Source organism: Copadichromis virginalis, linkage group LG22 (genome assembly GCF_057382275.1).
Source record: "Copadichromis virginalis isolate Kocher_CV1m ecotype Utaka linkage group LG22, C_Virginalis_male_GT1.1, whole genome shotgun sequence".
Taxonomy (NCBI): Eukaryota; Metazoa; Chordata; class Actinopteri; order Cichliformes; family Cichlidae; genus Copadichromis; species Copadichromis virginalis.
Genome location: NC_140638.1, coordinates 33,023,207 through 33,167,385, shown reverse-complemented (window position 1 = coordinate 33,167,385; position 144,179 = coordinate 33,023,207). Strand labels below are relative to the sequence as shown.

Here is a 144,179-nt window from a genome sequence, read left to right as displayed (position 1 = left end):
ATCTCCTTCAGGTAGGCCGTCTCGTTGTTATCAGAGATCAGGCCCACCACGACGGTGTCGTCAGCAAACTTGATGATGGTGGTGGAGCTGGTAGTGGCCACACAGTCATATGTGTACAAAGAGTACAGCAGGGGGCTCCAGTGCTGAGAGTGGTGGAGGCTGAGACATGTCTGCCCATCCTTACTGCCTGTGGTCTGCCAGTTAGGAAGTTGGAGATCAACTGACACATAGATGAGCTGAGTCCCAGATGCTCCAGCTTGGTGGTGAGTGTGGAGGGAATTATGGTATTAAATGCAGAGCTGTAGTCTATGAAGAGCATTTTAACATAATTCCCCCTTCTAGTGTCAACTAGAAGTGTCAACTTTCTTTTGGCATTCATTTTAAAATTCTTTTATTTGCCTTTAAAGCTCTCCATGACCTAGCTGCATCTTAACTCTCTGAGCTGCCACAGTCTTATAAACCCACCTGCTGTCTCAGGTCAGCTGATCAGCTGTTCCTGAATCTACCCAGGACTGAGCGTAAACTTAGAGGAGATCGTGCTTTTGCTGTAGCATCTCTGAAACTGTGACACGATCTGCCTTTAGAGATTAGACAGGCTTCTTCTCTGCCTGTTCTTAAATCACTCCTGAAAACTCATCTCTTCACCCTGACCTTTGACACCTTGTAAGATGTTGGTTTTTAGTTTGAGTTTTTTAGTTTATTTTTGCTGTTTTATCTTGTTTTTAAATATAGGGCTGTTTAAATTTTTTATGTATTATGTGTTTTATTTTTTTACTGTTATGTTTTATTCTATTGTTCTTAACTCATTTACTGTACAGCACTTTGGTTTTGTCCTGGGTATTTTAAAGTGCTTTCTCAATAAAGATGGATTGGATTGGACTGGAAGATAAAGACTTTAGTTTGCAGTACTGTGGTGAGTTCACAGTAAAGCACTGTGTTGGACTGGCGCACAGTGATTGTGGCGTTCATGGTCAGTGTTAGGTTACCTCAAGTACAGTGCATTCATTTGCATTTAAGCTGATGATGCTTGGATTAAGTCATCAAATTTCACCTTTATATTAGCTGTATAGGACAATTCTCAGGATACTGTTAGTGTAGGAAATGGAAAGACAACCAAGATATCTGTGAAACGTCTGCTTACATCTTGAATTCAGCTCCGGCGTATGTGGTAAGTTGTTAATGAGTGACTTTAATTTATTATTTGTTCCGATGTGGCTATACACTCTACTGAGAATAAACATACTGTCAGTGGATCTTCAAAATAGACATCAAAATAGTTCATGGAGAAAATGAGTAGAAAAAGTAAAGATCTTATTAGGAATAATATTGTTTGGATAATTATAACCATCATAAGCAACCGAATCATCTCAACATGTATTTGCTCAAAAAATTATTTATTACTACGAACACATATTTAATTATTAACACAAGGAAAATCAACAGTTTCTAGAACTCGAACAGGGGCAGGACTCGGAGGTACTGGGATTTCAGGAGGCAGCAGAATGGTACACTGGTCAGTGTCATTATTATTGACCTGTGATGGTGGATGGCCTTGGAGGGAGCTGAGAGGTAACTCAGACCTCTTATCTTCAGGACACGGAAAGCAAACACACTTCTTCTCAGCAGCTGGAGACTTAGAGACATCCCAAGTCATCAGCCTCATGCGTTTAGGCATCAAATGTTCCTCTTCATCCTCCACAGAAAAAACGCTTGAATATCTGCGCTTTCTGCCCAGACCTAACTCTGCAATGGGTGGAGGTGTCAGAGGCAGAGGACACATTAAAAAGGCCAAATCATCATCCAGGGATGAACAATCATATTTAAAATCTGGATGCATGGGTCTCGGAGGCAGAGGAACATCACTAGGACACATGAAAAACGTCACTTCATCATCCAGGGATGAACGATCATTTTTCAAATCTGGATGAATGATCTTGTCAGTGTCCTTTGAATGAAAGCTGGCATCAGCAGGTGGAGGATTTGAAGAAACTGGAACATCCCAAGTCATCAGCCTCATGCGTTTAGGCATCAAATGTTCCTCTTCATCCTCCACAGAAATAACACTTGAATATCTGCGCTTTCTACCCAGACCTAACTCTGCAATGGGTGGAGGTGTCAGAGGCAGAGGACACATCAAAAAGGCCAAATCATCATCCAGGGATGAACAATCATATTTAAAATCTGGATGCATGATCTTGTCTGTGTCCTTTGACTGAAAGCTGGCATCAGCAGCTGGTGGACTTAGGAGCTCACATGCAGGTGCGCTGATAGGTCTGAACATGAAAGCGGGAACTTCATTGTCCAGAGCACAACGGTCTGCATTGGATGAGTGTGGGAGCTTCTCCTTTGCCCGTGGAGGAGGCAGACTTTGAGCCAAAGGGATCTCGTGTTGCAGAGGAACATTCAAGTCATCTGACGTTTTGCTCTGTTACATATTATTATTGTTGTTGTTGGATTTTTCTTTAAAAATTCACACGATTTAATGTTTAGAAACAGACACAGTGAAGGGTAACTTACCACAGCTCGAGCCATTTTAGGCGTCTGTCAAGGCAAAGACGCAGGATTTGGTTTCTCTGTGTAACATTACAGGACAGTTGTCAGTTTCATTTTCAAGTCAGTTGGATAAATTCATATCAAACTTCTCAAACTGTATCATTAAAGCGTTGTTTAGGTGGACAAATATGAAAGATATGAAGATAAAAACAGTAACAGCTGGCAATCAAGGGAAAACAACCTTATGAAAAAGGTCTTAATCATTATTGTTTAAAAGTAAATCTTTCAGTCCTTACTTCAGTGATTGTTTGAAGTCTCTGTGCTTGTTGTCAGTCGCAGATTTGTGTAAAATAGTTGCAGTTTGTGAATAAAGTTTGCAAGAGCTCCAAAGTTTGTCTGTTCAATACCAAAGTAATGAGGAGACTGAGTGCAGGTTTGGAATCCTCAGTGACAGAAGAATGCAGCAATGTTTGAATTTGAATTTGTTATATTAACAACAACTACCGGGATCATACCATAGCAGCACAGTGATACCCAATCAAATGTCAGGTACAAGGGATAGCCCACATACACATCCAACAGCACAGTAAAGCAATGGGCACCAATGCCACCAGTCAGGCCTTAAAAATACCAGAGTTATATAACAGCACACTAACAGTGTCTCATACAAAAATATAAAATGTATAAATACAGTTAATATCATTTTTATTTACATTTTATTTAATTCTCTTCATATACGGCCAAACAGATGTCTCAAGTCGTCACTGTTACAACATAGATAAACATAAACACGAAATCCATTATTTAATTCTCTTCCATTCACTCCAGTTCAATTCAATAGCTATATAGATGGATAGACAGATATTTTATTAGATACTGTATTATATACTATATTGATTCCAAATGGAGAATTAATGTGTTATATCACCAGGATAATGAATTCAAGCAGTACAATCTCCAATAAACAGACAACACAGTTCAAGTTCAAAGTGCAATATGTGCAGGATCCAGGCTTTATATTGTAAGATGCAAAATGTTTATATATACATAATATTGTTGAAAAAATAAAGTTAAAAATCAAAATAAGTTTATTGTCACTGTGGCTGATGTGATTGCAGTATGAACCCAAAAGCAGACAAGGGAGAGATGGAACTGAATCTTAACAAAAAGCAAACCATTTATTAGGTTGAAAAACATGAACACAAAACAAGGCCCAGCAAACAGGGGCGAAAACTAAAACCTACACTGGGAATAACTCGGTATGACTATGACAACTGTGACAGGAAAAACATGAGCATGAATCCGAGGAGGTGCATGCGAGAAACTCTGATGAAAAAACATGAACATGAACCTAAACAGAATCAGGAGATAACCTGAAACCCGGAATAACGTGAACAGAGGAAAACAGACGCACCAACACTGACCAGAGGAAGACAGCGGACTTAAATACACAGAAGAGAAAGGAGGGAAGTGGTAACACAGCTGACACAATCATCCTACATCCCAAAAATCAAAGTAAAAAAATTACTATTAAATTTTACTTGATAACCAAATCAAAACTAATGCACGAGGACAAAAACGATGGTTGACTGCACTGACACTTTTATTAGCAAATAAAAAAACAAAAAAAAATCATTTTCATTTAGTTATTGGATGTGTATATGATCTGTTTTAATAGGTCATTTATTTTCAGATGGGCCGATGGCGCGATATGGCAGCCTCGCTTCTGTCAGTCTGCCCCAGGGCAGCTGTGGCTACAACTGTAGCTTGCCTCTACCAGTGTGTGAATGTGAGAGTGAATGAACAATGGCATTGTAAAGCGCTTTGGGTGCCTTGAAAAGCGCTATATAAATCCAATCCATTATTTCATATTGTGAAATAGCCTAAAAAACAGACTAAGCATTCATTTTTTTTTTTTAGAGTTGGCCGTCCGACTGCGGTCTGGGGTGTGGGGCCTCCCTGCTGCTACGGAGTCGGGGTGGTCTGCCTCTCCCCACCGCAGGGAAAAGGGTAACACCACCTGGGTCTAGGTGCAGTTCCCCCCTCCAGGGGCAAGGGTACCTAGACCCGGTTTGTAGAGTACGCTTGGGGAGTGTGATCGTGTGTACAGCGTCTCTTTATGTCTGTCTCCACGTTGGTTGAGTGTGGAGTAAGTGCACATGAGAGCATGAGGGTGGGAATGAATGTTTGTGTCTGTGTGTGCCTGTATGTCTGTGTCTATATGTCAGGTTGGGTATCAGACGCCACCTCTCTGGGGACATCTCAGGCCCTCCAAGGTTTGGAGGCCTATCTCCACCCACCACCACTTCCCCTGCCGGTGGCGGACTCCCTCAGGTGTCGGTGCGTTGGTGGTTCTTTGTGTCTGGGGGTGGGCGTCCAGGTACACACCGGCTCACTCCTTGGCGGCCGCTTGTCGGGGCCTGGAGCCTGGGGCTCGCTCGGGCCCCTTCGGAGGTGGGGTGCCCCCGGCCTCTCGGCCTGGGGCTCGGTCACTCAGGCACAGCTGGGGGCCGGCGGAGCTCATGGGCGCGTCACTGCAACTCCCCCTGGCTTCTGCTCCGCGGCTGCTGAGTGAACCCTCATCTGGGACTCTCCTCAGCTCTTACTGGAACAGTGGCGCAGCTGCCCCTCTGTTGGTCTTCCTTGGTCTCTTGTGTTCTGGGGGCCTCTGGATGTCTGGAGTTTTGATCTCCTCCATACCCGCTTCACACCCTGGAGGACGGGGCTGTGGCCCCCCCACACTCCCTAGCAGATCGTCACATGGAGAAACCTTTGGAATACAAGCGCGCTGATCCACACAGGTATGCACACAGGTGTTCACTGCTCGTAGACCCAAATTACACCTTTCTTGGCCGCTACTTCGAAGCACATCTGTCCTGCGTGCTGCACAACAACATTGAATATTTAGTATTTACTGCTGTTTACACTTAGCTAGATTAATGCGATGGTGTTGTGTTTAGTATGTTGCTTTGTTTTTTTTGCTTGTTTTCTATTTTTCTCTCAACAGGTGATCCAGGAGATTTTTATTTTTTTTTCTCCCCCCCTTTCTCACTGTCCCTCTCCCCTTCTGTTTTTCCTTTCCTTCCTCTTTCTTTCTCCCTTTCCTATCCCTCACTCATGTCTGTCCCGTCTGTAACGTCTGAAAATAAAATATAATAAATAATAAAAACAAAAATCGACCAAATGGACCAATACGGCAATGCCACGATGATCCATTTGGCAAAGTAAATCCATTGGGTATCCTTGTTGGTCTTCAGACAACAATTCTGATGGCTAAAGAACCAAATGGGACAGGCAAAGGAAAAAAAACAAAAAAACAAAAAAAAACAGACTAAGCATTCTAACTTTGTGTTATTCAGTCAGTCCCATACATGAACATGGACACACACTTGATCTTGTTTTATCTCATGGTTTTTCTGTTTTTAACATAGAGATTTGTGATGCTGTGTTTTCTGACCACAGTCCTGTGATGCTTCAAGTTCCTCTTGTCTGTACCTCAGTTAAACCGCGCTGCTGCTCGCCGCTGTCGTATTTTTGACCCACTGCTGAGCAGTTTTTAACAGTTTTTAACCAGAACTGTAAAATCCCGGAATTTTTGTGCAGCCAGACTGAGGAACTGAGCTCATGGTTTTATTCCACCTACCAGATTGCTTTGGACACTGTGGCTCCGTTAAGAACCAGGCAGCTAGTGATGTGCGATACCACTGATTTCCTTTCTGATCCGATACCAAATAATATCCAGGGTGGTATCAACGATACTGATCTGATACCGATACTTTGTACAAAAACGTATTTTATTTATTGTATCTCAAATTATAGCATCATAATAATTACAGGACATCAGATTACTTGTTCTTATCACTTAATAATGCAGAGTTCATCATATAGAAATAAAAAAAAAAACACAGTTGTGTGCTATTTGAACAGCTTGCCTGCCTGCAGCACTAAAGTACTCCGTGAGAGACGTCTGTCTCGCCCTAGCAGCACCTGTCCCTCTCCTCCTCTTCAGTTCGCCTGAACATACGCTCGTCATGTTCTGTGATGTGATTTACACTGAGGTGTTTGACAAGGTTAGTGATGTTGCCACAACCATACATGCCAACCCTGCTGATTTTTCCGGGAGAATCACGAATTTCAGTGCCCCTCCTGAAAATCTCCCGGAGCCACCATTCTCCCAAATTTCTCCCAATTTTCCACCCGGACAACAAAATTGAAAAACCATATCGCAGAATTCATAGTGTGGCCAGCCAATTCCAGTTTCCAACAATGGCGGCAGCGTCTTAGTTAGTGTGAATGCTTGAAAAGCATTCACAGTATTGTTCTTCGAATCTTTATTATTAGTGTGAATGCTTGAAAAGCATTCACAGTATTTGTTCTTCTAATCTTTAAACTATTTTATTATCTATTCCGTACGTTTTTTGTACTCTATCTCCTTCAAAACCGTTCAACTTAGAAAAACCATTCAAACACCGTTAGATTCCTCTTCTTTTGGACATGACTGCTTCTATTTTTCTCATTTTTAACATTTATATTTTTAAAATTATTCAACTTTTTTCAACAAAAATTTCCCATGTATTTCAATGGAGAGACGCTTCAAATTCTCATTCAACTTACTCTTCTTTAAACTGTATCTACTTCCACATACATTGACATAGAGCCACCATTCAAACTTTAAAACGAAGACAAGACGTTCAACTATCCAACTTGTATTTATCTTTTCAATATCTATTATACTTTTTCTTCAGTTCCAGTTTAAGTTTCATGATGTCTTTTCACCCGTTTCAGAGTTTATAATGGGTGTGTATGGGACGGAATGTTGGGGCTAGAGTGAGACAGCTCAACTGCTAGAGTGAGAGGAGCAAAAAAATTAATCTTAAAATCTTTTTTAAAACTGCTGCTGTGTCCACAGCGTTTACTGTACAGGTATGATTTTACCCTCAAAACGTAGCCATCGCTGTCCTCTTTCATCCAATGTGTTTACTATTGTACTAGGTGTTATGGTTCTTTCATAAATGTCACCAATGCACAGCCTCCTCCCTCCAACTCTTCCATAGACTCTAATGTTAAAATGGCTCAGAAGGTTCGTTTGAAAATCAGAAGTACAGGGTGTCTTTACACTGTCACCACGTCCATATAATATACTCCACAGGCATGAAAACTGAGAATTCAGTAGACTAGACATTGCTGTCGCTCACGGTGAAAGAATTTCGTCAATACGACTTGTACTTTTCATTTGGGAGCGATTTGTTTGGGGCTGACTTTTCTGTTCATTTTAAGCAGCAAAAGTGAGGTGCATGTCTGTGTCTGTGTATGGAGCCATTGGGTGCAGTCACTATAGCAACCAGGCTCACACCTGCCTGCTTAACGAGCTCTCTCTCACTCTGCCAAGATTCATCTTAAACACTTCTCTTTCAACTGCTGCTGTGTCCACAGTGTTTGCTCTACAGCCATCATTTTACCCTCAAAACGTATCCATCGTTCTTCTCTTTCCAACACCGTGTCTTTCAAAAGCTCAGAGATGTAAACCTTTAAAACTGTGTGGATCCAAGTGGAGGGCTCACATTTTAGTCATTCAGTGATTCAAAGAATATGAACTTTTAATATTCATTCAGGTGTTTTCTGACTCTAAAGTTTCTTTTCTCATTTCTTAGATTTTTCTAATTTACAATTAAAACATTTTCAGCTTTTTTCCAACTTCTTCTTCTGTGTAACCTTCAGCTTTTAGCAGTTCAGCACTTTTGTTTTCACGTTAAATTCGGGGTTTTTTTTTTTTATCATTCAACATTTTTAACTCAAAATTCAGCAATTAATTCATTTCAGTGCATACATTCAGATTCAAGCATTCACACTGCAGTTTCTTCAGAAAATGCACTTTCTAGTTATTATTAGTGTGAATGCTTGAAAAGCATTCACAGTATTGTTCTTCTAATCTTTATTAGTGTGAATGCTTGAAAAGCATTCACAGTATTGTTCTTCTAATCTTTATTAGTGTGAATGCTTGAAAAGCATTCACAGTATTGTTCTTCGAATCTTTATTATTATATATTCCGTACGTTTTTTGGCATCTAACTCCTTCAAAACCGTTCAACTTAGAAAAACCATTCAAACATCATTAGATTCCTATTCTTTTGGACATGACTGCTTCTACTTTTCTCATTTTTAACATTTATATTTTTAATTTTATTCAACTTTATTCAACAAAAATTTCCCATGTATTTCAATGGGGAGACCCTTCAAATTCTCATTCAACTTACTCATTTTTAAACTCTTACTACTTCCACATACATTGACATAGAGCCACCATTCAAACTTTAAAACGAAGACAAGACATTCAACTATTCAACTTGTATTTATCTTTTCAATATCTATTATACTTTTTCTTCAGTTCCAGTTTAAGTTTCATGATGTTTTTTCACCCGTTTCAAAATTTATAATGGGTGTGTATGGGACGGAATGTTGGGGCTAGAGTGAGACAGCTCAACTGCTAGAGTGAGAGGAGCAAAAAAATTAATCTTAAAATATTTTTTAAAACTGCTGCTGTGTCCGCAGCGTTTGCTCTACAGGTATGATTTTACCCTCAAAACGTAGCCATGGCTGTCCTCTTTCATCCAATGTGTTTACTATTGTACTAGGTGTTATGGTTCTTTCATAAATGTCACCAATGCACAGCCTCCTCCCTCCAACTCTTCCATAGACTCTAATGTTAAAATGGCTCAGAAGGTTCGTTTGAAAATCAGAAGAGCATGGTGTCTTTCCACTGTCACCACGTCCATATAATAAACTCCACAGGCATGAAAACTGAGAATTCAGTAGACTAGACATTGCTGTCGCTCACGGTGAAAGAATTTCGTCAATACGACTTGTACTTTTCATATGGGAACGATTTGTTTCGGCCTGACTTTTCTGTTCATTTTAAGCAGCAAAAGTGAGGTGCATGTCTGTGTCTGTGTATGGAGCCATTGGGTGCAGTCACTATAGCAACCAGGCTCACACCTGCCTGCTTAACGAGCTCTCTCTCACTCTGCCAAGATTCATCTTAAACACTTCTCTTTCAACTGCTGCTGTGTCCACAGTGTTTGCTCTACAGCCATCATTTTACCCTCAAAACGTATCCATCGTTCTTCTCTTTCCAACACCGTGTCTTTCAAAAGCTCAGAGATGTAAACCTTTAAAACTGTGTGGATCCAAGTGGAGGGCTCACATTTTAGTCATTCAGTGATTCAAAGAATATGAACTTTTAATATTCATTCAGGTGTTTTCTGACTCTAAAGTTTCTTTTCTCATTTCTTAGATTTTTCTAATTTACAATTAAAACATTTTCAGCTTTTTTCCAACTTCTTCTTCTGTGTAACCTTCAGCTTTTAGCAGTTCAGCACTTTTGTTTTCACGTTAAATTCGGGGTTTTTTTTTTTTATCATTCAACATTTTTAACTCAAAATTCAGCAATTAATTCATTTCAGTGCATACATTCAGATTCAAGCATTCACACTGCAGTTTCTTCAGAAAATGCACTTTCTAGTTATTATTAGTGTGAATGCTTGAAAAGCATTCACAGTATTGTTCTTCTAATCTTTATTAGTGTGAATGCTTGAAAAGCATTCACAGTATTGTTCTTCTAATCTTTATTAGTGTGAATGCTTGAAAAGCATTCACAGTATTGTTCTTCGAATCTTTATTATTATATATTCCGTACGTTTTTTGGCATCTAACTCCTTCAAAACCGTTCAACTTAGAAAAACCATTCAAACATCATTAGATTCCTATTCTTTTGGACATGACTGCTTCTACTTTTCTCATTTTTAACATTTATATTTTTAATTTTATTCAACTTTATTCAACAAAAATTTCCCATGTATTTCAATGGGGAGACCCTTCAAATTCTCATTCAACTTACTCATTTTTAAACTCTTACTACTTCCACATACATTGACATAGAGCCACCATTCAAACTTTAAAACGAAGACAAGACATTCAACTATTCAACTTGTATTTATCTTTTCAATATCTATTATACTTTTTCTTCAGTTCCAGTTTAAGTTTCATGATGTTTTTTCACCCGTTTCAAAATTTATAATGGGTGTGTATGGGACGGAATGTTGGGGCTAGAGTGAGACAGCTCAACTGCTAGAGTGAGAGGAGCAAAAAAATTAATCTTAAAATATTTTTTAAAACTGCTGCTGTGTCCGCAGCGTTTGCTCTACAGGTATGATTTTACCCTCAAAACGTAGCCATGGCTGTCCTCTTTCATCCAATGTGTTTACTATTGTACTAGGTGTTATGGTTCTTTCATAAATGTCACCAATGCACAGCCTCCTCCCTCCAACTCTTCCATAGACTCTAATGTTAAAATGGCTCAGAAGGTTCGTTTGAAAATCAGAAGAGCATGGTGTCTTTCCACTGTCACCACGTCCATATAATAAACTCCACAGGCATGAAAACTGAGAATTCAGTAGACTAGAAGCTGCTGTCGCTCACGGTGAAAGAATTTTTTCAATGCGACTTTTACTTTTCATTTGGGAACGATTTGTTTCGGCCTGACTTTTCTGTTCATTTTAAGCAGCAAAAGTGAGGCGCATGTCTGTGTACGTGTGTATGGAGCCTTTGGGTGCGGTCACTATAGCAACCAGGCTCACACCTGCCTGCTTAACGAGCTCTGCCTGCCACTGTACCAAGATTCATCTTAAGCACTTCTCTTTCAACTGCTGCTGTGTCCACAGTGTTACAGCCATCATTTTACCCTCAAATTGTCGCCATTATTGTTCTCTTTCCAACACCGTATCTTTCAAAGCTCAGGCATTTAAACTTTTTAAACTGTGTGGATCAAAGTGGAGGGATCACATTTGAGTCATTCAGTGATTCAAAGAATATGACCTTTTAATATTCATTCAGATGTTTTCTGACTCTAAATGTTCTTTTCTCATTTCTTAGGGTTTTCTAATTTACATTTAAAACATTTTCAGTTTTTTTCCAACTCCTTCTTCTGTGTAACCTTCAGCTTTTAGCAGTTCAGCACCTTTGTTTTCAGGTTAAATTCGTTTTTTTTTTTGTTTTTTTTTAATCTCATTCAATATTTTTAACTCAAAATTCAGCAATTAATTCATTTCAGTGCATACATTCAGATTCAAGCATTCACACTGCAGTTTCTTCAGAAAATGCACTTTCTAGTTATTAGTGTGAATGCTTGAAAAGCATTCACAGTATTGTTATTCGAATCTTTATTAGTGTGAATGCTTGAAAAGCATTCACAGTATTGTTCTTCTAATCTTTATTATTATTAGTGTGAATGCTTGAAAAGCATTCACAGTATTGTTCTTCTAATCTTTATTATTATATTTTATTTTTCCGTACGTTTTTTGAAAGCCTACTCCTTCAAAACCGTTCAACTTAGAAAAACCATTCAAACATCGTTAGATTCCTATTATTTTGGACAACATTGCTTCTATTTTTCTCATTTTTAACATTTATATTTTTAATTTTATTCAACTTTATTCAACAAAAATTTCCCATGTATTTCAATGGGGAGACCCTTCAAATTCTCATTCAACTTACTCATTTTTAAACTCTTACTATTTCAACATACGTTCACATAGAGCCACCATTCAAACTTTAAAACGAAGACAAGACATTCAACTATTCAACTTGTATTTATCTTTTCAATATCTATTATACTTTTTCTTCAGTTCCAGTTTAAGTTTCATGATGTTTTTTCACCCGTTTCAGAGTTTATAATGGGTGTGTATGGGACGGAATGTTGGGGCTAGAGTGAGGCAGCTCAACTGCTAGAGTGAGAGGAGCAAAAAAATTAATCTTAAAATCTTTTTTAAAACTGCTGCTGTGTCCGCAGCGTTTGCTCTACAGCCATCATTTTACCCTCAAAACGTAGCCATGGCTGTCCTCTTTCATCCAATGTGTTTACTATTGTCCTAGGTGTTATGGTTCTTTCATAAATGTCACCAATGCACAGCCTCCTCCCTCCAACTCTTCCATAGACTCTAATGTTAAAATGGCTCAGAAGGTTCGTTTGAAAATCAGAAGAGCATGGTGTCTTTCCACTGTCACCACGTCCATATAATAAGCTCCACAGGCATGAAAACTGAGAATTAGGTAGACTAGACATTGCTGTCGCTCACGGTGAAAGAATTTCGTCAATACGACTTTTACTTTTCATTTGGGAACGATTTGTTTCGGCCTGACTTTTCTGTTCATTTTAAGCAGCAAAAGTGAGGCGCATGTCTGTGTACGTGTGTATGGAGCCATTGGGTGCGGTCACTATAGCAACCAGGCTCACACCTGCCTGCTTAACGAGCTCTGCCTGCCACTGTACCAAGATTCATCTTAAGCACTTCTCTTTCAACTGCTGCTGTGTCCACAGTGTTACAGCCATCATTTTACCCTCAAATTGTCCCCATTATTGTTCTCTTTCCAACACCGTGTCTTTCAAAGCTCAGGCATTTAAACTTTTTAAACTGTGTGGATCAAAGTGGAGGGATCACATTTTCTTCATTCAGTGATTCAAAGAATATGACCTTTTAATATTCATTCAGATGTTTTCTGACTCTAAATGTTCTTTTCTCATTTCTTAGGGTTTTCTAATTTACATTTAAAGCATTTTCAGCTTTTTTCCAACTTCTTCTTCTGTGTAACCTTCAGCTTTTAGCAGTTCAGCACCTTTGTTTTCAGGTTAAATTTGATTTTTTGATTTTTTTTTATTTCATTCAATATTTTTAACTCAAAATTCAGCAATTAATTCATTTCAGTGCATACATTCAGATTCAAGCATTCACACTGCAGTTTCTTCAGAAAATGCACTTTCTAGTTATTATTGTGTGGATGCTTTAAGCATCCACACTATAGAGTTCCTGTTTCTCTTTATTCTTTATTGTGTGGATGCTTTAAGCATCCACACTATTGAGTTCCTGTTTCTCTTTATTCTTTATTATTATTATTCCGGGTGTTTCCGTACACTTTTCGCCGTTAAACTACTTCCACAATTTTCAGCCGATTTTCACCGTTCAAATTTTAAACTATTCAGCTATTTTTGCTAATTCCTGCTATGATTTTTGCTATTTTTAACTATTATACTTTTTAAAATATTCCACTTTTTTCCTTTAATTTGTCCCATTGAAATGAATGGGAAACTTCAGCAATTCTGCTAAAATTTGCTTGTTTTTGAAACTTAACTACTTCCTCATATTTTCACCTAGAACAACCATTCAAACTTTAAAATGTTCACAAATTATTGGGCTTTTCAGGTATGATTCAGCTTTTTCAAATCTTTTACTGTTTTACTTTTATGCCTCTTAAAGTTTTGAGTTGCAAAATTGTGATTTTTCACAAAATACATGTGTTGTTATGGTTGCTATGCTCTTGGCTTCCAGTGTGCCACTGAAGGTTTTGCAATTTTCACTTCATGTCCGAACAACTTCCTGCTACTTGCTCAATTTTCACTCAACTTCCACAAATTATACATCAAAACGTAGGTATTTTTGCTGGCTTTCAGAAAATGTCACCATCATTGTTGTGGGATTTATAGAATTTTTGCAAATCTCCTCAGACTAACACAAGGTCAGAAAACTCTCCATATAAAGTGAATGGAGAGTTTGTTCAAAATCACCGCTGGATTTCTGTAATGAGAGGCATATTCGAATCGTCATATCTCCTTAACGAAGCAAAGTTAAGACATGAGGCTTGTCCCCGAATATCTTCAGACACCCCTGACGCTCACAATTCAAGAATTTCTTTCTCACCTATTACCGTTCTGAAATGAGTTGGACTTGTTTGAGGGTAGGAAATTCGTCCTTCGCTCAGATTTCTTCAGATTTCAAACTGTGGAAATGAACAACTTTTTTCTCTCGTCATAACTTTTTGTTGGATTTCCACAGAGACCTGAAAATTTCCATGATTGTTCACCAAAGCCTGCTGTCTCTTACGGTGAAAGAATGATATCGATACTCCAAATAGATTTCGAGTTAGAAAGCGTTGTTTGAGGGCAAGTCAAGGCAGTTTTTGCTTCGCTCTACTCAGTTATGCTGCATTACAAGTCAAATATCTTTAATAATTCATATTTTAATGATAAATTGTAAACACTGGAAGATTCCCCCATCTCTTCTGAACAAAACGGTGTAATAATGACCGCTCTAGCCCCTACGGTTTGGAAATTATGGTCATTTGTTTGAGGGGAGTCCTCACTATGAGAAATAGGCTGCAATAATCCTGTGCCTCTCTCTGCTGCGTGTGTAAAAAGAGGCACCTGTTTTGGCGGGAAAAAGTACACAGGCTCTCTGATTGGTGGATTCAAATTCAGCAGCTCCCAGGCTGACCTAGAAACTTACTTCTCTCTCCCTGTGCATTTTTTTGCTGATTTTTTCATTTAACAAGTATATTTGAGGGACCCTCAGCATGTTCAGCATTTTTTCAGCTATCCATTTTGCTTTTCCAATTTTTCTGTTTAACTTATTACTATTGTGCTAAATAATACTATTTCTGCTATTTTATAAGATTTGTGCCTAATATAGTATTTCTGCTAAATTACAATATTTCTGCTTTTTATACTATTTGTGCTAAAACATAGTATTTCTACTAAATGTAGTATTTATGCTTAATCATACTATTTCTGCTTTTTATGGGATTTGTGCCTAATATAGTATTTCTGCTTTTTATAGGATTTTTGCTCAAACATAGTATTTCTACTAAATGTAGTGTTTATGCTTAATCATCCTATTTCTGCTTTTTATAGGATTTGTGCTTAATATAGTATTTCTGCTAAATTATAGTATTTCTGCTTTTTATACTATTTGTGCTAAAACATAGTATTTCTACTAAATGTAGTATTTATGCTTAATCATCCTATTTCTGCTTTTTATAGGATTTGTGCTTAATATAGTATTTCTGCTAAATTATAGTATTTCTGCTTTTTATAGTATTTGTGCTAAAACATAGTATTTCTACTAAATGTAGTATTTATGCTTAATCATAGTATTTCTATATATTTCTGCCAGGTCCCCAGGCAGCCAATCCTCTGTGAGGACTGAGAAATTCAAATTTTCAAATCAGGGCCTGCACGGCTTCCCAGCCAATCATATATGTGTCCTGAGGCATTCAAATTTGCATATTGGGGCCTTCATGGCTTCTAAGCCAGCCAATCATATCTGAGGGCTGAGGAATTCAAATCCACAAATCAGGGCCTGCACAGCTTCCCAGCCAGCCAATCATGTATGTGGGCTCCAGGTATTCAAATTTGCATATTGGGGAATTCGTGGCTTCTAAGTCAACAAGTCATCCATGTCATATATCTCTAAAAATTCATATTTTAATGATAAATTGTCAACACTTGAAGATTCCCCCATCTCTTCTGAACAAAACGGTGTAAGAATGACCGCTCTAGCCCCTATGGTTAGGAAATTATGGTCATTTGTTTGAGGGGAATCCTCACTATGTGAAATAAACTGAAAGAAGCAGGTCTATGTCTCTGTGCTGCGTGTGTAAAAAGATGCACCTGTTTTGGCGGGAAAACGTAAACAGCCTCTCTGATTGGTGGATTCAAATTCAGCAGCTCCCAGGCTGACCTAGAAACTTAGTCCTCTCTCCCTGTGTGTGTGTGTGTGTGTGTGTGTGTGTGTGTGTGTGTGTGTGTGTGTGTGTGTGTGTGTGTGTGTGTGTGTGTGTGTGTTTAGTGGGAGAGAGAGGACCCTGCCCTTATTTGACAGCATGTCATTGTAGGATTTAAATTGAACATAGTTAGACTGGTTGACTGGATTAGAGCCTGTGTTTGTGTGTCCCTCTGTGCATTTGTGTTTCAATAAGTTATTACTATTCTGCTAAATCATAGTATTTCTGGTACTTTTCGGTACTTGTGCTAAATACAATATTTCTGCTAAATCATACTATTTCTGCTTTTCATAGGATTTATGCCTAATATAGTATTTCTGCTAAATTATAGTATTTCTGCTATTTTATAGGATTTGTGCCTAACATAGTATTTCTGCTAAATTATAGTATTTCTGCTTTTTATAGGATTTATGCCTAATATAGTATTTCTGCTAAATTATAGTATTTCTGCTATTTTATAGGATTTGTGCCTAACATAGTATTTCTGCTAAATTATAGTATTTCTGCTTTTTATAGGATTTGTGCCTAACATAGTATTTCTGCTAAATTATAGTATTTATGCTTTTTATACTATTTGTTCTAAATTATAGTATTTCTGCTTTTTATAGGATTTGTGCTTAATATAGTATTTCTGCTAAATTATAGTTTTTCTTCTTTTTATAGTATTTGTGCTAAAACATAGTATTTCTACTAAATGTAGTATTTATGCTTAATAATAGTATTTCTATATATTTCTGCCAGGTCCCCAGGCAGCCAATCCTCTGTGAGGACTGAGACATTCAAATTTTCAAATCAGGGCCTGCACAGTTTCCCAGCCAATCAAATAAGTGTCCTGAGGCATTCAAATTTGCATATTGGGGCCTTCGTGGCTTCTAAGCCAGCCAATCATATCTGAGGGCTGAGGAATTCAAATCCACAAATCAGGGCCTGCACGGCTTCCCAGCCAGCCAATCACATATGTGGTCTCAGGCATTCAAATTTGCATATTTGGGAATTCGTGGCTTCTAAGTCAACAAGTCATCCATGTCATATATCTCTAAAAATTCATATTTTAATATTAAATTGTCAACACTTGAAGATTCCCCCATCTCTTCTGAACAAAACGGTGTAAGAATGACCGTTCTAGCCCCTACGGTTAGGAAATTACGGTCATTTGTTTGAGGGGAGTCCTAACTATGAGAAATAGGCTGCAATAATCCTGTGCCTCGCTCTGCTGCGTGTGTAAAAAGATGCACCTGTTTTGGCGGGAAAAAGTACACAGGCTCTCTGATTGGTGGATTCAAATTCAGCAGCTCCCAGGCTGACCTAGAAACTTACTTCTCTCTCCCTGTGTGTGTGTGTGTGTGTGTGTGTGTGTGTGTGTGTGTGTGACAGAGAGAGAGAGAGAGAGAGAGAGAGAGAGAGAGAGAGAGAGAGAGAGAGAAAGGCTTTTAATGGGATGATCTCATTCTAAGATTTAAATTCAATATATTTAGACTGGTTGACTGAATTGGATCTTGTGTGTGGGTCTCTCTGTGCATGTGTGTTTCCTCATGTGTACATATTTGTGATTGTGTGGCTGTAATAAATTTTTTTGCAGATTTTTGTCATTTAACGGACCCTCAGCATGTTCAGCATTTTTTCAGCTGTCCATTTTGCTTTTCCAATTTTTCTGTTTAACTTATTACTATTGTGCTAAATCATACTATTTCTGCTATTTTATAAGATTTGTGCTTAATATACTATTTCTGCTTTTATAGGATTTGTGCTTAATATAGTATTTCTGCTAAATGTAGTATTTATGCTTAATCATACTATTTTTGCTTTTCATAGGATTTGTGCTTAATATAGTATTTCTGCTAAATTTAGTATTTCTGATTAATTGTAGTTTTTCTACTAAATCATAGTACAGTATTTCTGCTTTTTATGGGATTTGTGCTAAAACAAAGTATTTCTACTAAATGTAGTATTTGTGCTTAATCATACCATTTCTGCTTTTTATAGGATTTGTGCTTAATATAGTATTTCTGCTAAATTATAGTATTTCTGCCAAATTATAATATTTGTGCTAAAACATAGTCTCAATTTAAAATTACAATATTCATAGTTCATCACAGTGTCTCTGGTAAATCACAATATTTCTGCTCTGTTGTACTATTTTTCTAAATCATAGTGTTTCTGTAATGTTTAAGTATTTTTGGCTAAATATATTCTTTCTGTTATCTTATACTATTTCTCCTAAATTCTTGTATTTTTGAGAAGTTATCATGTTTCTGGTAAGTTACAATATTTCTGCTAAATTCTGCTATGCTATTGTATTTCTGCCAAGTATTATGTTTCCTCTAAGATATTGCAGTTCTGCTAAGTTATTCCATTTTAGCAAACTTCTTTTGCTTCTGCAAAGTTTTTACAATTTCTGCAACTTTTCAGCTTTTTCAGCTACTTTTTGCATACAGCTTCAGCTTTAAGCATCCACACTGCATTTTCGCAGGAAATGCAAATTTTTCTAGTTATTATTGTGTGGATGCTTTAAGCATCCACACTATAGAGTTCCTGTTTCTCTTTATTCTTTATTATTGTGTGGATGCTTTAAGCATCCACACTATTGAGTTCCTGTTTCTCTTTATACTTTATTATTCTTCAAGTTGCTCGTTTTTCGTCCGCTAACTACTTCCACAATTTTCAGCCGATTTTCACCGTTCAAATTTTAAACTATTCTGCTATTTTTGCTAATTCCTGCTATGACTTTTGCTATTTTTTGCTATTATACTTTTTAAAATATTAAGCTTTTTTCCTTTAATTTGTCCCATTGAAATGAATGGGAAACTTCCAAAATTCTGCTAAATTTTGCTTGTTTTTGAAACTTAACTACTTCCTCATACTTTCACCTAGAACAACCATTCAAACTTTAAAATGTTCTCAAATTATTGGGCTATTCAGGTATAAAGCAGCTTTTTCAAATCTTTTACCGTTTTACTTTTATGCCCCTTAAAGTTTTGAGCTTCAAAATTATGATTTTTCACAAAATACATGCGTTGTTATGGTTGCTATGCTCTTGGCTTCCAGTGTGTCACTAAAGGTTTTGCAATTTTCACTTCATGTCCGAACAACTTCTTGCTACTTGCTCAATTTTCACTCAACTTCCACAAATTATACATCAAAACGTAGGTATTTTTGCTGGCTTTCAGAAAATGTCACTATCATTGTTGTGGGATTTATAGAATTTTGGCAAATCTCCTCAGACCAACACAAGGTCTCAAAACTCTCCATATAAAGTCAATGGAGAGTTTGTTCAAAATCACCGCTGCATTTCTGTAATGAGAGGCATATTCGAATCGTCATATCTCCTTAACGAAGCAAAGTTAAGACATGAGGCTTGTCCCGGTATATCTTCAGACACTCCTGACGCTCACAATTCAAGAATTTCTTTCTCAACTATTAACGTTCTGAAATGAGTTGGACTTGTTTGAGGGTAGGAAATTCGTCCGTCGCTCAGATTTCTTCAGATTTCAAACTGTGGAAATGAACCACTTTTTTCTCTCGTCATAACTTTTGGTTGGATTTCCACAGAGACCTGAAAATTTCCATGATTGTTCACCAAAGCCTGCTGTCTCTTACGGTGAAAGAATGATATCGATACTCCAAATAGATTTCAAGTCACAAAGCGTTGTTTGAGGGCAAGTCAAGGCAGTTTTTGCTTCGCTCTACTCAGTTATGGTGCATTAGAAGTCAAATATCTTTAATAATTCATATTTTAATGATAAATTGTAAACACTGGAAGATTCCCCCATCTCTTCTGAACAAAACGGTTTAAGAATGACCGTTCTAGCCCCTACGGTTAGGAAATTATGGTCATTTGTTTGAGGGGAGTCCTCACTATGAGAAATAGGCTGCAATAATCCTGTGCCTCTCTGTGCTGCGTGTGTAAAAAGAGGCACATGTTTTGGCGGGAAAAAGTACACAGGCTCTCTGATTGGTGGATTCAAATTCAGCAGCTCCCAGGCTGACCTAGAAACTTACTTCTCTCTCCCTGTGCATTTTTTTGCTGATTTTTTCATTTAACAAGTATATTTGAGGGACCCTCAGCATGTTCAGCATTTTTTCAGCTGTCCATTTTGCTTTTCCAATTTTTCTATTTAACTTATTACTATTGTGCTAAATCATACTGTTTCTGCTATTTTATAAGATTTGTGCTTAATATAGTATTTCTGCTTTTAATAGGATTTGTGCTTAATATAGTATTTCTGCTTTTTATAGAATTTGTGCTTAATATAGTATTTCTGCTTTTTATAGAATTTGTGCTTAATATAGTATTTCTGCTTTTTATAGGATTTGTGCTTAATATAGTATTTCTGCTAAATTATAGTATTTCTGCTTTTTATAGTATTTGTGCTAAAACATAGTATTTCTACTAAATGTAGTATTTATGCTTAATCATAGTATTTCTATATATTTCTGCCAGGTCCCCAGGCAGCCAATCCTCTGTGAGGACTTAGACATTCAAATTTTCAAATCAGGGCCTGCACGGTTTCCCAGCCAATCATATATGTGTCCTGAGGCATTCAAATTTGCATATTGGGGCCTTCATGGCTTCTAAGCCAGCCAATCATATCTGAGGGCTGAGGAATTCAAATCCACAAATCAGGGCCTGCACGGCTTCCCAGCCAGCCAATCATATATGTGGCCTCAGGCATTCAAATTTGCATATTGGGGGAATTCGTGGCTTCTAAGTCAACAAGTCATCCATGTCGTATATCTCTAAAAATTCACATTTTAATGATAAATTGTTAACACTGGAAGATTCCCCCATCTCTTCTGAACAAAACGGTGTAAGAATGACCGCTCTAGCCCCTACGGTTTGGAAATTATGGTCATTTGTTTGAGGGGAGTCCTCACTATGAGAAATAGGCTGCAATAATCCTGTGCCTCTCTCTGCTGCGTGTGTAAAAAGATGCACCTGTTTTGGCGGGAAAAAGTACACAGGCTCTCTGATTGGTGGATTCAAATTCAGCAGCTCCCAGGCTGACCTAGAAACTTACTTCTCTCTCCCTGTGCATTTTTATGCTGATTTTTTCATTTAACAAGTATATTTGAGGGACCCTCAGCATGTTCAGCATTTTTTCAGCTGTCCATTTTGCTTTTCCAATTTTTCTGTTTAACTTATTACTATTGTGCTAAATCATACTGTTTCTGCTATTTCATAAGATTTGTGCTTAATCATAGTATTTCTATATATTTCTGCCTGGTCCCCAGGCAGCCAATCCTCTGTGAGGACTTAGACATTCAAATTTTCAAATCAGGGCCTGCACGGTTTCCCAGCCAATCATATATGTGTCCTGAGGCATTCAAATTTGCATATTGGGGAATTCGTGGCTTCTAAGTCAACAAGTCATCCGTGTCATATATCTCTAAAAATTCATATTTTAATGATAAATTGTCAACACTTGAAGATTCCCCCATCTCTTCTGAACAAAACGGTGTAAGAATGACCGTTCTAGCTCCTACGGTTAGGAAATTATGGTCATTTGTTTGAGGGGAGTCGTCATTATGAGAAATAGACTGCAATGATCCTGTGTCTCTCTGTGCTGCGTGTGTAAAAAGGATGCACCTGTTTTGGAGGGAAAGAGTGCACAGGCTCTCTGATTGGTGGATTCAAATTCAGCAGCTCCCAGGCTGACCTAGAAACTTACTTTTCTCTCCCTGTGTGTGTGTGTGTGTGTGTGTGTGTGTGTGTGTGTGTGTGTGTGTGTGTGTGTGTGTGTGTGACAGAGAGAGAGAGAGAGAGAGAGAAAGGCTTTTAATGGGATGATCTCATTCTAAGATTCAAATTCAATATATTTAGACTGGTTGACTGAATTGGATCTTGTGTGTGTGTCTCTCTGTTCATGTGTGTTTTCTTATGTGTACATATTTGTGATTGTGTGGCTGTTATAGATTTTTTTGCTGATTTTTTTCATTTAACAAGTATAGTTGAGGGACCTTCAGCATGTTCATCATTTTTTCAGCTGTCCATTTTTGCTTTTCCAATTTTTCTGTTTAAGTTATTACTATTGTGCTAAATCATACTATTTCTGCTATTTTATAAGATTTGTGCCAAATACCGTATTTCTGCCAAATATAGTATTTCTGATTAATTATAGTTTTTTCTACCAAATCATAGTACAGTATTTCTGCTTTTTATAGGGTTTGTGCTAAATTATAGTATTTGTGCTAAAACATAGTCTTAATTTAAAATTACAATATTCATAGTTCATCACAGTGTCTCTGGTAAATCACAATATTTCTGCTCTGTTGTACTATTTTTCTAAATCATAGTGTTTCTGTAATGTTTAAGTATTTTTGGCTAAATATATTCTTTCTGTTATCTTATACTATTTCTCCTAAATTCTTGTATTTTTGAGAAGTTATCATGTTTCTGGTAAGTTACAATATTTCTGCTAAATTCTGCTATGCTATTGTATTTCTGCCAAGTATTATGTTTCCTCTAAGATATTGCAGTTCTGCTAAGTTATTCCATTTTAGCAAACTTCTTTTGCTTCTGCAAAGTTTTTACAATTTCTGCAACTTTTCAGCTTTTTCAGCTAGTTTTTGCATACAGCTTCAGCTTTAAGCATCCACACTGCATTTTCGCAGGAAATGCAAATTTTTCTAGTTATTATTATTATTATTCTGGGTGTTTCCGTACACTTTTCGCCGTTAAACTACTTCCACAATTTTCAGCCGATTTTCACCGTTCAAATTTTAAACTATTCAACTATTTTTGCTAATTTCTGCTATGATTTTTGCTATTTTTAACTATTATACTTTTTAAAATATTCCACTTTTTTCCTTTAATTTGTCCCATTGAAATGAATGGAAATCTTCCAAAATTCTGCTAAATTTTGCTTGTTTTTGAAACTTAACTACTTCCTCATACTTTCACCTAGAACAACCATTCAAACTTTAAAATGTTCACAAATTATTGGGCTATTCAGGTATGATTCAGCTTTTTCAAATCTTTTACTGTTTTACTTTTATGCCTCTTAAAGTTTTGAGTTGCAAAATTGTGATTTTTCACAAAATACATGCGTTGTTATGGTTGCTATGCTCTTGGCTTCCAGTGTGTCACTGAAGCTTTTGCAGTCTTCTCTTCATGTCCGAACAACTTCCTGCTACTTGCTCAATTTTCACTCAACTTCCACAAATTATACATCAAAACGTAGGCATTTTTGCTGGCTTTCAGAAAATGTCACTATCATTGTTGTGGTATTCATAGAACTTTCGCAAATCTCCTCAGACTAACACAAGGTCAGAAAACTGTCCATATAAAGTCAATGGAGAGCTTGTTCAAAATCACCGCTGCATTTCTGTAATGAGAGGCATATTCGAATCGTCATATCTCCTTAACGAAGCAAAGTTAAGACATGAGGCTTGTCCCGGTATATCTTCAGACACTCCTGACGCTCACAATTCAAGAATTTCTTTCTCACCTATTACCGTTCTGAAATGAGTTGGACTTGTTTGAGGGTAGGAAATTCGTCCTTCGCTCAGATTTCTTCAGATTTCAAAGTCTGGAAATGAACCACTTTTTTCTCTCGTCATAACTTTTTGTTGGATTTCCACAGCGACCTGAAAATTTCCATGATTGTTCACCAAAGCCTGCTGTCTCTTACGGTGAAAGAATGATATCGATACTCCAAACAGATTTCAAGTTACAAACCGTTGTTTGAGGGCAAGTCAAGGCAGTTTTTGCTTCGCTCTACTCAGTTATGCTGCATTACAAGTCAAATATCTTTAATAATTCATATTTTAATGATAAATTGTTAACACTGGAAGATTCCCCCATCTCTTCTGAACAAAACGGTGTAAGAATGACCGCTCTAGCCCCTACGGTTAGGAAATTATGGTCATTTGTTTGAGGGGAGTCGTCACTATGAAAAGTAGGCTGCAATAATCCTGTGCCTCTCTGTGCCTGCGTGTGTAAAAAGGTGCACCTCTTTTGGCGGGAAAACGTAAACAGGCACTCTGATTGGTGGATTCAAATTCAGCAGCTCCCAGGCTGACCTAGAAACTTACTTCTCTCTCCCTGTGTGTCTGTGTGTGTGTGTGTGTCTGTGTGTGACAGAGAGAGAGAGAGAGAGAGAGAGAGAGAGAGAGAGAGAAAGCCTTTTAATGGGATGATCTCATTCTAAGATTCTAATTTAATATATTTAGACTGGGTGACTGAATTTGATCTTGGTAGTGTGTCTCTCTGTGCATGTGTGTTTCCTTATGTGTACATATTTGTGATTGTGTGGCTGTTATAGATTTTTTTGCTAATTTTTTTCATTTAACAAGTATATTTGAGGGACCCTCAGCATGTTCAGCATTTTTTCAGCTGTCCATTTTGCTTTTCCAGTTTTTCTGTTTAAGTTATTACTATTGTGCTAAATCATACTGTTTCTGCTATTTTATAAGATTTGTGCTTAATATACTATTTCTGCTTTTATAGGATTTGTGCTTAATATAGTATTTCTGCTAAATTTAGTATTTCTGATTAATTATAGTTTTTCTACTAAATCATAGTACAGTATTTCTGCTTTTTATGGGATTTGTGCTAAAACAAAGTATTTCTACTAAATGTAGTATTTGTGCTTAATCATACCATTTCTGCTTTTTATAGGATTTGTGCTTAATATAGTATTTCTGCTAAATTATAGTATTTCTGCCAAATTATAATATTTGTGCTAAAACATAGTCTCAATTTAAAATTACAATATTCATAGTTCATCACAGTGTCTCTGGTAAATCACAATATTTCTGCTCTGTTGTACTATTTTTCTAAATCATAGTGTTTCTGTAATGTTTAAGTATTTTTGGCTAAATATATTCTTTCTGTTATCTTATACTATTTCTCCTAAATTCTTGTATTTTTGAGAAGTTATCATGTTTCTGGTAAGTTACAATATTTCTGCTAAATTCTGCTATGCTATTGTATTTCTGCCAAGTATTATGTTTCCTCTAAGATATTGCAGTTCTGCTAAGTTATTCCATTTTAGCAAACTTCTTTTGCTTCTGCAAAGTTTTTACAATTTCTGCAACTTTTCAGCTTTTTCAGCTACTTTTTGCATACAGCTTCAGCTTTAAGCATCCACACTGCATTTTCGCAGGAAATGCAAATTTTTCTAGTTATTGTGTGGATGCTTTAAGCATCCACACTATTGTTTTCCTGTTTCTCTTTATTCTTTATTATTATTCCGGGTGTTTCCGTACACTTTTCGCCGTTAAACTACTTCCACAATTTTCAGCCGATTTTCACCGTTCAAATTTTAAACTATTCAGCTATTTTTGCTAATTCCTGCTATGATTTTTGCTATTTTTAACTATTATACTTTTTAAAATATTCCACTTTTTTCCTTTAATTTGTCCCATTGAAATGAATGGGAAACTTCAGCAATTCTGCTAAAATTTGCTTGTTTTTGAAACTTAACTACTTCCTCATATTTTCACCTAGAACAACCATTCAAACTTTAAAATGTTCACAAATTATTGGGCTATTCAGGTATGATTCAGCTTTTTCAAATCTTTTACTGTTTTACTTTTATGCCTCTTAAAGTTTTGAGTTGCAAAATTGTGATTTTTCACAAAATACATGTGTTGTTATGGTTGCTATGCTCTTGGCTTCCAGTGTGCCACTGAAGGTTTTGCAATTTTCACTTCATGTCCGAACAACTTCCTGCTACTTGCTCAATTTTCACTCAACTTCCACAAATTATACATCAAAACGTAGGTATTTTTGCTGGCTTTCAGAAAATGTCACCATCATTGTTGTGGGATTTATAGAATTTTTGCAAATCTCCTCAGACTAACACAAGGTCAGAAAACTCTCCATATAAAGTGAATGGAGAGTTTGTTCAAAATCACCGCTGGATTTCTGTAATGAGAGGCATATTCGAATCGTCATATCTCCTTAACGAAGCAAAGTTAAGACATGAGGCTTGTCCCCGAATATCTTCAGACACCCCTGACGCTCACAATTCAAGAATTTCTTTCTCACCTATTACCGTTCTGAAATGAGTTGGACTTGTTTGAGGGTAGGAAATTCGTCCTTCGCTCAGATTTCTTCAGATTTCAAACTGTGGAAATGAACCACTTTTTTCTCTCGTCATAACTTTTTGTTGGATTTCCACAGAGACCTGAAAATTTCCATGATTGTTCACCAAAGCCTGCTGTCTCTTACGGTGAAAGAATGATATCGATACTCCAAATAGATTTCAAGTCACAAAGCGTTGTTTGAGGGCAAGTCAAGGCAGTTTTTGCTTCGCTCTACTCAGTTATGGTGCATTACAAGTCAAATATCTTTAATAATTCATATTTTAATGATAAATTGTAAACACTGGAAGATTCCCCCATCTCTTCTGAACAAAACGGTGTAAGAATGACCGCTCTAGCCCCTACGGTTTGGAAATTATGGTCATTTGTTTGAGGGGAGTCGTCACTATGAGAAATAGACTGCAATAATCCTGTGCCTCTCTGTGCTGTGTGTGTAAAAAGAGGCACATGTTTTGGCGGGAAAAAGTACACAGGCTCTCTGATTGGTGGATTCAAATTCAGCAGCTCCCAGGCTGACCTAGAAACTTACTTCTCTCTCCCTGTGCATTTTTTTGCTGATTTTTTCATTTAACAAGTATATTTGAGGGACCCTCAGCATGTTCAGCATTTTTTCAGCTGTCCATTTTGCTTTTCCAATTTTTCTGTTTAACTTATTACTATTGTGCTAAATAATACTATTTCTGCTATTTTATAAGATTTGTGCCTAATATAGAATTTCTGCTAAATTACAATATTTCTGCTTTTTATACTATTTGTGCTAAAACATAGTATTTCTACTAAATGTAGTATTTATGCTTAATCATACTATTTCTGCTTTTTATGGGATTTGTGCCTAATATAGTATTTCTGCTTTTTATAGGATTTTTGCTCAAACATAGTATTTCTACTAAATGTAGTGTTTATGCTTAATCATCCTATTTCTGCTTTTTATAGGATTTGTGCTTAATATAGTATTTCTGCTAAATTATAGTATTTCTGCTTTTTATAGTATTTGTGCTAAAACATAGTATTTCTACTAAATGTAGTATTTATGCTTAATCATAGTATTTCTATATATTTCTGCCAGGTCCCCAGGCAGCCAATCCTCTGTGAGGACTGAGAAATTCAAATTTTCAAATCAGGGCCTGCACGGCTTCCCAGCCAATCATATATGTGTCCTGAGGCATTCAAATTTGCATATTGGGGCCTTCATGGCTTCTAAGCCAGCCAATCATATCTGAGGGCTGAGGAATTCAAATCCACAAATCAGGGCCTGCACGGCTTCCCAGCCAGCCAATCATATATGTGGTCTCAGGCATTCATATTTGCATATTGGGGAATTCGTGGCTTCTAAGTCAACAAGTCATCCATGTCATATATCTCTAAAAATTCACATTTTAATGATAAATTGTTAACACTGGAAGATTCCCCCATCTCTTCTGAACAAAACAGTGTAAGAATGACCGCTCTAGCCCCTACGGTTAGGAAATTATGGTCATTTGTTTGAGGGGAGTCCTCACTATGAGAAATAGGCTGCAATAATCCTGTGCCTCTCTGTGCTGCTGCGTGTGTAAAAAGATGCACCTGTTTTGGCGGGAAAACGTAAACAGCCACTCTGATTGGTGGATTTAAATTCGGCAGCTCTCTCCCTCTGTGTGTGTGTGTGTGTGTGTGTGTGTGTGTGTGTGTGTGTGTGTGTTTAGTGGGAGAGAGAGGACCCTGCCCTTATTTGGCAGCATGTCATTGTAGGATTTAAATTGAATATAGTTAGACTGGTTGACTGGATTAGAGCCTGTGTTTGTGTGTCCCTCTGTGCATTTGTGTTTCAATATGCCTCCATATTTGTAATTTTGTAAGTTATTACTATTCTGCTAAATCATAGTATTTCTGGTACTTTTTGGTACTTGTGCTAAATACAGTATTTCTGCTAAATCATACTATTTCTGCTTTTCATAAGATTTGTGCCTAATATAGTATTTCTGCTAAATTATAGTATTTATTATTTTTATAGGATTTGTGCCAAACATAGTATTTCTGCTAAATTATAGTATTTCTGCTTTTTATACTATTTGTGCCTAATATAGTATTTCTGCTTTTTATAGGATTTGTGCCTAATATAGTATTTCTGCTTTTTATAGGATTTGTACCTAATATAGTATTTCTGCTTTTTATAGGATTTGTGCTTAATATAGTATTTCTGCTAAATTATAGTATTTCTGCTTTTTATAGTATTTGTGCTAAAACATAGTATTTCTACTAAATGTAGTATTTATGCTTAATCATAGTATTTCTATATATTTTTGCCAGGTCCCCAGGCAGCCAATCCTCTGTGAGGACTGAGAAATTCAAATTTTCAAATCAGGGCCTGCACGGCTTCCCAGCCAATCATATATGTGTCCTGAGGCATTCAAATTTGCATATTGGGGCCTTCATGGCTTCTAAGCCAGCCAATCATATCTGAGGGCTGAGGAATTCAAATCCACAAATCAGGGCCTGCACAGCTTCCCAGCCAGCCAATCATGTATGTGGGCTCCAGGTATTCAAATTTGCATATTGGGGAATTCGTGGCTTCTAAGTCAACAAGTCATCCGTGTCATATATCTCTAAAAATTCATATTTTATTGATAAATTGTCAACACTTGAAGATTCCCCCATCTCTTCTGAACAAAACGGTGTAAGAATGACCGTTCTAGCTCCTACGGTTAGGAAATTATGGTCATTTGTTTGAGGTGAGTCGTCATTATGAGAAATAGACTGCAATGATCCTGTGTCTCTCTGTGCTGCGTGTGTAAAAAGGATGCACCTGTTTTGGAGGGAAAGAGTGCACAGGCTCTCTGATTGGTGGATTCAAATTCAGCAGCTCCCAGGCTGACCTAGAAACTCACTTCTCTCTCCCTGTGTGTGTGTGTGTGTGTGTGTGTGTGTGTGTGTGTGTGTGTGTGTGTGTGTGTGTGTGTGTGTGTGTGTGTGTGTGTGTGACAGAGAGAGAAAGGCTTTTAATGGGATGATCTCATTCTAAGATTCAAATTCAATATATTTAGACTGGTTGACTGAATTGGATCTTGTGTGTGTGTCTCTCTGTGCATGTGTGTTTTCTTATGTGTACATATTTGTGATTGTGTGGCTGTTATAGATTTTTTTGCTGATTTTTTTCATTTAACAAGTATAGTTGAGGGACCTTCAGCATGTTCATCATTTTTTCAGCTGTCCATTTTGCTTTTCCAATTTTTCTGTTTAAGTTATTACTATTGTGCTAAATCATACTATTTCTGCTATTTTATAAGATTTGTGCCAAATACAGTATTTCTGCCAAATATAGTATTTCTGATTAATTATAGTTTTTTTCTACCAAATCATAGTACAGTATTTCTGCTTTTTATAGGATTTGTGCTAAAATATAGTATTTCTACTAAATGTAGTATTTATGCTTAATCAAACTATTTTTGCTTTTTATAGGATTTTTGCATTATATAGTATTTCTGCTTTTTATAGGATTTGTGCTTAATATAGTATTTCTGCTAAATTATAGTATTTCTGCTTTTTATAGTATTTGTGCTAAAACATAGTATTTCTACTAAATGTAGTATTTATGCTTAATTATAGTATTTCTATATACTTCTGCCAGGTCCCCAGGCAGCCAATCCTCTGTGAGGACTTAGACATTCAAATTTTCAAATCAGGGTCTGCACGGTTTCCTAGCCAATCATATATGTGTCCTGAGGCATTCAAATTTGCATATTGGGGCCTTCATGGCTTCTAAGCCAGCCAATCATATCTGAGGGCTGAGGAATTCAAATCCACAAATCAGGGCCTGCACAGCTTCCCAGCCAGCCAATCATATATGTGGCCTCAGGCATTCAAATTTGCATATTGGGGGAATTCGTGGCTTCTAAGTCAACAAGTCATCCATGTCATATATCTCTAAAATTTCACATTTTAATGATAAATTGTTAACACTGGAAGATTCCCCCATCTCTTCTGAACAAAACGGTGTAAGAATGACCGCTCTAGCCCCTACGGTTTGGAAATTATGGTCATTTGTTTGAGGGGAGTCCTCACTATGAGAAATAGGCTGCAATAATCCTGTGCCTCTCTGTGCTGCGTGTGTAAAAAGATGTATATATATGTGTGTGTATATATATATATATATATATATATATATATATATATATATATATGTATATATGTGTATGTATATATGTGTATATATGTGTATGTATATATATATATATATATATATATATATATATATATATTAGGGCTGAACGATATATCGCATTTGCGATAATATCGCGACATGATCAAGTGCAATTTTCTAACCGCAGAGGCTGCGATTATACTCTGGACATGTCCAAATTCATGGGCTGCATCCTCCTGAGGCCGCATTTGTAGACCGATTACGTTACAGCGACGCGCCGAAGGTTGTCCAAATTACTACCATATCCCAGAATTCATAGCGCGGCCCAGCCAAACTCCAGTTTCCAGCAATGGCGGCCGCTACTAAGTTTTAAAATTACTCATACTAATCTTTCTGGGTCACAAAATAAACTTTTAACATATTTTCAGGCGAGAAAGTAGTTGTGTAAACATCAAATATCTGCTCGGTTTATCAAGATATCCCATATGTGCAAAAGTGCTTGGACGTTTTCAGAGGCGTCTGCTACCCACCAGCTCAACAGCTAGCCGAGAGCTCGAGGGTTACTGATGCGGCCGAGAACGGCACAACTCCCGGCACATCATTTTCAGATCACCGCGGAGTTTCGCTGCTCGGGTTAAACGTAATATATAAGTCACTTAGACAACCTAAAAATGTTATTGTTGGGCTTTTTTCAGTGTTTTGTTTGTTCGTGAGTAAATCGGTTTGGCTGAGATTAAAGTTATTAGATTAGATAAAATAAAACTTTATTAATCCCCCGGGTGGGTTCCTCCTTGGTTTTCACACAGCTGACTAAACGTCAAACAGAAAACTGATTAAACAGAAGTATGAGACAGTCGAGAATTTACACCAGTGTCTGGTTATATTTTAGATAGCAAGAAGCAGACGGCCGAGTTTATTAAACTCCACCGAGACAGCGGTGACGCTAATCAGAACTAGACCGTCCAATTTCACGCCTTTAAACTTTAAAGGCGTGTTTGTGTGTGTGTTTATACAATTGCTATTATGTTTGCACTTTATGTGTAATGTTACTGACTGCAGAGATCAGTAAGATGTGTGTATTTTTTATTTATTAGTTTTATTTATTTAATATTATTTTTTAATTGAATGACTGTCTAGTAGTTCACAGATGTCGAAAAACTGAGTGTGGTAAAGCCACTGATTTTTTTTTATGTATATTTCTGCAATCTGCACATTGTACTGACTTTCATTTTAATGTTTACACCAGGGTTCCTTGTCAGCACTTTATGCTCAGATGTTTGTAAGCTAAAAATAAACTATTGTGTATGTTCAAATATACTGTTGTGATTGAAGAAGTTAAATAAAAATGTCAGTCATCAATTCATGCATCACCTCATGTCATCATAACAGAGGTCTGTCTTCCAGGAAAGAACAGTTTAAAATTAATGTAATATAGTATTGGCCATACTATATGATGTATTGCTTGTCTTTGTTTAATAATACAGAAGACAAAGACCTTAAAAAATAATCGCATATCGCATCGCAATCGCAATATTGGGGCAAAAAATCGCAATTAGATTATTTTCCATAATCGTTCAGCCCTAATATATATATATATATATATATATATATATATATATATATATATTTTTTTTTTTTTTTGTCTTTAAAACATCTTTGCAGACTGACTGTCCTGGACTGGTTGGGTTTTTTTTTCAGGTCTGGTGAACTCAGCTCTTTGGTGTTGGTATTCAGGAGTAGAGCCTTCTAATAATATTTATTCAACTTATAGAATTAAAGTTCTGCGAGTATTTTCTTTAGCAAATAAATATTGTATAGAATATTTAAAATCACCTACATTTTTGATGTTTACAATGCCCATTGTGTGTAATACTGGAATTTCCTACTACTGTGAACGCCTCATCTTTTACCTGACTGCCGGACATCCGCTTTTCCGCACACTTCGTTGAGTCCGCTCTGGGTGAGTGCCGCTGCTCTGCTTCTCCTCTTCTCTCCTAAATGTTTATAGTCTGTTTGTGCAATTTAACGAGTTCTTTTAGTGATTTATAAAGCCAACCGAGGTATAACTCATATTAGAGTAACACAGTGGTTGCTTTTTCCTAGTGAAACTTTGTCATTTTTGTATGTAAAAGGAGTGTTTGATGAGCTAACAACCCGATGCTAATGCCTAGCGCTCCTTTGAGCCCAGTGTGAAATGAAAATTTGACTGTGAACCACGGTTATCGTATTGTTTTATTAATTACATTTGGTGTGTTTGTCAGTCTGTTACATAAGGTGCAGTTAGTTCTCTTCACAAATCAGTTGGTTAAAACAGCCTCATTCTTTATGCTGTAAAGTTTTTAACGAACCGCCATCTTAGATTCAGTGTCAGCTGTCGGCAAGATCAAAGGAGCCATTTTACCGCCTCTGACCGAACACGGGAGAAAAAGAGTCGTGTGTGTGCAGGTCTTGTGGGTTAATTAAGACAAAGGGGGGGGGAAAACTGAGGATTAATCATAGGCTATGTCCCCACATACACGGGTATTTTTGAAAACGGAGATTTTCCGTTTCCGTTTTAAAAAACGATCCCGTCCACACATAAATGCAGAAATGAAGGAGAACACTGCTAGGAACATGCCAAAGCAGCAGGTGGCGCTATATTCTTAACCGTGTAGAAATGTTGGCCAATCAGAAGTCTAGAAACCTCGGTGGGAAATGGCAAACAAAGATGGGGCATAGAAGCAGAACCGAGTCATATCTGTGGGGGGACAGTAACTGTGTGCGCATATGTAAGCATTTAAACACTGCAGAGAGAACAATTAACAGTAACAGTATTGTAGAAATGCATTTCACCGAAACAATAACGTGGCGCACAGTGTGACGTCAAAAAAGGCGCTGCGTTTTCTCCGTTTCCATGTCCACACATAAATGCAAAAATGGAGTTTTCAAAAGATATCCTGGCAAGCGTTTTTAGAAATCTCCGTTTTCAGTGACCGCAAACGCATAGAAAAATCTCCATTTTCAAAAGTACCTGTGTACGTGTGGACATAGCCCAAGAATAATAAGAACTCCTAAACAGAAGACTTTAATTTTTAAGAACTGTTTAACAAAGGCTTGTTTGTGCCAACCTAAATCTGCTGCACAGTTTAAATTCTCACTTTGTGGAAAGTTAATGAAACAAACAACAGCCCACCTTCACATAAATAAAATATGGCAGTATATTATTATTAGTATGGTACATAGATATTTATTTTAAAAATACAGTATATTTACTATGATACTATGTGCAGTTAATAATATTTTAGGAAGTAGAATTTGAATGCAGACCACCTCAAATATTAAAGCCTTAAAAATATATCGTGCAGTTTTTCATGTATGAGTGTTTTGCAATCTTAACTGAGAGGTAGACCAAAGAAAACAGAGGAGAGTTGTTGTTTGTATTCCAGCTGTAGTAAACAAAGAAGTTTAGTGAATCTTTTTGACAACAGAGAGTGATGCAGTATTGATGCTAATTTGAGTTTTCTGATCCTGTATTTTTGCTCTTTGTCTTTTGTTACACAGAGTGAAATAGAAGCTTGGTTTTGCCTTTGCTGGTAAGTAAACAGTGATTGTAACTGAAGCAATATGAAACTGGGATTGTGTAACATGTTTAGCAATTTACATACAATAGTTTGGCTTTTTGTGATACCTTGCCATTTGCTCATGGGCAAAAACACATTTAGGTTTTATAAGCAGTAAGCCTCCCCACTAGACCTGTGAGTGTCCCTAAAAATGTCCCTGAAGTTTAATAGGCCATTTATGTCTAATTTTAATTTTAAAGGCTTATCAAAGCGTTTCTGTAGTAATTATTGTTTTTATTACACATGTTAAGGCCATTTGAGACTCTGCAATTAAATTTTGCCCTCTTTAGACTAAAGTGAGTTCATTTTGTCTGAGGTACAGTGCTGGGAAAAGTCTTTCTTCCTTGCAGATTTATTTTGTTCATGCTTTTTTGTCACATGTTTCAAATCATCTAACAGGGATGATATGAATAAATACAAAAAAGCATTTAAACATTTAAGCAATAATAAAAGACTAAGAGAACCAGAGTTGTGAGTAGGCAATGTTGTGTATGTTAAAGCCTGTGTGTAATTTATGTACACTAAGTTTAAATTAGTTTCTTAATAATTTGCTCGATACAATGTGTTTGAAAATTTTATACAAAAGGGAAATATTGCAAAATACAAAAAGATTCCTGCCAACAGGTACAATGGAAGGACTCTTTATTATAATTTTTGTAATTGCAAAAATGGTGTGCCACTGTTGTTACTATGACATGTCAAAATTTACATGTATTTTAGGATTTACATATTCAGATCAGAACTAAAACCTGATGAGGTTTTCCGTTGATTCTAACAGTTGTGGTTTTTCCACACTTTATTAAGCACTGACTTGTGATAGAAAATGATGGAGCTAAAAAGCCATAATCTGTACCAACAAATATTGGTGCCTCTTCTTTTCACTTCTGTAGTATGCATGCCTTTATTACACATGTTATCGCCATGTCAGACTCTGTAACTGAAGTTTGTCCTCTTCAGACTACAGTGAGTTCATAAAGGCTTGAAGAAATTGAGGATTTTACTAGTTATTTCATGTCACAGTAAATTGGATTGTGTGTGAAGAGGTTTAACAGTCTAAGTCATTAAACAGTGATCTGATGTGTTGTTTCCTTTCTCTAGGAGACTGATCTAACTGTCGCAAGTCTGGTAAGTAAAGGTTTTGTCTGCGGTACAGTGCTGAGAAAGGTCTTTCTTCTTTGCAGATTTATTTTGTTTATGCTTTTTTCACGTTTCAAATCATCTAACAAGGATGACCTGGATAAATACAAAAAGCAGTTTTAAAGTGATGATTTCATTTTTGAACCAGAACAACCTGGTCTAATGTAAAAACATGTTGGTCTCTAATACCCAGCTGTGGATGCCCTGATAGCAACAATTACCATCAAGCATTTACAGTAACTGGTAATGACTGGTTTACATCACTGGTTGATTTTGGTCCACTACAATTTCAGAATTGTCTTAATTAGATCCAAACAGGGCAGGCAAGAAAAGAAAAAAGTCGTAATTAAGGCCCAATATAGGGTTTTCAAGTCATACCACGTATCTTAATTTCATTAAAGTCCAGACTGATTAGTTTATACCAAGTGTTTTGTTTCATTCATTCAATTGGACTTGCTTGTGTGCTTCAGATCCTAAGTATGATTAAACTTAAGCCCAGGACCTGATGAGTTGATGGTCCTGAAGTAGTAAAGGAACTCTGGGACATCACAGTAACAGCACCATGTTTGACTTTAATGCTGGTGTTTTTCTCTCACTATAGATGATTCAGTTTAGTGCAGTTCGTCAGCACAGCTGTTGGTTATCATCGAGATATTATTAGGCAACTTGTTTTTGCCTGTTCAGCTACAATATCTGGGAGGGTTTTTGTTTTCTGGGGTCTCCAAATCCTTAGAAATCTATTTGTAAACTTTTACAGAACTATATGTGTTTGTTTCACATTAGAGCAGCTCACGACTGGCAGTTTAGGGACGATTAAATATTCACATAGGGCAGGGGTCTCAAACTTCACTCTTCAAGGGCCGGTGTCCTGAAGCTTTTCCACGTGTCCCTGTTACAAAACACCTGAATAACATTTGTAGGTCATTAGTGAGAGTATAGAATTTGACTGTGTGCTGAAGTGGCATCCCCTAAGACTACTCAAATTTAAGTAATTAAGTGTTTGGAAAAATGTACTTCTAAAAGTACTTTCATTGCATCATGTTCATTCACTCATGAGCTGCTATAACATGAATCAAATGGCTGAATTACCACCTCAGCATGCAGTCAGGTTCTGTAGAGTTTTGCTAATGACCTACTAATGTTATTCAGGTGTGTTGCAACAGGGACACATAGAAAAGTTTCTGGACACCAGGCCTTAAGGACCAGAGTTTGAGACCACTGGTGGTAGGGCATTGTGGATTTCAAAAGCTTCTTCCCTTAAATCACTGCCTAGAAACTGCTTTTTGTAATTTGTCATAATGACTTGCAAAATATAGGTGGGATGAAAACATAAACATAAGACATTTTATAGTGGCCTGATATTTTTATCAAGGCTGTTTTTTTGAAAATAATCCTGGCTTAATTTACAAAAGATGAACTGTCTGAAAGTCATGTTTGTTTGTTTAAGAAATGTGGGAATGTCCAGCAAAGATCTTACATGCAACAGCTCAGATACAGCACTCACTTCTGTTCTTTTTATCATGAAATGATCTACAAAGAAATTACCATCATACTAAATTTTGCTAATTAGGCCTTAATATCAGCTATGATAAGTTTATCATAGATTTAGTGTAGTGCTTATTGCTGTGTATCAAACATGCCCCAAATGTGACTGAAATATGTAGAAACTGCTGTGTAGAAACTAGCTGTCTCCAAATTTCTCATTTTGCCAAAATACATACAGAGTGGCTTGAAACTGTCTGCTCTAACCTCAGTGTGTTGGTTTTGTTGGACCATATAATATTTACAGTAAGTTACTGTAGCAGCACGTCTTGGTGTAAGTTTATAGAGTGTTTTTTTTTTTATTGTGTTAATAGAATTTGAATGCAGGCCACCTCAAATGTCAAAGCCTACAAACATTCCATACAAGCTATCATTTGTGATTGTTGCCTACTTTTAAATTGTGACATCACCATTTGATAAAGTGTGTAGTAGTAGGTGAAGCAAATCATTGGTTACGATCTCTACTCTCTTATGTAACTGAACCTAAATTTTGGAGCATTACATGACTCAGAAACTTGTGTGGCTTATTGCAAATGGATAAAACTACATATTACCTTTTATGAAGATGATCATCTTTATTAGGGTGCGGAAAAAGAAAACAGAGGAGAGTTGTTGCTGTCTAATGCTGATTGGAGTTGTCTGAGCCTGTATTTTTGTTCTTTGTCTTTTGTTACACAGAGTGAACAGCTCTTTGGCTTTGCCTTTGCTGGTAAGTAGACAGTAATGGTAATGTTTAGTAATTTACTTACAGTAGTTTGGCTATTTGTGTTATCTTGCCATTCACTCATGGGCAAAGACAAATAGTCAGGATTTAGAATCTGTAGCAGCAAAGCCCCCACACAGGACCACTGACTGCCCCAGAAAATGTCAATGAAGTTTAATAGCCCATTAATGTCTGATTTTAATTTTTGATGGCTTATCAAGTCCAAACATAGTTAAATGTCAGAGACATCTTTATGCAGTTGTTTGATTTCTCCTTATGTTTGTGGATTGAAGTGTGAGTATAGGTGGTACCTTAAACACTTAAGAGCACCACAGCTATCGATTTTTATTGTCTCTCTCATTCCACTTATGAATTAGCATGAAGTCAAAACGCTAGAAGTATTTTTCCTGAGTGACTGGCCTGAGTGCAGTTCACACTGCAGGCGAAAGCGCATCAAATCTGATTTTTTTGTCATGTTGGTATCAGTGATGGTATCATGGTATGACAGTGTGAACGGCACAAATCCGATATTTTAGAAAGCGACTGCTGTTTGAATTTCAATTGTCTTAATTAAGGTCCAAAATAGTGTTTTGAAATCATTTCACAGCTCTTGCTGATCATCAAGATGTTTTTAGGCAAATGTGAGAAGGTTTGTGTTCTTTTTGGCCAGTCAATAAATAATTTTGAGTTTAATGGATATAAAGTATTTAAAGCAGGAGGCCTGAAACTCTGCTGTAACCTCAGTGTGCGGGTTTATTTGGACCATATAATATTTACAGTAAGTTACTGTAGCAGCACGTCTTGGTTTGAGTTTATAGACTTAGTTTATTGTTTTAATAGAACGTAAAAATGTCCTTATAACAGTTCCACCATCATTTGTTAAACATTGTCATTCTGTTCACTCCAATAATTTACTGTAGAAGTCTTTAGTATTTAAAGCCCTACATGTACTGTATTTTTGAAATTATAAGGCATAACGTCAATAAACAATTCTGTTTTTAAGGCAGATTAAGCCAAACAAACAGTCAGATAAGTCAAACTTTATTCAAGTCATTCACAACAACTCTCAACACTGTTCAGTTGTAACACATAAAATACAGACCAATACACTCACTTTTTCAGTTCATTCCTCATCTACAAATCCATCAAACTCTTCATGGGTTGATCAGGTTGAAATCTGCTTCATAAGCATGTCTCTTAGCACGTGCCAGGTCCTTGTACACACACCATAATGTTATGTTGAAGCACCGTACAAATTACTCTACGAGGGTCCTGACTATGGTAGCCATAATGCTCTGACAATACATCAAGCAGCGCAGCTTTGTAGCTTACCAAAGTATTACTAAAATATTTGACAGAATTTTGAGCGCTGTGTACCACAGAAATCCCGTTCTAGGTCAGTAAGCATAACCAGAATCGATACACTAGGCACATTGTATGTTTTTGAGAAAATGACAGGGTTTTAGGTGTGCCATATAGTCTGAAGAATATGGTAAATCCAAGCATATTGGAAATACGACTAATTCCAGGCCTTTTGTGTCTTACAGGTGACCTGCTGCAGAAGATCCTCTCTCTCTATCATTATAAGCAATTCTGTCTATCCTATCACTCTCCCAACTCTATCTAATTTGAAAGCCATTCTATCTTGTATCCCTCTATCTCTACTGCTCTATCTAATTTGAAAGCCATTCTATCTTGTATCCCTCTATCTCTACTGCTCTATCTAATTTGAAAGCCATTCTATCTTGTATCCCTCTATCTCTACCGCTCTATCTAATTTGAAAGCCATTCCATCTTGTATCCCTCTATCTCTACTGCTCTATCTAATTTGAGAATCCAAGTTTTGAGAATCCTTTCAGAATCCAATTTTCAGAAATCCAAGTTACCAGAACTTGATCTATCTGTTACAGAATTCTGAGAGATCTCTGCTCTCACTGCTCTTTCTTTCCTGTCATTAAGCTCTCTCACATTCAGTCATTTTGCTGGAAATTACAAGTTGAATATACAGTAGTAGAATTACAGTACAGTGGAACTTATAGTAGAAACTACTTACACAGCCCTACATTTGTCATTTTAATTTTGCATTACACTTTGGAATTAACACTTCTAGTTTGGCTTACTTTGATCAATTGTATAAAATATCACCTCTTTATAAGTTTACTTGTAATAAGATAATCTGGTTATTTTGTAATACATACATTCAGATAAATAATAAATTAGATCCAGTCTGTTAGTCTGTTTCATTGGCTATAACATTTGACTGCAAGTTTATAGTACTATTATTTAAGGACAAACCCATTTTGTCACTCAGTGTAAGTATTCAGTTAGTATTGTCATCGAGAAGTGCCTGTGGACCCAGACTTCCTGTTTCCTGACTGCTGCAGAAAATCCAGCTGAAGAATCCTCATCACCTGTCATCTTATCACCACACCACCACAGCTCCATATATTTGATTTCAATTTTAGATATCTGAAAGATTTACATAAACTCCCCTAAGAGCTAAGACTTTTATTATAGCCTGTTGATTGTTGAGATTTATTCTGCATATCATTTTATAGAAGTTGTAATTATTTACCAGTCTGGTTAAAAAAAATATAAGTAAAATTATACAGTTTCTAAGAGCTACAATAAAACGGACCAAATTGTTTCCAGAGAACTTTGAATTTCCTTTATTTTGAATTTGGAGTACAAATCAGCTTTTTAACATCTATTCATATATTCATAAAAACATTTTATAGTATAATAGTACATTTCTCAGATTTAACAGTAACTTGAGGAGTTGTACGTTTTTCTGTGTTTCAAGGTTCAGTTTTGTTTATATTTGTGTATAACCACATATAAGCTCCAGATTGTACTTCAGCAAAATGCCAAGAAAAGGTCAAAGGTCGCAGTCCCAGAAGCTTAGATGGCAAAAGCAGAAAGAACAGGTGAATGTTTCTCAGAGCAGTGAGCAGGTAAAGGTGTGTGTTTCAGCTTTTCCCAGCACAGAAGTGCAGAGCAGTGTTCAGACAGCCACAGTGTCTTATGCAGATGTGGTAAAGAAAGGTGTTCCCTCAGTGTCTGTCCCAGAGTCTGAAGTTATGCAGGTAATCCAGACTAAACCCCAGCTAACTGTACAAACACAGCATGATGGAGAGACAGCCAAAGTATCTTATGCAGATGTGGTAAAGAGAAGTGTTCCCTCAGTGTCTGTCCCAGAGCCTGAAGTTATGCAGGTAATCCAGACTGAACCCCAGCTAACTGTACACAAACAGCATGATGGACACGCTCCAGTACAGTCTCATGTACAGGTTACAAACAGTGAAAGTCCACGAGTGAGTAGCGTCTGTGCTTCCCGAAGCCAGGCCGCTCCTAGGTATGGAAAGTACCGGAATCAGCAATGCATGGCTAACAGCTTGGTTTTCCTGTCATTCTTACATGAGGATGAATTTATTACCAGAGCAGATCTAAACCGTGTGTTGGACAAAGGCCATGCTGTCTATTCAGATGCCAGAAAGAGGTTTGTGAACAGTGTGTTTCTAGCCTGCGATGAACTTCCCTCAGTGGTCATCAGCCGCAGACACGAGTATCAAGTCGACATGTCTCAGTTTGCTCATTACGGCACATTTGATGGTACAGATCACTTTCCGAGCCTTGAACAGGGATTACAGTGTTTGGCTTCAGACGTTCGCTATGCTTTGCTAGTCATGGGAGGAACAGTCATCGCTGTTAGCAGGCTGAATTCAGGTGAATATGCATATTTTGACCCTCACCCACGTAAGTCTACTGGTATGCCATTGTCGCTAAGTGTAAGTGGTGGAACTGCAGTTATGTTGAAATTCACACGTCTTAATGACATGATTGACAGGATCAAACGTTTGTACAGAATGTTCAGCATCGCACCAAGCTGTACTTATGAGCTACAGCCCATCGAGTTTCACAGTGAAAACGCTGCTGACCAAAGAGATGCTAATCAAACCACCGAATACAGACAAACAGCTACAAGTGCACCAGCACCAGCTTTAAATGAACGTGTTCATGAATTAAACTCTGAAATATACACTGAGCAGACACGGAAACCTGTGACCAAAGATTTAACCAGTGAAGTAATGTCATCCAGAGTTGATTCTTCAAATGAGACCGCTGCTCCCAGAAAAAAACATCATCCTTCTGATTATTTTGAAAAGGAAACCTCTGCATCCTCTGTGAGAGAAACTCAGGTAACACCAGATTCTATTCCTCAGAATGATTCAAACAGTGCCTCCAGTTCAACTAAGATAACAGAGGAACTCTCAGATAAACTGCTGAAATATAGTAAACATGAAAGGCAAAAAATGAGGAGAAGATTATTGACCCAACAAAAGCTACCACAGAGAAAGGAAAATCAGAAGACGAAAGAAAGGCAGATGTACAGGTTTGATGAAAGCTTCAAGGCAAAGAAAAAAAACTCAGCTCGGAAGTCTGATGATCCTGATCACAGACAGAAAAGGATTCTGTACAGAAATGAACTGTATAAATTAAATGCTACCTATAACGAGAAAAAGAAAGAACATTTGAGAAAGATGTATAGAGAAAGTGCTGAAATTAGAGATAGAAAAAGAGAACGTGTCATAAGGACATATAAAGACAATCCCCTATTCAGAGATAAGCAGAAGGAACGTATAACAAGAAAATATAGAGAGTCTTCCATATTCAGAGATAAGCAGAAGGAGCGTATAAGAAGAATTTACAGAACTTGTGCTGGATTCAGAGAAAAACATAAAGCTTACATGAGGTCATATGTATATAACCTATATAAAGAAAGCGAAGAATTTAAAAAGAAAAAACGATTTTACATGACTAAGCGGTATGGAGAAGAGAAACAATTTCAGCAACAACACAAGGACAATATGAGAGAACGAATGAGAGTAAAATATTGGAACGGTTTTTCTTTCAGACAGATGCATAATATCAGATGTGCAATGAATATAAAACGGAAATATCGCCAGATGCATCGACCAGCTGAGAGTTTACAGTGTCATCCAGAGAACACTTTAATGAATGAGGCCATATCTCGTTTCAGATCAAACATTAAGTCAGCACCATCTTATGTTTGTACTGTTTGTCTAAAAGCTTCTTTTCCTAATCAGGTGAAAATCTGCAAAAGACAAAATTACTCAAAACACCAGACTGTAGCTCATCAGTGTCTAACTGGTAAATTTGTTCATGTGTGTGATGAAGCATGTCATGATCACTGCAGCTTTCCTGTTGAGAGAAAAAAAGAGTATATCTGTCACACGTGTCACAGTTCCCTCAAAAGTGGATGCATGCCCAGGCTTGCTGCTGTTAATGGTTTAGAACTGCAGGATATTCCAGCTGAACTTTGTGATCTCAACATTCTGGAGAGACATCTGATTGCCAAATGCATACCATTTGCTAAGATTATTCCTCTTCCAAAGGGGAGACAGAGACTCATACGTGGTAATGTGGTGTGTGTACCATCTGAAGTCCAACAAACAGTTGACTCTTTACCGAGGATCAGAAGCCAATCACAGATCATGAGGGTGAAATTGAAAAGACGACTGTGCTACAAAGGCCATCAGCTGTTCCAGACTGTCACCTGGTCTAAACTCATTCAAGCTCTGCGTAAACTGAAACAAATTCATCCACAGTACACAGATATTGTTATCAGAGATGATGCATTGCTTTGTGATCCAACGTTACCTGATGATGACAGCAGTGATGAAGCCAGCATGGCAAGTGATGATTATAATGAAGCAGATTTAATGGAAATTGACAACTATGAAAAAGATGCCCTTTTGTGTGAAAGTGAGTCTCAAAGTGACCAAGATATTAATATGCAATCCTGTGATGAACAACCAGAGGAACAAAATCCAGATGAACCAGAAAGTGATTTGAACAATGGAGGTTTTGCTCTAGAAAGTTGTCTGCAGCCTGTTGACATTTCAGAAGAGATTCTCTGTTTCACTGATAACACATATTGTGTGGCTCCTGCAGAAAGAAACAATCCTGTTAGCTTCTTCAGAACTCCTCATTTGGAAGCCATGGCATTTCCTGTGCAGTTTCCTACTGGTCAGAATACACTGGATGAAATGAGACGTCTCAAGCTCACACCGAGTGCATACTTCAAGTCAAGGCTTTTCAACATTGATGCAAGATTTGCTAAAGACACAAATTACCTGTTTTTCTCACAGTTTGTCACTGAAATACACTTGGCTAATTCCAGCATGACAATACAGCTAAGGAAAGGTAAAACTATGACGAAAGATGGACGCAAAATCACATCAGGAATGTTACAAAGTAAGACAGAAGTAGAGAAGCTGGTAAGAAATAAAGATGCAATCAGATTTATGCAGCCACTCAGAGGAACTCCAGCTTACTGGCAGAAAACTACCAGAGATCTATTCAGCATGGTTCGCCAAATAGGAACACCTCAGTTCTTTGTCACTTTCTCTGCTGCTGAGATGAGATGGCCTGAAGTGATTCAAGCAATAAAGAGACAGCAAGGTGAAGAGGTTGATTTTGAAGCCCTGGACTGGTCAGAAAAGTGTGAAATTCTAAGATCAAATCCAGTAACCACCATGCGAATGTTTGATAAACGTGTTGAGGCTTTGTTCAGAGATTTGCTTTTTTCTCCTGCACAGCCCCTTGGTGAGATCATTGATTACTTTTACAGAGTTGAGTTCCAGCACAGAGGTAGTCCACATATACACATGTTGCTGTGGATTCGAGAAAAGGTAGAAGCAGATGTGGATGATGACCAAACTGTCTGTGACTTTGTGGACAGATACATCTCAGCTCAACTCCCTGATCCAGAAAAACAACCTGAACTGCACAAAAAAGTCACTGAGCTACAAAAGCACAGCAAAAACCACACAAAGACATGCTTTAAGAGTGTGAACTCTGGTTGTAGATTTGGGTTTCCCAAACCACCAGCCACAAGAACAATGATTGTGAGACAGGATGAGGATTCAGACACTGAAGCTGCAAAAGCCAAACTCAGACCTTTGTTGAACCTGCTGAAGGAACCTGAAGCTGCTTCCCTCACCATAGAGCAGATTCTGTCACGATGCAACTTAACAATGAATGAGTATGAACAATGCCTCCAAGACATAAACAAGAAAACAGCTCTGATTCTGAAACGTGACCCAAATGAGTGTTGGATCAACAATTACAACCCAGACCTGCTTGAAGCCTGGAACTCTAATTTAGATGTCTCATTCATTTTGAATGCCTATTCATGTATAGAATACCTCTGTAAATATATAACAAAGAAAGAATCTGGCCTCTCTGAATACCTGAAGACAGTTATTGACAACTCTGATAAGAACACCGTCAATGAATGTGATGAAATGAGAGCTGTGATGCAAGCTTACTCAAAAAAGAGAGAAATCAGCGCACAGGAGTGTGTGACTCGAGTCTGTGGCCTAAAAATGAAAAAATGTTCCCGCAGTGTTGTATTTGTACCAACAGATGATAACCCAGTAAAAATGAGTCGGCCCATGAGCTTCCTGGAAAGCACAACACACGACAGTTGTAATATTTGGATGACAAGTTTGAGTGATAAATACAAATGCAGACCTGAGACCCCAGAATATGAGGAAATGTCACTGGCTGATTTTGCTGCCTTGTGCAGGTTGGTGAGTGGTCCAAATGAAGGAAAAGATGTGCTTCCTCTTCTAAACCAGCTTGGATTTGTACAAAGGCGAAAGAATGATAAACCAGCTATAATCAGATATTACCACTGTTCACAGGAAAAAGATCCTGAGCAATATTATGGTCGACTGTTGAGACTTTACCTTCCACACAGATCAGAGCAGGAACTGAAACCACAAGGGTTCCAAACCTATCAGTCCTTCTACAACTCAGGTTTTGTACGACTTCCATGTTCAGACCACAGTGAGTCTGTGAAAAGGGTTGTGAAAAGAAATAAAGACAAGTATGAGAAGAACTCTGAGGATATTGAGAGTGCACTGGAAGAGTTTGAACAAAATAGGGATGTTGTGATTGATGAATGGTGTAATCTTGCTCCTGAATCTGAAGTTGTGAGGCTGCAATGCGATGAGAATCTTCCTGAGAGACATTCTGATGATGAGAACGAACAGGAGAATGTCCCCGACTACAGTCGTCAGTCTGATGCTGTAACAAAGATCAGAGCCGTCAGAGAACAACCTGCAGTAGATCCAGCCGTGGTACGTGTAATGTATCAGAATCTGAACCAGAAGCAGGCCTGCGTGTTCTATGCCATAAGAGACTGGTGTACTCAGCGAGTTTGTGGTTTGAACCCAGATCCATTTTTCTTCTATATCAACGGTGGTGCAGGAACTGGAAAGTCACATCTGATTAAGTGTATTCATTCTGAAGCATCAAAGATCCTGAGCAGACTGCCTGCTAATGCAGAAGAAGCTGACATATCAAATCCAACTGTTTTACTGACTTCATTTACCGGTACAGCAGCTTTTTCTATCAGTGGCTCTACGTTACATTCTCTACTCAAACTACCCAGGAGTCTGAAACCACCCATTCAAGGACTTGGTAACCAACTGGATGAAGTCAGATCTGAGCTGATGAATGCTGAAATTATTGTTATTGATGAGATTTCAATGGTTTCAAAACCCCTTTTTGCTTATGTGGATGCAAGACTGAAACAAATCAAAGGCACTCAGAGACCTTTTGGTGGAATGTCAGTTTTAGCTGTTGGAGATTTTTACCAGCTGCCACCAGTGCGACAGTCTAAACCTCTCTGTGTTTACGATCCAGAACAGATTGACCTATGGCAGGAGCATTTTCAGATGATCACTCTAACCGAGATCATGCGTCAGAAAGATGATGTGGCCTTTGCAGAGATGCTGAACAGGATTAGAGTCAAAGAAAAGACAGATGAGCTTTCTCAGTGCGACAGAGATTTGTTGTCACAGGCTGTGACTGCACCAGAAGAATGTCCAACTGAGGTCTTACACATTTATGCCACCAACAAGAATGTGGAATCCCACAACACAGATACCCTGAAGAAGCTTCATTCAAACATCATAATCATCAATGCAGACGATTTCCAGAAGGATAAATGTACAGGCAGAATGGAACGAAGAGACAAACCATTTACAGGTGGGCGAAATGATTTACCTGACACTCTGAATGTTGCTGAAGGAGCTCGAGTCATGCTGACCAGAAACTTGGACACACTAAACGGTTTAGTCAACGGTGCTTTTGGTATACTGGTAAAGGTGGTGAGATCTGAAAATGATGGACACATAATTAAACTGGGGCTCAGGATGGACAACCGGCAGCCTATGAGACACAACCGCAGTGCTAATGCAGCATCTGATGATCTGGTTTACATTGAGAGAGCAGAGGAGAGTCTGAAGTTTAAAGGAGCGGTACGCAGACAGTTTCCTGTAAAGCTAGCATTCGCTTGCACAATTCACAAAACTCAGGGTCTTACAACACAGACAGCTGTAGTTTCAATGAAGAACATTTTTGAACCAGGTATGGCTTACGTTGCTCTCAGCAGGGTGACGTCTCTCAGTGGACTCTATTTGCAGGACTTGGATGAGAAAAAGATTTACGCCAATCCCGAGGTAACTGCAGCGCTCCAAACCATGAGCCAAGCCAGTGTTGAGGAAATGATGCCTCTTCTTCAGGTCAGAGAAACAGCCAGCAGACTTGACACTCTTACACTGATCCATCACAATACGGAGGGTTTGCCATCTCACATCAGTGACATCAAGAGTCATCATGAAATGTGTTTAGCAGATGTTTTGTGTCTCACTGAGTCTCACCTTCAAGGCTCCTTTGTTGCAGACAGTCTTCATTTGGACGGCTACACCATGTTCAAACGCAACAGACATGTGTCCTACACAAACTTTCCTCACATGGCCAGCAGAAGTGGTGGGGGAGTTGTTGTGTATTTGAGGAATCATTTTCAGGTTCAGGTAAAACAGTATCTGCATAATGTCACTGATCTTGAGTTTTTAGTGTTGAAGGTTCAGGCTCCATTCCCTGCACTCATTGCTGTTGTGTACAGACCCCCTGACTACAGTTTGACACCATTCATGCAAAACCTGGTAAGTCTTTTAGATTCACTTGAAATAATGGACTGTCACCCAATCATTGTGTGTGGAGATTTTAATGAGAACCAGTTGCAGAGTGGAAGAAAACAGATTCTGGAGCAGTTTCAGTCGAGAGGGTATTCACAGCTGATCACTTCTGCCACTACAGACAAGAACACCCTGCTTGACCTCATTTTTATTTCTCAGCCACAGAAATGTCTGTATTCAGGTGTTCTGAGATCATATTACAGTTACCACAACCCTGTCTTTTGTGTCCTGTCCTCGAGCCAATCATGAAGTCGTCTGGTGAGTTTTGAAACAATTACAGATCATGTTTGTTACAGAGTTTACTGATTGTAGAGCATGAAAAAGATTTTTCATTGAAAAAAGGGTCTTCCCTACTCTGTCTGTCAGAAGACCCTTTCTTATTGCAATGTTATTAATCATTTCACCAAATCATTGCTGAACTTCATGCAGAGCAGAGAACATCTGCTATCATGCACCTCTGATCTGAAATGTGCTGCAACATTTATTAAACCAACATCATTTCTTTTATTCTCATGTTTTAAATGACTAAATCTTTTTACTGTGACGTATGTAGCTCAACAAACGAGATCTTCCCCTCCAAGGGCTTGAAAATATGAAATAGTAAATAAATAAATCCCACATAAATGCAGGTATTTATTATGGCTCACATGAATAAATACAGACAATTATATTTTCTTGATTATAGTAGCTTTTGTAGAATCAAAAGTTTTTGTGATGAATGAGGTTTTGCTTATCATGTTTTACAGGTAAAAAATGTCAAAAGTTATAAACTATCTTTACGCTACCAGAGATGTCTATAATGATACATTATGTAGAGAAAAACATTAGTACAGCTTACAGAATATGTATAAAAACTGATTTAGAAGTAAATGGATAGTTTTCTGAAAGTTCCCGACTACAGTTTAACACCACCCACCCAGATCAGCCCCCAAGTGTCTATGTAATGCTGGTATGGTGTGTGAGTTTGACTTGGCCTTTATCCGGGTGGGTTTGGGTTTGGGTGGATAAAGGCCAAGTCAGAATTCTCTGAGCAGCTGGAAAAAGCTGCTAATAAACAAAGACATCAAAAAGTGTGGGCTTTAGGTGTAGCCCCCGCTTTCTGATGCACTAATTAGACTTAGTAACTGACACCCCATACCAGCATTACATAGACACTTGGGGGCTGAGCTGGGTGGGTGGTGTTATAAGCACGTGTTTTGTTAGATATATTTTTTCAGACACCATCTTCATGAACTGCTGAGCCAAACCTGATCCATCAGTGCTGGACTGCACAGATAACTACATGCCACAAGGAGACTGCTGTGTTATGAATTGCCATACCAGTGTGTCTTCAATGGAGAAGATGACACACCCATCACCTGACCTCCTGCCTGATCTGGAGACCATCATCATGCTGCCACACTACACACCTCTGAGACCATCAATGATGACTCATACTGAGGAAACTGTATTTCCTGTCAGAGATGCTCAGTGATCCTCAGAGCAGAGAGCGGTATGATTCTTTATCTTTGATTTTAAAAAAAAATGTCAGTGTTTTTTAATTCAATTAATTAATTTAAATCCTGTTTATTGCATAAATAATTCCACACTCAAATGATTATACTTGTTGACACTTTTTGAGTTTTAATTCACATTATGGATTACAAATCTATGCTTTTTCTACTCTGTCTCTCTGTGCAGGTATTGCTGTCTTCTGAGTTCTTCAGTGTTCCAACTGAGACATTCAAACCTCACTGCAGAGCTCATGTCTTTCCTCACCATCATGTGAGTGTGAGATTGCTCTGGATTCTGGTTATATGGCCTGCAGCACCTATAAGGTATTTCAACATTGTTCATTGTATAACTTATTTGTAGTTTTTAGGCCTTAACACAACTAAAATGTTCCTTTTTCTGTATTTTTTAGAATAAGCTCGTCCAGTGTGCCTGCATTCCAGCTTCACAGAAAAGAACATCAGACACCAGCGAGGGAGGATAAGAAAGACAGACACAACAACATTGTCATCCCCTATGTAGCCGGTGTATCAGAAAAACTCAGGAGAGTTTTCTCCAAATACGACATCCCAGTGTACTTCAGACCCAGTAACACACTCAGACAGAAACTGGTTCACCCGAAAGACAAAACTCCTAAACACAAACTTAACAATGTGGTGTACGCTGTACAGTGCAGCGAGGAATGCCCAGACTTCTACATCGGAGAGACCAAACAGCCACTTCACAAGCACATGGCACAACATAGAAGAGCCACCTCCACGGGACAAGACTCAGCAGTTCATCTGCATCTAAAGGACAAAGGTCAGTCTTTGAGGATGCCAATGTTCACATTTTGGACAGATGGAGGAGTGAAAGAAGCCATTTACGTCCACTGTGAGCGACCATCTTTAAACAGAGGCGGTGGTTTACGACACCAACTGTCTGCCATCTATAATCCAGTTTTGAGTTCCCTCCCCAGACACCGTAACGTCCACTCACATCCTGGGAGTGGGCGTGGGTGATTTCCTGACCTCGGGAAATCACATGATAGGGTGGGGCCAGGTTTCACAATGAGCTCACCCGAAACCCTGGCTGATTGGGACCCACACCCACTTTCACACCTTGGCTCATGTGATTAGGTAGAGGATCATCAGGGGGTTCTTTGTCCCTCTTTGGGGGGAAACTCCCACTGGGTTTAAATCTGGGACTCTCCACCATTGACCCTTAGAACTGAAGAAGCTTCTCGGATGAGAGGTGAAACGTCTTCAAGGAACTCAAAGAAGTCCAGACGCTTTTCTTTCCAAGCTCCTTAGACTTCACTTGTGTTAATTACATTTTATTTGTTGTTGTTTTCTTTTAGATTTATATGCAGTGATTGGATGTGGTGGAGCTTTGTTAACCGTGTGGAAAACATCTGTTTGTGATGATATTTACAATGAGGCTTTAAGGTGACAAAAACATGTTTGCAATTAACATATTTTTTCAGTTTTGTCTTTTGGATTTATGGTTAACATTCCTCTGTGACAGCAAATACTAAACTGGTCCAAGTAACCAGCATATCATTGGTCAAAGGCAAAAAGGACCACATGTCACACTAGCAATGAATTTTTGACTGTGTTTGTGTTAGTATAGAGTAGGTCTAACAGTGGTTTTCCACATCTGCTCTAATATATATAGATAATGGGTCAGACATATAAAGTCATTTTGAAAAGTTCATAAAGGTCATTTATATGTGTTCCTCTTTATCATTTTATATCAGGTCACACAGCTGACTTGAGTTTTGATCAGAGTAGAACCATAACATTCATGCTAATGGTTCTACTGTTTACAGTTACTTTATGATGGATTTCACCCTGGTCACAGCACTATGTGAAAAGCTGTTAGAGGTAAAGTTAAGCCAATTAATACATCATCATAAGTCACTCTCTAACGCAGGGCAGTGATTATTATTCACTGTAATTTATTCCACAACAATGTTCTTTATTTGATTCTTTAAATATGCACATCGATTGTTTAGCTCTGTGACTCTCCACACCTGAAATATATCACAATGTGGACTTCATTTCGACAGTATTTTGTAGATTGGTACCATATTTATCATCGAATCATCTTGTGCACTTATTAACTAAATGTTGTTTGTTTGTTTTTTTTGTTTGTTTGTTTGGGGGTTTTTTGTTGCCATTTTTACCTTTCACCAACTGTGTAAATTCTGCAATTTTACCTTGGTTTTGTTTCACATCAGTTTATCTGCTGGCTGGTATTCCTGTCTTCCTTCTCTCACCCCAACCGGTCGCAGCAGATGGCCGCCCCTCCCTGAGCCTGGTTCTGCTGGAGGTTTCTTCCTGTTAAAAGGGAGTTTTTCCTTCCCACTGTCGCCAAAGTGCTTGCTCATAGGGGGTCATATGTCATATGATTGTTGGGTTTTTCTCTGTATCTATGAAGCGCCTTAAGGCGACTTTTGTTGTGATTTGTTGCTATATAAATTGAATTGAATTGGTTTTCTTTCTTTTCTAATGTTTCTGGTCATTTTTCACAGTTAAACAAGTAACTTTGAGGTTACGTCATCGTTTTCAGCTGTTATCTGTATACATTTTTTTCCTAATAATTACATTTCTGCAAAATTATAGCAGTTCTGGTAAGTTGTAATATTTCTGCCAAGTTATTAATTTTTTAATAAATTATTACATTTCTGCTAAGTTGTAGCTTCTGGTAAACTACAACATTTCTGCTGAATTGTTATGTTTCTTCTAAGTTATTGCATTTCTGCTAAGTTATTACATTTTTGCTAACTTGATGTTCTTCTGCAAAGTTATTAAAATTTCAACAACTTTTTAAACACTGACTTTGATTTCTTCAGCTTCTTCAGCTATTTTCAACTATTTTCAGCAGACAGCTTCAGCTTTACAGTTTCCTCTAAGTGATTGCAGTTCTGCTAAGTTATTCCATTTTAGCAAAGTTCCTTTGCTTCTGCAAAGTTTTTACAATTTCTGCAACTTTTCAGCTTTATCAGCTACTTTTTGCATACAGCTTCAGCTTTAAGCATCCACACTGCATTTTCGCAGGAAATGCAAATTTTTCTAGTTATTATTATTCTGGGTGTTTCCGTACACTTTTCGCCGTTAAACTACTTCCACAATTTTCAGCCGATTTTCACCGTTCAAATTTTAAACTATTCAACTATTTTTGCTAATTTCTGCTATGATTTTTGCTATTTTTAACTATTATACTTTTTAAAATATTCCACTTTTTTCCTTTAATTTGTCCCATTGAAATGAATGGAAATCTTCCAAAATTCTGCTAAATTTTGCTTGTTTTTGAAACTTAACTACTTCCTCATACTTTCACCTAGAACAACCATTCAAACTTTAAAATGTTCACAAATTATTGGGCTATTCAGGTATGATTCAGCTTTTTCAAATCTTCTACTGTTTTACTTTTATGCCTCTTAAAGTTTTGAGTTGCAAAATTGTGATTTTTCACAAAATACATGCGTTGTTATGGTTGCTATGCTCTTGGCTTCCAGTGTGTCACTGAAGGTTTTGCAGTCTTCTCTTCATGTCCGAACAAATGTTTGCTACTTGCTCAATTTTCACTCAACTTCCACAAATTATACATCAAAACGTAGGTATTTTTGCTGGCTTTCAGAAAATGTCACCATCATTGTTGTGGGATTTATAGAATTTTTGCAAATCTCCTCAGACTAACACAAGGTCAGAAAACTCTCCATATAAAGTGAATGGAGAGCTTGTTCAAAATCACCGCTGGATTTCTGTAATGAGAGGCATATTCGAATCGTCATATCTCCTTAACGAAGCAAAGTTAAGACATGAGGCTTGTCCCCGAATATCTTCAGACACCCCTGACGCTCACAATTCAAGAATTTCTTTCTCACCTATTACCGTTCTGAAATGAGTTGGACTTGTTTGAGGGTAGGAAATTCGTCCTTCGCTCAGATTTCTTCAGATTTCAAACTGTGGAAATGAACCACTTTTTTCTCTCGTCATAACTTTTTGTTGGATTTCCACAGAGACCTGAAAATTTCCATGATTGTTCACCAAAGCCTGCTGTCTCTTACGGTGAAAGAATGATATCGATACTCCAAATAGATTTCGAGTTAGAAAGCGTTGTTTGAGGGCAAGTCAAGGCAGTTTTTGCTTCGCTCTACTCAGTTATGGTGCATTACAAGTCAAATATCTTTAATAATTCATATTGTAATGATAAATTGTAAACACTGGAAGATTCCCCCATCTCTTCTGAACAAAACGGTGTAAGAATGACCGTTCTAGCCCCTACGGTTTGGAAATTATGGTCATTTGTTTGAGGGGAGTCCTCACTATGAGAAATAGGCTGCAATAATCCTGTGCCTCTCTGTGCTGCGTGTGTAAAAAGAGGCACATGTTTTGGCGGGAAAAAGTACACAGGCTCTCTGATTGGTGGATTCAAATTCAGCAGCTCCCAGGCTGACCTAGAAACTTACTTCTCTCTCCCTGTGCATTTTTTTGCTGATTTTTTCATTTAACAAGTATATTTGAGGGACCCTCAGCATGTTCAGCATTTTTTCAGCTGTCCATTTTGCTTTTCCAATTTTTCTGTTTAACTTATTACTATTGTGCTAAATAATACTATTTCTGCTATTTTATAAGATTTGTGCCTATTATAGTATTTCTGCTAAATTACAATATTTCTGCTTTTTATACTATTTGTGCTAAAACATAGTATTTCTACTAAATGTAGTATTTATGCTTAATCATACTATTTCTGCTTTTTATGGGATTTGTGCCTAATATAGTATTTATGCTTTTTATAGGATTTTTGCTCAAACATAGTATTTCTACTAAATGTAGTGTTTATGCTTAAACATCCTATTTCTGCTTTTAATAGAATTTGTGCTTAATATAGTATTTCTGCTTTTTATAGAATTTGTGCTTAATATAGTATTTCTGCTTTTTATATGATTTGTGCTTAATATAGTATTTCTGCTTTTTATAGGATTTGTGCTTAATATAGTATTTCTGCTAAATTATAGTATTTCTGCTTTTTATAGGATTTGTGCTAAAACATAGTATTTCTACTAAATGTAGTATTTATGCTTAATCATAGTATTTCTATATATTTCTGCCTGGTCCCCAGGCAGCCAATCCTCTGTGAGGACTTAGACATTCAAATTTTCAAATCAGGTCCTGCACGGTTTCCCAGCCAATCATAAATGTGTCCTGAGGCATTCAAATTTGCATATTGGGGACTTCATGGCTTCTAAGCCAGCCAATCATATCTGAGGGCTGAGGAATTCAAATCCACAAATCAGGGCCTGCACAGCTTCCCAGCCAGCCAATCATGTATGTGGGCTCCAGGTATTCAAATTTGCATATTGGGGAATTCGTGGCTTCTAAGTCAACAAGTCATCCGTGTCATATATCTCTAAAAATTCATATTTTAATGATAAATTGTCAACACTTGAAGATTCCCCCATCTCTTCTGAACAAAACGGTGTAAGAATGACCGTTCTAGCCCCTACGGTTAGGAAATTACGGTCATTTGTTTGAGGGGAGTCGTCACTATGAGAAATAGACTGCAAAAATCCTGTGTCTCTCTGTGCTGCTGCGTGTGTAAACAGATGCACCTGTTTTGGTGGGGAAAAGTGCACAGCCTCTCTGATTGGTGGATTCAAATTCACCAGCTCCCAGGCTGACCTAGAAACTTACTTCTCTCTCCCTGTGTGTGTGTGTGTGTGTGTGTGTGTGTGTGTGTGTGTGTGTGTGTGTGACAGAGAGAGAGAGAGAGAGAGAGAGAGAGAGAGAGAAAGGCTTTTAATGGGATGATCTCATTCTAAGATTTAAATTCAATATATTTAGACTGGTTGACTGAATTGGATCTTGTGTGTGGGTCTCTCTGTGCATGTGTGTTTCCTCATGTGTACATATTTGTGATTGTGTGGCTGTAATAAATTTTTTTGCAGATTTTTGTCATTTAACAAGTATATTTGAGGGACCCTCAGCATGTTCAGCATTTTTTCAGCTGTCCATTTTGCTTTTCCAATTTTTCTGTTTAACTTATTACTATTGTGCTAAATCATACTATTTCTGCTATTTTATAAGATTTGTGCCTAATATACTATTTCTGCTTTTATAGGATTTGTGCTTAATATAGTATTTCTGCTAAATGTAGTATTTATGCTTAATTATACTACTTCAGGTTTTCATAGTATTTGTGCTTAATATAGTATTTCTGCTAAATTTAGTATTTCTGATTAATTATAGTTTTTCTACTAAATCATAGTACAGTATTTCTGCTTTTTATGGGATTTGTGCTAAAACAAAGTATTTCTACTAAATGTAGTATTTATGCTTAATCATACCATTTCTGCTTTTTATAGGATTTGTGCTTAATATAGTATTTCTGCTAAATTATAGTATTTCTGCCAAATTATAATATTTGTGCTAAAACATAGTCTCAATTTAAAATTACAATATTCATAGTTCATCACAGTGTCTCTGGTAAATCACAATATTTCTGCTCTGTTGTACTATTTTTCTAAATCATAGTGTTTCTGTAATGTTTAAGTATTTTTGGCTAAATATATTCTTTCTGTTATCTTATACTATTTCTCCTAAATTCTTGTATTTTTGAGAAGTTATCATGTTTCTGGTAAGTTACAATATTTCTGCTAAATTCTGCTATGCTATTGTATTTCTGCCAAGTATTATGTTTCCTCTAAGATATTGCAGTTCTGCTAAGTTATTCCATTTTAGCAAACTTCTTTTGCTTCTGCAAAGTTTTTACAATTTCTGCAACTTTTCAGCTTTTTCAGCTACTTTTTGCATACAGCTTCAGCTTTAAGCATCCACACTGCATTTTCGCAGGAAATGCAAATTTTTCTAGTTATTATTATATTTTATTTTTCCGTACGTTTTTTCAAAGCCTACTCCTTCAAAACCGTTCAACTTAGAAAAACCATTCAAACATCGTTAGATTCCTATTATTTTGGACATGACTGCTTCTAATTTTCTCATTTTTAACATTTATATTTTTAATTTTATTCAACTTTATTCAACAAAAAATTATAATGTATTTCAATGGGGAGACCCTTCAAATCCTCATTCAACTTACTCATTTTTAAACTCTTACTACTTCCACATACATTGACATAGAGCCACCATTCAAACTTTAAAACGAAGACAAGACATTCAACTATTCAACTTGTATTTATCTTTTCAATATCTATTATACTTTTTCTTCAGTTCCAGTTTAAGTTTCATGATGTTTTTTCACCCGTTTCAAAATTTATAATGGGTGTGTATGGGACGGAATGTTGGAGCTAGAGTGAGACAGCTCAACTGCTAGAGTGAGAGGAGCAAAAAAATTAATCTTAAAATCTTTTTTAAAACTGCTGCTGTGTTCGCAGCGTTTGCTCTACAGGTATGATTTTACCCTCAAAACGTAGCCATGGCTGTCCTCTTTCATCCAATGTGTTTACTATTGTCCTAGGTGTTATGGTTCTTTCATAAATGTCACCAATGCACAGCCTCCTCCCTCCAACTCTTCCATAGACTCTAATGTTAAAATGGCTCAGAAGGTTCGTTTGAAAATCAGAAGAGCATGGTGTCTTTCCACTGTCACCACGTCCATATAATAAACTCCACAGACATGAAAACTGAGAATTTGGTAGACTAGACATTGCTGTCGCTCACAGTGAAAGAATTTTGTCAATACGACTTTTACTTTTCATTTGGGAGCGATTTGTTTCGGCCTGACTTTTCTGTTCATTTTAAGCAGCAAAAGTGAGGTGCATGTCTGTGTGCGTGTGTATGGAGCCATTGGGTGCGGTCACTATAGCAACCAGGCTCCCACCTGCCTGCTTAACGAGCTCTCTCTCTCTCTCTCTCTCTCTCTCTGCCAAGATTTATCTTAAACACTTCTCTTTCAACTGCTGCTGTGTCCACAGTGTTAAAGCCATCATTTTACCCTCAAAACGTCGCCATCGTTGTTCTTTTTCCAACATCTTGTCTTTCAAAGCTCAGAGATGTAAACTTTTTAAACTGTGTGGGTCCAAGTGGAGGGATCACATTTTAGTCATTCAGTGATTCAAAGAATATGACCTTTTAATATTCTTTCAGATGTTTTCTGACTCTAAATGTTCTTTTCTCATTTCTTAGGTTTTTCTAATTTACAATTAAAACATTTTCAGCTTTTTTCCAACTTCTTCTTCTGTGTAACCTTCAGCTTTTAGCAGTTCAGCACTTTTGTTTTCAGGTTAAATTCGGGTTTTTTTTTTTAATCTCATTCAAAATTTTTAACTTAAATTCAGTAATTATTTCATTTCAATGCATACATTCAGATTCAAGCATTCACACTGCAGTTTCTTCAGAAAATGCACTTTCTAGTTATTATATTTTATCTATTCCGTACGTTTTTTGTAATCCTACTCCTTCAAAACCATTCAACTTAGAAAAACCATTCAAACACCGTTAGATTCCTATTCTTTTGGACAACACTGCTTCTATTTTTCTCATTTTTAACATTTATATTTTTAATTTTATTCAACTTTATTCAACAAAAATTTCCCATGTATTTCAATGGGGAGACCCTTCAAATTCTCATTCAATTTACTCATTTTTAAACTCTTACTACTTCCACATACATTGACATAGAGCCACCATTCAAACTTTAAAACGAAGACAAGACATTCAACTATTCAACTTGTATTTATCTTTTCAATATCTATTATACTTTTTCTTCAGTTCCAGTTTAAGTTTCATGATGTTTTTTCACCCGTTTCAGAGTTTATAATGGGTGTGTATGGGACGGAATGTTGGGGCTAGAGTGAGGCAGCTCAACTGCTAGAGTGAGAGGAGCAAAAAAATTAATCTTAAAATCTTTTTTAAAACTGCTGCTGTGTCCGCAGCGTTTGCTCTACAGGTATGATTTTACCCTCAAAATGTAGCCATCGCTGTCCTCTTTCATCCAATGTGTTTACTATTGTCCTAGGTGTTATGGTTCTTTCGTAAATGTCACCAATGCACAGCCTCCTCCCTCCAACTGTTCCATAGACTCTAATGTTAAAATGGCTCAGAAGGTTCGTTTGAAAATCAGAAGAGCATGGTGTCTTTCCACTGTCACCACGTCCATATAATAAACTCCACAGGCATGAAAACTGAGAATTCAGTAGACTAGAAGCTGCTGTCGCTCACGGTGAAAGAATTTTGTCAATACGACTTTTACTTTTCATTTGGGAACGATTTGTTTCGGCCTGACTTTTCTGTTCATTTTAAGCAGCAAAAGTGAGGCGCATGTCTGTGTCCGTGTGTATGGAGCCATTGGGTGCGGTCACTATAGCAACCAGGCTCACACCTGCCTGCTTAACGAGCTCTCTCTGCCACTCTGCCAAGATTCATCTTAAACACTTCTCTTTCAACTGCTGCTGTGTCCACAGTGTCACAGCCATCATTTTACCCTCAAAACGTCGCCATCGTTGTTCTTTTTCCAACATCTTGTCTTTCAAAGCTCAGAGATGTAAACTTTTTAAACTGTGTGGGTCCAAGTGGAGGGATCACATTTGAGTCATTCAGTGATTCAAAGAATATGACCTTTTAATATTCTTTCAGATGTTTTCTGACTCTAAATGTTCTTTTCTCATTTCTTAGGTTTTTCTAATTTACAATTAAAACATTTTCAGCTTTTTTCCAACTTCTTCTTCTGTGTAACCTTCAGCTTTTAGCAGTTCAGCACTTTTGTTTTCAGGTTAAATTCGGGGTTTTTTTTTTATCTCATTCAAAATTTTTAACTTAAATTCAGTAATTATTTCATTTCAATGCATACATTCAGATTCAAGCATTCACACTGCAGTTTCTTCAGAAAATGCACTTTCTAGTTAGTGTGAATGCTTGAAAAGCATTCACAGTATTGTTCTTCTAATCTTTATTATTATTATATTTTATTATTTTTCCGTACGTTTTTTGAAAGCCTACTCCTTCAAAACCGTTCAACTTAGAAAAACCATTCAAACACCGTTAGATTCCTATTCTTTTGGACAACATTGCTTCTATTTTTCTCATTTTTAACATTTATATTTTTAATTTTATTCAACTTTTTTCAACAAAAATTTATAATGTATTTCAATGGGGAGACCCTTCAAATTCTCATTCAACTTCCTCCTCTTTAAACTGTATCTACTTCCACATACATTGACATAGAGCCACCATTCAAACTTTAAAACGAAGACAAGACATTCAACTATTCAACTTGTATTTATCTTTTCAATATCTATTATACTTTTTCTTCAGTTCCAGTTTAAGTTTCATGATGTTTTTTCACCCGTTTCAAAGTTTATAATGGGTGTGTATGGGACGGAATGTTGGGGCTAGAGTGAGACAGCTCAACTGCTAGAGTGAGAGGAGCAAAAAAATTAATCTTAAAATCTTTTTTAAAACTGCTGCTGTGTCCGCAGCGTTTGCTCTACAGGTATGATTTTACCCTCAAAACGTAGCCATGGCTGTCCTCTTTCATCCAATGTGTTTACTATTGTCCTAGGTGTTACGGTTCTTTCATAAATGTCACCAATGCACAGCCTCCTCCCTCCAACTCTTCCATAGACTCTAATGTTAAAATGGCTCAGAAGGTTCGTTTGAAAATCAGAAGAGCATGGTGTCTTTACACTGTCACCACGTCCATATAATAAACTCCACAGGCATGAAAACTGAGAATTTGGTAGACTAGACATGGCTGTCGCTCACGGTGAAAGAATTTTGTCAATACGACTTTTACTTTTCATTTGGGAACGATTTGTTTCGGCCTGACTTTTCTGTTCATTTTAAGCAGCAAAAGTGAGGCGCATGTCTGTGTCCGTGTGTATGGAGCCATTGGGTGCGGTCACTATAGCAACCAGGCTCACACCTGCCTGCTTAACGAGCTCTCTCTGCCACTCTGCCAAAATTAATCTTAAACACTTCTCTTTCAACTGCTGCTGTGTCCACAGTGTTAAAGCCATCATTTTACCCTCAAATTGTCGCCATTATTGTTCTCTTTCCAACACCGTATCTATCAAAGCTCAGGCATTTAAACTTTTTAAACTGTGTGGATCAAAGTGGAGGGATCACATTTGAGTCATTCAGTGATTCAAAGAATATGACCTTTTGATATTCATTCAGATGTTTTCTGACTCTAAATGTTCTTTTCTCATTTCTTAGGGTTTTCTAATTTACATTTAAAACATTTTCAGTTTTTTTCCAACTCCTTCTTCTGTGTAACCTTCAGCTTTTAGCAGTTCAGCACCTTTGTTTTCAGGTTAAATTCGTTTTTTTTTGTTTTTTTTTTAATCTCATTCAATATTTTTAACTCAAAATTCAGCAATTAATTCATTTCAGTGCATACATTCAGATTCAAGCATTCACACTGCAGTTTCTTCAGAAAATGCACTTTCTAGTTAGTGTGAATGCTTGAAAAGCATTCACAGTATTGTTATTCGAATCTTTATTATTAGTGTGAATGCTTGAAAAGCATTCACAGTATTGTTCTTCTAATCTTTATTATTATATTTTATTATTTTTCCGTACGTTTTTTGAAAGCCTACTCCTTCAAAACCGTTCAACTTAGAAAAACCATTCAAACATCGTTAGATTCCTATTATTTTGGACATGACTGCTTCTATTTTTCTCATTTTTAACATTTATATTTTTAATTTTATTCAACTTTATTCAACAAAAATTTCCCATGTATTTCAATGGGGAGACCCTTCAAATTCTCATTCAACTTACTCATTTTTAAACTCTTACTACTTCAACATACGTTCACATAGAGCCACCATTCAAACTTTAAAACGAAGACAAGACATTCAACTATTCAACTTGTATTTATCTTTTCAATATCTATTATACTTTTTCTTCAGTTCCAGTTTAAGTTTCATGATGTTTTTTCACCCGTTTCAGAGTTTATAATGGGTGTGTATGGGACGGAATGTTGGGGCTAGAGTGAGGCAGCTCAACTGCTAGAGTGAGAGGAGCAAAAAAATTAATCTTAAAATCTTTTTTAAAACTGCTGCTGTGTCCGCAGCGTTTGCTCTACAGGTATGATTTTACCCTCAAAACGTAGCCATCGCTGTCCTCTTTCATCCAATGTGTTTACTATTGTCCTAGGTGTTATGGTTCTTTCGTAAATGTCACCAATGCACAGCCTCCTCCCTCCAACTCTTCCATAGACTCTAATGTTAAAACGGCTAAGAAGGTTGGTTTGAAAATCCGAAGAGCATGGTGTTTTTACACTGTCACCACGTCCATATAATAAACTCCACAGACATGAAAACTGAGAATTAGGTAGACTAGAAGCTGCTGCCGCTCACGGTGAAAGAATTTTGTCAATACGACTTTTACTTTTCATTTGGGAACGATTTGTTTCGGCCTGACTTTTCTGTTCATTTTAAGCAGCAAAAGTGAGGCGCATGTCTGTGTACGTGTGTATGGAGCCATTGGGTGCGGTCACTATAGCAACCAGGCTCACACCTGCCTGCTTAACGAGCTCTGCCTGCCACTGTGCCAAGATTCATCTTAAGCACTTCTCTTTCAACTGCTGCTGTGTCCACAGTGTTAAAGCCATCATTTTACCCTCAAAACGTCGCCATCGTTGTTCTTTTTCCAACATCTTGTCTTTCAAAGCTCAGAGATGTAAACTTTTTAAACTGTGTGGGTCCAAGTGGAGGGATCACATTTTAGTCATTCAGTGATTCAAAGAATATGACCTTTTAATAGTCTTTCATATGTTTTCTGACTCTAAAAGTTCTTTTCTCATTTCTTAGGTTTTTCTAATTTACAATTAAAACATTTTCAGCTTTTTTCCAACTTCTTCTTCTGTGTAACCTTCAGCTTTTAGCAGTTCAGCACTTTTGTTTTCAGGTTAAATTCGGGTTTTTTTTTTATCTCATTCAAGATTTTTAACTTAAATTCAGTAATTAATTCATTTCAGTGCATACATTCAGATTCAAGCATTCACACTGCAGTTTCTTCAGAAAATGCACTTTCTAGTTAGTGTGAATGCTTGAAAAGCATTCACAGTATTGTTCTTCTAATCTTTATTATTATATTTTATTATTATTATCTATTCCGTACGTTTTTTGAAAGCCAACTCCTTCAAAACCGTTCAACTTAGAAAAACCATTCAAACACCGTTAGATTCCTATTCTTTTGGACAACATTGCTTCTATTTTTCTCATTTTTAACATTTATATTTTTAATTTTATTCAACTTTTTTCAACAAAAATTTATAATGTATTTCAATGGGGAGACCCTTCAAATTCTCATTCAACTTCATCCTCTTTAAACTGTATCTACTTCCACATACATTGACATAGAGCCACCATTCAAACTTTAAAACGAAGACAAGACATTCAACTATTCAACTTGTATTTATCTTTTCAATATCTATTATACTTTTTCTTCAGTTCCAGTTTAAGTTTCATGATGTTTTTTCACCCGTTTCAGAGTTTATAATGGGTGTGTATGGGACGGAATGTTGGGGCTAGAGTGAGGCAGCTCAACTGCTAGAGTGAGAGGAGCAAAAAAATTAATCTTAAAATCTTTTTTAAAACTGCTGCTGTGTCCGCAGCGTTTGCTCTACAGGTATGATTTTACCCTCAAAATGTAGCCATCGCTGTCCTCTTTCATCCAATGTGTTTACTATTGTACTAGGTGTTATGGTTCTTTCATAAATGTCACCAATGCACAGCCTCCTCCCTCCAACTCTTCCATAGACTCTAATGTTAAAATCGCTCAGAAGGTTGGTTTGAAAATCAGAAGAGCATGGTGTCTTTCCACTGTCACCATGTCCATATAATAAACTCCACAGGCATGAAAACTGAGAATTCAGTAGACTAGAAGCTGCTGTCGCTCACGGTGAAATAATTTTGTCAATACGACTTTTACTTTTCATTTGGGAACGATTTGTTTCGGCCTGACTTTTCTGTTCATTTTAAGCAGCAAAAGTGAGGCGCATGTCTGTGTACGTGTGTATGGAGCCATTGGGTGCGGTCACTATAGCAACCAGGCTCACACCTGCCTGCTTAACGAGCTCTGCCTGCCACTGTACCAAGATTCATCTTAAGCACTTCTCTTTCAACTGCTGCTGTGTCCACAGTGTTACAGCCATCATTTTACCCTCAAATTGTCGCCATTATTGTTCTCTTTCCAACACCGTGTCTTTCAAAGCTCAGGCATTTAAACTTTTTAAACCGTGTGGATCAAAGTGGAGGGATCACATTTTCTTCATTCAGTGATTCAAAGAATATGACCTTTTAATATTCATTCAGATGTTTTCTGACTCTAAATGTTCTTTTCTCATTTCTTAGGGTTTTCTAATTTACATTTAAAGCATTTTCAGCTTTTTTCCAACTTCTTCTTCTGTGTAACCTTCAGCTTTTAGCAGTTCAGCACCTTTGTTTTCAGGTTAAATTTGATTTTTTGATTTTTTTTTAAATTTCATTCAATATTTTTAACTCAAAATTCAGCAATTAATTCATTTCAGTGCATACATTCAGATTCAAGCATTCACACTGCAGTTTCTTCAGAAAATGCACTTTCTAGTTAGTGTGAATGCTTGAAAAGCATTCACAGTATTGTTATTCGAATCTTTATTATTATTATTATTATTATATTTTATCTATTCCGTACGTTTTTTGTAATCCTACTCCTTCAAAACCGTTCAACTTAGAAAAACCATTCAAACACCGTTAGATTCCTATTCTTTTGGACAACACTGCTTCTATTTTTCATATTTTTAACATTTATATTTTTAATTTTATTCAACTTTATTCAACAAAAATTTATAATGTATTTCAATGGGGAGACCCTTCAAATCCTCATTCAACTTACTCATTTTTAAACTCTTACTACTTCCACATACATTGACATAGAGCCACCATTCAAACGTTAAAACGAAGACAAGACATTCAACTATTCAACTTGTATTTATCTTTTCAATATCTATTATACTTTTTCTTCAGTTCCAGTTTAAGTTTCATGATGTTTTTTCAGCCGTTTCAGAGTTTATAATGGGTGTGTATGGGACGGAATGTTGGGGCTAGAGTGAGGCAGCTCAACTGCTAGAGTGAGAGGAGCAAAAAAATTAATCTTAAAATCTTTTTTAAAACTGCTGCTGTGTCCACAGCGTTTGCTCTACAGGTATGATTTTACCCTCAAAACGTAGCCATGGCTGTCCTCTTTCATCCAATGTGTTTACTATTGTACTAGGTGTTATGGTTCTTTCATAAATGTCACCAATGCACAGCCTCCTCCCTCCAACTCTTCCATAGACTCTAATGTTAAAATGGGTCAGAAGGTTCGTTTGAAAATCAGAAGAGCATGGTGTCTTTACACTGTCACCACGTCCATATAATAAACTCCACAGGCATGAAAACTGAGAATTAGGTAGACTAGACATGGCTGTCGCTCACGGTGAAAGAATTTTGTCAATACGACATGTACTTTTCATTTGGGAAGAATTTGTTTGGGCCTGACTTTTCTGTTCATTTTAAGCAGCAAAAGTGAGGTGCATGTCTGTGTACGTGTGTATGGAGCCATTGGGTGCGGTCACTATAGCAACCAGGCTCACACCTGCCTGCTTAATGAGCTCTGCCTGCCACTCTGCCAAGATTCATCTTAAGCACTTCTCTTTCAACTGCTGCTGTGTCCACAGTGTTACAGCCATCATTTTACCCTCAAATTGTCGCCATTATTGTTCTCTTTCCAACACCGTGTCTTTCAAAGCTCAGGCATTTAAACTTTTTAAACTGTGTGGATCAAAGTGGAGGGATCACATGAGTCATTCAGTGATTCAAAGAATATGACCTTTTAATATTCATTCAGATGTTTTCTGACTCTAAATGTTCTTTTCTCATTTCTTAGGGTTTTCTAATTTACATTTAAAACATTTTCAGTTTTTTTCCAACTCCTTCTTCTGTGTAACCTTCAGCTTTTAGCAGTTCAGCACCTTTGTTTTCAGGTTAAATTCGGGTTTTTTTTTGTTTTTTTTTTATCTCATTCAATATTTTTAACTCAAAATTCAGCAATTAATTCATTTCAGTGCATACATTCAGATTCAAGCATTCACACTGCAGTTTCTTCAGAAAATGCACTTTCTAGTTATTATTATTATTATATTTTATCTATTCCGTACGTTTTTTGTAATCCTACTCCTTCAAAACCGTTCAACTTAGAAAAACCATTCAAACACCGTTAGATTCCTATTCTTTTGGACAACACTGCTTCTATTTTTCATATTTTTAACATTTATATTTTTAATTTTATTCAACTTTATTCAACAAAAATTTATAATGTATTTCAATGGGGAGACCCTTCAAATCCTCATTCAACTTACTCATTTTTAAACTCTTACTACTTCCACATACATTGACATAGAGCCACCATTCAAACTTTAAAACGAAGACAAGACATTCAACTATTCAACTTGTATTTATCTTTTCAATATCTATTATACTTTTTCTTCAGTTCCAGTTTAAGTTTCATGATGTTTTTTCACCCGTTTCAGAGTTTATAATGGGTGTGTATGGGACGGAATGTTGGGGCTAGAGTGAGGCAGCTCAACTGCTAGAGTGAGAGAAGCAAAAAAATTAATCTTAAAATCTTTTTTAAAACTGCTGCTGTGTCCGCAGCGTTTGCTCTACAGGTATGATTTTACCCTCAAAACGTAGCCATCGCTGTCCTCTTTCATCCAATGTGTTTACTATTGTCCTAGGTGTTATGGTTCTTTCGTAAATGTCACCAATGCACAGCCTCCTCCCTCCAACTCTTCCATAGACTCTAATGTTAAAACGGCTCAGAAGGTTGGTTTGAAAATCAGAAGAGCATGGTGTTTTTACACTGTCACCACGTCCATATAATAAACTCCACAGGCATGAAAACTGAGAATTAGGTAGACTAGACATTGCTGCCGCTCACGGTGAAAGAATTTTGTCAATACGACTTTTACTTTTCATTTGGGAACGATTTGTTTCGGCCTGACTTTTCTGTTCATTTTAAGGAGCAAAAGTGAGGTGCATGTCTGTGTACGTGTGTATGGAGCCATTGGGTGCAGTCACTATAGCAACCAGGCTCACACCTGCCTGCTTAACGAGCTCTGCCTGCCACTGTACCAAGATTCATCTTAAACACTTCTCTTTCAACTGCTGCTGTGTCCACAGTGTTACAGCCATCATTTTACCCTCAAAATGTCGCCATTATTGTTCTCTTTCCAAGACAGTGTCTTTCAAAGCTCAGGCATTTAAACTTTTTAAACTGTGTGGATCAAAGTGGAGGGATCACATTTTCTTCATTCAGTGATTCAAAGAATATGACCTTTTAATATTCATTCAGATGTTTTTTGACTCTAAATGTTCTTTTCTCATTTCTTAGGGTTTTCTAATTTACATTTAAAACATTTTCAGCTTTTTTCCAACTTCTTCTTCTGTGTAACCTTCAGCTTTTAGCAGTTCAGCACCTTTGTTTTCAGGTTAAATTCGTTTTTTTTTTTGTTTTTTTTATCTCATTCAATATTTTTAACTCAAAATTCAGCAATTAATTCATTTCAGTGCATACATTCAGATTCAAGCATTCACACTGCAGTTTCTTCAGAAAATGCACTTTCTAGTTATTAGTGTGAATGCTTGAAAAGCATTCACAGTATTGTTCTTCTAATCTTTATTAGTGTGAATGCTTGAAAAGCATTCACAGTATTGTTCTTCTAATCTTTATTATTATATTTTCTTATTCCGTACGTTTTTTGAAAGCCTACTCCTTCAAAACCGTTCAACTTAGAAAAACCATTCAAACACCGTTAGATTCCTATTATTTTGGACATGACTGCTTCTACTTTTCTCATTTTTAACATTTATATTTTTAATTTTATTCAACTTTATTCAACAAAAATTTCCCATGTATTTCAATGGGGAGACCCTTCAAATTCTCATTCAACTTACTCATTTTTAAACTCTTACTACTTCCACATACATTGACATAGAGCCACCATTCAAACTTTAAAACGAAGACAAGACATTCAACTATTCAACTTGTATTTATCTTTTCAATATCTATTATACTTTTTCTTCAGTTCCAGTTTAAGTTTCATGATGTTTTTTCACCCGTTTCAAAATTTATAATGGGTGTGTATGGGACGGAATGTTGGGGCTAGAGTGAGGCAGCTCAACTGCTAGAGTGAGAGGAGCAAAAAAATTAATCTTAAAATCTTTTTTAAAACTGCTGCTGTGTCCGCAGCGTTTGCTCTACAGGTATGATTTTACCCTCAAAACGTAGCCATCGCTGTCCTCTTTCATCCAATGTGTTTACTATTGTACTAGGTGTTATGGTTCTTTCATAAATGTCACCAATGCACAGCCTCCTCCCTCCAACTCTTCCATAGACTCTAATGTTAAAATGGCTCAGAAGGTTCGTTTGAAAATCAGAAGAGCATGGTGTCTTTCCACTGTCACCATGTCCATATAATAAACTCCACAGGCATGAAAACTGAGAATTAGGTAGACTAGACATTGCTGTCGCTCACGGTGAAAGAATTTTGTCAATACGACTTTTACTTTTCATTTGGGAGCGATTTGTTTCGGCCTGACTTTTCTGTTCATTTTAAGCAGCAAAAGTGAGGCGCATGTCTGTGTGCGTGTGTATGGAGCCATTGGGTGCGGTCACTATAGCAACCAGGCTCACACCTGCCTGCTTAACGAGCTCTCTCTCTCACTCTGCCAAGATTCATCTTAAACACTTCTCTTTCAACTGCTGCTGTGTCCACAGTGTTACAGCCATCATTTTACCCTCAAAACGTTGTTCTCTTTCCAACATCTTGTCTTTCAAAGCTCAGAGATGTAAACTTTTTAAACTGTGTGGATCCAAGTGGAGGGATCACATTTTAGTCATTCAGTGATTCAAAGAATGACCTTTTAATATTCATTCAGATGTTTTCTGACTCTAAATGTTCCTTTCTCATTTCTTAGGGTTTTCTAATTTACAATTAAAACATTTTCAGCTTTTTTCCAACTTCTTCTGTCTAACCTTCAGCTTTTAGCAGTTCAGCACTTTTGTTTTCAGGTTAAATTCTGACTTTTTTTTTTATCTCATTCAAAATTTTTAACTCAAAATTCAGCAATTAATTCATTTCAGTCCATACATTCAGATTCAAGCATTCACACTGCAGTTTCTTCAGAAAATGCACTTTCTAGTTATTATTAGTGTGAATGCTTGAAAAGCATTCACAGTATTGTTATTCGAATCTTTATTGTGTGGATGCTTTAAGCATCCACACTATTGAGTTCCTGTTTCTCTTTATTCTTTATTATTGTGTGGATGCTTTAAGCATCCACACTATTGAGTTCCTGTTTCTCTTTATTCTTTATTATTATTATTATTATTATTCTAGTTGCTTCCGTACACTTTTCGCCGTTTAACTACTTCCACAATTTTCAGCCGATTTTCACCATTCAAATTTTAAACTATTCTGCTATTTTTGCTCTTTCCTGCTACGATTTTTGCTATTTTTAACTATTATACTTTTTAAAATATTCCACTTTTTTCCTTTAATTTGTCCCATTGAAATGAATGGGAAACTTCTGCAATTCTGCTAAAATTTGCTTGTTTTTGAAACTTAACTACTTCCTCATATTTTCACCTAGAACAACCATTCAAATTTTAAAATGTTCACAAATTATTGGGCTATTCAGGTATGATTCAGCTTTTTCAAATCTTCTACTGTTTTACTTTTATGCCTCTTAAAGTTTTGAGTTGCAAAATTGTGATTTTTCACAAAATACATGCGTTGTTATGGTTGCTATGCTCTTGGCTTCCAGTGTGTCACTGAAGGTTTTGCAGTCTTCTCTTCATGTCCGAACAACTGTTTGCTACTTGCTCAATTTTCACTCAACTTCCACAAATTATACATCAAAACGTAGGTATTTTTGCTGGCTTTCAGAAAATGTCACTATCATTGTTGTGGGATTTATAGAATTTTTGCAAATCTCCTCAGACCAACACAAGGTCTCAAAACTCTCCATATAAAGTCAATGGAGAGCTTGTTCAAAATCATCGCTGGATTTCTGTAATGAGAGGCATATTCGAATCGTCATATCTCCTTAACGAAGCGACTTTAAGACATGAGGCTTGTCCCCGAATATCTTCAGACACCCCTGACGCTCACAATTCAAGAATTTCTTTCTCACCTATTACCGTTCTGAAATGAGTTGGACTTGTTTGAGGGTAGGAAATTCGTCCTTCGCTCAGATTTCTTCAGATTTAAAACTCTGGAAATGAACCACTTTTTTCTCTCGTCATAACTTTTTTTTGGATTTCCACAGAGACCTGAAAATTTCCATGACTGTTCACCAAAGCCTGCTGTCTCTTACGGTGAAAGAATGATATCGATACTCAAAATAGATTTCAAGTTACAAAGCGTTGTTTGAGGGCAAGTCAAGGCAGTTTTTGCTTCGCTCTACTCAGTTATGGTGCATTAGAAGTCAAATATCTTTAATAATTCATATTTTAATGATAAATTGTAAACACTGGAAGATTCCCCCATCTCTTCTGAACAAAACGGTGTAAGAATGACCGCTCTAGCCCCTACGGTTTGGAAATTATGGTCATTTGTTTGAGGGGAGTCCTCACTATGAGAAATAGGCTGCAATAATCCTGTGCCTCTCTGTGCTGCGTGTGTAAAAAGAGGCACATGTTTTGGCGGGAAAAAGTACACAGGCTCTCTGATTGGTGGATTCAAATTCAGCAGCTCCCAGGCTGACCTAGAAACTTACTTCTCTCTCCCTGTGCATTTTTTTGCTGATTTTTTCATTTAACAAGTATATTTGAGGGACCCTCAGCATGTTCAGCATTTTTTCAGCTGTCCATTTTGCTTTTCCAATTTTTCTGTTTAACTTATTACTATTGTGCTAAATAATACTATTTCTGCTATTTTATAAGATTTGTGCCTAATATAGTATTTCTGCTAAATTACAATATTTCTGCTTTTTATACTATTTGTGCTAAAACATAGTATTTCTACTAAATGTAGTATTTATGCTTAATCATACTATTTCTGCTTTTTATGGGATTTGTGCCTAATATAGTATTTCTGCTTTTTATAGGATTTTTGCTCAAACATAGTATTTCTACTAAATGTAGTGTTTATGCTTAATCATCCTATTTCTGCTTTTTATAGGATTTGTGCTTAATATAGTATTTCTGCTAAATTATAGTATTTCTGCTTTTTATAGTATTTGTGCTAAAACATAGTATTTCTACCAAATGTAGTATTTATGCTTAATCATAGTATTTCTATATATTTCTGCCAGGTCCCCAGGCAGCCAATCCTCTGTGAGGACTGAGAAATTCAAATTTTCAAATCAGGGCCTGCACGGCTTCCCAGCCAATCATATATGTGTCCTGAGGCATTCAAATTTGCATATTGGGGCCTTCATGGCTTCTAAGCCAGCCAATCATATCTGAGGGCTGAGGAATTCAAATCCACAAATCAGGGCCTGCACAGCTTCCCAGCCAGCCAATCATGTATGTGGGCTCCAGGTATTCAAATTTGCATATTGGGGAATTCGTGGCTTCTAAGTCAACAAGTCATCCATGTCATATATCTCTAAAAATTCATATTTTAATGATAAATTGTCAACACTTGAAGATTCCCCCATCTCTTCTGAACAAAACGGTGTAAGAATGACCGCTCTAGCCCCTATGGTTAGGAAATTATGGTCATTTGTTTGAGGGGAATCCTCACTATGTGAAATAAACTGAAAGAAGCAGGTCTATGTCTCTGTGCTGCGTGTGTAAAAAGATGCACCTGTTTTGGCGGGAAAACGTAAACAGCCTCTCTGATTGGTGGATTCAAATTCAGCAGCTCCCAGGCTGACCTAGAAACTTACTTCTCTCTCCCTGTGTGTGTGTGTGTGTGTGTGTGTGTGTGTGTGTGTGTGTGTGTGTGTGTGTGTGTGTGTTTAGTGGGAGAGAGAGGACCCGCCCTTATTTGACAGCATGTCATTGTAGGATTTAAATTGAACATAGTTAGACTGGTTGACTGGATTAGAGCCTGTGTTTGTGTGTCCCTCTGTGCATTTGTGTTTCAATAAGTTATTACTATTCTGCTAAATCATAGTATTTCTGGTACTTTTCGGTACTTGTGCTAAATACAGTATTTCTGCTAAATCATACTATTTCTGCTTTTCATAGGATTTATGCCTAATATAGTATTTCTGCTAAATTATAGTATTTCTGCTTTTTATAGGATTTGTGCCTAACATAGTATTTCTGCTAAATTATAGTATTTCTGCTTTTTATAGGATTTGTGCCTAACATAGTATTTCTGCTAAATTATAGTATTTCTGCTTTTTATACTATTTGTTCTAAATTATAGTATTTCTGCTTTTTATAGGATTTGTGCTTAATATAGTATTTCTGCTAAATTATAGTTTTTCTTCTTTTTATAATATTTGTGCTAAAACATAGTATTTCTACTAAATGTAGTATTTATGCTTAATAATAGTATTTCTATATATTTCTGCCAGGTCCCCAGGCAGCCAATCCTCTGTGAGGACTGAGACATTCAAATTTTCAAATCAGGGCCTGCACAGTTTCCCAGCCAATCAAATAAGTGTCCTGAGGCATTCAAATTTGCATATTGGGGCCTTCATGGCTTCTAAGCCAGCCAATCATATCTGAGGGCTGAGGAATTCAAATCCACAAATCAGGGCCTGCACGGCTTCCCAGCCAGCCAATCACATATGTGGTCTCAGGCATTCAAATTTGCATATTGGGGAATTCGTGGCTTCTAAGTCAACAAGTCATCCATGTCATATATCTCTAAAAATTCATATTTTAATGATAAATTGTCAACACTTGAAGATTCCCCCATCTCTTCTGAACAAAACGGTGTAAGAATGACCGTTCTAGCCCCTACGGTTAGGAAATTACGGTCATTTGTTTGAGGGGAGTCGTCACTATGAGAAATAGACTGCAAAAATCCTGTGTCTCTCTGTGCTGCTGCGTGTGTAAACAGATGCACCTGTTTTGGAGGGAAAAGTGCACAGCCTCTCTGATTGGTGGATTCAAATTCACCAGCTCCCAGGCTGACCTAGAAACTTACTTCTCTCTCCCTGTGTGTGTGTGTGTGTGTGTGTATGTGACAGAGAGAGAGAGAGAGAGAGAGAGAGAGAGAGAGAGAGAGAGAGAGAGAGAGAGAGAGAGAGGCTTTTAATGGGATGATCTCATTCTAAGATTTAAATTCAATATATTTAGACTGGTTGACTGAATTGGATCTTGTGTGTGGGTCTCTCTGTGCATGTGTGTTTCCTCATGTTTACATATTTGTGATTGTGTGGCTGTAATAATTTTTTTTGCAGATTTTTGTCATTTAACAAGTATATTTGAGGGACCCTCAGCATGTTCAGCATTTTTTCAGCTGTCCATTTTGCTTTTCCAATTTTTCTGTTTAACTTATTACTATTGTGCTAAATCATACTATTTCTGCTATTTTATAAGATTTGTGCTTAATATACTATTTCTGCTTTTATAGGATTTGTGCTTAATATGGTATTTCTGCTAAATGTAGTATTTATGCTTAATCATACTATTTCTGCTTTTCATAGTATTTGTGCTTAATATAGTATTTCTGCTAAATTTAGTATTTCTGATTAATTATAGTTTTTCTACTAAATCATAGTACAGTATTTCTGCTTTTTATGGGATTTGTGCTAAAACAAAGTATTTCTACTAAATGTAGTATTTGTGCTTAATCATACCATTTCTGCTTTTTATAAGATTTGTGCTTAATATAGTATTTCTGCTAAATTATAGTATTTCTGCCAAATTATAATATTTGTGCTAAAACATAGTCTCAATTTAAAATTACAATATTCATAGTTCATCACAGTGTCTCTGGTAAATCACAATATTTCTGCTCTGTTGTACTATTTTTCTAAATCATAGTGTTTCTGTAATGTTTAAGTATTTTTGGCTAAATATATTCTTTCTGTTATCTTATACTATTTCTCCTAAATTCTTGTATTTTTGAGAAGTTATCATGTTTCTGGTAAGTTACAATATTTCTGCTAAATTCTGCTATGCTATTGTATTTCTGCCAAGTATTATGTTTCCTCTAAGATATTGCAGTTCTGCTAAGTTATTCCATTTTAGCAAACTTCTTTTGCTTCTGCAAAGTTTTTACAATTTCTGCAACTTTTCAGCTTTTTCAGCTACTTTTTGCATACAGCTTCAGCTTTAAAGCATCCACACTGCATTTTCGCAGGAAATGCAAATTTTTCTAGTTATTATTATTATTATTCTAGTTGCTTCCGTACACTTTTCGCCGTTTAACTACTTCCACAATTTTCAGCCGATTTTCACCGTTCAAATTTTAAACTATTCTGCTATTTTTGCTCTTTCCTGCTACGATTTTTGCTATTTTTAACTATTATACTTTTTAAAATATTCCACTTTTTTCCTTTAATTTGTCCCATTGAAATGAATGGGAAACTTCTGCAATTCTGCTAAAATTTGCTTGTTTTTGAAACTTAACTACTTCCTCATATTTTCACCTAGAACAACCATTCAAATTTTAAAATGTTCACAAATTATTGGGCTATTCAGGTATGATTCAGCTTTTTCAAATCTTCTACTGTTTTACTTTTATGCCTCTTAAAGTTTTGAGTTGCAAAATTGTGATTTTTCACAAAATACATGCGTTGTTATGGTTGCTATGCTCTTGGCTTCCAGTGTGTCACTGAAGGTTTTGCAGTCTTCTCTTCATGTCCGAACAACTGTTTGCTACTTGCTCAATTTTCACTCAACTTCCACAAATTATACATCAAAACGTAGGTATTTTTGCTGGCTTTCAGAAAATGTCACCATCATTGTTGTGGGATTTATAGAATTTTTGCAAATCTCCTCAGACTAACACAAGGTCAGAAAACTCTCCATATAAAGTGAATGGAGAGCTTGTTCAAAATCACCGCTGGATTTCTGTAATGAGAGGCATATTCGAATCGTCATATCTCCTTAACGAAGCAAAGTTAAGACATGAGGCTTGTCCCCGAATATCTTCAGACACCCCTGACGCTCACAATTCAAGAATTTCTTTCTCACCTATTACCGTTCTGAAATGAGTTGGACTTGTTTGAGGGTAGGAAATTCGTCCTTCGCTCAGATTTCTTCAGATTTCAAACTGTGGAAATGAACCACTTTTTTCTCTCGTCATAACTTTTTGTTGGATTTCCACAGAGACCTGAAAATTTCCATGATTGTTCACCAAAGCCTGCTGTCTCTTACGGTGAAAGAATGATATCGATACTCCAAATAGATTTCGAGTTAGAAAGCGTTGTTTGAGGGCAAGTCAAGGCAGTTTTTGCTTCGCTCTACTCAGTTATGGTGCATTACAAGTCAAATATCTTTAATAATTCATATTTTAATGATAAATTGTAAACACTGGAAGATTCCCCCATCTCTTCTGAACAAAACGGTGTAAGAATGACCGCTCTAGCCACTACGGTTTGGAAATTATGGTCATTTGTTTGAGGGGAGTCCTCACTATGAGAAATAGGCTGCAATAATCCTGTGCCTCTCTGTGCTGCCTGTGTAAAAAGAGGCACATGTTTTGGCGGGAAAAAGTACACAGGCTCTCTGATTGGTGGATTCAAATTCAGCAGCTCCCAGGCTGACCTAGAAACTTACTTCTCTCTCCCTGTGCATTTTTTTGCTGATTTTTTCATTTAACAAGTATATTTGAGGGACCCTCAGCATGTTCAGCATTTTTTCAGCTGTCCATTTTGCTTTTCCAATTTTTCTGTTTAACTTATTACTATTGTGCTAAATAATACTATTTCTGCTATTTTATAAGATTTGTGCCTAATATAGTATTTCTGCTAAATTACAATATTTCTGCTTTTTATACTATTTGTGCTAAAACATAGTATTTCTACTAAATGTAGTATTTATGCTTAATCATACTATTTCTGCTTTTTATGGGATTTGTGCCTAATATAGTATTTCTGCTTTTTATAGGATTTTTGCTCAAACATAGTATTTCTACTAAATGTAGTGTTTATGCTTAATCATCCTATTTCTGCTTTTTATAGGATTTGTGCTTAATATAGTATTTCTGCTTTTTATAGTATTTGTGCTAAAACATAGTATTTCTACTAAATGTAGTATTTATGCTTAATGATAGTATTTCTATATATTTCTGCCAGGTCCCCAGGCAGCCAATCCTCTGTGAGGACTGAGAAATTCAAATTTTCAAATCAGGGCCTGCACGGCTTCCCAGCCAATCATATATGTGTCCTGAGGCATTCAAATTTGCATATTGGGGCCTTCATGGCTTCTAAGCCAGCCAATCATATCTGAGGGCTGAGGAATTCAAATCCACAAATCAGGGCCTGCACAGCTTCCCAGCCAGCCAATCATGTATGTGGGCTCCAGGTATTCAAATTTGCATATTGGGGAATTCGTGGCTTCTAAGTCAACAAGTCATCCATGTCATATATCTCTAAAAATTCATATTTTAATGATAAATTGTCAACACTTGAAGATTCCCCCATCTCTTCTGAACAAAACGGTGTAAGAATGACCGCTCTAGCCCCTATGGTTAGGAAATTATGGTCATTTGTTTGAGGGGAATCCTCACTATGTGAAATAAACTGAAAGAAGCAGGTCTATGTCTCTGTGCTGCGTGTGTAAAAAGATGCACCTGTTTTGGCGGGAAAACGTAAACAGCCTCTCTGATTGGTGGATTCAAATTCAGCAGCTCCCAGGCTGACCTAGAAACTTAGTCCTCTCTCCCTGTGTGTGTGTGTGTGTGTGTGTGTGTGTGTGTGTGTGTGTGTGTGTGTGTGTGTGTGTGTGTTTAGTGGGAGAGAGAGGACCCTGCCCTTATTTGACAGCATGTCATTGTAGGATTTAAATTGAACATAGTTAGACTGGTTGACTGGATTAGAGCCTGTGTTTGTGTGTCCCTCTGTGCATTTGTGTTTCAATAAGTTATTACTATTCTGCTAAATCATAGTATTTCTGGTACTTTTCGGTACTTGTGCTAAATACAGTATTTCTGCTAAATCATACTATTTCTGCTTTTCATAGGATTTATGCCTAATATAGTATTTCTGCTAAATTATAGTATTTCTGCTTTTTATAGGATTTGTGCCTAACATAGTATTTCTGCTAAATTATAGTATTTCTGCTTTTTATAGGATTTGTGCCTAACATAGTATTTCTGCTAAATTATAGTATTTCTGCTTTTTATACTATTTGTTCTAAATTATAGTATTTCTGCTTTTTATAGGATTTGTGCTTAATATAGTATTTCTGCTAAATTATAGTTTTTCTTCTTTTTATAATATTTGTGCTAAAACATAGTATTTCTACTAAATGTAGTATTTATGCTTAATAATAGTATTTCTATATATTTCTGCCAGGTCCCCAGGCAGCCAATCCTCTGTGAGGACTGAGACATTCAAATTTTCAAATCAGGGCCTGCACAGTTTCCCAGCCAATCAAATAAGTGTCCTGAGGCATTCAAATTTGCATATTGGGGCCTTCGTGGCTTCTAAGCCAGCCAATTATATCTGAGGGCTGAGGAATTCAAATCCACAAATCAGGGCCTGCACGGCTTCCCAGCCAGCCAATCACATATGTGGTCTCAGGCATTCAAATTTGCATATTGGGGAATTCGTGGCTTCTAAGTCAACAAGTCATCCATGTCATATATCTCTAAAAATTCATATTTTAATATTAAATTGTCAACACTTGAAGATTCCCCCATCTCTTCTGAACAAAACGGTGTAAGAATGACCGTTCTAGCCCCTACGGTTAGGAAATTACGGTCATTTGTTTGAGGGGAGTCGTCACTATGAGAAATAGACTGCAAAAATCCTGTGTCTCTCTGTGCTGCTGCGTGTGTAAACAGATGCACCTGTTTTGGTGGGGAAAAGTGCACAGCCTCTCTGATTGGTGGATTCAAATTCACCAGCTCCCAGGCTGACCTAGAAACTTACTTCTCTCTCCCTGTGTGTGTGTGTGTGTGTGTGTGTGTGTGTTTGTGTGTGTGTGTGTGTGTGTGACAGAGAGAGAGAGAGAGAGAGAGAGAGAGAGAAAGGCTTTTAATGGGATGATCTCATTCTAAGATTTAAATTCAATATATTTAGACTGGTTGACTGAATTGGATCTTGTGTGTGGGTCTCTCTGTGCATGTGTGTTTCCTCATGTGTACATATTTGTGATTGTGTGGCTGTATTAAATTTTTTTGCAGATTTTTGTCATTTAACAAGTATATTTGAGGGACCCTCAGCATGTTCAGCATTTTTTCAGCTGTCCATTTTGCTTTTCCAATTTTTCTGTTTAACTTATTACTATTGTGCTAAATCATACTATTTCTGCTACTTTATAAGATTTGTGCTTAATATACTATTTCTGCTTTTATAGGATTTGTGCTTAATATAGTATTTCTGCTAAATGTAGTATTTATGCTTAATCATACTATTTCTGCTTTTCATAGTATTTGTGCTTAATATAGTATTTCTGCTAAATTTAGTATTTCTGATTAATTATAGTTTTTCTACTAAATCATAGTACAGTATTTCTGCTTTTTATGGGATTTGTGCTAAAACAAAGTATTTCTACTAAATGTAGTATTTGTGCTTAATCATACCATTTCTGCTTTTTATAGGATTTGTGCTTAATATAGTATTTCTGCTAAATTATAGTATTTCTGCCAAATTATAATATTTGTGCTAAAACATAGTCTTAATTTAAAATTACAATATTCATAGTTCATCACAGTGTCTCTGGTAAATCACAATATTTCTGCTCTGTTGTACTATTTTTCTAAATCATAGTGTTTCTGTAATGTTTAAGTATTTTTGGCTAAATATATTCTTTCTGTTATCTTATACTATTTCTCCTAAATTCTTGTATTTTTGAGAAGTTATCATGTTTCTGGTAAGTTACAATATTTCTGCTAAATTCTGCTATGCTATTGTATTTCTGCCAAGTATTATGTTTCCTCTAAGATATTGCAGTTCTGCTAAGTTATTCCATTTTAGCAAACTTCTTTTGCTTCTGCAAAGTTTTTACAATTTCTGCAACTTTTCAGCTTTTTCAGCTACTTTTTGCATACAGCTTCAGCTTTAAGCATCCACACTGCATTTTCGCAGGAAATGCAAATTTTTCTAGTTATTATTATTATTATATTTTATCTATTCCGTACGTTTTTTGTAATCCTACTCCTTCAAAACCGTTCAACTTAGAAAAACCATTCAAACACCGTTAGATTCCTATTCTTTTGGACAACACTGCTTCTATTTTTCATATTTTTAACATTTATATTTTTAATTTTATTCAACTTTATTCAACAAAAATTTCCCAAAATTTCCCATGTATTTCAATGGGGAGACCCTTCAAATTCTCATTCAACTTATTCATTTTTAAACTCTTACTACTTCCACATACATTGACATAGAGCCACCATTCAAACTTTAAAACGAAGACAAGACATTCAACTATTCAACTTGTATTTATCTTTTCAATATCTATTATACTTTTTCTTCAGTTCCAGTTTAAGTTTCATGATGTTTTTTCACCCGTTTCAAAATTTATAATGGGTGTGTATGGGACGGAATGTTGGGGCTAGAGTGAGACAGCTCAACTGCTAGAGTGAGAGGAGCAAAAAAATTAATCTTAAAATCTTTTTTAAAACTGCTGCTGTGTCCACAGCGTTTGCTCTACAGGTATGATTTTACCCTCAAAACGTAGCCATGGCTGTCCTCTTTCATCCAATGTGTTTACTATTGTCCTAGGTGTTACGGTTCTTTCATAAATGTCACCAATGCACAGCCTCCTCCTTCCAACTCTTCCATAGACTCTAATGTTAAAATGGCTCAGAAGGTTCGTTTGAAAATCAGAAGAGCATGGTGTCTTTACACTGTCACCACGTCCATATAATAAACTCCACAGGCATGAAAACTGAGAATTTGGTAGACTAGAAGCTGCTGTCGCTCACGGTGAAAGAATTTTGTCAATACGACTTGTACTTTTAATTTGGGAACGATTTGTTTCGGCCTGACTTTTCTGTTCATTTTAAGCAGCAAAAGTGAGGCGCATGTCTGTGTCGTGTGTATGGAGCCATTGTCACTATAGCAACCAGGCTCACACCTGCCTGCTTAACGAGCTCTCTCTCACTCTGCCAAGGTTAAACCTAAAAATGTTAGATTGTAGTAAGATTAACTTTTTCAAAAGTACAATAAGACAGATTTGACAGGGTTTTGCCACAGATTAATAGTTTGTCACTAGTTAGTATATGCCAACTAAGTAGAGCATTGTGATTGGCACAAAGGTTTTTCAGATCTGGGCAGTTGGAGTCAGTTGATGACTTCAAAATCATCCTTTCTGACTGGATAATTAAAGCTCTCAGCATCTATCGGTCTGTAGTTAATTTCCCCAGCTTTTAACTAACGTTTCACTAACCTAATCTCATTTAATGTCTCTGTTTATAGTCTGTATAGTTTATCTCCCCACGAATACACTCAAAGTAGTCTTAAAATAAAACCCACAAAACAGTTCAAGATTTAATACTTTTTATTTGCTCATTTAATGCCAGTTGCCCTGTTTTTCTGTATGTCACTCATTCGCTTATACTTGGGCAAAAAGGACCAATTTTTACACTAGTATAGTGTATTTTTTCCCTCTATCTCTCTATGTCTGTCACACACAGAGACCAACACACAGACATGTATATGCTCATTATTGCTGTTCAAACTGATGGTCAAATTTCCAAGCACCACCTGAACGCCTCATCTGTTTTTAACCTATCACTGGACCAACTGTCGTCATTCCGCTTTGCTCTCTGCTGTGGTAAGTACAGTACACTCAGTACTGCAGTGTTTTATTTTTATGATGGAAAAAATACATGTTTGACATTTAAACTCACATATCAAGTCCAACAGAGTTAAAAACAATTCAAAGAAGAAAGAAAGAAAAAAGAATAACCTTCGCTATCATTTATATACGTTTATTACGTTTTGCTGTTAGCAGCAGTGCTAACGCTAGCTTCAATGCTAATGCTAGCAACAATGCTAACGCTAGCTATAGTGCTAACACTAGCCTTAGCAGTTGTTAACTGACAAAAATAATATTCCTGTGATATTTCTTGCTGGTCAGTGAGACAAAAGTAAGAAATTAGCTTTATTATTGCCATTGTGGCTCAGTTTTAACAGTAAGAGTGCTAGCGCTAGCAGCATTGCTAATGCTAGCTGCAATGCTAACGCTAGCTGCAATGCTAACGCTAGCTGCAATGCTAACACTAACTGAAGTGCTAATGCTAGCCGGAATGCTAGCGCTAGCAGCAATGCTAAGGCTAGTAACAGTCTAACAGTAGCCTTACATAAGTGGCAATACTTCAGTTAACTAGTTTGAATTGTAAAATGACTGCTGTATCAGTTGGTGTGCTATATTACTCTATAATTACCCTGCTGACTAGAAGTTCAGTGTATCATGTCGTGTGGGCTTTGTATTTCTGTTAGTCTGATAACACTGTACAGACAACTAACGTATTATTTCTTGTTTCTTTCAGGAACCTGACTGACACTGTGCTTTGCCTGGTAGGTGTGCACATACTGTAAGAGAAGTAGACCAAAATAAAAAAATTATATGACTAATATAAGCTGTAAAGTGATGGGTTCAAACTTTGTGCTAGACCTTTTAAACACAATTTTATAATAAATACACATAAGTGCAGCTTAACAATTGGGCTAAAATATTTTTTTCGTACATTTTTGTAGTCACACTACATGTGATTAATTAATGATTCACTCAATCATATTTGTATTTAAAAATATTATTGCTGAATTTAATTAAATATTTATTCTTTTAAAAAGTGCCCAATTATGCAACTTTTTGCACATGGCAGCCGACAACAGTTTAGCTTGAATATTTGTTTTGTCCTTTTGCAGTAGTCACATTTAGTTCATACAATTACCATGTGATATAATTTTAATAAAATTATTTTTTTTTTCTTGTTTTTTGTTCAGAGTGTGTAGAAGAAGAAGAACAAGGACCAGATCTCCAGTCTTCTCTCTCACATCCCAACCCCCCAACCCCTCTATCCTCTGTCCTGCTCCACCTATTGTCTCTGCCTTCTTTCCATCTGTATTTCACTCTGTGGTTTGTGAGAAATTTTGCCAAACCAACAATCCTTTTGCGGTTTGATTTAAAGCCGTGTCTCTCCTGCTCTGTCTGTTCTCTCTGCTAAATTTTCTCTCTACCTGTTTTTCACTCTTGGCTTGCTGCTGAAAAACGCCAAGCCAACAAAGCAATAAAGAGTGCATATTTTGCCTCAACCTATGAACAAACTGAACAAACAAAGAAAAATCTGCGGTTTGATTTAAAGCCGTGTCTCTCCTGCTCTGTCTGTTCTCACTGCTAAATTTTCTCTCTACCTGTTTTTCACTCTTGGCTTGCTGCTGAAAAACGCCAAGCCATTAAAGCAATAAAGAGTGCATATATTGCCTCTACCTGAGAACAAACTGAACAAAGAAAACTAATTCACGGTTTGATTGTGATTTCCCAGCCGTGTCTCTCCTGCTCTGCCTGTTCTCTCTTCTAAATTTTCTCTCTACCTGTTTTTCACTCTTGGCTTGCTGCTGAAAAATGCCAAGCCAATAAAGAGAGTGCATAATATTCTCTCAACTGAAGAACAAACTGTCAAACGAAAGACAACTGTTTAAGACAAATAAAAACTGAAATATAAAAACAAAGACAACATCTCCTGGTGTGTGCCACTCTTATCTTGTGAACATATTTTCTAAAGACTAAGAAACACTTGCAGGTGTGTGAAAATGCCAAGGAAGCAGAAAAAGTCACAAGCTGCAAAACAACGCTGGAAAAAGTTTCATGAGTTTCACAAAGTACCAACATGTGAACAAGCTGAGTTTGATTTTCCTCAGAGCTCTGCAGAAGACAGTGTGTCTACAAAGACCAATTCTGACAGTGTCAAACAGGCAGGTCAACATGTTCCTGCACATGTACAACAGGTATCTTATGCTGATGCTGTAAAGAGTGGACTGCAGCATAAAGTTAATGAACAACATGAGGTGTCAAGTGCCCCACAGGTGGGTTATGCTGACTTTTTGAAAAGAGGCTGTCACAGTGATGTGGCAGGACCATCTCATGCAGAAAGAGTGAACCTTGAAAACCAGCCCTCTGTTATACATGTCTGTGCATCTCGCAGCCAGGCTCATCCTAAATATGGAGACTCCAGAAACAAGCAGTGCACATGTAACTCACTCACATTTCTTGCTTTCCTTCATGAGAATGAAAACATGACTACAGCTGACCTTAATCTGATCTTGGATAAAGGTGATGTGATGTACAAAGAGGCCAAGAAAAGATTTCCTAAAAATATTCATTTGGCAACCGATGAGCTGCCAGACAAAGTTGATGCTCGCTGGTCTATGTATGATGTCGACATGACACAGCCTTCCCGGTATGGGACATTTGAAGAACCTCCAGATGAAGCAGTAGATACCTTTCTCAGCTTAGAAGCAGGACTGAGCTGCCTGTTGTCAGATGTGCAGTATGCCTTATTGATTATGAGTGGATTGTGTATCGCAGTGTTCAGATCCACATCAGGCAAATATGGTTTCTTTGATCCACACTCCAGAACACCCAGTGGTCTTCCTCTATTACTACAGTCACGTAATCGTGGTACAGCTGTGATGCTGAAATTCACACTCCTCAGTGACATGATTAAGAGGATCCAAGATTCTTATGAAATGATGGAGATATCACCCTCTTGTAACTATGAACTGAAGCCTGTGCAGTTCTACAGTATGAGCACAGTCAACCTGAGTGATACTATCACAGACACAGTCTGCAGACCAACAGCTGCCACTGCTGTGGCATCTACTCACTCTGATACAACTGTTGATGAAGCAAACTCCTCTACTCCAAGGAGAAACACAACGACTGATCTGACTGAGAACATCTTTTGTCAAATGTCCATTTGTACGCCACCGGTGAAACAAAAAGAAGTTCACGTGACTCAGTTCACATCATATGAAGATCAGAATGAACCTCCTAATATACCAACTGAAGAACTATGCAGTGAATTAAGTTTCCTTCCATCAAGTGATGCTTTTTCATGTCAATCAAATGCTGCCATAACAAATGTTGCTGCCTGTGACCTTTCTGATATAGTTTTACAAAAACTGAAAAAAGTTAATAAACAACAAAGGCACAAAATGAAAAGAAGATTAATGGCATCAGAGAAACCCAGAAATCAGAGAAAAGAAAACCAAAAAAGGAGAGAACAACAAAAGTATGCTTCAAATAAAGATTACAAAGAAAAGAAAAAATCTTGCGCAAGCGAGACATATAAAAACAATCCTGAAGTTAGACAAAAACAACAACAGTATATGAAAAGACGTTACTGTGAAAATGATGAATTCAGAAAGAAACAACAACAATATATTAAAAGACGCTACTGTGAGAACGATGAATTCAGAAAGAAACAACAACAATATATTAAAAGACGCTACTGTGAGAACGATGAATTCAGAAAGAAACAACAACAATATATTAAAAGACGCTACTGTGAGAACGATGAATTCAGAAAGAAACAACAACAATATATTAAAAGACGCTACTGTGACAATGCTGAATTTAGACAAAAACAAAAAAACTATATCACTAAAAGGTATCAAGAAAACCCTGAATTCAGAGAGAGACAGAGATCTCGAGTGACTCAGCGTTATGCACGTGACAATGCATTCAGAGTAAGACACAGACAACTAATGAAACAACTAATGCGAGACAGGTATCAAAGTAATCTTGCATTCAGGATTATGCACAACATGAGATGTGCAATGAAAATAAAAAGGAAATACAGATGGGTGAACAGACAAACCCAAGAGAGTGACAACAGTGTGATCAACGAGGCCATATCTGTGTTCAAATCACAAATCAAAGCTGGACCATCATACCCATGTACTGTATGCTTCAAGGCTTCATTTCCAAACCAAGTGCGACCCTGCACAAGGTCAAAGTATGTCAAAAACCCACATGTAGTTGCAACATGTTTGACAGGAAAGTTTGTTCATGTTTGTGATGAAAACTGCAGAAATGAGCAGTGCAAAGTGCCTGATGAGAGAAAGAGAGAGTGGATATGTCACACCTGCCACGATCATCTTAAAAATGGATCCATGCCAGCACTTGCTGTTGCCAATAAGTTGGATCTTGCTGATATTCCAGCTGAACTTTCTGATCTCAACATACTGGAGAGACATCTCATAGCCAAGTGCATACCATTTGCCAAGATCATTCCTCTTCCCAAAGGCAGACAAAGAGCAATTAGAGGAAATGTGGTCTGTGTCCCATCAGAGGTACAGGAAACTGTTGAAACACTACCTCGATTGAGAATTAATTCTCAGGTGATCAGAGTGAAACTGAAGAGACGCTTGTCTTACAAAGGTCATCAGCTGTTTCAGACTGTAAGCTGGTCTAAACTTGTTCAAGCACTGCATAAACTCAAGCAGATTCATCCACAGTATAAGGATGTGAGCATCAGAGATGATGCTGAGCTGTGTGATCCAACTCTTCCTGATGAAGATGATGAGGATGATGATGATGAAAACATGAATGAGGACGATTATGATGAGGCTGATTTAATGGAAATTGACAGCTGTGAGAAAAATGCACTGAGTGAAGCACAAAATATAAATGAACAGGACATTGACATGTTACCCTGTGATGGTGAACAATCGCATGAACAGATGAGAGATGATTCAGAGCAAGCAGATGGACTGACTAATGGTGGTTTTGCACTCGAGTCCTGTTTGCAGCCCCCTGATGTGGCTGAGGAGATATTATGTTTCAGTGAAGGAATCTACTCTGTTGCTCCTGCAGAGAGAAACAATCCAATAAGTTTTTTCAAAACACCTAAACTGGAGGCCATGGCCTTCCCTGTGCAGTTTCCTACAGGCCAAAACACACTTGATGAAAGAAGGCTGATCAAAGTATCCCCCAGTGGGTATTTCAAATCAAGACTTTTCTGCATTGATGATCGTTTTGCCAAAGACACAAACTATTTATTCTTTGCACAGTTTGTGACTGAAATACACTTGGCTACATCCAGCATGACAGTACAGTTAAGGAAGGCAAAGCCTCTGACCAGAGATGGTAGAAAAATAACCTCAGGCATGTTACAAGATAAACACGAGGTGGAGAAACTGGTGCGAAATAAAGATGCAGTGAGATTCATGCAGCCTCTGAGAGGAACCCCAGCCTATTGGGAGAAAACAACAAGAGATCTTTTTGCCATGATCAGACAGTTGGGAACTCCCACGTTCTTTTGCACATTTTCAGCTGCTGAAATGCGCTGGCCTGAAGTGATCGAGGCAATAACAAGGCAGCAAGGTGAACAAGTGAATTTTGAAGGACTCGACTGGTCAGCAAAGTGTGACATCCTGAGAAGCAATCCTGTCACAACAATGCGCATGTTTGACAAGAGAGTTGAAGCATTATTCAGAGATTTACTCTTATCTCCCGCAGAGCCACTTGGCAAAGTCATTGACTACTTTTACAGAGTTGAGTTTCAGCACAGAGGAAGCCCACACATACACTGCCTCCTGTGGGTAGAAGGTGCTCCTGTGTTTGAGGAGGATGATGAGCAAACTGTTCTTGATTTTATAAACAAATACATCACAGCTCAGCTGCCTGATCCACATAAACAACCTGAACTGTACAAAAAAGTAACAGAAGTGCAAAAACACAGTAAGAACCACACAAAGACGTGCTTTAGGAGTTTAAGCTCCGGGTGCCGTTTTGGTTTTCCCAAACCACCCTGCAATGAGACAATGATCACAAGACCCAGTGAGGATGATGCACTGGAAGTAGAAACGGCAAAGAACAAGCTCAGACCACTGAACCAGCTGCTGAATGAACCTGAAACTGCTTCCATGAGTTTAGAGCAGCTCTTGGAAAGATGCAAGTTGACACATGCAGAATATGAGAGATACCTGAATAAAATGAACATGAGGAGTACGATCATACTAAAGCGTGATCCAAAAGACTCTTGGATAAACGGCTATAATCCACATCTGCTTGAAGCCTGGAACAGTAATATCGACATAAGCTTTGTTTTAGATGCTTTTGGTGCTGCAAATTATTTAATGAAATATATATCAAAAAAAGAGGGCGGGCTATCTGAGTACCTGAAAACTGTCATTGAGAACTCCCATAAGGACAGTGTAAATGAGTGCGATGAAATGAGAGCCGTCATGCAGGCATATTCAAAGAAGCGAGAGATCAGTGCACAGGAGTGTGTTGCTCGTGCATGTGGTCTTCACATGAAGCAATGCTCACGTGCTGTAATATTCATTCCAACTGATGATAATCCTGTGAAAATGAGTCGTCCCCTGTCAGTTCTGGACAACACAACACCTGAGTCTTCCAATGTTTGGATGACATCTTTGAATGACAAATACAAAGCCAGACCTGAAACACCAGAGTATGAGGAGATGTGCATGGCAGACTTTGCTGCTACTTGCAGGATTGTCTATGGCCAACAGAAAAAAGGTAAAGATGTTTTGCCCCTTCTCAATGAGATGGGGTTTGTGCAAAGGCGCAAAAACAATAAGCCTGCTATCATCAGATTTCACCGCTGCTCACAAGAAAAACATCCAGAGCAATATTACGGAAGACTGCTTAAACTGTACCTTCCTCATCGTTCAGACCACGAACTGAAAACACCATCGTTGCCAACCTATCAGGCTTTCTATGGTGCTGGCTGTGTACAGCTACCAGGTACTGACCATCTTGAGTACGTGCAACACATTGTCAAAAGAAACAGAGAAAAATATGAGAAAAACAGTGAGGAGATCGAGAGCGCTGTTGAGGAATATGAGCAGAACAGAGGTGTGACTGACGAATGGTGTAATCTGGCACCTGAATCAGATCTCGTAAGGTTGCCACTTGTCGAACAAGAAAGAGAGCGAGACAATGAAAATGAACAGGAAGATGTGCCCGACTACAGCCGTCAGGCTGATGCTTCAACAGAAGTCAGAGCCATCAGGGAACCCCCTGCTATTGATCCCACATTGTTACGTCAGATGTTTCAGAATCTGAACAAGAAGCAAGCCTGCATATTTTATGCAGTTAGAGACTGGTGCATTAAAAGAGTCTGTGCTCTAAATCCAGAGCAGTTTTTCTTTTATATTAATGGTGGTGCTGGAACAGGAAAATCACATCTTATCAAATGCATCTACTCAGAAGCATCTAAGATACTGAGCAAAGTGCCCAGATATGCAGACGACGTTGACATATCAAAACCCACTGTCCTGTTAACTGCTTTCACTGGGACTGCAGCTTTTAACATTTCTGGAACAACACTGCATTCTCTTCTCAAGCTGCCTAGAAGCTTAAAACCTCCCATTCAGGGACTTGGCAATCAGCTGGATGAAGTCAGATCAGAACTTTTGAATGCTGAAATAATCGTCATTGACGAAGTGTCTATGGTGTCAAGACATCTGTTTGCATATGTAGATGCAAGACTCAAACAGATCAAAGGGACTCGGAGACCCTTTGGAGGCATGTCAGTCATTGCTGTCGGAGACTTCTATCAGCTACCCCCAGTGCGACAGTCTAAACCTCTCTGTGTGCACGACCCGTCTGAGATCGACCTGTGGCGGGAGCATTTTCAGATGATCACTCTGACTGAGATTATGCGTCAGAAAGATGATGTTGTCTTTGCAGAGATGCTGAACAGAATTCGTGTGAAAGGAAAGTTGGATGAGCTTTGCGAAGCAGATAGAAATTTGTTGTCACAGGCCATAACTGAACCAGCCCTTTGTCCAACTGATGCGTTGCACATTTTTGCAACTAATAAAGAAGTGGATGCACACAACTCTGCAACACTGGCTCTGCTCCACACTCATATCATTGACATCCATGCAGATGATTATAGAAAAGATCCTAGAACTGGCAGAATGGCACTTCAAGACAGACCATTGAAAGGAGGTAAAAACGAGTTACCAGACACACTGAAAGTTGCAGAAGGAGCTCGTGTCATGCTCACCAGAAACATTGACATACAAAATGGTTTGGTTAATGGAGCTTTTGGAATACTACTTAGAGTAGTTCACTCTGAAAACGACCAACACATCATCAAGCTTGGACTTAAAATGGATAATGAGAAATCTGGAAAGAATAACCGCACACCAGCAGACGACATGGTGTACATTGAGAGAGCAGAGGAGAATCTGAAGCAGAAAGGAGTGGTACGAAGACAGTTCCCAGTGAAGCTGGCCTTTGCATGTACAATACATAAGGTACAGGGTATGACAACTACATCAGCTGTTGTCTCTCTTAAGAGCATTTTTGAGCCCGGCATGGCCTACGTAGCTGTCAGTAGAGTGACGTCTCTCAGTGGACTGTATCTTCTTGATATGGAAGAGAAAAAAATATTCACCAACCCAGAAATCACTGCAGCGCTTGAGAACATGAGACAAGCCAACCTTGATGACATGATGCCTCTTCTACACGTGAGGCAAACCCTCAGCAGGTCAGAGGTTTTCACCATTGTTCATCATAATACAGAGGGACTGCCAGCTCACATTAATGACATCAAAAGTCACCATGAATTGTGTCTAGCAGATGTTTTGTGCCTAACAGAAACACACCTGCGGGGCTCTTTTGTCGCAGAGAGTCTCCACTTGGAAAATTACAATTTGTTCAAACGCAACAGACACCTGTCCTACACAAACTTTCCCCAGATGGCTAACAGAAGTGGTGGTGGAGTTGCTGTTTATGTGAAAAGTGACATTCAAGTGCATGAAAAACAGTACATCCATAATGTAACTGACCTTGAATTTCTGGCTTTAAAGGTTGAAGCACCAGTCAGTGCTCTGATTGCAGTTGTATACAGACCTCCAGACTACACTCTGAGGCCATTCCTGAAAAACCTGGTAAGCCTATTAGACTCATTGGAGATCATGGACTGTCATCCCATCATAGTTTGTGGTGATTTTAATGAGAATGTTTTATCCAGTGCAAACAAACCAATCCTGGAGCTGTTTGAGTCTAGGGGATACGCACAGGTCATCACTGCCCCTACCACAGAGAAGAACACACTGCTTGACCTAATTTTCATTTCTCAGTCAGATCGATGTCTCCATTCTGGAGTCATGAAGACATACCATAGTTACCATGACCCAGTATACTGTGTATTGTCCTGTGATGATTCATGATCTAGATCTTTGAATACAGTAAGTAATTTCTATATTTTTGAATGACTTAAGAAAGTAGAGCGATATTTAAAAGTTGACGCTCTGCATTGCAGTATAATGGTTGAATTGTTTACATAAAATACAATTACATGAATTAAGTAATGATGTCAGTAAAAGATGACAATTTTATTTATTACAGAAAATCTAAAATTCACTAACAGTAACCTATAAATGTCAGAAAAATCAAATATAGCAGTTTGAAACGAACAGTGTAGGCATATCCTCTCTGCAGCCAGGCTTCAACATCCTGCCAGGCTGCCCCAGTCTCACTGTGGCTGGGAGGGAGGGAGGGTGGACCAGAGGATTGCCTACACAACACATAAATGTTCAACAGCTTCTTCATTGTTTCTGAGAGAACAATAATGACTAAAGGTTGCTTTTTAAAAAAACAAACAAACAAACAAACAAACCTAATTACAGCAATAATGACAGTTAAGCCACTTTATGTGTGCCTCTATTTTGAAATACTATTTACAAAAATATTATTATTTTGGTTTGTTATAAACTTTAAACTTTTTCAAAAGTACACAATTATATTTTTGGACAAATTTTTCTATGAAACATAAATTTTTATGAGCTTTTATCATGTTTCTGGCCAGTGCAATCATCAGGGTGGGTCTGGGTTGATAACTGCACATTTCTGGCCAGAAATGTTTCAGCAGTGTTACATATGTAGTGCATATGTTACACTTGCTTTCTGTTACCAGCTGATACCCTACATTTGTATAGACATTTGATGGTGTGAGGTTGGGGAGTTGAGTGGGAGGGGGGGGGTGGGTACGGTGGGAGTTGAGGGGGGGGGGGTTTCCTTTCCTGTTAGGTTTCCTTTGTTTTTCTTTTTTTTTCTTTTTAAGAGAGACACAGTCCTCCTGTGTCTTCTCCAATCTTCACATGTAAAATCCAACAATGTGAAGCACATAGCAGCCAGAAACTGTAATGCCACAGATCAGAGAAACTTCATCATCACCATCTTCATCGCCATACGATCAGAGCGTGAGACTTCACATCTGGAGCACAGGAGAGATTCTGTGATAAGTCTTCCTTCTAGCTTGTCCCACAAGCAGTCGGTGAGATTTACTAACAACAAAAAGGGTTAATGACATTATTTCCATGAAAACATGTATTCATTCTTTGTGAAGTGTTTAAATTGTGTTTTCACTTGACCTTAGGAGTGTTAGAGTGTATTGTAATATCTGTACTCAGGTGTTTCCCTCTGTGATCCATCCCCTTCAGAGCCGAGACACTCAGGACTGAACAGACTGCATAGTTTCTGTGACTGAGCCTCCAAAACACCTTCTTTGAAACCACTCATGATAGAAGGGCTTCATATTTGCAGCAGCACTACTACAGGTATTCAGTTTATTACAGGATGTGTTTGTTTCTTAGGACCAGCTCTGAGTGCACACTACCTAACATATACACCTTTCTGTTTATTACAAACCAACTACTCTGGATCATACGGCCAGTTGGCAGGAATGTTGCTGCAGGAAAACATCCCTGGAGATCACCATCATTGTCAGACTGACTGTGCCTCCTCTGTGCAGTGTCAAGATCCTCCCTAAATGAGTGTGTAAGTTAACATTTTCATTATTTTATTCCCTTTGACAAGACAAGTATCACTGATATTTACATTTACAACTACATATTCCTGTTTTCTGCTCTTCTTTTAAAGTCCTCAGCTATCCTGCTTCTGTGCTGCTTGCCACACGTCAAACACTGGCCGGATGACAGGGAGGATCCACTCTGAAGTCACTGGACATGATGAGGATCATATGGGACTTCATAGTTTCACAGAAACGTTGTGCTCTGTGATTACAGGTTTTAAATGGACATAATGACTGCCTCTCTCTGATCAACAGGCTAAAGGATTGTTGTCATTGTTAGTGCTCTGTACAATGTATGCTTATTTAGTATTTCATCACAGAGAAAACCTTTATTTATTTAACATATTTTTATTTTGTTTTAATGTTGAATTAACTGTGGGTATTTTTTTAAGTGGGCACTCGGGATGTCATATGACCAGAAATGTGGTAACTGGAATTCAACGTTATGGAAGAAAAAATCTGCTAAGAACAAAACACACACAAAACCCCCCAAGAAAATTCAAATTCATTCCATGTAATCCAATCTAAAACATTTTAAACTGCTGAACAGCAACACAAACAGTGTTAAAAAACAGTGTTAACAGAAGGATTATGATGATTTTGTACCAAAGTTTCAGGTCACATGGCACACCTAGTGTGTAGTGTGGGGTATCAGCTGGTAAGTATAGGGTTTTTTTCATATTTGTGTACTTAGAGTTTAGATAGATAAAGCCTTGTGTATAATAATTAGTCATAACCACAACTCAAAGTCAGGGACTAACTAATTTTGGGACTTTGTGTCTGAGCCCAGGTTAAAACACTGTGTAAAAAAGCATTTAGTGGCATGGCTGAACAATGCTGTATTGATACTTATTTATCCATGTTCACAAAAAGGACTAATGTGTTTATTTGATTATTTGCACATGTTAAACTGTGTCACCACCTTAGGCTTTCATTTGAGTTTACTCAAAAATCTCTATACAGTTCTCTTTTACCACTGTGTGGACTCTGTTTACATTAAAACATAAAGAAGAATGAGTAATAAAAAGATGTGTAGACAGATTAAGTAGGACGATAGAAACAGCTGTTCAGCCATGTTCTAAGAAACCAACACAATTTAAAGGTTCAGGATTGTGGTTTTAAAAGTTGAATTTTCATGTATTTCATATCTTGCTTATTATTTTTTATTTAGTTATTTAATTTAGTTATTTTTATTTATTCTACTAGTCCTTTTCAGAAAGAAGCTGTAAAATATGACTTAAGAATTTTTTTTTATTTTCTATGACATACAAAACAAATTGATGTATGTAATACTATTAAACATGATATACACATGTGTATATGTCTGAAAAACATTATGCTGTATATTAAAGTTTGCATTTTCTCCAGAATTTTTGTTCATCTTTTAAGTTCATTTCAGTTAGAAGAATTTGAACTTTTAATATTCATTCAGAGATTTTCTGACTCTAAATTTTCTTTTGTCATTACTCATTTTTTTATTATTTACATTTTAAACATGTTTAGCTTTTTTCCAACTTCTTCTGTGTGAACATCAGCTTTCAAAAGTTCTGCACTTTTGTTTTCACTTTAAAAATTCTGTATTTTCCAGCTCATTCAGAATTTTTAACTTAACATTCAGTAATTAATTCATTTCAGTGCATACATTCAGATTCAAGCATTCACACTGCAGTTTCTTCAGAAAATGCACTTTCTAGTTATTAGTGTGAATGCTTGAAAAGCATTCACAGTATTGTTATTCTAATCTTTATTATTATTATTATTATATTTTATTTTTCCGTACGTTTTTTGTAAGCCTACTCCTTCAAAACCGTTCAACTTAGAAAAACCATTCAAACACCGTTAGATTCCTATTCTTTTGGACAACACTGCTTCTATTTTTCATATTTTTAACATTTATATTTTTAATTTTATTCAACTTTATTCAACAAAAATTTATAATGTATTTCAATGGGGAGACCCTTCAAATCCTCATTCAACTTACTCATTTTTAAACTCTTACTACTTCCACATACATTGACATAGAGCCACCATTCAAACTTTAAAACGAAGACAAGACATTCAACTATTCAACTTGTATTTATCTTTTCAATATCTTTTATACTTTTTCTTCAGTTCCAGTTTAAGTTTCATGATGTTTTTTCACCCGTTTCAGAGTTTATAATGGGTGTGTATGGGACGGAATGTTGGGGCTAGAGTGAGGCAGCTTAACTGCTAGAGTGAGAGGAGCAAAAAAATTAATCTTAAAATCTTTTTTAAAACTGCTGCTGTGTCCGCAGCGTTTGCTCTACAGGTATGATTTTACCCTCAAAACGTAGCCATGGCTGTCCTCTTTCATCCAATGTGTTTACTATTGTACTAGGTGTTATGGTTCTTTCATAAATGTCACCAATGCACAGCCTCCTCCCTCCAACTCTTCCATAGACTCTAATGTTAAAATGGCTCAGAAGGTTCGTTTGAAAATCAGAAGAGCATGGTGTCTTTCCACTGTCACCACGTCCATATAATAAGCTCCACAGGCATGAAAACTGAGAATTAGGTAGACTAGACATTGCTGTCGCTCACGGTGAAAGAATTTTGTCAATACGACTTTTACTTTTCATTTGGGAGCGATTTGTTTCGGCCTGACTTTTCTGTTCATTTTAAGCAGCAAAAGTGAGGCGCATGTCTGTGTACGTGTGTATGGAGCCATTGGGTGCGGTCACTATAGCAACCAGGCTCACACCTGCCTGCTTAACGAGCTCTGCCTGCCACTGTACCAAGATCCATCTTAAGCACTTCTCTTTCAACTGCTGCTGTGTCCACAGTGTTACAGCCATCATTTTACCCTCAAATTGTCGCCATTATTGTTCTCTTTCCAACACCGTATCTTTCAAAGCTCAGGCATTTAAACTTTTTAAACTGTGTGGATCAAAGTGGAGGGATCACATTTGAGTCATTCAGTGATTCAAAGAATATGACCTTTTAATATTCATTCAGATGTTTTCTGACTCTAAATGTTCTTTTCTCATTTCTTAGGGTTTTCTAATTTACATTTAAAACATTTTCAGTTTTTTTCCAACTCCTTCTTCTGTGTAACCTTCAGCTTTTAGCAGTTCAGCACTTTTGTTTTCAGGTTAAATTCGTTTTTTTTTTTTTGTTTTTTTTTTTTTTTTTATCTCATTCAATATTTTTAACTCAAAATTCAGCAATTAATTCATTTCAGTGCATACATTCAGATTCAAGCATTCACACTGCAGTTTCTTCAGAAAATGCACTTTCTAGTTATTATATTTTATCTATTCCGTACGTTTTTTGTAATCCTATAACTTCAAAACCGTTCAACTTAGAAAAACCATTCAAACACCGTTAGATTCCTATTCTTTTGGACAACACTGCTTCTATTTTTCATATTTTAAACATTTATATTTTTAATTTTATTCAACTTTATTCAACAAAAATTTATAATGTATTTCAATGGGGAGACCCTTCAAATCCTCATTCAACTTACTCATTTTTAAACTCTTACTACTTCCACATACATTGACATAGAGCCACCATTCAAACTTTAAAACGAAGACAAGACATTCAACTATTCAACTTGTATTTATCTTTTCAATATCTATTATACTTTTTCTTCAGTTCCAGTTTAAGTTTCATGATGTTTTTTCACCCGTTTCAGAGTTTATAATGGGTGTGTATGGGACGGAATGTTGGGGCTAGAGTGAGGCAGCTCAACTGCTAGAGTGAGAGGAGCAAAAAAATTAATCTTAAAATCTTTTTTAAAACTGCTGCTGTGTCCGCAGCGTTTGCTCTACAGGTATGATTTTACCCTCAAAACGTAGCCATCGCTGTCCTCTTTCATCCAATGTGTTTACTATTGTCCTAGGTGTTATGGTTCTTTCGTAAATGTCACCAATGCACAGCCTCCTCCCTCCAACTCTTCCATAGACTCTAATGTTAAAACGGCTCAGAAGGTTGGTTTGAAAATCCGAAGAGCATTGTGTTTTTACACTGTCACCACGTCCATATAATAAACTCCACAGACATGAAAACTGAGAATTAGGTAGACTAGAAGCTGCTGTCGCTCACGGTGAAAGAATTTTGTCAATACGACTTTTACTTTTCATTTGGGAACGATTTGTTTCGGCCTGACTTTTCTGTTCATTTTAAGCAGCAAAAGTGAGGCGCATGTCTGTGTACGTGTGTATGGAGCCATTGGGTGCGGTCACTATAGCAACCAGGCTCACACCTGCCTGCTTAACGAGCTCTGCCTGCCACTGTGCCAAGATTCATCTTAAGCACTTCTCTTTCAACTGCTGCTGTGTCCACAGTGTTAAAGCCATCATTTTACCCTCAAAACGTCGCCATCGTTGTTCTTTTTCCAACATCTTGTCTTTCAAAGCTCAGAGATGTAAACTTTTTAAACTGTGTGGGTCCAAGTGGAGGGATCACATTTTAGTCATTCAGTGATTCAAAGAATATGACCTTTTAATAGTCTTTCATATGTTTTCTGACTCTAAAAGTTCTTTTCTCATTTCTTAGGTTTTTCTAATTTACAATTAAAACATTTTCAGCTTTTTTCCAACTTCTTCTTCTGTGTAACCTTCAGCTTTTAGCAGTTCAGCACTTTTGTTTTCAGGTTAAATTCGGGTTTTTTTTTTTATCTCATTCAAGATTTTTAACTTAAATTCAGTAATTAATTCATTTCAGTGCATACATTCAGATTCAAGCATTCACACTGCAGTTTCTTCAGAAAATGCACTTTCTAGTTAGTGTGAATGCTTGAAAAGCATTCACAGTATTGTTCTTCTAATCTTTATTATTATTATTCTATTTTATTATTATTATCTATTCCGTACGTTTTTTGTAATCCTATAACTTCAAAACCGTTCAACTTAGAAAAACCATTCAAACACCGTTAGATTCCTATTCTTTTGGACAACACTGCTTCTATTTTTCATATTTTTAACATTTATATTTTTAATTTTATTCAACTTTATTCAACAAAAATTTATAATGTATTTCAATGGGGAGACCCTTCAAATCCTCATTCAACTTACTCATTTTTAAACTCTTACTACTTCCACATACATTGACATAGAGCCACCATTCAAACTTTAAAACGAAGACAAGACATTCAATTATTCAACTTGTATTTATCTTTTCAATATCTATTATATTTTTTCTTCAGTTCCAGTTTAAGTTTCATTATGTTTTTTCACCCGTTTCAGAGTTTATAATGGGTGTGTATGGGACGGAATGTTGGGGCTAGAGTGAGGCAGCTCAACTGCTAGAGTGAGAGGAGCAAAAAAATTAATCTTAAAATCTTTTTTAAAACTGCTGCTGTGTCCGCAGCGTTTGCTCTACAGGTATGATTTTACCCTCAAAACGTAGCCATCGCTGTCCTCTTTCATCCAATGTGTTTACTATTGTCCTAGGTGTTATGGTTCTTTCGTAAATGTCACCAATGCACAGCCTCCTCCCTCCAACTCTTCCATAGACTCTAATGTTAAAATGGCTCAGAAGGTTCGTTTGAAAATCAGAAGAGCATGGTGTCTTTCCACTGTCACCACGTCCATATAATAAACTCCACAGGCATGAAAACTGAGAATTCAGTAGACTAGACATTGCTGTCACTCACGGTGAAAGAATTTTGTCAATACGACTTTTACTTTTCATTTGGGAACGATTTGTTTTGGCCTGACTTTTCTGTTCATTTTAAGCAACAAAAGTGAGGCGCATGTCTGTGTACGTGTGTATGGAGCCATTGGGTGCGGTCACTATAGCAACCAGGCTCACACCTGCCTGCTTAACGAGCTCTGCCTGCCACTGTACCAAGATTCATCTTAAACACTTCTCTTTCAACTGCTGCTCTGTCCACAGTGTTACAGCCATCATTTTACCCTCAAAACGTCGCCATCGTTGTTCTCTTTCCAACACCGTGTCTTTCAAAGCTCAGGCATTTAAACTTTTTAAACTGTGTGGATCAAAGTGGAGGGATCACATTTTCTTCATTCAGTGATTCAAAGAATATGACCTTTTAATATTCATTCAGATGTTTTCTGACTCTAAATGTTCTTTTCTCATTTCTTAGGGTTTTCTAATTTACATTTAAAGCATTTTCAGCTTTTTTCCAACTTCTTCTTCTGTGTAACCTTCAGCTTTTAGCAGTTCAGCACCTTTGTTTTCAGGTTAAATTTGATTTTTTGATTTTTTTTTATTTCATTCAATATTTTTAACTCAAAATTCAGCAATTAATTCATTTCAGTGCATACATTCAGATTCAAGCATTCACACTGCAGTTTCTTCAGAAAATGCACTTTCTAGTTATTAGTGTGAATGCTTGAAAAGCATTCACAGTATTGTTCTTCTAATCTTTATTAGTGTGAATGCTTGAAAAGCATTCACAGTATTGTTCTTCTAATCTTTATTATTATTTTTTCCTATTCCGTACGTTTTTCGCCGACTATCTCCTTCAAAACCGTTCAACTTAGAAAAACCATTCAAACACCATTAGATTCCTCTTCTTTTGGAATGGTGTGCTTCTATTTTTCTCATTTTTAACATTTATATTTTTAATTTTATTTAACTTTTTTCAACAAAAATTTCCCATGTATTTCAATGGGGAGACCCTTCAAATTCTCATTCAATTTACTCATTTTTAAACTCTTACTACTTCCACATACGTTGACATAGAGCCACCATTCAAACTTTAAAACGAAGACAAGACATTCAACTATTCACCTTGTATTTATCTTTTCAATATCTATTATACTTTTTCTTTAGTTCCAGTTTAAGTTTCATGATGTTTTTTCACCCGTTTCAGAGTTTATAATGGGTGTGTATGGGACGGAATGTTGGGGCTAGAGTGAGACAGCTCAACTGCTAGAGTGAGAGGAGCAAAAAAATTAATCTTAAAATCTTTTTTAAAACTGCTGCTGTGTCCGCAGCGTTTGCTCTACAGGTATGATTTTACCCTCAAAACGTAGCCATCGCTGTCCTCTTTCATCCAATGTGTTTACTATTGTCCTAGGTGTTATGGTTCTTTCGTAAATGTCACCAATGCACAGCCTCCTCCCTCCAACTCTTCCATAGACTCTAATGTTAAAATGGCTCAGAAGGTTCGTTTGAAAATCAGAAGAGCATGGTGTCTTTCCACTGTCACCACGTCCATATAATAAGCTCCACAGGCATGAAAACTGAGAATTAGGTAGACTAGACATTGCTGTCGCTCACGGTGAAAGAATTTTGTCAATACGACTTTTACTTTTCATTTGGGAACGATTTGTTTCGGCCTGACTTTTCTGTTCATTTTAAGCAGCAAAAGTGAGGCGCATGTCTGTGTACGTGTGTATGGAGCCATTGGGTGCGGTCACTATAGCAACCAGGCTCACACCTGCCTGCTTAACGGGCTCTGCCTGCCACTGTACCAAGATTCATCTTAAACACTTCTCTTTCAACTGCTGCTGTGTCCACAGTGTTACAGCCATCATTTTACCCTCAAATTGTCGCCATTATTGTTCTCTTTCCAACATCGTATCTTTCAAAGCTCAGGCATTTAAACTTTTTAAACTGTGTGGATCAAAGTGGAGGGATCACATTTGAGTCATTCAGTGATTCAAAGAATATGACCTTTTAATATTCATTCAGATGTTTTCTGACTCTAAATGTTCTTTTCTCATTTCTTAGGGTTTTCTAATTTACATTTAAAACATTTTCAGTTTTTTTCCAACTCCTTCTTCTGTGTAACCTTCAGCTTTTAGCAGTTCAGCACTTTTGTTTTCAGGTTAAATTCGTTTTTTTTTTTTTTTTTTTTTTTTAATCTCATTCAATATTTTTAACTCAAAATTCAATTAATTCATTTCAGTGCATACATTCAGATTCAAGCATTCACACTGCAGTTTCTTCAGAAAATGCACTTTCTAGTTAGTGTGAATGCTTGAAAAGCATTCACAGTATTGTTCTTCTAATCTTTATTATTATATTTTATTCTGTATTCCGTACGTTTTTTGAAAGCCTACTCCTTCAAAACCGTTCAACTTAGAAAAACCATTCAAACATCGTTAGATTCCTATTATTTTGGACAACATTGCTTCTATTTTTCTCATTTTTAACATTTATATTTTTAATTTTATTCAACTTTATTCAACAAAAATTTCCCATGTATTTCAATGGGGAGACCCTTCAAATTCTCATTCAACTTACTCATTTTTAAACTCTTACTACTTCAACATACGTTGACATAGAGCCACCATTCAAACTTTAAAACGAAGACAAGACATTCAACTATTCAACTTGTATTTATCTTTTCAATATCTATTATACTTTTTCTTCAGTTCCAGTTTAAGTTTCATGATGTTTTTTCACCCGTTTCAGAGTTTATAATGGGTGTGTATGGGACGGAATGTTGGGGCTAGAGTGAGGCAGCTCAACTGCTAGAGTGAGAGGAGCAAAAAAATTAATCTTAAAATATTTTTTAAAACTGCTGCTGTGTCCACAGCGTTTGCTCTACAGGTATGATTTTACCCTCAAAACGTAGCCATGGCTGTCCTCTTTCATCCAATGTGTTTACTATTGTACTAGGTGTTATGGTTCTTTCATAAATGTCACCAATGCACAGCCTCCTCCCTCCAACTCTTCCATAGACTCTAATGTTAAAATGGCTCAGAAGGTTCGTTTGAAAATCAGAAGAGCATGGTGTCTTTCCACTGTCACCACGTCCATATAATAAACTCCACAGACATGAAAACTGAGAATTTGGTAGACTAGACATTGCTGTCGCTCACAGTGAAAGAATTTTGTCAATACGACTTTTACTTTTCATTTGGGAACGATTTGTTTCGGCCTGACTTTTCTGTTCATTTTAAGCAGCAAAAGTGAGGCGCATGTCTGTGTACGTGTGTATGGAGCCATTGGGTGCGGTCACTATAGCAACCAGGCTCACACCTGCCTGCTTAACGAGCTCTGCCTGCCACTGTACCAAGATTCATCTTAAGCACTTCTCTTTCAACTGCTGCTGTGTCCACAGTGTTACAGCCATCATTTTACCCTCAAATTGTCGCCATTATTGTTCTCTTTCCAACACCGTATCTTTCAAAGCTCAGGCATTTAAACTTTTTAAACTGTGTGGATCAAAGTGGAGGGATCACATTTGAGTCATTCAGTGATTCAAAGAATATGACCTTTTAATATTCATTCAGATGTTTTCTGACTCTAAATGTTCTTTTCTCATTTCTTAGGGTTTTCTAATTTACATTTAAAACATTTTCAGTTTTTTTCCAACTCCTTCTTCTGTGTAACCTTCAGCTTTTAGCAGTTCAGCACCTTTGTTTTCAGGTTAAATTCGTTTTTTGTTTTTGTTTTTTTTTAATCTCATTCAATATTTTTAACTCAAAATTCAGCAATTAATTCATTTCAGTGCATACATTCAGATTCAAGCATTCACACTGCAGTTTCTTCAGAAAATGCACTTTCTAGTTAGTGTGAATGCTTGAAAAGCATTCACAGTATTGTTCTTCTAATCTTTATTATTATATTTTCTTATTCCGTACGTTTTTTGAAAGCCTACTCCTTCAAAACCGTTCAACTTAGAAAAACCATTCAAACACCATTAGATTCCTATTATTTTGGACATGACTGCTTCTACTTTTCTCATTTTTAACATTTATATTTTTAATTTTATTCAACTTTATTCAACAAAAATTTCCCATGTATTTCAATGGGGAGACCCTTCAAATTCTCATTCAACTTACTCATTTTTAAACTCTTACTACTTCCACATACATTGACATAGAGCCACCATTCAAACTTTAAAACGAAGACAAGACATTCAACTATTCAACTTGTATTTATCTTTTCAATATCTATTATACTTTTTCTTCAGTTCCAGTTTAAGTTTCATGATGTTTTTTCACCCGTTTCAGAGTTTATAATGGGTGTGTATGGGACGGAATGTTGGGGCTAGAGTGAGACAGCTCAACTGCTAGAGTGAGAGGAGCAAAAAAATTAATCTTAAAATCTTTTTTAAAACTGCTGCTATGTCCGCAGCGTTTGCTCTACAGGTATGATTTTACCCTCAAAACGTAGCCATCGCTGTCCTCTTTCATCCAATGTGTTTACTATTGTCCTAGGTGTTATGGTTCTTTCGTAAATGTCACCAATGCACAGCCTCCTCCCTCCAACTCTTCCATAGACTCTAATGTTAAAATGGCTCAGAAGGTTCGTTTGAAAATCAGAAGAGCATGGTGTCTTTACACTGTCACCACGTCCATATAATAAGCTCCACAGGCATGAAAACTGAGAATTAGGTAGACTAGACATGGCTGTCGCTCACGGTGAAAGAATTTTGTCAATACGACTTTTACTTTTCATTTGGGAACGATTTGTTTCGGCCTGACTTTTCTGTTCATTTTAAGCAGCAAAAGTGAGGCGCATGTCTGTGTACGTGTGTATGGAGCCATTGGGTGCGGTCACTATAGCAACCAGGCTCACACCTGCCTGCTTAACGAGCTCTCTCTGCCACTCTGCCAAGATTCATCTTAAACACTTCTCTTTCAACTGCTGCTGTGTCCACAGTGTTAAAGCCATCATTTTACCCTCAAAACGTCGCCATCGTTGTTCTCTTTCCAACATCTTGTCTTTCAAAGCTCAGACATTTAAACTTTTTAAACTGTGTGGATCCAAGTGGAGGGATCACATTTTAGTCATTCAGTGATTCAAAGAATATGACCTTTTAATATTCTTTCAGATGTTTTCTGACTCTAAATGTTCTTTTCTCATTTCTTAGGTTTTTCTAATTTGCAATTAAAACATTTTCAGCTTTTTTCCAACTTCTTCTTCTGTGTAACCTTCAGCTTTTAGCAGTTCAGCACTTTTGTTTTCAGGTTAAATTTGGGTTTTTTTTGTTTTTTTTTAATCTCATTCAATATTTTTAACTCAAAATTCAGTAATTAATTCATTTCAGTGCATACATTCAGATTCAAGCATTCACACTGCAGTTTCTTCAGAAAATGCATTTTCTAGTTATTAGTGTGAATGCTTGAAAAGCATTCACAGTATTGTTCTTCTAATCTTTATTATTATATTTTCTTATTCCGTACGTTTTTTGAAAGCCTACTCCTTCAAAACCGTTCAACTTAGAAAAACCATTCAAACACCATTAGATTCCTATTATTTTGGACATGACTGCTTCTACTTTTCTCATTTTTAACATTTATATTTTTAATTTTATTCAACTTTATTCAACAAAAATTTCCCATGTATTTCAATGGGGAGACCCTTCAAATTCTCATTCAACTTACTCATTTTTAAACTCTTACTACTTCCACATACATTGACATAGAGCCACCATTCAAACTTTAAAACGAAGACAAGACATTCAACTATTCAACTTGTATTTATCTTTTCAATATCTATTATACTTTTTCTTCAGTTCCAGTTTAAGTTTCATGATGTTTTTTCACCCGTTTCAAAATTTATAATGGGTGTGTATGGGACGGAATGTTGGGGCTAGAGTGAGGCAGCTCAACTGCTAGAGTGAGAGGAGCAAAAAAATTAATCTTAAAATCTTTTTTAAAACTGCTGCTGTGTCCGCAGCGTTTGCTCTACAGGTATGATTTTACCCTCAAAACGTAGCCATCGCTGTCCTCTTTCATCCAATGTGTTTACTATTGTACTAGGTGTTATGGTTCTTTCATAAATGTCACCAATGCACAGCCTCCTCCCTCCAACTCTTCCATAGACTCTAATGTTAAAATGGCTCAGAAGGTTCGTTTGAAAATCAGAAGAGCATGGTGTCTTTCCACTGTCACCATGTCCATATAATAAGCTCCACAGGCATGAAAACTGAGAATTAGGTAGACTAGACATTGCTGTCGCTCACGGTGAAAGAATTTCGTCAATACGACTTTTACTTTTCATTTGGGAGCGATTTGTTTCGGCCTGACTTTTCTGTTCATTTTAAGCAGCAAAAGTGAGGTGCATGTCTGTGTGCGTGTGTATGGAGCCATTGGGTGCGGTCACTATAGCAACCAGGCTCACACCTGCCTGCTTAACGAGCTCTCTCTCTCACTCTGCCAAGATTCATCTTAAACACTTCTCTTTCAACTGCTGCTGTGTCCACAGTGTTACAGCCATCATTTTACCCTCAAAACGTTGTTCTCTTTCCAACATCTTGTCTTTCAAAGCTCAGAGATGTAAACTTTTTAAACTGTGTGGATCCAAGTGGAGGGATCACATTTTAGTCATTCAGTGATTCAAAGAATATGACCTTTTAATATTCATTCAGATGTTTTCTGACTCTAAATGTTCCTTTCTCATTTCTTAGGTTTTTCTAATTTACAATTAAAACATTTTCAGCTTTTTTCCAACTTCTTCTTCTGTGTAACCTTCAGCTTTTAGCAGTTCAGCACTTTTGTTTTCAGGTTAAATTCGGGGTTTTTTTGGTTTTTTTTAATCTCATTCAATATTTTTAACTCAAAATTCAGCAATTAATTCATTTCAGTGCATACATTCAGATTCAAGCATTCACACTGCAGTTTCTTCAGAAAATGCACTTTCTAGTTATATTTTATCTATTCCGTACGTTTTTTGAAAGCCTACTCCTTCAAAACCGTTCAACTTAGAAAAACCATTCAAACATCGTTAGATTCCTATTATTTTGGACATGATTGCTTGTATTTTTCTCATTTTTAACATTTATATTTTTAATTTTATTCAACTTTATTCAACAAAAATTTCCCATGTATTTCAATGGGGAGACCCTTCAAATTCTCATTCAACTTACTCATTTTTAAACTCTTACTACTTCCACATACATTGACATAGAGCCACCATTCAAACTTTAAAACGAAGACAAGACATTCAACTATTCAACTTGTATTTATCTTTTCAATATCTATTATACTTTTTCTTCAGTTCCAGTTTAAGTTTCATGATGTTTTTTCACCCGTTTCAAAATTTATAATGGGTGTGTATGGGACGGAATGTTGGGGCTAGAGTGAGGCAGCTCAACTGCTAGAGTGAGAGGAGCAAAAAAATTAATCTTAAAATCTTTTTTAAAACTGCTGCTGTGTCCGCAGCGTTTGCTCTACAGGTATGATTTTACCCTCAAAACGTAGCCATCGCTGTCCTCTTTCATCCAATGTGTTTACTATTGTCCTAGGTGTTATGGTTCTTTCGTAAATGTCACCAATGCACAGCCTCCTCCCTCCAACTCTTCCATAGACTCTAATGTTAAAATGGCTCAGAAGGTTCGTTTGAAAATCAGAAGAGCATGGTGTCTTTCCACTGTCACCACGTCCATATAATAAGCTCCACAGGCATGAAAACTGAGAATTAGGTAGACTAGACATTGCTGTCACTCACGGTGAAAGAATTTTGTCAATACGACTTTTACTTTTCATTTGGGAACGATTTGTTTCGGCCTGACTTTTCTGTTCATTTTAAGCAGCAAAAGTGAGGCGCATGTCTGTGTACGTGTGTATGGAGCCATTGGGTGCGGTCACTATAGCAACCAGGCTCACACCTGCCTGCTTAACGAGCTCTGCCTGCCACTGTACCAAGATTCATCTTAAGCACTTCTCTTTCAACTGCTGCTGTGTCCACAGTGTTACAGCCATCATTTTACCCTCAAATTGTCGCCATTATTGTTCTCTTTCCAACACCGTATCTTTCAAAGCTCAGGCATTTAAACTTTTTAAACTGTGTGGATCAAAGTGGAGGGATCACATTTGAGTCATTCAGTGATTCAAAGAATATGACCTTTTAATATTCATTCAGATGTTTTCTGACTCTAAATGTTCTTTTCTCATTTCTTAGGGTTTTCTAATTTACATTTAAAACATTTTCAGTTTTTTTCCAACTCCTTCTTCTGTGTAACCTTCAGCTTTTAGCAGTTCAGCACCTTTGTTTTCAGGTTAAATTCGTTTTTTTTTTTGTTTTTTTTTTTTAAATCTCATTCAATATTTTTAACTCAAAATTCAGTAATTAATTCATTTCAGTGCATACATTCAGATTCAAGCATTCACACTGCAGTTTCTTCAGAAAATGCACTTTCTAGTTATTATATTTTATCTATTCCGTACGTTTTTTGTAATCCTACTCCTTCAAAACCGTTCAACTTAGAAAAACCATTCAAACACCGTTAGATTCCTATTCTTTTGGACAACACTGCTTCTATTTTTCATATTTTTAACATTTATATTTTTAATTTTATTCAACTTTATTCAACAAAAATTTATAATGTATTTCAATGGGGAGACCCTTCAAATTCTCATTCAACTTACTCATTTTTAAACTCTTACTACTTCCACATACATTGACATAGAGCCACCATTCAAACTTTAAAACGAAGACAAGACATTCAACTATTCAACTTGTATTTATCTTTTCAATATCTATTATACTTTTTCTTCAGTTCCAGTTTAAGTTTCATGATGTTTTTTCACCCGTTTCAGAGTTTATAATGGGTGTGTATGGGACGGAATGTTGGGGCTAGAGTGAGAGAGCTCAACTGCTAGAGTGAGAGGAGCAAAAAAATTAATCTTAAAATATTTTTTAAAACTGCTGCTGTGTCCGCAGCGTTTGCTCTACAGCCACCATTTTACCCTCAAAACGTAGCCATGGCTGTCCTCTTTCATCCAATGTGTTTACTATTGTCCTAGGTGTTATGGTTCTTTCATAAATGTCACCAATGCACAGCCTCCTCCCTCCAACTCTTCCATAGACTCTAATGTTAAAATGGCTCAGAAGGTTCTTTTGAAAATCAGAAGAGCATGGTGTCTTTCCACTGTCACCACGTCCTTATAATAAACTCCACAGGCATGAAAACTGAGAATTAGGTAGACTAGACATTGCTGTCGCTCACGGTGAAAGAATTTCGTCAATACGACTTGTACTTTTCATATGGGAACGATTTGTTTCGGCCTGACTTTTCTGTTCATTTTAAGCAGCAAAAGTGAGGTGCATGTCTGTGTCGTGTGTATGGAGCCATTGGGTGCAGTCACTATAGCAACCAGGCTCACACCTGCCTGCTTAACGAGCTCTCTCTCTCACTCTGCCAAGATTCATCTTAAACACTTCTCTTTCAACTGCTGCTGTGTCCACAGTGTTACAGCCATCATTTTACCCTCAAAACGTCGCCATCGTTGTTCTCTTTCTAACACTGTGTCTTTAAAATCTCAGACATTTAAAATTTTTAAACTGTGTGGATCAAAGTGGAGGGATCACATTTTAGTCATTCAGTGATTCAAAGAATATGACCTTTTAATATTCATTCAGATGTTTTCTGACTCTAAATTTTCTTTTCTCATTACTCATCTTTTTCTAATTTACATTTTAAACATTTTCAGCTTTTTTCCAACTTCTTCTCTGTGTGATTGTCAGCTTTTAGCAGTTCAGCTTTTTTGTTTTCATGTGCAAATTTCTGTATTTTTCATCTCGTTCAACATTTTTAACTTAAAATTCAGCAATTAATTCATTTCAGTGCATACATTCAGATTCAAGCATTCACACTGCAGTTTCTTCAGAAAATGCACTTTCTAGTTTATTCTGTATTCCGTACGTTTTTTATAATCCTATAACTTCAAAACCGTTCAACTTAGAAAAACCATTCAAACACCGTTAGATTCCTATTCTTTTGGACAACACTGCTTCTATTTTTCATATTTTTAACATTTATATTTTTAATTTTATTCAACTTTATTCAACAAAAATTTATAATGTATTTCAATGGGGAGACCCTTCAAATCCTCATTCAACTTACTCATTTTTAAACTCTTACTACTTCCACATACATTGACATAGAGCCACCATTCAAACTTTAAAACGAAGACAAGACATTCAACTATTCAACTTGTATTTATCTTTTCAATATCTATTATACTTTTTCTTCAGTTCCAGTTTAAGTTTCATGATGTTTTTTCACCCGTTTCAGAGTTTATAATGGGTGTGTATGGGACGGAATGTTGGGGCTAGAGTGAGGCAGCTCAACTGCTAGAGTGAGAGGAGCAAAAAAATTAATCTTAAAATCTTTTTTAAAACTGCTGCTGTGTCCGCAGCGTTTGCTCTACAGGTATGATTTTACCCTCAAAACGTAGCCATGGCTGTCCTCTTTCATCCAATGTGTTTACTATTGTCCTAGGTGTTATGGTTCTTTCATAAATGTCACCAATGCACAGCCTCCTCCCTCCAACTCTTCCATAGACTCTAATGTTAAAATGGCTCAGAAGGTTCGTTTGAAAATCAGAAGAGCATGGTGTCTTTACACTGTCACCACGTCCATATAATAAGCTCCACAGGCATGAAAACTGAGAATTAGGTAGACTAGACATGGCTGTCGCTCACGGTGAAAGAATTTTGTCAATACGACCTATACTTTTCATTTGGGAGCGATTTGTTTCGGCCTGACTTTTCTGTTCATTTTAAGCAGCAAAAGTGAGGCGCATGTCTGTGTACGTGTGTATGGAGCCATTGGGTGCAGTCACTATAGCAACCAGGCTCACACCTGCCTGCTTAACGAGCTCTGCCTGCCACTGTACCAAGATTCATCTTAAGCACTTCTCTTTCAACTGCTGCTGTGTCCACAGTGTTACAGCCATCATTTTACCCTCAAATTGTCGCCATTATTGTTCTTTTTCCAACATCTTGTCTTTCAAAGCTCAGGCATTTAAACTTTTTAAACTGTGTGGATCAAAGTGGAGGGATCACATTTTAGTCATTCAGTGATTCAAAGAATATGACCTTTTAATATTCTTTCAGATGTTTTCTGACTCTAAATGTTCTTTTCTCATTTCTTAGGTTTTTCTAATTTACATTTAAAACATTTTCAGCTTTTTTCCAACTCCTTCTTCTGTGTAACCTTCAGCTTTTAGCAGTTCAGCACCTTTGTTTTCAGGTTAAATTCGTTTTTTTTTTTTTGTTTTTTTTTTAATCTCATTCAATATTTTTAACTCAAAATTCAGCAATTAATTCATTTCAGTGCATACATTCAGATTCAAGCATTCACACTGCAGTTTCTTCAGAAAATGCACTTTCTAGTTTTAATATTACTCCTATTTCTCTTTCTGGGTCGCAAAAAAACCTTTTAACATATTTTCAGGTGAGAATGTAGCTGTGTAAACTTCAAATATCTGAGCTGACCTACACATCGTTTTCAAACCCCCGCGGTCTTTCACTACTCGGGTTAAACATGATATTTAAGTCACTTTGATAACTTAAAAATGTTATTGTTTAACTTTTTCAGTGGTTTATTTGTTTGTGAGTAAATCGGTTTGGCTGAGATTAAAGTTTAGATTAAATTAAATGTAACTTTATTAATCCCTCGGGAGGGTTCCTCCAGGGTTTTCACACAGCTGAATAAACGTCAAACAGAAAATGATCAAACAGAAGAGTTTACGGGCGGTTATATTTTAGATAGCAAGGAGCAGACGGCAGTTTCACTCCACTGAGGGAGCTCGTGACGTACTACCCGTACTACTCTTTAGACCGCGAAGGCCGGGTCCTCCGGTGGAAGCAGCCTCTGAATTTGGACACCCCCGCTGTTTCTGAGCCGGCCAATAATAACAGTGACATTTAACGTATTTTACCCGATAAATAAACCCTGTAAAATGTATCTATCACCCCCCCAACAGCCCTTTTGAATGTCTCCCTAATTCTGAGGTCTCAAGGTTGGCAAGTATGGCCACAACACCTCACTTTTTTGCCACATGTATCGCAAACCACGTCTCAGCTGTTTGTGGAGGTAAAATATGTTCACACATGACTCCAGTTCCGCTCAGCCATTGTTGTGAGTGCGCACGCCAGGGGGCTGCAAGACATTTATACAGCCGTATTTCGCACATGACTATGAAAGGCGGAAGAGGAAGTAGTTCCTTTGAATGTAGACAATCCGAATGTTATAGTTTCTTTCCACTGTGTTCCTGTTAATGATAAACTACAAATTTACCCTAAATTACTAAAATATCGATATTTTAATGTGAGAATCGATTCTAGAACATAAATGACTGGTATCGGAGGAATCGATATTTCAGGATCGATCCGCACATCACTACAGGCAGCCTAAAACTAAATCTGACCCCTGGCTGAAGGCTGTCAGACGCAAGTGCTGTCGAGCTGAGCGTGAATGGAAACAAGCTACAAGTGTCATTCCAGATGCTAAAGCACTGTTGGCATCAATATCAAAAAACTGTAAAAGATGCCAAAAGACAACACTTATCTGACATTATTTCGTCAAACTGTCGCAACCTGCATGTTTTATTTAAAACCATTAACTCTGTTCTTAGTGCACCACATACTGACTGCAGCCTCGTCTGCAGCCTGTAAACGTTTTTTTAAACACTTTTTTATTGAGAAGGTCTCCTCCACCGGGGCTCAAATCTCTTGGTAGCCCTACTGAGACCCCCAATGTGTATTTAGATACCTTGGCACAGTACGTTAAACCAGCTGTGACAAACATGGAGGTCAAAGTGAACTCTGAACTGAAGCTTGACAGTCAGATTAAGGCAGTGGTAAAATCAAGCTTCTTTCAGCTCAGGCAGCTGATAAAATAAAGACATTTATTTCACGGCAGCACTTTGAGACAATTATCCACGCCTTTGTTAGCACTCGGCTGGATTACTGTAATGCACTTTATATAGGGATCAGTGCTTCATACATTACTCATTTACAGAGGGTGCAAAATGCTGCAGCTTGTGTTTTAACTGGCACTCGAAGGTTTGAGCACATCTCCCCTAATTTAGCTTCACTTCACTGGCTGCCCATTTCTTTTGGCATTCATTTTAAAATTCTTTTATTTGCCTTTAAAGCTCTCCATGACCTAGCTGCATCTTAACTCTCTGAGCTGCCACAGTCTTATAAACCCACCTGCTGTCTCAGGTCAGCTGATCAGCTGTTCCTGAATCTACCCAGGACTGAGCGTAAACTTAGAGGAGATCGTGCTTTTGCTGTAGCATCTCTGAAACTGTGACACGATCTGCCTTTAGAGATTAGACAGGCTTCTTCTCTGCCTGTTCTTAAATCACTCCTGAAAACTCATCTCTTCACCCTGACCTTTGACACCTTGTAAGATGTTGGTTTTTAGTTTGAGTTTTTTAGTTTATTTTTGCTGTTTTATCTTGTTTTTAAATATAGGGCTGTTTAAATTTTTTATGTATTATGTGTTTTATTTTTTTACTGTTATGTTTTATTCTATTGTTCTTAACTCATTTACTGTACAGCACTTTGGTTTTGTCCTGGGTATTTTAAAGTGCTTTCTCAATAAAGATGGATTGGATTGGACTGGAAGATAAAGACTTTAGTTTAAGAGGAAGCTCAGAGGGGACAGGGCCTTCTCTATTGCTGCTCCTAATCTGTGGAACAATCTTTCCCAGCACATTAGAGAGGCCCCTTCACTGTCCACTTTTAAAACACGTCTTAAAACTCATTTTTACTCTTTGGCTTATGACACAGTCTGACCCTGATTTTATTGTTTTAATCTAATGTGCTGATTTTATTGTTTTAAATGTGTTTATATATATATTACTTATATTATTATTACTATTTTTCTCTTTTTTTTTCTTTTTTTTTTTAACATGCTCAATGTATCATGTTTGGCATGTCAAGTGTACAGCACTTTGTGTTCAGCTCGTGGCTGATCTGAAAGCGCTATATAAATAAATTGCTTGCTTGCTTGCTTGCAGTACTGTGGTGAGTTCACAGTAAAGCACTGTGTTGGACTGGCGCACAGTGATTGTGGCGTTCATGGTCAGTGTTAGGTTACCTCAAGTACAGTGCATTCATTTGCATTTAAGCTGATGATGCTTGGATTAAGTCATCAAATTTCACCTTTATATTAGCTGTATAGGACAATTCTCAGGATACTGTTAGTGTAGGAAATGGAAAGACAACCAAGATATCTGTGAAACGTCTGCTTACATCTTGAATTCAGCTCCGGCGTATGTGGTAAGTTGTTAATGAGTGACTTTAATTTATTATTTGTTCCGATGTGGCTATACACTCTACTGAGAATAAGCATACTGTCAGTGGATCATCAAAATAGACATCAAAATAGTTCATGGAGAAAATGAGTAGAAAAAGTAAAGATCTTATTAGGAATAATATTGTTTGGATAATTATAACCATCATAAGCAACCGAATCATCTCAACATGTATTTGCTCAAAAATTTATTTATTACTACGAACACGTATTTAATTATTAACACAAGGAAAATCAACAGTTTCTAGAACTCGAACAGGGGCAGGACTTGGAGGTACTGGGATTTCAGGAGGCAGCAGAATGGTACACTGGTCAGTGTCATTATTATTGACCTGTGATGGTGGATGGCCTTGGAGGGAGCTGAGAGGTAACTCAGACCTCTTATCTTCAGGACACGGAAAGCAAACACACTTCTTCTCAGCAGCTGGAGACTTAGAGACATCCCAAGTCATCAGCCTCGTGCGTTTAGGCATCAAATGTTCCTCTTCATCCTCCACAGAAAAAACGCTTGAATATCTGCGCTTTCTGCCCAGACCTAACTCTGCAATGGGTGGAGGTGTCAGAGGCAGAGGACACATTAAAAAGGCCAAATCATCATCCAGGGATGAACAATCATATTTAAAATCTGGATGCATGGGTCTCGGAGGCAGAGGAACATCACTAGGACACATGAAAAACGTCACTTCATCATCCAGGGATGAACGATCATTTTTCAAATCTGGATGAATGATCTTGTCAGTGTCCTTTGAATGAAAGCTGGCATCAGCAGGTGGAGGATTTGAAGAAACTGGAACATCCCAAGTCATCAGCCTCATGCGTTTAGGCATCAAATGTTCCTCTTCATCCTCCACAGAAATAACACTTGAATATCTGCGCTTTCTACCCAGACCTAACTCTGCAATGGGTGGAGGTGTCAGAGGCAGAGGACACATCAAAAAGGCCAAATCATCATCCAGGGATGAACAATCATATTTAAAATCTGGATGCATGATCTTGTCTGTGTCCTTTGACTGAAAGCTGGCATCAGCAGCTGGTGGACTTAGGAGCTCACATGCAGGTGCGCTGATAGGTCTGAACATGAAAGCGGGAACTTCATTGTCCAGAGCACAACGGTCTGCATTGGATGAGTGTGGGAGCTTCTCCTTTGCCTGTGGAGGAGGCAGACTTTGAGCCAAAGGGATCTCGTGTTGCAGAGGAACATTCAAGTCATCTGACGTTTTGCTCTGTTACATATTATTATTGTTGTTGTTGGATTTTTCTTTAAAAATTCACACGATTTAATGTTTAGAAACAGACACAGTGAAGGGTAACTTACCACAGCTCGAGCCATTTTAGGCGTCTGTCAAGGCAAAGACGCAGGATTTGGTTTCTCTGTGTAACATTACAGGACAGTTGTCAGTTTCATTTTCAAGTCAGTTGGATAAATTCATATCAAACTTCTCAAACTGTATCATTAAAGCGTTGTTTAGGTGGACAAATATGAAAGATATGAAGATAAAAACAGTAACAGCTGGCAATCAAGGGAAAACAACCTTATGAAAAAGGTCTTAATCATTATTGTTTAAAAGTAAATCTTTCAGTCCTTACTTCAGTGATTGTTTGAAGTCTCTGTGCTTGTTGTCAGTCGCAGATTTGTGTAAAATAGTTGCAGTTTGTGAATAAAGTTTGCAAGAGCTCCAAAGTTTGTCTGTTCAATACCAAAGTAATGAGGAGACTGAGTGCAGGTTTGGAATCCTCAGTGACAGAAGAATGCAGCAATGTTTGAATTTGAATTTGTTATATTAACAACAACTACCGGGATCATACCATAGCAGCACAGTGATACCCAATCAAATGTCAGGTACAAGGGATAGCCCACATACACATCCAACAGCACAGTAAAGCAATGGGCACCAATGCCACCAGTCAGGCCTTAAAAATACCAGAGTTATATAACAGCACACTAACAGTGTCTCATCCAAAAATATAAAATATATAAATACAGTTAATATCATTTTTATTTACATTTTATTTAATTCTCTTCATATAGTGCCAAACAGATGTCTCAAGGCGTCACTGTTACAACATAGATAAACATAAACACGAAATCCATTATTTAATTCTCTTCCATTCACTCCAGTTCAATTCAATAGCTATATAGATGGATAGACAGATATTTTATTAGATACTGTATTATATACTATATTGATTCCAAATGGAGAATTAATGTGTTATATCACCAGGATAATGAATTCAAGCAGTACAATCTCCAATAAACAGATAACACAGTTCAAGTTCAAAGTGCAATATGTGCAGGATCCAGGCTTTATATTGTAAGATGCAAAATGTTTATATATACATAATATTGTTGAAAAAATAAGGAAAGTTAAAAATCAAAATAAGTTTATTGTCACTGTGGCTGATGTGATTGCAGTATGAACCCAAAAGCAGACAAGGGAGAGATGGAACTGAATCTTAACAAAAAGCAAACCATTTATTAGGTTGAAAAACATGAACACAAAACAAGGCCCAGCAAACAGGGGCGAAAACTAAAACCTACACTGGGAATAACTCGGTATGACTATGACAACTATGACAGGAAAAACATGAGCATGAATCCGAGGAGGTGCATGCGAGAAACTCTGATGAACAAACATGAATATGAACATGGACCTAAACAGAATCAGGAGATAACCTGAAACCCGGAATAACGTGAACAGAGGAAAACAGACGCATCAACACTGACCAGAGGAAGACAGCGGACTTAAATACACAGAAGAGAAAGGAGGGAAGTGGTAACACAGCTGACACAAATGAACCTGACACCACAGGGGAAGCAAAATGAAACACACTGAACATGGAAACACAACCCTTTCAAAATAAAAGACGAAACAAGGAGAGACGTAGACGTGTGATGGGCTGATTTGAAAAAGCAGGAGGAGTCACAGGAATTATTACAAAAACATGGTTTTCATTTATTTAACCCAAAAAAGCTGTGATGGATGTCCTTCGCCTCACGGTAATGCACCAAAGCTTTATCCGCCACCCTCCAGCCCAGAGGAACGAGACGCTCTTGTAAAATTGACATTCTCCTCCCTGGCAGCGTCCCCAGCAAACCATGTGGAAGTCAACCTGACCGCGGAGCTACTCATGCAGCAAGGTGGTTCCCCTCTCTTCCTAATCTGTCTTGGGTGTGTGAGGGCTCAGAGAAGCACTTCCAGTTCATTAAAGGAAATGTGCCATCTTTCTGCACCTTTGGTAATCACATCCCATTTGCTTTGCCATTCACACAAATTTTGACTAAGGGTCCCCAGCCTCTGCATGCCATTTTATATACTGTTGCAGAGTCAGTCACAAACCAAACATGAGAAGACAAAACAAAATCTTAACTTAAATAACGTCTTAACATTATCAAGGTAAACTTATTTTAGAAGAGGTCTTTAAAAAAGATTTTTACAAGCAGACCTTCAATTCAGAGTGACAATCGTGTTGTACACACAGTTTTTAACATCTTTCCATGAGCGATTAGCTAGGTCTTTTTCCACTTCTAAGCATTTCATGCAGTGTTCTTTTTTTGGAACTTTGCGCTCTGCTACAAATTTCCCAGCCGTCTTTGCACTGCCGTCTTCTCTGCTTCACTCCATGGCCTCCTGACCTTCGCACAGGGGATCTCTACAAATAACACAAAAGACAACATGGACTGTTAACTTTACAACATGTATGTAACCGTAGGTTTTGTTTGTTTGTTTGTTTTTAAAATGGGGTTCTGCTTCTGTATATATACAGAAAATGCCTAACCAAACGGTAGGTTCAACAATTTACTCAACATTTTGTATCTTATGTAGTAAGCAGTTTAAAATTAAGTATTTTGAGTTTACAGAAACATGAGATCAGTTGTTGAGTAATATACTTAGAGTGAAAATTAGAGGTTGTCCAGGTCTTTATGTCTTTAAGACATTCCTGTATTTTATCTATCCATGAAGCCATAAAACAGGAAGTGATACGATACCAACAACACCAAGTGAAAGAACCAGTGAGCAGTCAGTCAGCAACCATGTAATCTACTTGATGAACTTTGTTGCTTGTACTTGCCGTTTCTTGCTGTCTTTTCACAAACCTCTCACTGAAAATGATGGTCCAGACTGTCAATCTAGTTCACTTTAAAGGTTTTGATTTTAAAACACAACATCTGTGTGTCATATTGGTGGAAACTAAAATATTCATTGTAAGAAAATAACATTGATGTAAAGTAGTTGTCTTTAAGTGGTAAATCATAGGACTAGTGATGGGATTTCCGGCTCTTCAGGTTGTTTTGTTGCTTTAATTAATTTATTATTAACAATAATATAAAATTATGCACAAAAGGAATTACTAATGTAAAAAAAAAGTGGTTTTATTTATATATGTTTATATATAAATATATGTGGTGGCCCCTAGAGACAAAGCAAGTACAAACTCCAAAAAGCACATACAAATTCCAAAACATGTACAAACTCCAAAAGACATTTCTAGTGTTAACTGAACTTCCAAAACAGAGCTACCTAGATCACTTAAATTACACAATTGAAAGCATATGTGTATGGTTTGTGTATTTATACACAAGCACTCATTTATATTTAAATAATTTAAAAAAATGTTAATTTACCTGTTACTACCACACACCGAATCCGGTTGTAGCCACTAGGTAACAAAAGCTCAACACTGCGCCTAGCATTCTGGAGCACTTCTGTTGTCTTTTGTACGTGCTTCTGAGTTTGTACATGCTTCGGAGTTTTTACGTGTTTTGGCGTTTTTATGTGTTTTGGAGTTTGTGCGTGCTTCGGGGTTTGTACGTGCTTCGGAGTTTTTACGTGTTTTGGAGTTTGTACATGCTTCTGAGTTTGTGCGTGCTTCGGGGTTTGTACGTGCTTCGGAGTTTTTACGTGTTTTGGAGTTTGTGCGTGCTTCGGGGTTTTTACGTGTTTTGGAGTTTGTACATGCTTCGGGGTTTGTACGTGCTTCGGAGTTTTTACGTGTTTTGGAGTTTGTACATGCTTCTGAGTTTGTGCGTGCTTCGGGGTTTGTACGTGCTTCGGAGTTTTTACGTGTTTTGGAGTTTGTGCGTGCTTCGGGGTTTTTACGTGTTTTGGAGTTTGTACATGCTTCTGAGTTTGTGCGTGCTTTGGAGTTTTTATGTGCTTTGTCTCTAGGGGCCACCGTAAATATACTTTTATTTATTCACTCCACATAAATTTAATAAATAAATCATATAATACAAAAAACAACTATTCACATTTCAACTTTTAACTATTTCAATTTTTAGCTTTTTCCTTTTAAACAAATTTAAAGTGAAACAACACAAAACACTGCAAACCACAACACAATTAAATATAAATTAAAATATGAAAACAAAAAGAAGATGCACATTCCCTGTCATATGAGTCTGCATGAATAAACTGCAACTAAAAATAGTTGTGGGTGATTACTTACCTTTCTACAGGGAGTGCAGAATTATTAGGCAAATGAGTATTTTGTCCACATCATCCTCTTCATGCATATTGTCTTACTCCAAGATGTATAGGCTCGAAAGCCTACTACCAATTAAGCATATTAGGTGATGTGCATCTCTGTAATGAGAAGGGGTGTGGTCTAATGACATCAACACCCTATATCAGGTGTGCATAATTATTAGGCAATGTCCTTTCCTTTGGCAAAATGGGTCAAAAGAAGGGCTTGACAGGCTCAGAAAAGTCAAAAATAGTGAGAAATCTTGTAAAGGGATGCAGCAGTCTCAAAATTGCAAAGCTTCTGAAGCGTGATCATCGAACAATCAAGCGTTTCATTCAAAATAGTCAACAGGGTCGCAAGAAGTATGTGGAAAAACCAAGGCGCAAAATAACTGCCCATGAACTGAGAAAAGTCAAGCGTGCAGCTGCCAAGATGCCACTTGCCACCAGTTTGGCCATATTTCAGAGCTGCAACATCACTGGAGTGCCCAAAAGCACAAGGTGTGCAATACTCAGAGACATGGCCAAGGTAAGAAAGGCTGAAAGACGACCACCACTGAACAAGACAAACAAGCTGAAACGTCAAGACTGGGCCAAGAAATATCTCAAGACTGGTTTTTCTAAGGTTTTATGGACTGATGAAATGAGAGTGAGTCTTGATGGGCCAGATGGATGGGCCCGTGGCTGGATTGGTAAAGGGCAGAGAGCTCCAGCCCGACTCAGACGCCAGCAAGGTGGAGGTGGAGTACTGGTTTGGGCTGGTATCATCAAAGATGAGCTTGTGGGGCCTTTTCGGGTTGAGGATGGAGTCAAGCTCAACTCCCAGTCCTACTGCCAGTTTCTGGAAGACACCTTCTTCAAGCAGTGGTACAGGAAGAAGTCTGCATCCTTCAAGAAAAACATGATTTTCATGCAGGACAATGCTCCATCACACGCGTCCAAGTACTCCACAGCGTGGCTGGCAAGAAAGGGTATAAAAGAAGAAAAACTAATGACATGGCCTCCTTGTTCACCTGATCTGAACCCCATTGAGAACCTGTGGTCCATCATCAAATGTGAGATTTACAAGGAGGGAAAACAGTACACCTCTCTGAACAGTGTCTGGGAGGCTGTGGTTGCTGCTGCACGCAATGTTGATGGTGAACAGATCAAAACACTGACAGAATCCATGGATGGCAGGCTTTTGAGTGTCCTTGCAAAGAAAGGTGGCTATATTGGTCGCTGATTTGTTTTTGTTTTGTTTTTGAATGTCAGAAATGTATATTTGTGAATGTGGAGATGTTATATTGGTGTCACTGGTAAAAATAAATAATTGAAATGGGTATATATTTGTTTTTTGTTAAGTTGCCTAATAATTATGCACAGTAATAGTCACCTGCACACACAGATATCCCCCTAAAATAGCTAAAACTAAAAACAAACTAAAAACTACTTCCAAAAACATTCAGCTTTGATATTAATGAGTTTTTTGGGTTCATTGAGAACATGGTTGTTGTTCAATAATAAAATTATTCCTCAAAAATACAACTTGCCTAATAATTCTGTACTCCCTGTAAGACACTGATGTTAGCCTGTTAGCTTGGATTCCTAATGGTAAAATGAACTGGGTGATGTTACAGCCAAATAAACACACTGTTGGCCAAGTTCAGTGCTCAGTAATCTATACAACAGATAACACTTGATCATGTACACTTTTTTATTGAAATGTATACAACAAAATGAACTGGGTGATGTTACAGCCAAATTCTCCTCTTCAACTTACTGTAAAGCAATATTTAAACATTTTCAATAATTTTTCCAATTACCAACAGAATAATTCTGGATCAATATTATCAAGAGTTTGTGTAGGTATATAGTCTGCCACAAAGAGCAAAATTATGAGGAAATTCATGTCTACACCTGATTCATATACTGCAATCACAAAATATCAAATACATTTAAAGCTGAAAACATCTCAACCTTTGCTTTGGCCACTTTGGTTTTTCCCCTTTTCCTCACAGCGAGTGTTACTTCCTTAGTCTCTTCTAAAACAGAAACAGTCAAAAAAAATGGTAGCTGTTATCCGGTTGTTCAGTCTGACGTCACTAGCCGTGTCTGGGTCTAAACTCCGCTGCAGGTCCATATATCAAACGATCACTGTGGCATTACTGAGAGTTGAAAAACTGTCTAAAGTCTTTCATCTTTAATAAAATGATCAGCGTTCTGCTCTACCAGGTGTAACAATTGAGTTTAACATCCAGGCATCCATGAAAACGGAATTTATGACATTTAACGGAGTTAGAAGTTAGCAGGGAGTTAGCTCGCTAGCTTCTATCTAAATACAATATAGCATGTCCTGACTGCGGGGTTTTGGAAACAAATTAAAACGTACAGCTCTGTTATCACTTCCAGCATAAATGAAGACAGAAAACTAAACAGCAGTAACGTTTGTAGGGTTACTGAAGTTGGGCTAGCTGGTATATAATGATGTGCTACGTGACCGCTAGCAACACAGCTACGTTAGCATAATATAAACAAGCTAACTTTTTTTTCCACTCGATAAAAGTTACCGTGAGTGTTCTCGGTGGTCAGGAACAAATGTAATCGCATGGCAGGATGCTGTAAAAGGACCAAACTTCAGCCAGGAGAACAACTGAGATAATCCATCCTCAATACGAGGTTAGTCATTCATGGGCTGGGCTGTAGTTACATCCTAAGGTTTTAAAAACTGAGCTTAAATAAATGATTAGCGGTAATAAAAGCCGAGGGAGGTCAACAGGGATCACTGACTGTTTTAGGAGCTTTTTGAGATCAAATAGAAGAAAATACATAACATTAAACATGTTAACAACACAAAAGCCATATTAAACGCAGACTACTTTAGACCCGGAAGTAGGATTCGTCGCGTCATCACTGAACAACCGGATCGAAGAAGATTACTTGAATAGAATTTAATTAGAATACACAACAGTGTCACTACATTTCAGACAAATGCTTAAACCTACCATCTACATCTGCGAAATGCTGAGAACTTTCTGTCACGTGCGAGAATACGGTGGACTCAAGAGCAGACTCAATTTGCTTCGAACTGTGTATAATTTATTGAAAAGAACAAAACGTGAACAGAACTGGGTTTAACAGAAACCATACGCAGAAACTAAGGGGAATCCGTGGGCGGAGAGACCGGCGTAGAGCACGGGGAGAACTCTGACGGGAACTTCTGTAAACACAGGAGAGAGATGTTACTGAATGGAAAAAAACGAGTAAGGGACAGAGGTACAGAGTGCCAGTGGATAGTCTTGGGCTTACTTGGAGACCCTAGTTATTAGGCGGGAAAGGGGCTGCTGTGGGAGTATTCCAGAGAGGGTCAAGAGTGTGGAGAGTCCGGTCCAGATTCCAAGGAGGTGGAGAATACGGACTGAAGGGCAGGCTGAGGAGAAGTGGAGTATATAATCCTCGGGTTCAGAACAGACGGAAGAACAGAATGGAGACCAAACCAGCACTACTGATGAGTGCGACGGGTGGTGAATCTGAAGAATACAGAAAACAAAAACACATTAACCCATGGTCCAGATATACAGAGTCAGAGCTCAGAGGAGGCCGAGTTTACCACAGATGGTAGCAGGACGAACTGGCGAGGAGTGGCAGGCCGTGCCGGCTTAAAAACCCTCTAGGTGGAGCCCTCTAGGGCTGGAGGCGGGGGAACAGACGGCGGACACAGAATTCAAATTCAAATTTTATTTGTCACACACACACAACCATACACAGTATGACATGGGGGTGAAATGCTTGTAGCTGTACAATGCCCGACCATTAAATGACAGAAGAAAAGTTTTACAATATTTACAATTTACTACAAAGATTTACAAATTAACTTAGGACGACTGCTACGGACCGGCTTGACCTGAGAGACGTGAAACGTCGGGTGGACGCGCCAGGAGGCCGGGAGCCTGAGACGGACCGCTGAGGGGCCGACAACAGCAGTGATCTCATAGGGGCCAACATAGCGGGGAGCCAACTTTCGAGAAAGCGACCGCAAGGGAATGTCCTTAGCACAAAGCCACACCCGTTGTCCAGGCCGATACGCCGGAGCGACAGAGCGGCGACGATCCGCATAGTCCCGTTGCCGGTCGACAGTCGCAAGGAGAGCCCGTCGGACCCTCCGCTACACCCGCCGGCAGCGTCGAAGGTGATGCTGAACCGAAGGAACAGCCAAGTCCGTCTCGTCCTCCGGGAACAACGGTGGCTGATACCCCAGCGAGGCCTCAAAGGGCGACAAACCCGTCGCTGAAGACGTGAGAGAATTATGGGCGTACTCCACCCAAGGCAACTGAGACGACCAGGCAGCCGGGTTCAGCGACGAGACGCAGCGAAGAGCGGACTCCAACTCCTGGTTCAAACGCTCAGTCTGGCCATTGGTCTGCGGATGGAAACCAGAACTCAAATTGGCCTTGGCACCCAGGGCCGTACAGAAGGCCCTCCATACTCGGGAGACAAACTGAGGCCCCCGGTCAGACGTAATCTCCGAGGGTATGCCATGAAGACGGAACACATGGTCTGTAAGGATCTGGGTGGTCTCCGCAGCCGTCGGCAGCTTGTCCAGGGCCACGAAATGAGCCGCCTTGGAAAACCGATCAACTATGGACAGAACCACCGTCTTCCCCGAAGAGGCTGGGAGGCCGGTAACAAAATCCAAGGCGATATGAGACCAAGGCCTATGCGGGGTACTCAGCGGTCGGAGTAAGCCAGACGGGGGCCGATTAGAGGTCTTGTTACGGGCACAAACGGAACAGGCAGCCACATAAGCCTTCACATCCTTGTCCATAGAACGCCACAAGAAATACCTCTTCAACAGAGCCGTGGTCCTACTCACTCCCGGGTGGCAAGTAAACCGGGCTGTATGGATCCAATGGATAACAGCCGACCGGGCGGCAGAGGGTACAAAACGCCGACCGGGCGGGCCAGTTCCCGGATCAGCGTCGTCCTGCAGTCCTTGGCGTATAGCCTCCTCCACATCCCAGGCGAGGGAGCCAATCCTGCAGGTGGAAGGGAGAACGAGCTCCGGGTCCCAGGAGTCCGAGGAGTACAGGTGAGACAGAGCATCGGGTTTAAGATTCTTGGAACCCGGGCGATAGGAAATGTCGAAGTTAAAACGGGCGAAGAAAAGGGACCACCGAGCCTGGCGGGAGTTCAGTCTCTTAGCCGTTCTGAGGTAAGTCAGATTCTTGTGATCTGTCCAGATGATAAATGGATGTTCCGTCCCCTCCAGCCAGTGGCGCCACTCCTCCAAAGCCAACTTAATGGCCAGGAGCTCCCTATCCCCAACGTCATAGTTCTGTTCGGCAGGAGATAGGCGTCGAGAAAAATAGGCGCAGGGCTGGAGCTTGCCACGAGGACCAGAACGCTGAGACAGCACAACCCCCACCCCCACGCTTGAAGCATCAACCTCCACCACAAACTGCCTACTTGAGTCAGGATGGACTAAAACAGGAGCCGAAGTGAAAAGCCGTTTGAGCGTGGCGAAGGCCGAGTGAGCCTCGGGGAACCAAACGAAGAGGACCCGGGAGGAAGTAAGGCGAGTGAGAGGCGCAGCCACCCGACTGTAGTCCCTGACAAAACGCCTATAGAAATTCGCGAAGCCAAGGAACTGCTGCAGCTGTCTACGCGAACCAGGAACGGGCCACTCCACTACTGCCTTAACCTTTACAAGGGTCCGTCTTCACCTGCCCTTCCGCCAGTAGGTAGCCCAGAAACGAGATAGACGAGACATGAAAGTCACACTTCTCGGCCTTCACATAAAGGCAGTTCTCCAACAGTCGCTGCAGCACACTCCGGACATGCACCCGATGCTCTTCAAGGGACTGAGAAAAAATCAAAATGTCGTCCAGATAAACAAACACAAAAACGTTCAAAAAATCCCGGAGCACTTCATTCACCAGTGCCTGAAAGACTGCAGGGGCATTGGTGAGGCCAAACTCCGATGAGGTATTGAAAATGCTCCTGGACCGTGAGTCCCAGGATAGCGACTCATCCTCCGAGGATTCTGGAGATGAGGACATGGATTTTTCTGTGGGACAAGAGCAGCCGGAGTCCAGTTCCCATGAAGAAAGTTCAGACGACGAGAGCGAAGGGGAGATGGAGACGGAGGACGCAGCATCGGGATGGAATTCAAAGAATGGAAAAATCATTTGGTCCCCCACAAATTTGGAGACCCTCAACTATGTTCTAGCGCCGACAAATATCACCGCAGGACCGACACACTACGCCGCGGCACGAATCAGGGACCCGGCATCCAGCTTTTCACTTTTCCTTACGGAGGAAATTGTGCAGCTCACCGTAGATATGACCAATCTGCACGGGAGACGCTCCGTGACCGACTGGCGAGAAATGGACTGTGACGAATTGCGAGCGTATGTGGGGTTGCTAATTTTATCTGGCGTCTACCGATCAAGAGATGAATCGTCACTCAGCCTCTGGGGAGAAAAATACGGACGGGACATTTTCCGCGCGACAATGTCCCACAAGCGCTTCCACCAAATCGGCGGGGCGCTCCGATTCGACGATAAGCTGTCCCGGTCCCGACGCCGTGAGGACAAGCTGGCCGCGTTCCGCAAAGTGTGGGATATGTGGATTCATCGTATGGAGCTGCTTTTCAACCCAGACAGAGACATTTGCATTGATGAGCAGCTGGTGCCGTACCGAGGACGGTGCCGTTTCAAGCAATATATCCCAAGCAAGCCTGCAAAGTACGGTTTGAAAATATGGGCCGTATGCGATGTCAAAACCTCCTACGCCTGGAGACTCCAGGTGTACACCGGCAAAGCTGGCGACCGCGCGGAGGTAAACCAGGGGATGCGGGTGGCCCTGGAGCTAACAGAGGGGCTCCGTGGAAACGTGGTGACTTGTGACAATTTTTTCACCTCCTTTGCCCTGGGAGAAGAGCTGCTGAGGAGGAAAATTGCCCTGGTGGGCACGATCAGGAAAAACAGAACGGAGCTTCCACCTCAATTGCTCCAAACAAGAGGAAGAGCGACCTTCTCCTCCGTCTTCGCCTTCACTCTCAGGCACACCATCGTCTCCTACGTGCCTCGACGCGGCAAGAACGTACTACTAATGAGCACAAAGCACCGCACGCCCGATGTGAGCGAGGGACAGAAGCGAAAGCCCGTAATTATTCAAGATTACAACAGGTGTGGACAACCTCGACAAGGTAGGTGTCATTACGCATCAGTTACGCACAGATTTATTCATTCATATTCTCTTGTAAAATATTCATAGGTTTTTGTGTGTGTGTGTGTGTGTGTGTGTGTGTGTGTGTGTGTTTTGTTAGGTTGTTGGAACCTATTCCTGTAGAAGGAAAACAAATCGTTGGCCAGTGGCCCTCTTTCATAACCTGCTGGATGTGTCGCTCTACAATTCCTTCGTGCTGTGGACAGCGATTGACCCAGCCTGGAAACAGCTGAAAACATACAGGAGGGGGTTGTATATTGAAGAGGTGGCCGACGCTTTGATAAAACCACACATATCGAAGCGAGGACGCCTTCCCCGCTCCTCAAGTGCTGCAGACGTTGTGATGGATGCGCAGAGTGCCGCTGCAGGCCCCGCTCCAGGCCCCGCTCCAATCCCTACAACGAAGTGCAGGAAACAGTGCCAGTTATGCACTGATAAAAGGAGGCGCGTCGTCAGCACCTGCTGCAAATGCGGAAAGCCGGCATGTAAGGACCACTGTCTGCCCATTTGCAGCCTCTGTTCCAAATGAGGACTCTGACACACCTCCACATACACTCCACACCCCCACATATGCTCTTCCCCCTCTCTCTCACCCACTCACTTGCTCTTTCTTTCTCATACCTCTCCCCGTTCCCAAAAACACAAATGTTAATGTTCATTGTTCTAAATAAAACTGTTTTCTGGTTCAAACTGATCTTGTATTTTCATTTACATATTTTTTTCATTTTATTTTAGAACACAGCAAGCTAAAAAGCATTTAGTGGGGAAAAAGTGAAAAACAGAATATACCATTATATTCAATTTACTGTGCCCCTGGAAAAAAAAAATAATGATCAGTCAAAATGAATATTGGTGCCAATCTTTGGTCCATCTAAAGGCCTAATTATAATAACAATCAAATATTACTTCAAATGTTTTTTTTGGAAAATATTTAGTTTTTTTGTTTTTTTCGGGCTAAAAAACAGTGCGCTCATGTAATTAAACTGCGATTAAAAGGGTTAAAACCCCCGAAATATAATTAAAACTTTATATGAATATTTCAGGGAGAAGTAGTTTTAAAAGATTGGCTAATTTAAAGTGGAAAAAAATATGAATATATAATCTTTTTATAGCATTTTTTGGGGCGTGGCAGAAAACAGTCCCTAGGGTGATAAGTGTGAGTATTTTTTTAAATTTGCCCCTGCAAAAAAAATAATGGCAGGTCAAAATGAATATTGGTGCCAATCTTTGGTCCATCTAAAGGCCTAATTATAATAACAATCAAATATTACTTCAAATGTTTTTTTTGGAAAATATTTAGTTGTTTTTTTTTTCCGGGCTAAAAAAAACGGTGCGCTCATGTAATTAAACTGCGATTTAAAGGGTTAAAACCCCCGAAATATAATTAAAACTTTATATGAATATTTCAGGGAGAAGTAGTTTTAAAAGATTGGCTAATTTAAAGTGGAAAAAAATATGAATATATAATCTTTTTATAGCATTTTTTGGGGCGTGGCAGAAAACGGTCTCTAGGGTGATGAACGTAAGTTTTTTAAAGGATGACGTGAGGGCTCTTAAAAACACTGCCCACCCGTAACCCCGGACTTACCGGCGGGCCACGCCTTTTGGCCGGACCGGGCAAACAGCGATGCGATGGCCGCTTCCTCCGCAGTAGAAGCACTCTCCGGCTCGGAAACGCCACTCCCGCTCCTCAGGAGTGAGCCGAGCGCGGCCAATCTGCATAGGCTCAGGGGAAGGAGAGCGAGGACGGACGGAGGATGTCACCGGAAGCGACGGGGGTAACACCGAAACGGCCGCGGGTCGAAACAGAGACGGAGAGGGTTTGGACCGCCTCTCAGCGTCTCTCTCCCTCAGTCGACTATCGATCCTGAGAGCAAGAGAGACAAGCGCTTCAAACGTGGCCGGCTCGTCGTGCACAGCCAGCTGATCCTTCAGTTGTTCGGAAAGGGACGCTAGGAAAATACCCCGCAGCGCAGCGTCTGGCCAACCCGCTTCAACAGCAGCGGTGCGGAACTCGATCACGTATTCCACAACGCTGCATTTTCCCTGGCGGAGTCCCAACAACCTCTTAGCTGCAGTACCCTCAGAGATCGGGTGAGCGAACGTAGCCTTGAATTCCTTGAGGAAGTCCTCATAGGAACACAAGGCAATCGGATGAGAAAACAAAAACGCCTCAGCCCACGCAAGCGCCTTACCCCTAAGCAACCCAACAAAATGGGAAATCTTGGCAGCATCATTAGGAAACGCATACGGCGTGCGACTGACGAACAACGACCACTGAAACAGGAATCCCCCACACAGCCCTAGCTCTCCGTGAAAAGGCTCCGGTGGAGGGGAAGAGATGCCCCGATAAGCCGATTCAGGACGCGCAAAGGCGGGTGCAGACAACGGTTCCGGCTGACTAGGGAAAACGGGTGGATTCGACTCCCTGATGTCTGAAAACCGGGTAAGTAACTCCTCCTGTTTTTCACTGATAGCCTTACACTGGTCCATTAAGGACGTCAAGGTCTGTTCATGCCGTCCTAACACCGCGCCCTGTTTATTAATGGCGGCGCGAATTGGGTCCGCTGAGTCCATAAGTGGCCAGTTTGTTCTGTCACGTGCGAGAATACGGTGGACTCAAGAGCAGACTCAATTTGCTTCGAACTGTGTATAATTTATTGAAAAGAACAAAACGTGAACAGAACTGGGTTTAACAGAAACCATACGCAGAAACTAAGGGGAATCCGTGGGCGGAGAGACCGGCGTAGAGCACGGGGAGAACTCTGACGGGAACTTCTGTAACACAGGAGAGAGATGTTACTGAATGGAAAAAAACGAGTAAGGGACAGAGGTACGGAGTGCCAGTGGATAGTCTTGGGCTTACTTGGAGACCCTAGTTATTAGGCGGGAAAGGGGCTGCCGTGGGAGTATTCCAGAGAGGGTCAAGAGTGTGGAGAGTCCGGTCCAGATTCCAAGGAGGTGGAGAATACGGACTGAAGGGCAGGCTGAGGAGAAGTGGAGTATATAATCCTCGGGTTCAGAACAGACGGAAGAACAGAATGGAGACCAAACCAGCACTACTGATGAGTGCGACGGGTGGTGAATCTGAAGAATACAGGAAACAAAAACACATTAACCCATGGTCCAGATACACAGAGTCAGAGCTCAGAGGAGGCCGAGTTTACCACAGATGGTAGCAGGACAAACTGGCGAGGAGTGGCAGGCTGTGCCGGCTTAAAAACCCTCTAGGTGGAGCCCCGGAGATTGACAACAGGTGATGAGCTGGCCAACTCCACCCCCAGGGACGAATGACAGGAACCTGGACCACGCCCGACCAGACACTCCCACAGCATATGACACTTTCGTCTTTAAAAACAAAATAAATAAATAAGTAATGTGCCACATCATCCAAATTCACTGATTTTTTTTCTGTTGAATGACTCTGGAAAATCTGACCTTCATCCATCTCACTGCCTCCTCCTTTCTCCTCCTCCTCCTTCTCATTTCCCTGAGGATCACTCTGAGTAGCTGCTATGGGACTTTCACCTGTGACTGACACCAGATGTCAAATATTAGCCATCATTATTGTCAGCTTACTGAAAGAGGGTGAAATAACCACGGTCCAGTCATTGATGACTTTGTTCAGTGGTGTGAGGAGTCTTATCTCCAGCTGAACATATCTAAGACAAAAGATATGGTGATTGATTTTAGGAAACAACAAAATGGGCACGGAGTCACTTTAATTAAAGGTCAGAAAATAGAGCAAGTACAATCATATAAATATCTTGGGACCATAATAAATGAAAAACTGAACTTTGATCAAAATTGCAAATCAGTTTGTAAAAAGGGTCACCAGCACCTTTATTGTCTTAGGAAACTTGTTCATTTCCACATTGACCAAAAAATTTTAACTTTGTTTTATCGTTCTTTTATTGAGTCTGTTTTATCCTTTTGTTTGGTGGCATGGTTTGGTCAGACCTCTGTCAAAGAGAAAAACTCTCTAAATCAGATAGTGAGATGGTCCAGTCGTCTGATAGGTGAGCCACAGTCTTGTTTAGCCTCCCTGTACTCTAAGCAGGTACAGAGGATGGCTTTATCAATCCTTAAAAATGGTTCCCATCCTCTAAGGGGTGAATTTCAGCTTCTTCCCTCAGGACGGAGGTTTCTATTTCCGAGATGTAGGACAAAGCGTTATAAAAATAGCTTTGTCCCCGTTGCTGTCACTGAATTAAATAAGAACTGTTTTTGATTCGAAATATCAAAACTACTATATATGTGCCACAGTGAGTTTTATATATTTACTAGGTATGTGTGTTTTTAAAGGGATGCCAAATGCTGTCATTTTTCTGTAAAGCAAATTTACCTTGCCTTTGGGTATAAATAAAGTTACCTTGACCTTGATCAGGAGTATATAAATGGTAATTACTCTTCTTTTAGTTAAGCTAAATTAAAAAAGCAAAAGGAAAGAAAAAACACTGCACAGCCATTACAAGGTGGCATTTGTATAAAAATGCATTTGACAAATGTAACAGTTTTTAAATTAGAATCTGGGGTGTGGTGATAAACCCGCAGATTTCATGTGTTTGTCAGTCTATTTCTTGCTGTAATAAAAAAGTGTACATGATCAAGTGTTATCTGTTGTATAGATTACTGAGCACTGAACTTGGCCAACAGTGTGTTTATTTGGCTGTAACATCACCCAGTTCATTTTACCATTAGGAATCCAAGCTAACAGGCTAACATCAGTGTCTTACAGGGAGTGCAGAATTATTAGGCAAGTTGTATTTTTGAGGAATAATTTTATTATTGAACAACAACCATGTTCTCAATGAACCCAAAAAACTCATTAATATCAAAGCTGAATGTTTTTGGAAGTAGTTTTTAGTTTGTTTTTAGTTTTAGCTATTTTAGGGGGATATCTGTGTGTGCAGGTGACTATTACTGTGCATAATTATTAGGCAACTTAACAAAAAACAAATATATACCCATTTCAATTATTTATTTTTACCAGTGACACCAATATAACATCTCCACATTCACAAATATACATTTCTGACATTCAAAAACAAAACAAAAACAAATCAGCGACCAATATAGCCACCTTTCTTTGCAAGGACACTCAAAAGCCTGCCATCCATGGATTCTGTCAGTGTTTTGATCTGTTCACCATCAACATTACGTGCAGCAGCAACCACAGCCTCCCAGACACTGTTCAGAGAGGTGTACTGTTTTCCCTCCTTGTAAATCTCACATTTGATGATGGACCACAGGTTCTCAATGGGGTTCAGATCAGGTGAACAAGGAGGCCATGTCATTAGTTTTTCTTCTTTTATACCCTTTCTTGCCAGCCACGCTGTGGAGTACTTGGACGCGTGTGATGGAGCATTGTCCTGCATGAAAATCATGTTTTTCTTGAAGGATGCAGACTTCTTCCTGTACCACTGCTTGAAGAAGGTGTCTTCCAGAAACTGGCAGTAGGACTGGGAGTTGAGCTTGACTCCATCCTCAACCCGAAAAGGCCCCACAAGCTCATCTTTGATGATACCAGCCCAAACCAGTACTCCACCTCCACCTTGCTGGCGTCTGAGTCGGACTAGAGCTCTCTGCCCTTTACCAATCCAGCCACGGGCCCATCCATCTGGCCCATCAAGACTCACTCTCATTTCATCAGTCCATAAAACCTTAGAAAAACCAGTCTTGAGATATTTCTTGGCCCAGTCTTGACGTTTCAGCTTGTGTGTCTTGTTCAGTGGTGGTCGTCTTTCGTCTATTTTGAATGAAATGCTTGATTGTTCGATGATCACGCTTCAGAAGCTTTGCAATTTTGAGACTGCTGCATCCCTCTGCAAGATATCTCACTATTTCGTTAGCTTGATAGCATAATTGCCTAAGTCATTTTTTTGTGTTTTCGGAAAACAAGAAAAAACTAATTTTCTAAATATCACATGCATATTTTTAATTGATATTTTCACAGAACATTTAAGTATATGTGAGGAAAAGTATGGAAAAAGAACAAAACCCAACATCATTTCTTTTGTCTAATAAAAGTGACTTAGGCAGATTATGCCTATGACTTAGGCAGTTTTTCTTCAAACTATAAAATGAACATGACATACTATAATGTAACCATAACACACTGTAACTTTTCAATTTTAATCACAAAATGGCAGCTAGAGTAAGGAGACTTACTCACTTCACCTCACCCACCCATTAATTTGCAGAGGAGGCCTGTAGGCTCATAAAAGAGGTGTGCGTGTGTCTATGTGTGTTTGTATCTGTCTGTGTGTGTTTGTCTCTCTCTTCTCTCTCTTTCTCTTCGTGTGCGTGTGCGTGTGTGTGTGTGTGTGTACTATTTGGTAGGCTATGTATACTACTGATGAGGAAGATCATCATAGTACTTGTGGGCCACTCTTGGTAGTACATTTTTCATTGACTGTAAGTCACTGTATTTCCTCAGGGTGATGGGCAACTGAGCAGGAAAGAGTGGGATCCACTTGAATGGCTTGTTGTCGGGTATGCTGATGCGCCGAGGCAGGTCTTCCCAGTCAGATTCAAAATCCAGCTTGTACCTGATCCGTCCATCAGTCAAGTACTGCAAAGCCCGGAGGTCATGGACTGTGGGGTCCCCAACTTTTTTGCCGGGTCGAATATTGGTGACATAGGTGCCAGATAACTTCATGAAGTCATTGTGGTATAGTTGAGTCACCCTGTATGGGGATGGATTAATGCGTGCAGCCTCAAAGATGACAACGTAATCTCGTGGAGTGTAAACGTCTTGCACAATGCGCCGTTCAATTAGACTGTGCATGGAGTCACACTCCATCTGTGTGTGGCCTGCAACTAGAAATTTCTGCTCAATGCTGACACCATGCTTCATGGCCAGGTAAAGGTAGGCGTTGCTGATGGTAGCACACCGGTTCTGATACCCGCAGCCATCACTCCAGACAATGACTTTCTCAATGTTTCTGTTGGCCTGTAGGACAGACTCAAAGTGGTTGGACTGCAGATGTGCAAAAACCTCACTGCTGAGGGAGCCTTCATGTTCTTCCCAAGCATAACAGTACCCATCTCTGTTGTTCATGTTGAAGCAGGTAAAGTTGTGCATCTGTAATTTAGTTTTGTAGTACATTGTACTTGCTTTTGTCTGGGGGCAAAGAAGAACGCGTTGAAGGTCCATTGTCCACACTGAAAGTGTGTCACTGGATTCATTTTTGTCTGCAGCCTTTTCAGCTTGAGCCTGACTCTTCAATCTCAAGTGTGTAGCAAGAGCATCCTCATCTGTATTTCCTACCTTGGCGCTTACACAGATGTCACATTGGTCTTTTTTTGGAATGAACACAGAGTAATCCTGCTCTCCAAAAACCTTCCGAAAGTATGTCTCACTCACAGCACGCTTTCCATTCTCATTGGCAGCATTCTGGTATTCCTTGTGAAGCTCTCTCAAAAAAGAAGAAGAAGAGCAAGGGCTTCACTTGCGGTCAACCTCTTCTTCTTATCAGCCATTTTGCATACATCAAAACTGCCTAAGTCAAATTGATTGTAGCAAAACTGCCTAAGTCCAATGGTAAAACTGCCTAAGTCAAATGAATGACTTAGGCAAGTATGTTTTTTGACTCTTATGAGTGTTGTGATTGGCCAATGACATAGGCAGACGGACAGGATGATGCAGCAGTGGTAGGGGAGTAAAGTTAGGCAAAAATCTCAATTTGACCAAAAAATGACTTATGCTATGAAGCTAACGATTTTTGACTTTTCTGAGCCTGTCAAGTCCTTCTTTTGACCCATTTTGCCAAAGGAAAGGATATAAATGTATGCCGGGCCGGATGTGGCCCGCAGGCCTTGACTTTGACACGTGGTTCAGATAGACTGTACAAATTGTGGAGATGAAACCATCAGCTCATGTTGTTCTGGAGGTTGGTGGCTGCTGGCAGGAATGACCACGTTTCTTTCTGGCTTGTAGCATACTTGAAGTCTCTCACTAAACGGTTTTTTGGTTGCTCACAGAATGTGAATAAGCTCCAGGAACTCCAGAGCCAGCCTCTATTTTTTCCAGTGTAATTAGTAACACACTGATTTATCTGATGGCCCTATTTTTGATTTACATGAAAATCATTGGCGCCCGCCTGGCACACACCTCAAGAAGTGGAATCTGTTTTCTCCTTGGTAGATGTAGCCCTTGTTACATTTTACTATTTTGTTTTGTGTTCATTATGAGGTGCTGTACCATGCAAAAAACTGGTTAACAACTTGCCTGTTCTAAGCTCTGTGCCGATCACTGAGACAGCCCACAACACCAGTTATCATTGTAACTATGTAGACGTCTTTTAAACATTTGTCTTAAATTCAGATGCTTTAAGGTAAAATATTTCACATTAATTTAATTTTTGAGTGGCTACTTGGTAAATCATTTTGTAAATAGCTTTTCTGTTTCCATGAATACTCATGGTCTTCAAAGAGTTCAATGTAGGAGGTCAAACAACTTGAACAGCACAACCTCCAAAACAACTTCAGTACTATCGCAAATCTGATTTTGTTTGTGAAAATGCACTAATTTTTTATTTTATTTTATTTCTTTCAGGACCAATGGATTGGTGAATGAGTGAGAAGCTGTGGTTTGCTGCATTTGTTTTTCCTTTAAACTGTATAACATTTATTTGTTATTGTTTTGTGTATACTGTGGACATTTTTGTCAACATGTTCTCCAAACAAAAAATGTATTATATAAAAAATATATAAAATTTCATAGTAATCAGTATTAATAAAAAAGATAAACTGGCTTTGTTGTACAGGTGATTTAAATTATAGCTTACTTTCATTATCCAAAATTCCATCTGGGCAAACACACTTGGGGCCACCATGGAAACTGAGGACAAAAATAGCTAGGTCTCAGGTTGGTAACCCAAGTGGGCCCCAAGTATCAGACCTGCTTCTATCCATCTGGGCCCCATACTCATTTGTTGTCTGGGGCTGATTTGGGACCCATCATTAACCCATCTGGGAAAACACATTTGGGGCCATCATGGAAACTGAGGACAAAAGTAGCTGGGTGCCAGGTGGGTAACCCAAGTGGGCCCCAACCATCAGAGCCCCATACTCATTTGTTGGCTGGGCCTGATTTGGGGCCCATCCGGGTCCCATCATTAATCCATCTGGGCAAACACATTTGGGGCCACCATGGAAACTGAGGACAAAATTAGCTGGGTCTCAGGTGGGTAACCCAAGTGGGCCCCAAATATCAGATCTGCTTCTACCCATCTGGGCCCCACATATTTTTTTTGACTGGGCCTGATTTGGGGCTTATCTGGGACCCAGCATAAACCCATCTAGGAAAACACATTTGGGGCCACCATGGAAACTGAGGACAAAATTAGCTGGACCCCAGTTGGGTTTCCCAAGTGGGCCCCAAATATTAGCCCTGCTGCTCCCTATTTGGGCCCCACATATGTGTGTTGACTGGGTGGTGACTTCAATATTCATATGGACAATAATAAAATCCCTCTTTCCAGAGATTTTACCTCCTGCCTGGAAAGTTTTGGGCTTCTACAGTACATAAAATTTCCTACCCATTCCAAAGGTCATATCCTGGATTTGGTCTGTTGTTCTGGCATTACCCCCACCCATTGTAAAGCCACATTGTTTCCCCAGTCTGATCATATGTTTATTTCTTTTGATGCAAACATAACCGCTTCCAAAACCTGTATCTCTCGTAATATCACTTTTAGGAAAATTAGTAATATCAACCCAGCTGTTTTTTCATCTGCCGTCCATGACCTTCCATCTATCCACTGCTCCTCAACCCCTCATGAACTCGTTTGTCATTATAATGTCAACCTTCATAACCTTCTTAACATATTTGCTCCCCTTAAACATCGAACTGTCTCATTTTCCCGTTCAGCTCCATGGTTTACCTCCGACCTGCGTCACCTTAAAGCTAAAGGATGCCAACTCGAACGTCTATTCAAGAAAACCGGACTTACTGTACATAAAGAAATGCACAATGATCATGTTTTGTTCTATAAGGACTGCATTGCCTCAGCCAAATCTGCTTACTACTCTGGTTTAATTAGTTCTAATGAAGGTAACTCCAGGTCCCTCTATTCATTGTTCAGTAAAATTACAAAACCTCCAGACACATTCCCCTCCCAGATGTATTCTGTTGATTTTTGCAATTCTCTTATCTCTTTTTTCACTTGTAAAATCTCAGACATTCACCGTCAACTTAACTCTTTAGGAGCTCCTGACTCTGAAGTAGACTTCCTGGTTCCCCCACTGTCTTCCTGTCAGCTATTTTCAAGCTTTACTCTTCCCTCCATAACTGATGTATCTAATCTCATTAAAAAATCTAAGCCATCCACCTGTCAACTTGACCCTCTCCCTACTGTGTTAGTTAAAGCCTGTCTTCCCTCTTTAGCACCTCTCATAACCAATATTATTCATTCCTCCCTGAACACTGGGATTGTTCCTGAAGCACTGAAAAAGGCTTCTGTTATTCCAACTCTCAAAAAGCCTGGTGCAGACCCCAATAACTTTGATAATCTTCGCCCTATATCAAATCTCCCCTTTATTTCAAAAATTCTTGAAAAAGTTGTCGCCGCCCAGCTTCATTCACATCTCAATGACCATAATCTCTATGAACAATTTCAATCTGGTTTCCGCCCCAATCATAGCACAGAAACTGCTCTGTTAAGGATTATCAATGACCTTCTGATGGCAGCTGATTCTGGTCTCCTATCCATTCTCATCCTTCTTCATCTTAGTGCGGCGTTTGATACCATTTCTCACAATATTCTCCTGAACCGGTTAGCTTCCATTGGTATTAGTCATACCCCACTTACCTGGTTTACCTCCTATCTCTCAGACCGCACTCAGTTTATCCAACTTAAATCCCATTCTTCAGCTCTCTATCCTGTTTCTGCTGGTGTGCCCCAGGGTTCAGTATTGGGGCCTCTTTTATTCATTATTTATATGCTTCCTCTTGGTTATATATTCCGAAAATATAATATAAATTTTCACTGTTATGCCGATGACACCCAGCTCTACCTTTCTTCTAAACCCAATTCATTCCTCCCACCCACCTCCCTCTCAGACTGTCTTATTGAGATTAGATCCTGGTTCTCCTCCAATTTCCTCAAACTTAACAGTAATAAAACTGAAGTTTTACTTGTTGGTACACCATCTATCTTAACAAAATCCCACAGCTTTTCCATTAACGTTGAAAATTCTCCCACCCTTCCCTCCCCTCAGGTTAAGAGTTTGGGTGTCATACTTGATAATACTCTTTCATTCCAGTCTCACATTAATTACATAACACGGTCTGCTTACTTCCATTTATGTAATATTCACCGACTCCGTCCCTTCCTTACTCCCCATGCTGCTGCCATCCTTGTCCATAGTCTTATTACATCCCGTATTGATTACTGTAATTCCCTCCTATTTCCTCCTCTCTCTATATCCCTCCTCTCTCAGCAGCAAGACATCTCCCCCCCTCCCCTCCTCCCAGTGTCACAGTGGATCAGGTCAGGAGGCAACTGAGGAAGCTTCGCCCCAGAAAGGCAGCAGGCCCAGACAAGGTGTGTCCTAGGATGCTTAAGGCGTGTGCTGCTGAACTTGGGGAGCCGCTACAACGAGTCTTCAACCTCAGTCTGCGACTGGGGAGAGTGCCCGCCCTATGGAAGACATCCTGCATCGTCCCGGTCCCCAAAAAGAACCGGCCCAATGAGCTGAATGACTTCCGACCGGTGGCACTGACGTCACATCTTTTTTTTTTTTTTCTTTTTTCTTTTTTTTTTAAATGACATCAGAAACAGCAGTATGCGACATTACGTGATGGCAGAGCTTCAGTTCATCCTTTGTCTTTTTTTTTTTTTTTTTTTTAATAAATAGGACAGGGGGAATGAATGAGAGAAAGAGGGGGAGAGAAAGAAAGAAAACCAAAGGGGAGAAGAGACGGTGAGAAGGGGGGGGAAGAGAGAGAAAAAAAAAAAGAACTCCTGGGTCACCTGTATGGAGAAAAAAAAAAAACAAACAAAAAAAACAAACAGAGGAGACAGCAAACAACAAAGAGCAACATAATAATAGAGAAAACAAAGCACCATCACAATAAACTAGCTAGTCATAGATATCAATATTTACTAAATAATAAACGATATTGTGCAGCACGCAAGATAGACAGCGCACAGTGTGCTTTGAGGCAGCAGCCAAGAAAGCTTTAGTCCGCGTCTGTGAATACCCATGTGTGCATACCTGTGTGGATCAGCATGCTTGCATTCCAAAGGTTTCTCCATGTAATGATCTGCTAGGGAGTGTGGGGGGGCCACAGCCCCGTCCTCCAGGGTGTGAAGTGGGTATGGAGGAGATCAAAACTCCAGACATCCAGAGGCCTCCAGAATACAAGAGACCATGGAAGACCAACAGAGGGGCAGCCGCGCCACTGTTCCAGTAAGAGCTGAGGAGAGTCCCAGATGAGGGCTCGCCCAGCAGCCGCGGAGCAGAAGTCAGGGGGAGTTGCAGTGACGCGCCCGTGAGCTCCGCCGGCCCCCAGCTGTGCCTGAGTGACCGAGCCCCAGGCCGAGAGGCCGGGGGCACCCCACCTCCGAAGTGGCCCGAGCGAGCCCCAGGCTCCAGGCCCCGATAAGCGGCCGCCAAGGAGTGAGCCGGTGTGTACCTGGACGCCCATCCCCGGACACAAAGAACCACCAACGCACCGATGTCTGAGGGGGTCCGCCACTGGCAGGGGAAGTGGTGGTGGGGGGAGATAGGCCTCCAAACCTTGGAGGGCCTGAGATGTCCCCAGAGAGGTGGCGTCTGATACCCAACCTGACATATAGACACAGACATACAGGCACACACAGATACAAACATCCATTCCCACCCTCATGCTCTCATATGCACTTACTCCACACTCAACCAACGTGGAGACAGACATAAAGAGACGCTGTACACACGATCACACTCCCCAAGCGTACTCTACAAACCGGGTCTAGGTGCCCCCGCCCCTGGAGGGGGGAACTGCACCCAGACCCAGGTGGTGTTTCCCTTTTCCCTGCGGTGGGGGGAGGCAGACCGCCCCGACTCCGCAGCAGCAGGAAGGCTCCACACTCCAGACCGCAGTCGGACGGCCAACTCCTCCTCCTAGCCCCCCTGCTCCAGCAGGTCGCAGAGAATGGGGGTGAGAGAAGACTCCGAACCTCCCTCCACCCGCTCATTGTAGTGTTGATGCATGTGTGTTTTAAGGTGCATTTAAAACCCAGGAGGGCTTGGAGCTACCTGCCAGAGAGCAGCAGGTAAGCGCATGGTCCCTCCTGCTAGCCCTCAATGTCTATGTGCATTTAAAATTGAGAGGTGGGCAACGATGCCAGGGGTGGGGTGTACACCCTGATGGTACTTTGGACTCCGTGTATCGTGCCCACCCCCAAGATCCTATATGTATGTGTAATGAGAGTGTGAGTAATGTGAATGTCTAAGTTGTGGGATAAAATTGAGGCAGAGGCAGCCAGAAGGGGACAGAGGGGGGGTTAGCCTCCTCTGCACCCTGGTGACATACCCCTACTCCAAGGCCCTGCATGTGTGGGTGGTTGTGGTGGAGCGGGAAGAGGGAGGCAGCTGGAGATGGGGAGGGAAGGAAGGGAGGGGCAAAGCACCCCTCCCTGGGGTCAGCTCCCCCGCTGACCCCAGTAGGCACCCCCACACTCCGCGACCCGCCAGGGAAAGGGGGCCCAGGCCCATCCAGACCGGGGCCCAGTGCAGCAGCGCCGCCCGGCCCCACAGAGCCCGGGACAGTCCACCCAACCCCACCACAGAGAAAACTGCACCCACCCCACCATCCACTCATCTTCCAGACTACATAAGACAATAAACACCCAGGCTGAGATCTTCCTCCACCTCTCCTGTATCTCCCCCTCCTGCAAAGAAGTCCCGAGGAGAGGAAAGCTCCTGCAAGATGTGACAATCTCCCCCACCAGTTGAAGAGCCCCCCAGGTGGCTCGATGCACCGGCGGCACCCTGCTCCAGGGCTGGGCCCCCATGCACCCACCCGCCCACAACCCCGGCAACACACCAACCAGGACCCAAGCCCCCGAGGCCCGGTCCGGGTCCCAGCCCAGAGACGGAGCGCCCCCAGAACCTCACGCCCATCCCGGACCCACCCAGGGGCAGCCAGGCTACCAGGTCAGTAACCCACGTCCGTCAGCACAGACCCTCCCCTAGCCCCGCTGCACGCAGCCGCGAGGAAACAGTCACCTGAGAGGCAACAGAGCCCCTAACCGGACATGACCGCTACCCCGGGTTGAGCCCCCCAAGGAAGATGCCTCCGGGGAACCCCCCGACGCCCTAAGCCTGTCCCTACCCCCACACCAATCACAACAGTGAAGGCGGGACCAAACTATGATCCCCCACCCCCACTAGGTGATGGAGCTGATCAAAGGAGCCCAGAGCAATTGATCTGATGTGGTGGCAGAGGCTGTATCAAGACTAATGTAATCTAATAGATAATTTCTATATTGGTTAGAATTAAGATTATTTTTATTTTTCCAGTTCATGAGGACTGTTTTCTTGGCTATGCATAGGGCAGTGAAAACCATATGGGCTATATTCTTTTCTGAAGTGACATTATCTAAGCTGCCCAACAAACACACTAAGGGGGAAGTTGGAATGTTACATTTCAGACACTTCGATAAGTCTTCACATATCTCGCGCCAAAACTTCTGAACTGTGGACAGAACCAAAGAGCGTGGATATATTTGTCCGGTGAATTGGTTTGGCAGTGTGAGCAGTTGTTGGTAGACGTAAAGCCCATCTTGAACATCCGATGACCTGTATAGTGCACTCTATGTAATATTTTGTATTGAATTAATTGAAGACTGGGATTTCTAATTAGATGAAAGGTTTTTAAGCAAATCTGAGACCAGAAGTTTAGGTCTAAGTTAACTGATAAATCCGCTTCCCATTTTGCAATAGGAAGTGATATTGATTCATCTGTTTTAGAAAGCATTCTGTATATTTTGGATAGTAATTTGGGGGTTTTAAGAGTAAGAAATTGAACCACACTTGGTGGTGTTTGTAGTTCAACTTGACCCGGTTTAAATTTCTTTTTTACTATGGATTTAATTTGTTGATATTCTAAAAATCTTTTCTTGTTGATCCCATATTGTGTAACTAGTCCGTCAAATGAAATAAATTCTGTTCCTTCTAGTATATGTTCTAAATATTTGATTCCTTTATCACTCCAATCTGAAAAGTTTATCATATTATTGTTTTGTAATATGTCAGGGTTGTTCCAGATAGGTGTACGTTTGCATGGGATTAATGAAGACGCCGTCAATTTTAGAAACTCCCACCATGCTGTCAGAGAAGAGCTGATGTTGATGCTTTTAAAGCATTCATGTCGTTGGATGTTTGAGCTGATAAATGGTAGGTCTGAGATCTCTAGATTATTGCAGAGTGCTTGTTCTACATCTAGCCAAGGTTCATCTAAGAGGGTGTGTTTTAGCCATCCTGAGATAAACTGAAGCCTGTTGGCTAAGAAGTAGTGCTGAAAGTTAGGCAGTTCTAGTCCTCCTTTATCCTTGGTCTTTTGTAGTGTTTTTAAGCTTATACGTGGGGGTTTATTTTTCCAAAGGAATTTGGACATACATGAATCTAGAGATCTGAACCAATCTTGTGGCGGTTTAGTTGGGATCATTGAGAATAAATAATTTATTTTTGGTAAGACCATCATTTTTATAGCGGCAACCCTTCCCATGAGTGATATGGGTAGACATTTCCATCTAGCCAGATCATCTTCTACCTTCTTTAAAAGTGGGATATGGTTTAATTTAGTTAGATCTGCAAGCTTGGGAGAAACATTAATACCTAAATATTTTATATTTCCCGATTGCAGTGGTGTAGAAGAGGAATTATGGAAGGAGCAATTAATCGGTAGGACTGTAGATTTTGACCAGTTAATTGAGTAATCTGATATTCTTGCAAAAGAGTTTATCAATTCAATCACCCCAGAGATATTGGTTTGTGAATTTTGGAGAAAGAGTAACACATCATCCGCATAAAGGCTGATTTTATGTTCCACGTTCTTGCATTTTATGCCCTTAATTACTGAATTCTGTCTAATTGCTGCTGCTAGTGGTTCGATAAAAATTGCAAATAGTGAAGGGGAGAGTGGGCATCCCTGCCTGCTGCCCCTCAAGAGACAGAAGCTGGAGGATGTCTGGTCATTTGTTCTAACACAAGCTGTTGGGGAATTATATAATATTTTTAACCAGTTTATGAAAGAGGATCCAAAACCAAATTTGTGTAAAGTTGCAAATAGAAATTTCCAGTTAACTCTGTCAAATGCTTTTTCTGCGTCTAAAGAGAATATTGTAGTTTCTAGGTTTTTACTGTATGAGTAGTCTATCAAATTAAGTAATCTACGTGTATTTGTTGATGAGTGCCTACCTTTTATGAAACCAGTTTGGTCAGGATGAATTAAGAGGGGGGTTATTTTCTCCAGTCTCTTTGAGAGAGCTTTGCAGATTATTTTAAGGTCTACATTTATAAGGGATATTGGACGGAAAAAAAAGTAATAGAAATATATTGTGTTAAATAAATTTAATTAGTTAAATGTCTTTTAATGGAGTTGTCTTAGTGGCTTACTGATTTCATGTGGCTGAAATGCATCATACGATGAGCTCCGTTGGCCAATCATGCTAACTACAATGACAGTTATAGTGTTTTTACTCTATCACACAGAAGTAGCCCTGTTACAGTGAAAAACTGAATTGAATATTAAATAAATTTAATTTGTTACAGGTTAATAAGTTTGTTGTGAATGGGCCCAGTGGTCCTAAATAATATACCTTACCACTATTAATATAAATGTGTATTGTACAATACTCCTCTTTTTTTGTTTTCTGGCAGGGTCAGAATTCTAGGATTCCAACCAAAATAATATTGCTTTCTCTTTAAAAAAAAAAAAAACAATAAATAAACAATGTTTTTAATTAAATAGGTTTGGCAATAATACTCAGCAATTTTTTTTGTACAGTGTAATCATCTGTATTTTATTCCAGGTGATGCTGCTGTTGGACAAGGGGTGATGCGGTACTTTGTGACAACAATAATATCCAAACTCCAGTTTGGATTCAGAGTAGATCTTGGTAAGTGTACCACTATTTTCATATGCTTTTGTTGTGGAATTTTTCCATTTAAATAAAGCCTGCAGACGAGCGGTAGCTAACATTCTTTAATCCAAACACACAAAGAACAGACAACCAAGCTTGGTGGAGCCTGCATGTCCGCGGGACAGACGGTCAGCAGAGTCTCTCTGAGCCCAGCATGGCTCTCAGTTAAATACCTTCTCCAGGAACAAAAGGCAGTACACAGCTGTTTCACACCTTAAGGTTCACACTCCCTTGCTACCTCCCAGAGTCCTCGAAGAGACAAAAGACTCTTCCTGTGGAGTCGTCTGCTCCCCTAACTTCCTTACCTAGACCCCCATCATTTGTCTTGCTGTAGGAGTGTGAGACTTGTTAAAATCCAGTGGCACCAAGGCATCATACGATAAAATAATGTGATTAATACATAAGTAAAATAAATTCCTATACACGGTATTTCACCACTTTTAAATGTATTTTACTCTTATGTGGTGTTTGTGTCTGGATTTTTTATTTTTTTTTAAATTAACTAAAGGATAATATTGGTATATATTATCATAATTACCTTACTCTCCTTGTTTTAAAGCTTGTGATAATTTTGAAAATTCAGTTTTACATAAAGCACTGGCAAATTTAAAAAAGTAAAATAAAGAAAACCCTGCTTTCTTGGTACTTCTAGGAGGAATGGGTCGAACACTGCTATTTGAGGGTGAACCGGACCATCTGGTCCCAGCAACATCAGAGGTACTTATCGAGAGCAGCCTCTTCCGGGTTGCAGGAAGGATGTTGGCCCACACCTTTTTGCATGATGGTCCCCGTGTCACAGGATTAAGTCCTGCAATAATTCACGTGCTGTTCAATGGTGACCCGGAATTGGCAACAATTGTTATAGAAGACTGTCCTGATCTGCACATCCGGAGTATCATACAAATGGTATGTAAAATTAAAAAAATAATTGAATTACAATTAGTGTGTGGACTACCATAATAACTTGTTTAATCTTAATTTTAGCTTGAACTCGAAGAACTTACTCAGGAACAGCAAGACACAGTCTCTGATCTTTCCCTGTCTTGGGATCTCCCAGCAGTAAATAAAACAAATAGGAGATGGCTGCATAACAAACTTCTAGTGCATGCGGTAGGTTCTTGCTGGTTAAGTATCAAAGACATTGTTGTAGTTGTTGAAATTAATAAGCAGACGGATTTGTATAGAGTAGCTTTTTCTTCAACACTGGCAGGCAATGGTCATGTTTCCTTCCCCCCCCCCCCCCCTTTTTATTAGTGCCGAAATTAGTTTTGTAAATATTTGGTTTTTAAGCACTAAAATTTACCATTCTCCCAGTCAAGTTAAAATTCTTCTTCTTCTTAAATCATGCACATAGTTTTTCATAACCAAAAGCTGACCTTTTCCTTCATACTTGGAAGTGTTGGCACTCACACCCTAATTCCACAAATGCGCGCACACAAGATGAAACTTCAAACACAGAAATCCCGTTACAAAATATCTTCAGGCTGTAGTATACTGACAGCAGTTAAAAAATTTACTGTATGTTTGTGTTTTTAAAATTCCCTTCTTAAAATAAACACATTCCAAATCACTACTTGATTTAGAAAGGGAATCTGCCCACTCACCCATCAGTTATGCCTTCAGCAGAACAGTTATCTCAAGTCTGCATTACCACGTTTTGCACTTAAATAGGAATTAAAGACACATTGTAGTTAATGAAAAAGGTTACCTTAGCAATTTTTTTTATTTATTTTTTTTTACTGCAGAATGTGGTTTGATGTTGGGAAAATAACAAAGCCCCCATAAAAGATGTGTGTGTGAATTGAAAAGTACACTCAACAAAAATATAAACGCAACACCTTTGTTACTGCTCCCATTCCCCATGGGATGGACGTAGAGACCTAAAATTCATTCCAGATACACAATATAACCATCCCTCCCAAACAGTGGTCACACATCAGTCCAAATGTGTGGTAGTGGGCACATCTGCTATATTGAGATAATCCATCCCACCTCACAGGTGTGCCACATCAGGATGCTGATCTGACATCATGAGTAGTGCACAGGTGTACCTCAGACTGCCCACAACAAAAGGCCACCCTGGAATGTGCAGTTTTTTGCGCTATTGGGGGTCTGGGGACCCAGAACCGGTCAGTATCTGGTGTGACCACCATTTGCCTCATGCAGTGCAACACATCGTCGCATGGAGTCTATCAGATTGTCAATTGTGGCCTGTGGAATGTTGGTCCATTCCACTTCAATGGCTGTGCGAGGTTGTTGGATATTCGTGGGAACTGGTACACGCTGTCGTATACGCCGGTCAAGCAAATCCCGAACATGCTCAATGGGTGACATGTTCGGTGAGTATGCTGGGCATGCAAGAACTGGGACATTCTCAGCTGCCATCTGCCCTGAACAATGTGAACCATGATTCATCCGTGAAGCGCACACCTCTCCAACGTGCCAGACGCCATCGAATGTGAGCATTTGCCCACACAAGTCTGTTACGGCGACGAGCTGGAGTCAGGTCAAGACCCCGATGAGGACGACGGGCATGCAGTTGAGCGTCCCTGAGACGGTTTCTGACAGTTTGTGCAGAAATTGTTTGGTTGTGCAAACCAATTGTTCCAGCAGCTGTCTGGGTGGCTGGTCTCAGACGATCTTGGAGGTGAACCTGCTGGATGTGGAGGTCCTGGGCTGGTGTGGTTACACGAGGTCTGCGGTTGTGAGGCCGGTTGGATGTGCTGCCATATTCTCTGAAACGCCTGTGGAGACGGCTTATGGTTGAGAAATGAACATTCAATGCACGGGCGACAGATCTGGTTGACATTCCTGCTGTCAGCATGCCAATTGCACGCTCCCTCATTGCTTGTGGCATCTGTGGCATTTTGCTGTGAGACAAAACTGCACATTCCAGGGTGGCCTTTTGTTGTGGGCAGTCTGAGGTACACCTGTGCACTACTCATGATGTCAGATCAGCATCCTGATGTGGCACACCTGTGAGGTGGGATGGATTATCTCAATATAGCAGATGTGCCCACTACCACACATTTGGACTGATGTGTGACCACTGTTTGGGAGGGATGGTTATATTGTGTATCTGGAATGAATTTTAGGTCTCTACGTCCATCCCATGGGGAATGGGAGCAGTAACAAAGGTGTTGCGTTTATATTTTTGTTGAGTGTATATTACTGTAAACTGTGCAAATTTATTATATTTGTCTTTGGTGTATACAGTCTACTACAGTGTAAATAGATATGGCAAAGCACGTCAGTGTGTCTTCATGTAAATTTCCTCTACCGTGCCAACTTGTGTAGAATTCAGGAGGATATTTGTTCTTATACTATGGCTTGTGTCTCTCTGCCTGGAAGGTTATTGGGAGAACCATGCGCCAACTCAAACAGCAGAGAAAGGGAATCAAGGATGTCATGGTATGGCCCCTGCTAACGAGTAGGCCAGATGTTGTCCCGCTTCTTCTCCCACGAATGGCAGAAATGCAGTTCACACCACAGGTAAACCAGTTCTTTCTCATCACTGATAAGAGCGGTCCCCAACCTTTTTTGCACCATGGAATGGTTTATGTCCGACAGTATTTTTAGAGACCAGCCTTAAATCTGTAGTGGATTAATACAACAAAATAAAACCAGTACCGCTAACAAAAAAAGATGTATTCATAGCACACGGGTAAAGAACCAAGGAAACAGAGTTAACGATAAAAACCCTGAAAACCATAAATTTCACAC

General features: G+C 38.6%; 3 protein-coding genes and 2 long non-coding RNA genes across 9 annotated transcripts in view; all 5 read left to right on the top strand.

The window, feature by feature from the left end:
* Nucleotides 1-31,993: 31,993 nt before the first annotated feature.
* On the top strand, nt 31,994-39,895 carry LOC146683715 (uncharacterized). Its single transcript, XR_014917371.1, has 5 exons — nt 31,994-32,228; nt 33,809-33,840; nt 34,966-34,992; nt 37,225-37,255; nt 38,797-39,895. It is a non-coding gene; the product is annotated as an uncharacterized LOC146683715 (long non-coding RNA).
* Nucleotides 39,896-41,132: 1,237 nt separating this feature from the next.
* Nucleotides 41,133-50,243, top strand: LOC146683714 (uncharacterized). Of its 2 annotated transcripts, XR_014917370.1 has the most exons (3): nt 41,382-48,817; nt 49,006-49,142; nt 49,229-50,243. XR_014917370.1 is itself a non-coding variant. In XM_085445194.1 (2 exons), the coding sequence occupies exons 1-2, from the start codon at nt 41,338-41,340 to the stop codon at nt 47,138-47,140; spliced, it is 5,643 nt and encodes a 1,880-aa protein (XP_085301320.1). In that variant the 5' UTR covers nt 41,133-41,337; the 3' UTR covers nt 47,141-47,212. The 2 variants fall into 2 exon arrangements, 1 of the variants encoding a protein (XP_085301320.1); XM_085445194.1 differs by lacking the exons at nt 49,006-49,142; nt 49,229-50,243 and having other exon boundaries at nt 41,133-46,869; nt 47,030-47,212.
* A 28,735-nt stretch (nt 50,244-78,978) lies between these two features.
* LOC146683713 (uncharacterized) lies at nt 78,979-81,567 on the top strand. Of its 2 annotated transcripts, XR_014917629.1 has the most exons (4): nt 78,979-79,230; nt 79,522-79,661; nt 80,380-80,407; nt 80,837-81,567. It is a non-coding gene; the product is annotated as an uncharacterized LOC146683713 (long non-coding RNA). The 2 variants fall into 2 exon arrangements; XR_014917628.1 differs by lacking the exon at nt 78,979-79,230 and having other exon boundaries at nt 79,489-79,661; nt 80,837-81,509.
* A 760-nt stretch (nt 81,568-82,327) lies between these two features.
* On the top strand, nt 82,328-92,057 carry LOC146683712 (uncharacterized). 3 transcript variants are annotated; one of them, XR_014917455.1, is made up of 3 exons: nt 82,328-88,768; nt 90,323-90,439; nt 90,556-92,057. XR_014917455.1 is itself a non-coding variant. In XM_085445803.1 (2 exons), exons 1-2 carry the CDS (start codon nt 82,397-82,399, stop codon nt 90,341-90,343), a joined length of 6,393 nt encoding a protein of 2,130 aa, XP_085301929.1. In that variant the 5' UTR covers nt 82,328-82,396; the 3' UTR covers nt 90,344-92,057. The 3 variants fall into 3 exon arrangements, 1 of the variants encoding a protein (XP_085301929.1); XR_014917456.1 differs by having other exon boundaries at nt 90,323-90,659; nt 90,762-92,057; XM_085445803.1 differs by having other exon boundaries at nt 90,323-92,057.
* Nucleotides 92,058-132,319: 40,262 nt separating this feature from the next.
* Nucleotides 132,320-144,179, top strand: part of LOC146683711 (uncharacterized) — a 12,320-nt gene continuing 460 nt past the window's right edge. The window contains exons 1-5 of the mRNA XM_085445573.1: nt 132,320-132,353; nt 140,346-140,432; nt 141,109-141,362; nt 141,441-141,566; nt 143,808-143,948. Coding sequence (XP_085301699.1) covers nt 132,320-132,353; nt 140,346-140,432; nt 141,109-141,362; nt 141,441-141,566; nt 143,808-143,948 — 642 coding nt within the window. The remainder of the gene's footprint in view (nt 132,354-140,345; nt 140,433-141,108; nt 141,363-141,440; nt 141,567-143,807; nt 143,949-144,179) is intronic.

What these genes read in the sequence shown, in the direction of transcription:
- LOC146683714 (XM_085445194.1), top strand. Translation starts at nt 41,338, where the DNA reads ATGTCATCCAGAGTTGATTCTTCAAATGAGACCGCTGCTCCCAGAAAA. An exon ending in AAATGATGCCTCTTCTTCAG is followed by an intron (nt 46,870 to 47,029) that starts GTCAGAGAAACA and finishes CCTTTGTTGCAG; the next exon opens with ACAGTCTTCATTTGGACGGC.
- LOC146683712 (XM_085445803.1), top strand. Translation starts at nt 82,397, where the DNA reads ATGAGTGGATTGTGTATCGCAGTGTTCAGATCCACATCAGGCAAATAT. An exon ending in GGCCATTCCTGAAAAACCTG is followed by an intron (nt 88,769 to 90,322) that starts GTAAGCCTATTA and finishes CATCCCCTTCAG; the next exon opens with AGCCGAGACACTCAGGACTG.